This window comes from Corylus avellana, chromosome ca6, assembly GCF_901000735.1.
Source record: "Corylus avellana chromosome ca6, CavTom2PMs-1.0".
Classification (NCBI taxonomy): domain Eukaryota; kingdom Viridiplantae; phylum Streptophyta; class Magnoliopsida; order Fagales; family Betulaceae; genus Corylus; species Corylus avellana.
In genome coordinates this window covers 1585641-1726070 of record NC_081546.1, presented here as the reverse complement: position 1 = coordinate 1726070, position 140430 = coordinate 1585641, and the positions used below count along the sequence as shown (strand labels likewise).

Genomic DNA, 140430 nt, shown 5'->3' with positions numbered 1-140430 from the left:
TCCCTTCACCGTGTGAACCTCTACCACATCGACCGAATACAAGTTTGTTGAAAAGATAGACACTTGGACAGTCTCCAAGTGATCAGATCTTGATATATTATATTATTATTAGCTCATAACTCGCGCATAGCGCTAGATTATTCATTATAATTTAATTTAAAAACTTTTTTTTGACATGTCTACACAAGAGGAGAGAGAGAGATTCGAACTAATGATTTTCGCTTCATAAGGCGTAATTCCTAGTCAATTGAACTACTCCTTATAAATAATTTAAAAACTTAAATGCATTTTCATTGCTTTTTTTTTTTTTTTTTTTTTTTTAATTGTAACAAACACTTTAATAGCCATAGAGTTTAGCAGGAAGGCGTGGTGTCAGGAGAATCTCTAATGGAGTTGCTTTTGGAATAGTTAATCCCGGGCTTTCAGTCATATCAACAGCTTCATCCAATGGGGTTGACAAGTCAAAGCCATGAAGTAGACGAGCAAGTGTCAAGTTAAGCACTTGGAGCGCAAACGAGACACCTGGGCATGACCGTCTGCCAGACCCGAAGGGCATAAGTTCAAAGTGTTGACCTCTAACATCAACGCTCGCATGGGCTTCGAGAAATCTCTCTGGCTGGAAAGCACACGGATTGATCCAAGCCCTTGGATCTCTTTGAATCTTCCACACGTTTACCACCAATCGGGTGCCAGCAGGCACACGATAGCCAGCAATGGTGCAATCTTCCAATGCTTCCCGCGGTCCTAAGAGGGGACCGGCTGGGTATAGGCGGAGAGTTTCCTTGATAATGGCTTGAAGATAAACGAGGCTTTTTATGTCCGACTCATCAACCTGTCTGTCCATACCAACATGAAGGTCTAATTCTTCTTGTGCCCTCTTCAACGCATGTTGATTGTTCAGGAGTAATGAGATCGCCCATGTCAGTGTCCCTGCTGTAGTGTCACTGCCACCAAGGATAAGCGCCTGCATAAAATTTTGTAAACACAATGAAGATAAATATATACTGTAAGTAATCCAAAATATATAATATATGGTACTAATAATGCACATATGACATATACTATCATAAAAATCCTTAAAACCCTTCGATCCCTTGTTATTAAACTTTCTGAATAACACTTAAATTTGGGCAGAATAAGAGAGGCGAAGAATTTTACATTTTAGGCTACTCAAAGCAGATAGGCCTAGCTTGTAGCCCCCTCTCTTAGAGTACTTCTCAAATTTCTATGTTATTTAAACCTTATATATAATAATTTATGTGTTATTCTCAAACTTTTCAAATGTCTATGTTATTCAAACAAAGTTCTTAAAAGGGTAGAACTTTTTAAAAGAATGTTAGCTAGGTTTCAACTAAAATCCTTAAACTCTTCGGGCTGAATTGTTGGCCCCTATTATTATAAGTTCTGTGAATAAAATAGAAATTCAAACAACCTAAAACAAAATAGTCCTACATTTTAAGCTTTTCAAAACATGTAAGAGCATGTTTGAGATTGTGTTTGAGAAATAGAGCTTTTAAGTCAAAAAAACTTTTTTTTGGCAAAAACATCATTTTAAACTTTTGTCAAAAGTGTGTTTTGGCCATTTTTAGACTTTTTGAACCCTTAAAAGTGCTTTTAATTTTTTTTATCAAACGAGTAGTGTTTTCTTTAAATTAACTTTTTGAGTGTTAAAAGCACTTTTAAACCCCTCAAATACAATCTCAAACAAGCCCTAAGCCTTCTTATCCCTTAGAGCCTGTTTGGGATTGCGTTTGAGAAATTGAGCTTTTAAGTCAAAAAGAACTTTTAGGCAAAAGCTTCATTTGAAGTTTTTGCCAAAAGTATTTTTTGACCAAATTTAGGCTTTTTGGATCCTTAAAAGCGCTTTTAATTAATTTGACCAAACGAGTAATTTTTTTTTCAAACGGATTTTTTGAGTATTAAAAGCACTTTTAAACCCCTCAAACACAATCTCAAACAGACCCTTAGTGAGCTACGTATATATCTTAATTAATATGGCAGGTATGCCCACCCAAGAATTGGGCCAACGCATGGGCCTGTTGTTCTTGAGATGGCACAAAAGGCTCAACCCAGAACTTCTGTGGGTGGCCAATATCGTCACCGCTAGTGTAGGAATTAATAAGCCCAAGAATAGTTTTTCTAGCTAACTTATATAACCACAAATTCAAATTCTTCAATGAAAATCAACAATCAACATACCAGGCAGGTAGACTTGATGCTAGTATCTGCATCATATTGAAAATTTGAGAGTTGACCTTCCTCCTGAAGTGACAACATCACATCAATGAAGTCCTGCTCACCCTCATCAGCCTTAACTTCACCAGAAACTCTCCTTTGACGATGCTCCTCCAGCCACCCTCCAAGTATGGAATCCAACTCCTTGGCCGTCTTCTTCATCGCCCTTTCATGCCCCTTCAAATCCAACCACCACAGAAACGGAAGTGCGTCCGACACCACAAAAATTCCTATCAGATGAAAGAATTGGCTGATCGCTTTTTGACACCTCCTGGCCTCCCCATCGTCGCAGCTGGCAGCCGAGGCCCCAAAGTAACGTTTTCCGGCCACCATTCTGACCACCACATTAAGTGTCAACTCATCTAACCACCGGTTAACCTCAACAAGCAATGGACGACGGGGGCCATTTTGGACCCATGAAGTGTACAGCTCCCGTATCCCCATCTCAACTTCAGAAGCTCTAACGTGCTTGAGCATCTCGAGCCGGCGGTTCGAAAGAAGCTCAAGCGTTGCAACCTTTCGCATCTCACGCCAGAAGGGGCTGTAGGGTGCGAATCCAAACACGGCATGGTTGTAGCCCATGAGCTTTGCGGCTACGGTGGTAGGGCGTGAAGCAAGCGCCTTGTCATTGACGGTGAAGCATTCCCTTGCTACTTCCCAGCTACTCACAACAAAAGCACGGCGACTGCCAAGGCGGATACTAAATGCGGAGCCGTACATATCCGCCATTGCTCCAAGGGTTCGGTACAGAAGCTGATCACCGCCGCCTAGAAGGTGGAGGTGGCCAATAATTGGCCAGGCACCAGCTGGTTCAGGAGCCTCTTTGCTCCTTTTCCTTTCAAGCAATGAACACAACAAGTAAAAGATTAAGGAAACGAAGACAACAATGGCAGTTAATTGTAGATAAGGATCCATGGGAATTCAACAGTAAGATATACACATATCAACATGAATCCCAAGTCAATTTATAAGTCCACTGCGACAGCATTTTCTACTGAAGTGGCATGCTTGATACATATACTTACCGAATTCTTGAAGTTAATTCTGGCAAGAAGCATGCATGCATGCATGGGTTCCCTCAACTAGGGCATTTAAGAATAAAAAAGATATAAATTTGTTTAACTTAATTTGTAGAACCAATAAATTCGTCTGAGCCGGCCATTTGTTAGATTTCTTTCATATTATTGAATATGTACACACAAAAGTGTTGGTGACTATTCTTAAGTGTGGTCAACCCCACACCTAATCATCTCCACGGAGGATGCTAACTTTCATGGAGATTATAGTTAAAAGAGAAACAATGCGACTCTTCATGCACTCTATAAATAGAGTGAGGATCAGAATAGTTTAATAACATTACTGTATTTCTTACATTTTGTGATTCTTCTTTCTCTTTGGTCTTCCATCGAATTTCCACCCTAACGGGAGTAAATCCTTCCATCAATAGATCATTCAATAATATTCTTACAAAAAGAACTAGGATGAGTGTTATGCGTGCTATAGTTTTTTTAGTGGTCCAGATTTAATTTTAAGTTCTTTATGAATAAAAGAAAGATAATGATATTAAATCGAAATGGTTGAAAAAATTACAACGCATATGCTGGTACTTTTTTACAGCATATAAGCCAAATCCATGTATAAGTTTGGTCATAAATTGGCAGTATCCTTTGGCTGACTATTGTAATGTTGAATTATCGAGTTAAATTAACCACAGCTTATCTTAAAAGTTAGTTGATGGAAAATAGTGCATTTAATTATATATTTAATATTTTAACATTCTTTATCACATGTAAGCTTAAACGCTTCATCAACAAGTGAAATTCAACACATATAATTAATATTTAACTGAAAATTTGGATAAACTATGGAGTCATATATATATATATATATATATGTTCAAACCTATATGATCTTTGCTCTAATACGATATATGAACCACTACTTATTTTAAAAACTTAAACTAGTAAAAAATTATAAGTTTAATCATTTAAGTAATTCTTTAACACAATAAAATCTTAAAATATTCTTTAACGTACACAATAAAATAGATCAGGTCAGGTAACTCATTTTCCTGCACGAAACAAATTAACTATCGAGTAATATGTTCATCGATCTATATATATAATTGTATATATGATATAATTGGGTACGTATAGGTTAGTTGACCTTACATATTTAAAACGTTTTAGATTCCTTATGCTTAAGTACTGATCACCACTTGGGAAATGAACGGTGGTGGTCAAACATCACGTACTCGTGATGCAAATTTCATGCCACTTTGACTTTGTCATCTTCAAATGTTTGTGACATGTTCATGTGTCACCTCTCGTTCATCCACCACGTACAGTTTGATTAAAACCTGACTCTGTAATTCCCATAAATAAATGCACTTCCATTGCTACAAATGAAATCAGCCATCATCCCCAAAACAATTATCAGTACTGTTTAATGTTGGAGGTAGAAAAAAATTTAGTAAATGAACAAAATTTTCTTTTAATTTATAAAAATATTGCTCCTTTAAACAGAGCAAATTATCAACCACGGGCTGCTGGTGACTATGAAAAACATGTGGTTGAACATGATCAATAAAAATTAAAAATAAAATAAAATTGATAAAAATAAAAACAGAAGGAATCACACATGACACAAACACGTCCAAATCAATTTTCATGTCTTTTTCAAGCACCAACCCTGGCAACCCACCTAACGATAGTCTAGGCTGTCCTGAAAACAATATGACATCCGGCATTCTGTACATTTACAACCATGAATATTACACACAAGAGCACTGTCTTATATTCAGTTTTTAAACATACTTCCTTACCACATGCAGTAATCTCCCAAATTGGATGCATATTTCTTTACCAACTATAATCAGATTGAAGCCAACAAATCACCTTTTATATATTATAAATTGGAGGAATAATTTATATTTTAGTGATCGACGTGGTAAATATCATATAGATTATCTCATTCGTGTGATAAATATAACATAAACTACGTACCAGGTTAATTTGTAAAAAAATTATATATAACGAAAACTATAATAACTTGAACAGCTAAAGATTTAAAAAGGGGTGGTGGGAAATTATTAAAAGCCGAGAATACCCAAGAAAAGCACAAGAAGAAATGAAAGTGGACCAAGCACAAGTAGTAGTGGAAGATCAGGGACAAATGGGATGGTGAGATGATGATGGACATACTTTTGTGTGGCAGAATCCTCTTTCACGCAAACATGAACATAGAGAGAGATAGATATACATGTGTCTGTAATGATGAAGAACAGGAAATCTAGCGGAGTGTACCCAAAAGATATATGAATAGATACATCTTCTTCGCAAAGGACAACCCACAATGATGAACACAAGGAACAATCCCTTAGTGCCTCTGCCTAATTTTTCCTCTTTCTCTTGCTGTTGCTGCTGATGCCTCATAGCTAGGCGCAATGGTCAAAGCCCCCGACCGACCGCCTTAATTGAATGCTGTAGGCTTGCTATGTGGGCCGCGTGATGAGCACGAGGCCTGTAATTTGGCTGTGGTCCTCACTACCCTCTGACACCGTTTTGTAAACTACCCAATGTCGGCCTCCATATTATCTCGCATATATGGGACCCAAAGACATCAGCAAACTATGTAAAGTTCTTGGTACTACACTACTACTCCAGAATCTGACCCAAAAAAAAAAAATCAAAAAATCAAAATTTCAAAATGAATGAAGCTTTGGATATTTAGTTTAGTTATGAGAGACATATACCTCCATCCTTCTTCGCCCTTTGAATTTTTTTTTAATCAGTTTCATCGTTATCCCATCATACTGATATGGCAATGTCACTTATTGAACAAAAAAAAAAAAATCAAGAATTGATGGAGACATTGGTGAGATAATAAAGGGATAAAACTAGTGTAGTTTCTAATTTATTTATTTTAAACAATGACTGATGGACGCTATCACATCAACCAAGTGGAATGAAGGTGTAGTTTTTAGCATTATTCTCAATTTACCGCTTAAAAAGTTTTAGTAAAAGTTTTTTTTTTTTTTCAAATTGGGTTAAAGAGAAGTTTTTTAATTCAATTTATTAAACTAATATTTTTGTCCTTAAATCATGTGATTTCTCCAAATTGATCTTTAAATTTTGATCTTAATTTCAAATTAAATCATAAAATTATAACTACATCAATATTATCTTCTCATGTAGTTCTAAAATTGACTAATGAAAACTCAAAATCAATCGAGGCAGTACGTACTCATTAACAATCTCATTAATTAATTTCTCCAAGGCGTTTGCAACTATTTAAAAGTGCATTGGCAGTAGTGTCCATATTCTGCCATGGGATTCAAATCCACGATCATCCATGATTAGGTAGAAGGCTAAACCATCTCTTAGATTGCACTAAAAAGAAGATACTTTAGGTTAAATTGTCAATTATTTTAAAAGTTTAACTGGATAAAAAAAATAATAATAAATTTAATTATTCAATTCATTCTTTAAGACTCTTTTCACGTATAAGTTTAAACTCCTTATCAATAAATAAAGCACACATATAAAATATTTAATTGAAGTAATGGTTAAAAAATTTTGTTCTGCTATCATATTCTAACACTTCGCTATTACTTGACCCACCTGTCCTTAATGAGGACCTATTACGGGCCTGCCATGGCCCGAGTACGGCCCATGGTCCCCGGCCAGAAAATTATCATGAATACTACGAAATTTTGAGGTCCTTTTAAATATAAAACCATCAAAGATGTCTTGGAACTCACGTGTCCAGCAAATGTTTCTTATATATATAATAGAATTGTACCGTTAATACCTTTACTTTTTTCTTTCTCCAATCGAGACAGTTCAAACACTATGGAACTAAAAGATGCAGATTAATTAGATATTTTCCTCCATATTCACGACAAAATTAAGAACATTACATAAATGTCTCATGGTTTTTAACATTTGAGAAGGGTTAGCTGATCATTTGAAGGTTCAAGATAGTCCGTCGACTGCCAACTTGGCCTTCCAAGGGTGAACTCCAGATTAAGCAGCGGATTCGACGGTGGATTGGAGCTACCAGAAACATGGGGGCCTGCTTTGTGTCCGTCCTCCTATTTGAAAATTAAAGTAAAATGAATCATTATTTTAGTTACAAAGGAAACAACATTAGTTTTCCAAAAATTCAACATGTTTGGTAAATATATAAACATACCTTGGTATCGTTTGTCTTGATATGAGAATATGTCAAAGCAGTTTCATCATTTGATCTGCTCCTGCTGCTTCTCTCCATTCTGCTGATAATTTTATCGAGAAGACATTAACACAAGACAAACAAATATGTATGTGGTAGGCAATAATATACTCAACGGGTAATTGGCTGTTAATAACTAAGAGACTTATTATTATTCTTATCACAATTGGAATATTATTGGGTTAAAAAGAAATAAGATTGACAAATGAAAAAGAAATCTCGGAAGAACAAATTGAAAACCTATATATATTCTGCCCACAGAAATGGAACAGGGGGTATCTAGTGCCAGCGCTTTTGGTATGATAATTCACTTATTCTAAGAAAGAGTAAATAAGAAAAAATTTATATATTGGCATGCATTGCTACATAATCAAATAGCTAGAGATGTATATATGTTGATATCCCATCCATCGGATCAAGCTAAATTATCAGCTAAAGAATTTTAATACTACTCCTTGATTAACATGCAGCTTATATCAAGTACTACTATATATAACACATGGGCAAACTTTTGTCACTCCCAGCATGCCCATATTCAGAAGTTAATACAGCATTGATGGAAGCATAAATCAAATTATACTCCTCCAGCTACATTTTTGTCAGTGTCCAAAGAAATAATGAAGTCGACAAATTGCCGACCAAGGGATAAACTTCAAGTACTGATAAATTCAATGTTCATATTCACAAATTAATCCTGCATGCGTTCTTGTCAGATTCTGCACGGCGATATATAATGAAGTCTACAAAAGGCCAACCAGTAGCGCTGACCCTTGCGGGTTAGGAACAGGCCGGATCATTTCCATTTTGAAATTGAAAATATATAATTATAATTATAATTTAAAATGGGCGCTACACTTAACTTTAAATCATGAATTTCAAATGAATTAGCATGGGAGGAACCGTGTCCTATGGGTTATGGGTTGTGGCATCCCAATACACATCAGATTACAACAGCATTGAGGTTTGAACCAAACCCTTGACTTTTAGGACGTTTTGGGATCAGGACTTCAAATCCAACGGATCAGCTGGGATGTGTATTTGTTAAGAGGATCGAGGGCTCACGTTAAATCACCCCTACCTTAACCCTATAGAAAACCCACCCTAGCTAGGCCACATTCACCAAAATCTATGATGACTTGAGATTCTCGCTAAGAAGTTGCCGCTATTTACACACCATCGACAAAGACGCAGACCCTCTTGTTGGACCAAAAAAAGCCCGCCCGGCATTTGTGAATAGTAATGCATGTATGCACCACAATAACATCATTTCAGTAAATATTATTATAATATATATATTCATTTTGCAATGAGAAGAGAAGATGCAGGTGATCGATTACCAGAAAATAAGCGGCTGCTAGCTAGCTAGCTGCAAATGCACTCACCTTTGGAATTTCTGTGGCGTGGTGAGTGGGTTAGCTTCCACATCAACCAGCGCTTGCCTAGGCCTTTGGTTGAGACCATTATCTGTCTGTCCCTGACCTGCAAATATTCATTATACATAGAGCCATTGCTCTAGCTTTATCAGACACGCATCCAATAATTCACATGTACAAAGGTCAGTCCTAGCCCAACTATTTTTGTTTTAGTTGGGATACAGTGGATCAAATGATACAGTTTTTTGTCGCACTTGGATAACCAAGCTTGCCAACAAAGAGAATAATAGAAGAAGAAATAGACCTTTGAGGGGGGGAGGGGTGGAAGGAGGAGGGAATCAATTACCTGATCCTTTGTCAGTGCTCTTCACTGTTCTATACATCTGCATGAACACCATGGAGAAAAAAATGAGAAAAAATGGTCCACATTGTTAAACCATCAGTTACCCTCTAGATGCCCTTTTGTCCTTACCCTTTGTTCTCCTTCCCTCACTACAAATGGATCTTGTCAACATGACATGAATATACAATAATGGTAGCTAGAAGAAGAGCAAGAAAAACAACTCTATTTTACAAGTTCAAAGACATGGAGATTGAACACAGTACACCCACCTGCAAGTGACTCTTCACGTGAGCTAGGGTTAGATCCTTCACATTCATCAACTCTAAGACAGACTTTGGTGTTGCTCCTGTTGACAAGGGGAAAAAAAAAGGGTAAACTTGTCAAGGATAAAACAAAAGATAATCACTGTTCATGCTGAATAAGGGAAAACAAAAAAAAACATGAGATAGTTGTCCTTTATTACTTTCATGGCCACCGAGAAGTTCTACTGCGTGGACGAAATGGGCGTGGAGGGTTGTCGTCCATCTCATTCTGGGAGCTCTGACGCTTCTTTTCACTCCTCCAATAAATCTTGCACTTCTCTTGAACTCCCGGCCGTAGATTTGAGGCTTATGATCGTAGTGATGGTGAGGATGGTTTCTCGAATCTGCCATTTCAAACCCTAAGCTTAACGTGGGCTGATCACCAAGACCAAGATTATGAGTCCTCTCTGGGTGGTAGAAGCCATTTTCATGGCTTAAATCGCTCCCGCTGCTTCCAGATTCGGTGGTTGGGCTCCTATTGCTGCAGAGTGGTTTTCTTGTAATTAATCCATCACAGCTCAGTTCCTTGGTTTCAAAATCCGAAACCGAAGGAGGGCTGATCTGCAAGGAAAGGTCGGGAAAGGTTGATGGAGGTATCATTATAGGGTTTGAGCTGAGGAACATGATGGAGATCTGGCTTGTTTACTCAAACACCCCCCCGAGTTCTTAAATTAAGAGAACAAATGAGGAAAGAAAAATAGAAAGCAAGAAATGGGTTGAAACTTGGAAGGGAATGGTGAAAGGGAAGGGCATCAGCTGTGATTATATAATGAGTGCCTCATGATTTGCATTGGCATATATTCAGAGAGAGAAAGGAAGAGGGGGAGGAGGGGGGGTAAGATAGGCTTTTTAGTAGGATCCTACTAGGGTTAATGGGAAGAGCGAAATATAGACAGAGGTGGAAAAAATAGCAGAGCCTCCTAGTCAGATAAAAAAAAAAATGAAGGAAAAGAGAAAGAGAGCAGAGTTTTTCGGGATGAAGGTTTGAAGGAAAAGTTAGTGAAAAGGGGAAGTTCTGTATTTATGGTTGCAGAAAGGGATCAGAGACCTTTCCACACACAGGGTGTGAGATAGAGAGAGAGATGTTCGTTTTTCTTCTTAATTATCTTCCTTTATAATATGGAATGATAAAGAAAGTGCAGGGATATAGTGGTGGTTCCTGCGGGGAATGGTCGGAAACCGAGAAAACAAATGGGGTACTGTTCTATGGAATAACGGAGTCCCTCTCTCTCCCTCTCTCTCTCTCTCCCTCTACGTTGATGGATCGCGACCCATATATAAATTCCCTACTCTTCTTGTTTCTATCAGATTCTACTACTTTTATTATATTTTTATTTTTTTCATGATTTTCTTGAATTGGAATATTCCCATTTCTTTTCATTAAATAGGATTGACTGGCAGGCTAAAATATCCCTGTTCAAAGCTGCCCTTATTGATTTCATCCTTGCGGACGTGGCAGATTGAGAATTTAGGGTCTTGAAAAAAAATCAATTCAATGGTTATGTTATTGCTCTTGATGCTGTTATGTTAATTGGAAATTTAGGGATTTTTTTATTTTTTTATTTTTTATTGAGTTTGGTTTGTTAACGGAACATTAGATGCCTTGTTTTTGAATATGAAATGTTCATAATTAATACTCACTTTTCGATGATAGCACAAACTCACTGATTATCCATATGAACATCAGAATTAAAAAATAAAAAATAAAAAACTATCTTGGGAGTCAGTCCGACTATAACTCAAGCTAAACCGACCATAGCCAGCTCTAGGCTAGTGTCTCTCATTCTACATGACCAGGACCTAGTCTGGTCTAAATCCCAATAGATATCGAGCTGTACACGTGCGATCCCAAATCAGTGAAATTGGCCTCGTGAGAAATAAGGATACGAAGGATCGAGGAACTGTCGGAGCGGCTAGGGTGTCCGTCGACACCAGGGTCGCAGACCCACACGCAACTCTCTCTCACCCACGCGCTAGCTTTTCCAGTCTTTAAGTGCTTAACGCTTTATTACGTTCTCTGCCTTACCTCTTAATTTTCTTTCATTCAAATAAAACAGACATAATTTATAAGCTTAAATTTTATTTTGCTGAAGATTATTTAAAAATTTAAATAACATGATAATACTTTCACCGTATAACAATATATATATAGACACGTTTGTGAAAAGGATGAGATAGATAAGAATCTAAATATAGTTCATAGGGAATATAACGTATTAAACTATGAGAGCATTTTCAGCCGACGCTCTATACGGGAGTTTTTTCCTTAAGTTTATGGAATATGTTTAAAAAATCGCAAAAAATCTCACAACAGACTTCATAAATGAACCCTAAATATTATAATTGCTACAGTGGAACCCAATGTTTTGGGTTCTATTATTGCAATCCTTATGATTATTAAAAAAAAAATGATTCTCTCTCTTATCTCATCTCTCCTCTCATGTCTCACAATTCTCTCTCATCTCTCCTCTAATATATATAACATAATTAAAAAAAAAAAAACAAATATTATAATGATATATTGAATGATTAAGAGAAGCTATTGGGATGTATTTTAACATAGGAAATCAAAAAGTAGTTTGGATCCTTAAATGTAGGGAAAATGACGAGGAAACTGCTGGGAATGCTCGATTATATTGGCTTTCTTATATATGTACTATATATCCGAATAATCTACCATTTTAAAATAATGTATGGCATGAGTACTCATGATAGGATGTATTTTTAATTATTATACCAATTGAATTTGATTTTCAATAGCTTATATATCATAACTAGTGAATGATCACCTTTAAGAACGATATTATTTAAACACACAAGAAAAAATTATGATAACCATAAATATTGTTCTTGATCATCAACCATAGAATCCATTCACGTTTTACAAATTATGATATTTCATTGCAAGGATAGTTTCATTTGAAAGGTCAATATTCAAATCTCACATGCTCGGATTGGTCTTTAAAAAGGCTAAATAGGTAGATCTAGACTTTTAACTCTATTAATATGGGGCTCGGTGCCCTCTCACATGACACAATTGCACCCAATACTATCTTGGCCGCATCTATCGCTACTCTTTCTTTTTCTTCTTTTCTCTTTCACTCTCTTTTTAAAATAAAAATATGAAGAAACAACTCAAAATTGTTTTACCAAAAAAAAAAAAAAACATCATCATTCAAAACATATTAACAAACCGGATGTGTCAGTGATATATCCACAACCACAGCTTATGAACATGAATTAATGGTGGGTCTCGTGGACGTAGACTGGTTGATAATTGTACTGTGTATGATGCAATTGCGGGTCGCACAATAGTGGCAGAATTGTCCCAAAGTGGTGGTATAATTAGCGCGTGAGGTGGAGTGATCTGATGAGCAAGTGGGAGTGGAAGAGGCAAGTGTAATCAAAACCTCAAGGGTTTCAATTCAACGACAACTAGTGTTTGTCCAATCTACAATCTATCCTCTTCCCCAATATTCCCTCTCCGTGTCCAATTATTCCCCTTGGCTCTACCCATCTGTCGAGCCCCACCCGCGCGTGGAAATCCTAAAAAAAAGACCATATTCCACGGCGTCAACATGGCTCCCATCACGTGACTTATGGACGTGACCTTGTCTAGGCGATAGGCTCATGTTTGTTCTCTTCCTTTGTTGTTACTTTCTCAAACCCCCCCGTTTTGTATGCTGCCTTCTCTGTCTAATTATGCTCGGAACCCCAGGCTTTGCTAATCTCTATTCAATTTGTTTTATATCCTCATAATCATTTGTTTAATCATTTGTTAATAGTTTCCGAAGCTGCGGTCAGCGCCTGATGCGCTCTAGATTCTCCGGGAAATGAGAAATGTTTTCTTATTTCCAACCCTCACGTTGGATTAGTATTAATTAAGTTTTGCAGGTGGGTATTATCCGGTCAACATGTCTCCGTATGGTTCCACTTGCAAACTTGTCAAATGCCTTGGGCTATATTCCATATTCCATGTGTTTGTCTTATAACAACACTTCCTGACTTCTCTCTTTCCTATTTTGGATTTATTTTACTGCTAGTTTCTTTAATTTCTTTATTTATTCTTTTTTTTTTCTTTTTTCTTTTTTTAATTCTGACAGAAAGTGCCTCATTTAATTGGTTCTCCTTGAAGCTATCTTACGTGTTGTTTTCATAGGGCATCTTAACTAAAGAAAATGTAGCTTACTTACCGTTTGCCTCTTAATTTAATATGAGGATAGAAAAAAAAAAAAAATTCATGTTCTTTGGCTTTTATTATAATCTTTTACAAATTTATATAAGGTAGTATCTTAATGATGAAAAACAACAAATTTGACGAGTAAATTTAATTGTTTAATAATTAACATGATAAATGTCGCATAAACGGTCACATCAATTTACAAGAAACTTATAATAAAAGTTATAATATTCTAACAACACTCATATATTTCGTATTAACTCTTGACTTTGTTCTTTTCGTGCATATCAAGCAAGAACAAACATATTTTATGTTATAATTCACCTCTAATTTTAATTAAATATTATATTATACAAGTTGAGCCTTATTTGTTAGGATGAAATTTAGACCACGCAAGAAGAGAAGTGAAAAAATGTTAATTAATTAATTAATTAGATCATTTTCTAGCACCTAATTAACAATTAATGATTTAACTTATCTGTTGCTTGTGTTTTACTATTTAATGTTGGGCAGATCGATGCTTCACCCGGCAAAAGATGTGGTTCAATTCATTGATACCGCTGTGTTCATCTCTTCAATTCACGTGCATGGCAAGTGGCTTGAATTAACAAATTTTTACATTCTTTAGTAAGATCCAGAGATCGATTTCATTTTCATCCGTTAATTTTCTGGAATTTTTTTTTTTTTACTTATCTTTTTAAAAGCTGTAATTTCTCTGGCATCATTATTTAACAAAAATAAAATAAAATAAAATTTTCCCACCTAATCCGAAGAATGGCATGGTTATTCGTGAGATTAGGATACAGCTAAACAAGCATGTGTGGCATTCAAATTCGAATCTGGCTTTTCTCTACACCCTCTCCCCTTCCTTTGAGTATCAGTGAAAAGACAAAAACGAAAGGAAGGAATCACCGAAATCAACGCCGTTTAGGCTGACGTGCACCGGGACATTACAGTACTATATATATTCTAACTGGGAACAAATTCAAGCTACTACGTCCAGCCAAAATTTCGTCATGTCGTGTACGTATAATTAATTATATCACTATTTTTATCTTTTCGAGACGAGATGAATTATGTCCACAGATTTAAGAAATCCAAGATCAAGGCTAGCTGACTATATATAGTACAGCTAGTCATTGTCTAACAAATTAATCACAGTGATAGAGCTTATAATGTGCACTGTTAATAAAGCCCACCACATATAAATTTTGCAAGACAAAAAAGGGTCAAAGTCAAAGTGATGTGTCATTGGAAGGTAACGGTACCACCTATGATGCTAAAGTTAGTGAAGGAATGAAGAGAAAATGAGAAAAAGATTAATTACTTGTTTTAATTAACAGAATTAGATCAAGGCTGAAAAACATGATTATCTAGCAAATCATTGTGATTAGAGTTTATGCGCATGTATATATAACATTAACAACACGATGATGACTCAGTTCTAAAGATTCATCAACAGCTATATATATGACCTTTTTTTTTTATTTTATTTTTTTTTATCAATAGCTATGACTTGAAGTCAGCTTAATTCTTCAACACGTTTTTTCATAGAAACACTAACACTATGGCAATTAAGAGAAGTGGGTTCATTGCCTCACACACGACCACGTAGCCAGCTAGCTCGATAGATGAGGAGCACCGAGCAAAGTGATCATATATGATTATAATTAACCAACGATGATTAATTAAAAAAAAAAAAAAAAAAAACTTTGTGATTGAAGTCAGACAATAAGCAAAGTTCACATAATTGGTTTATAATTATTGACAAACAAACCTCAACCTTGTTGTTTTGAAGATTCAAACGTTTTTCTATTGTGGGATACCATCGGCCGGCAGTAGTCCTATGCGGCAAAACCCACATATCGTTTGCTGTCGTCAGTTGATGGGTACGTACCTAGTTAGGGAATTAATCAAAGAAATTACTTGAAATTAATTTTATAATGTTCTTATATATGCTGACTTTTTGTACATTTCTATTTTCTTTTTCTTTTTCTTTTTAGTTATATAAATAAATTGATGAGGAGAGTGCAGAATTAATTAGATGGACTCAGATCCGGAAAGATCCTTAATATGTCACGTTGTCCAAAGCCATAATGAAGTCAACAAAGCGTGAACATTATAGTATTAGGTTTAAGTGTCTGTCTTATGCGAAGATATTTGTCAAAAAAAAAATTTATATATATTATTTTTGGCTCAAAAGCTCTAAAAATACTCGATCAGAGTATTTCTTTTTTACTTTATTTTTTACGTTATTTTTCAAAAAGAATGAAATTTAAAATCTTCCACGTTTCTCGCAAGTGAGGTCCATCCTAGCTCGTATAGCTATAGATGAGTACTCACCTAAAAATAGGGTGAGAGAAAAAATCCACATAAGAGTTTGTTTATCTTTTACTAGCTTGTTGGAATGGGTAGTTTGACTAGTTTCATATATTAGAGTTTGTTTAGGTTTTATTTGTTCAAATGGGTGATAGGGCAATCTAAACAGGCAGGGTAATGATATTATTAGGAGAACTGAAATTCTCTTAAAGTCCTGAATTTGAGATGATCATTATTAAATTTGTATATTTTTTTAATTTTAAATGTCACATAATATTTGAGATGACTATAATCATTCTCATATCATTACTCAAACAGATAAAGCCTAGGTTGCACATACACTTGTCCAAACAAGTAGAATTCTAACAAACTGTCACATAATTAAGTTGCTTAAATGCAATAAAACAACCTTATTGCAGTGATCTAAATTATTACTTGAAAAACTCTTAACAACTCAAAATGGAATAGACTGAAAATTAATGAGGTCCTTCAAGTGAGCTACAAGGTTGACGCTAACCAACGCTAGCTTATCAAACTTCTCATATGTTGAGGTGCAACAGTGTCACTCTATTCACATGGACGACTCTTAGACATGCGATTTCGAATGTCATAAAAGACTTTGACTTTTTTCATTGGTCGTCAATTGGTTTTCAGATAAGATAGTCAAAAGTGCAATTCAACAAATGGTATTAGAGCCAAGGTCATGGATTTAAGTCACAAGACGGCAAGAGCATCACGTTAAGAGGTGAATTGTCAAGGTACAACAATGTCGCTCCACTCACGTGGACGACTCTTAGAACATGCTTTGCCATGTGCGATTTTCGCAAATTCAATATAAAAGCAATTACATAAAATTAATAAGTTAGTATTGCGAGGTCTGACCGGCCAATTTAATCAAACTAATCAAATTATAGTTAATTTATACAATTTTATATTCAAATATCAAACAAGCAATTACAAATTATCACTCCTTAATTTTTCCTCTTTTTCCTTTTTTTTTTTTTTTTTTTGTTAGTTGAGATATTATCGAATTAGTTGGACTGTTCCCTGGTCGCGGGACCCATATAAAGGAGGATCATCGTGTGCCTATAACCAGTTCTTATTGGGAATTTCAGAATGGCCACTGAATTTCAGAATGGTCATTTTTTGTTTTCACGGCTGCCTCAATCATCAGAGCATTGAAAATTATGGTAATTAAAAACTTTATATTTGTAGCTTATAATATATGCTTTCATTCGTATTTTTATTTAATTTCAGTTTTTTTTTTTTTTTTTTTAAATAAGTAATCATTTAAAATATATATATATATAACAAATATTTTATATTTAACACTCCTTTGAATCTCTAGTTTTACATCAATTTTCATGCCATTTTTATTGGGGATAGGAATTACAGGGTGTATATAGATGGGTTTCATTAGAGGCCTAGCTTGATGATTGCCTCATCGCTTGCGCTCTCACATCTTACTATCATTTTCCCACTCTTGTCACATGGACCATACAAGGTACTGTTTTATACTAATTGGTCTAGAGCTCATCAATGTTTCTCACTTTTCCTTCATTTGACTCTTTCTTTCTTTTTCCCCATTTTTCTTTTTTCTTTTTTAATAAAGAACGCCACTTTATGCTGTCAAATGTCTCCCTTCTCATCTCAATAATATAGTATAAGAAAACCAAACCTTAAATTGTCAACATCGGCAAAATAATTCCCCATTTGCTTTTCAAAAGGAATAACCTGCTCCCATGACGTATATATGGTTTGAACCTCATACTAAATATGTAAAATTATTGCGAATTGACTTGGGTTGAGTTTTAATTGGATTAAATATGTCGGGATTCAGATATTTATTTATTTTAAAACATGACACAAAAAGCATATATATATGTACCAATTCTAACGAGTAAGGGCAGATTAGGAGCTGTCATTCCTCTCGATCTTAACCCTTTTTATATATTGATTATAATTTTATTTAAAACTGAATTTAAGCCGAATCTAAATTATTGCTAAACACTTGTAGAAATGTCTTAGGTTGAATGTTTGACAAGAACAAAAACTATTGATAACATTTTAATTAATGTTGTGTGAATAAAATGGGAGTCGTTTTTGTTTGGCTTCAGATGTTCTTTATCAAGAACGGCCTTGTCTACCTGGTGAAGTTGAAAGAAATAAAAAATTAAACAGAGTACGTAGAATAATCTTACTTTAAGAAGCATAAAAAAGTCAAATATGATTATTTTTTTAATGTTGTAGTACTGGTTAAAATATCACACCGGCTTGGTTGCAAAAGAATAAAAGTGAATTTATTTATGTCAGTTCCATTTGGTGGATTAGTAAAAGAGAATATATCAACAAGAAACTTTCAAAATGGGAAACGGAAGACACATGACAATATCAGATTCTTACCTTAAAAAAATTAGTAGAATAATGAGACATCATGCGAGGCCAGGCAGAAGAGATCAATAGCCAATGATAACCAATATGTTTTATTCAAACGGTAGTTTTTTGTTTTTTTTCAAACTAAGCGGGAAAATTTCTCCATTCAAATATATATACAAAATTGATATATGGTGTAACACATAATAAACCTCTTAAAGGCGGGCTTCTCCAGCTATTAAGCCGGCCCATTTTTGGCCCAATAAGGCCAGCCCATTAACAATGAGACGTATAAGCCGACTAACCATTATCCACTTTAGATCAACCTGACTTAGGCTGGCTGGGCCTATCTCAGTTAGGCCGGATGGGCCTAATTCACTTTATGGAAACGAGTGCATAGAGCTTAAATTGTATCTTAGCATTTGTCATCTAGGTTAATGACATTTCATTATTATTGGAGAATGATAAAAGTGTCAACAAGAAGTGAGGACTACTAAATCAAGTTCTATTAGTCCTTGAGCCTCTCCATCGATCAACAATGGGCGGAAAATCATTTTTTAAAAGAGAAGAAAGTTAGGTCATTTGGATGTGTGTTCTTAGACCTAGAAGTAGCCTCGGCTAAACTCCCAACGAAATACTTTAAGGTTTTATTTCTCTTTGTCTTGCCGGTACTTTTAGTTAAAGGTTTTGGATCACGAACAACTAGTTGTTCATCTTTATAATACACATGATTCAAACATGCATTAAAAACCACATGTGAGAATGCATTGGTCATGTCTGGAAGTCGGTTGAATATACTAGATTGTAGGTAAACTACGTCCATTTTATTCATTGGTAGTGCCTGGAATTCTTTCCCATCGTTGCCAAGAGATGGAGAACATGTAGCCCAACAATCCTAGGAAGGCCACAACCAATTCATAATTGGGCCCAGTCGTTTGTCTAAAATCAGCTCCAGTATACGCTAATCAGATCAAGTGGGCTTGGCTTCAAGCCCATCGCACTAGCCCGCTCAAAGTGGTTTATTTCGTTAATTATCAAACAACCAAGGTTTCTTCTATAACCAAACACCATCTGGTCCTCACTGGTTGCACTGGACTTCCGAGAAAGGGATTTGAGACACAGAAACACAGAGAATGACGGTTTTTCATTTCTTCAACTGCGCAATCCTCACATTCGGCCCTCACGCCGTTTACTACTCCGCCACGCCATTGTGAGTTCCGCTTCTCTTTATTTTATTCGAAGCTCAATTCCATGTCTTTGTTGTAACGGAAACCCTAACCTTATTCGAATCCCGATCTGATTATTCAACATTGGATGTTTCATAATCTCCATGAATTTGGAGGTTTGATTAAATTTAAGAAAAATCGATCTATTGCTGTTGTGTCGATATGCAAATTGGTGTTGCTGTAATAAGTATGCACGTGCAGGTCCGAGTACGACACGCTTGGTACCTCTGTTAAAGCTGCTCTTGTCTATCTCGGAACGGCTTTAGTAAAGGTTCGCCGACTTCGATTCTTGTATTACTCGGTGTCTTCAATTGAGATTCATACTTATGCCTTGTGTTTATGTTGGCAGCTTGTTTGCCTGGCAACCTTTTTGAAGGTGTCGGAGAATGATAGCTTCGATCCGTATCAGGTAGTTTCGTCTTTCGCTTATGAATTGCTTGAGGGAATACTAATGGTTTTGTTTATTGAATCCGTGGCTTATGGATTTCCCTCCAATCCTTTCCCGCGTTGAAACTGTGTGCCTGTATCTGTATGTATATGTTCTTAGTAAGCTAGGATCACTTATTGATGCAAATATGGTGCGATCTTCGGTAGAATCAACAAGTTTGCAATTTTGCTATTTGTATTCGTAGAAGTGGAGAGTGAATGGATAAAAAAGGATATAATTCTCTCTCTGTGTGTGTGTTTGGGAGAGGAGGGAAAGAGGGAGAGTTTGCCTGAACGAAGCACTGCTTGTGTCACCTGCTAATTGAATAAAATGATAATATATCTTTGTGCATCTCTTGGGCTTTCTCTGCTATTCAGGTATTTACATGGATTAAATAATTTCATATCTGTCTTAGCTGCCAGTGTATTTGTATATGGGAGAGACAGAGAGGATGAGCGGTGTTTGAGGATCTAGATCAACTGATGAAAACAGTTAATATTGAAGATACAAGAAAATATAACATGATTATATTCACTGCTTGTTAAGAATTTGCTGTTTTGGAGTTTTGTAAGCATCCCATGTGGAAAATTTGCTGTTTTGGAGTTTTGTTAAGAATTTGCTCTTGATTGCTCTTTGGGCAAGTTGGAGTGAAATAAAGCTCCAGTATAATGTTATTATTTTTGCATTAGAACACTAACTTCGAATATGAATTTGAGTCGTTAAGTGTAAATAATTAATGGCTTTCATTTACAGGAACTGTTGAAAGCTCTAATTGGTTTTATAGATGTTGCTGGGCTTTACTTTGCCTTGACTCAGTTGACTCACAGGAACATTTCTCAAAATCATAAATTTCAAGCAGTTGGACTTGGTGAGTCAAAGATTAACTTAAATTATTTCAAAAATCAGTGGCTTATTCTTTGGTTCCTAGATCAACTTCCAAGCACTAGTTTCTCTCTCTCTCTCTGTGTACCTGCATATTTGTTGACTTTATTATTAGGGCTATGACACCTTTTTACCTGTTGGTAGGGTGGGCTTTTGCTGATTCTGTTCTGCATAGATTGGCACCTCTTTGGGTGGGCGCTAGAGGACTAGAATTTACATGGGATTACATTTTGCAAGGCATTGAAGCAAATGCAAATCTGGTACATTGATTTCTTCTTGTTTCTAGTGTATTGTTTTGTAGCTGCAGTTTCGGACAATATCCGTACGTTTAGGCTAGTGATTTTGGACAAATAATATCCAGTTTGATATTCCAAATATTCATGTAATGATCTTATAATAGTCAGATTCCAGGAGATCACATTTAGTCCTTTTGTTGAGTTAATTTTCTATCTTTGTTGGTTCCTTTTCCCCGTCTTTTATCTTTCTTTCTTTTTCATTTTTCTGGCTTCCTTTTCTGAGTTCAGGTGTTGATTATATCTCTTGCTGCATTGGGATCTTTGATGTGGCTCCGGAAGAACAAACCCAGGACTCTGATTCCCATAATATATGCATGTGCAGGGATTGTGGCAACGATGCCATCCATCACAAGGTCTGCTCCACAACATCCCTTGTCATAGCCTCTTAAAAGTTTGTGTCTAATTTGCATAACTGAAAATTGAGGCGTTACTCTTAACACATTAAAACTTGAAACTTTTATGCTCCTGGCTTCCTTAACAACTACTGGTCAGTGTGGCTCCTATTGCAAAATGCACTATTTTGAGTCATTCATTCTTTTTTCTGGGTTAGAAGTCAGCAAAGAAAACAAGGATTACGTGGGAGCATTCCCACTAAAAATCCTGTAATCTAGGGGAGAGGGGAAGAATGGGAATGCATTCAGAATACATCATGGAGGCAGCCATTTGGCACACAAGTGGGCTTAAGAATTTGCTCTACGAGGGTTCTTAGAAGCAGAGCAACAAATAGAAGAGAGAAGATGAGAAATATATAAGATCACTAAATGCATTCGCCAGTTGGATGAGAGAGAGCTGCAAGCAGGGTATTGATAACCGCCAAGGAGTCCCCTTCTAAGATCAGGTTGTTGAGGCCTAAAAGAAGGGCTTGCTTTGCCACTAAGAGAGCAGCCTGTGCTTCAGCCATAGTTGGATCACACGGGGGTTGGATTTGGGTCCAGGCATGAAGAAAGCCCACATATGAGTTTCGGCAAACCACTTCTGTCACTGAGAAATGGTCCCTAATGGCCGCATCATAGTTTATTTTAAGTGAACCCTCAGGAGGGGAAGGTGTCTAAGATGAAATTGTTAACTTGCCAACATAGATGAATTGTATTAGGAGTAACACCTTCATGGACAGCTCTATTCTTAGCTTGCCATAGGAAATCTAAAGCAACAGAATCCAAAATCTGAAAGTGAATAATTTCTGCCTAATCAATAGCCAAGAGAGGTTAAGGGTGAAGAATAATCCGAATCCATTCCACAATTGGGCAAGGAGAGAACTTCAAAATATCTATGGTCTAAAACCCCTCTCTCCAAAGCCCTCGAGAAAAATGGCATTCAATAAAGAGGTGTTCTAAAGTCTGTGCATGTTAGGTAGAGGGGACAAATAGAAGCTTCATCAGTAAGGTTCAAAATGTTGGAGATTTTTCCCCGAGATGGCAAGATGTTCTGCCTTATTTTTCACAAGAGTTTAAGGTGTTCATGGAGGTTTAATCTCCAGAGGGCCTTCCAATCTGAGTTGTGCTGCAGGCCGCCCTAGTTTAGAGTGGCCAAGCTTATGGTATAAGCTAATTTAATGGAAAATTCTGTCCGAGGCGTCGAGTGTCTGTATAATTCAGTCATCAAACAATGAAGAGGGAATATGGATGTCAAGAATCACGTCTGCGAGCCACATGTTATAAAAAGCTTGGGTCTCAATTGCATGGCCAAGTGAGGCTTTTTTTGTAAAACAATAATAATAATAACAATAATTTAAAGGCATAATTGTATTTTCACACATTTGATAGGGGTATATAGACAATTTTTCAGACACACATGGGTCATGTGATCCCATTTTCCATCCAACTTAATAGAAAATGTGAACGGAGGAGGCAAACTTAAAGTGTTGGGTAGTTTGAGGGGGTCGATCAACACTTTTCAAAGTCTGGTGGTGTCACTTTGAGGGGAGTAAGTGTAGTTCCCTAAAGAAGCTGCTTGAGGTTCAGAAGCCTTGGATTCAAACAAAAAATAAGGTTTGGATTTTTTTTCCTCACCAATGCCCAAAGGGATTGGGACGCCGAGGGTTGGAAAATCCCTTGGCAGTTTCCAACAACCTCATGACAAGGAAGGGCGTATAATAAGGCTCGCCTTCTCGGCCGAGTGAGAGCAAAGTGTGGAGTTGTCTTCTGGCCACAGTGCTTGTTGCATAGCCTGAGATGGAGAAATATCAGGGGTGTGGCATCAAACAAGTTTGGCCCGGACAGTTCTGATTGCCTTTTAGAGGGGTTGGGGTGAGAGGAAAGGGGTGATTGTCTTTGAGAGGGGAAGCGTGTGTTGAGAGGTATTCTAGAGGAATGGAAGGTGCAGGGAGGGGGGATGTTGGCATGAAGGAGGGTGAGCTGGTGGAGCATAATGGGCTATAAGGTTGTTGAGACAAAATTGGGCTATAGTTGAGCATGGATGGAGGCAACTCATCTTTAAGGGTGGGCATAGAGAGATTGTTTGGACTTGGAGGGGTCATGGGCAAAGCTAGGCTAGGGGTTTTAATGCTGGTGAGGGTGTTTGGGTTTTCGGGCTCAAAGACTTCCTAGATTTTTAGTGATCGTGGAGAGAACCAACCTAGTCCAGGCTGGCACGTGGTAGTGAATATGGGAAATAAGAGGTAACATGAAAGGGAGTTTCTCTGCAAGTATTAAATTGGGTTGTAACTGGTGAGCTAGAGGAGAGTTTGGGGAGATCCGGTGGCTGTGATCTGAAGATGGGCCAGGTGTAAGGTCGAGATGGGTTCTTGGTTGTGTGGGGGATGGCTTTGAGATAGGTGACTGACAGACGGGTGGTTGCTTCAGTGGGAGGTTGACTTTCAGGGATTTTGTCAGAGAAACATTAGAGAGTGGGGAAGTGAGGAACGAGCTGGAGCTAAGTTAGGTGAACACTCAACAAAGGATAAGGATGGTCCTGCTGTGAAAGCTTTGAACTCAATTTTGAGATAGAGAAGCTCTAGGTGGAATTCAATTCTTTGCGACGATGGTGAATCCACCATCAAATGGGCCCCATATGCATATCCAGTGGGAGGGATAGGGAAGAGGGGACAAGAGCTCATGGGTGAAAGATGGGAAGGGTGCAGCGAAAGGGGAAGGGTAAGGGTGAAGAGAACAGGTCTCTAGGAGGTGCTCCCCGGGAGACAGGCTTGAATAGCTTTCATGTTTGTTATATAAACTCTATTGGCTTGGGTCATTCATTCTGATTATGCCAAATTATGATTTTTTTTTCACTTGCAGCTATCTAAGGCGAGGTTTGGGCTGGCACTTTCCAAAGGTGGTAGGGTTTGAACTGTTCACGTCATTGGTGATGGCTATTATTAGTTGGCAGCTCTTTGCCGCATGTCAGAGACCCTCTGCCTAAGGAAAGCTTTTCGTTCCTCCAGATATTGCTGACTGTAAGGCAAAGAAAGGTCCTCAAGGCAGCATAATTTCTCACAGGACCAATTCTCAATTATATCCCTTTAGATGGCTTCGCTGTTTTGCCTGAATTTCACGTTGTTTTTTATGTGGTCTGAGAAATTAATTGATCTATTTTTCTCCTTATCGTGACACTTGAGAGTAGATTTAGGGATACAGAGTTTCTGCTGTGTAACCTCAGATAAATCTGTTCAGATAGAACTCATCAAGATTTTGGATGAAAATTGAGGTAAGTAGGCTTTATATTCCATGGGCTCCAGCTTTTGTGGACCTTGCATCTCTGACAGCTGCACCGTCGACATAAGAGATTGAACTTCAATTTGTTTTGTTGCACAAACCTGACAAGTGACAACTTCAAAGGCATCCTCTGAATTCAACTGTCTAAAATTCGAATCTAGAACTGGCTATAACCATAAATGAGGGGAATGAAAGAATTTATTTGACGTTCTAAGATTTTGTTTACGGCGTCCAATGATGTCTTGTCATTATTAGATTCGTTGGATTATAAAATGAATCTTCTCTATTTTGCTTGAAATGAAGAGGAGCCTAATCTCAAGATTTCTTCACATCTTCTCTGTTTGACAAATTTAGGGAAGCCAATGCTCTACACATCAAAATTTGAAAGACGCAAGGTATTCTGTTGGTAAATATATATGGCAGTCCAGTAAAGCTTCAAAAAACTACTAAGCATGATCATACAGCTAAAATAATAATAATAATAATAATTCTGCACTGATACAAAGATAGATAAACACATCCGATGATTAGCAGCAATGGCGTGGCCAGTATTCTGGCTTCCATCTTTCTTCAACAACCGTTTGTTACTCCTCAGACTCCTCCACAAAAGCTTCAATTCGGAGAAGAACGAATCCAACCGCAACCCCAATGAGCGTAAGAACGTTCATTATGGCAGCAATCTTGAAGATCTCATCCGCAGCATTGCACGAAGAAGAGAGTGCTCCTCCTCTTCCACCTCCACCTCTCCTCCTACCATCTGATGTTGCTCTCAATGAGCCGACCACCTTAGCAAAGCACTGCTCGGTGCATTCGGGCAAGCCAAGAGATACCAAACTGTTGTGAGCTTTGAGACCTCCAAATGAATTCAGCGCTCCTATGTACACCACGTTCTTCATTCTCTTCTGGGTCTTGCTCATCATAGCTCCGGCGACCGTTGCTGAAGCGAGGGCAGCTGTTGCTATGGCCATTGCTAAAAGCCTCCCACAATCTCTATACACAAACTTTATTAGGACAAATTATGTACCCAAAGTAAGTGAATTTGAGGTATTTATCGATTACCTGTTTACGGGATTGGATTGAGAAAAGGAAGAGGGAGGGGGGATCAAAACGACACTTTTGTCCCAAGGATAAAGAATGAGTTTGGATAAGGTGAGACGAATTTTGGTTGGCTGACAAGAACTCCCCTACGTGCTACGTATGTGGCTTTTGGCTGATCCTCTACAATGGGCAACACCCGATTGATATGAGTATCAGATATTCACGCTTCAGCACGTAGGCATAGTTCCTATAAAGTATAAGTGTATAACCGTCGACTTGAAGCAACTATATATATATATATATAATAAAATTAGAGTAATGCTAAAAATTACATTTTTATTACACTACTATCTCATCTTGTTGACGCGATTGTGCCAATAAGCCCTTGATAAAAACGAAAAATAAAAAAAAAAAAAAAAAAAAATCAATGGCTAATTGACATTGCCATGTGAGCGCGATGAAATGGTAATGAAATAAAAGTCATTTATAATTTTACTCATAAAATTATGTCAACTTTGTTTTGAAAGTAATGTTATACACCACTTTTATCCCACTTTATTGATTGGCACTATCAATTAATCTTTAATTTTTTTTTTAAAAAAAAAAAAAAGTGTTATTGACAATATCACATCAGCAAAGTATAGGTTTTAGCATTTTTCTTGTTTTGATGTTTGCTAAAAGCAGTTTTTTTAAAAAAATGGCAATAATACCCCATCATCGTTGCGTTTTCAGACAAGAAGATTGTTTCACTGATGACAACCATACACTTCACATTCACAATTCCTTTAATTGAATGTAACCATGCAGGAAATTGGCAAGTGTTCAGTCTCAGAATGGGCAAATTCCTCAATAAATCTTACAATATTAAAATCATAACGATAAGCACCCACATCCAACAGCATAAAAGAGTTCTACCATACAAATTTGAAAAGTTTTTCTTCTAAAAAGAAAGGAGATTGGAAGGAGGCTTCCATCATTGTCCAGCACAACACACAGATAATTTAGCAAGCAATAGCTGTGAGTTATGCAGAAACTAAACTAGATTTAAAATTTGTACATGCACACAAATTAAAAGAGAAAATGAGTTGCACATAGCAACACCGTCCCTCCCTAATTTATATTCACCAAAGTTCTGATCTTTTTTACATGTGTCATGAAGAAGGCTTATTGCCGTTGCATGACACAATAGCTAATTCATTAGGTGTAGCTGCTCCACTCTGATGGTCGAGCCCTTTTTTCCCATTCCACGATATATGTACGAGCATTTCACATTTGCCAACAAGTTCAAAAATGCAGATATCTCCAATCTTAACATCATTCCCCCGAACAAACGCCATCCACCCTCCGCAAAAGGTATGCCCCATTCGCCCTTTCGAGTCTGGGACGGAGTTCACCGTCCAACATTTCCCTTTTAAATTACGAAGCACAATCTCAGTTTTGCAGTTAGGGAGATGTGCAGTAGAAAACTGGTATGGGATTTTCTGCAAGATAATAACCATTTGGTAATACAAATTGATGCCAAAAACAATTTTCAGAAAAAGAAACTACAGGAGAATGTGCAATCATGGATTTAGAAGACTCACCAAAGTATATGAACCACTGATGTTGAACTGTTTCATGATCCTCACAAAATTGGGAAAACAAGAAGAAAAAGAACGAGCTGCTCTTTCTTCATCAATTGCTAACAGCATTCTCATACTGCCCCTATTTTTTGAGCCTACTTCCTCTTCTATGCCTTTTTTACTCCGGACAGCTGTGTCTCCATTTAGAGTTCAGAAACTGACTTAGAATGGAGAGAAAAAAAGAGGGATGGTTTTCTGAATGAATCTTGTAGATGAAAAATATTCAGATTTTTTTGGGTGTATGATTGCAAACAAAATAATATAAGAAGTCGCTTCTAAACATGGTGAAAAACGAAAAACACTAAAAACTAATATACATGACTGAATGTACACAATGAAAACTTAGATGCATTCCAAGCTTAATCTTTGACCAGAGATATATAGCATCCGTGGCCCAACCTAGCAAGCAATTGACTGAGAGAAGGTGGAAGTCAAAATCTTTGGGTGGAGACAACGATCCTTCTATTAATTCTTAACTACAAATGCCAATAGAGATATAGTTAGATCCTTACCCAACTTTTTGTTGGCAGTTTTTGACTGAGAGCAAACTGGAACTTTGGCATAAGTCTTTGATGCGCCACATTGTTTTTTTACATCAATAGAGAAAGGCGATTCTTGACGTCTTTTTGATGGTTTAGGAGATTTCCCCCTTGTTTTCTTTGACAAACCTTTAAGACTCTTATGTGAAGTGACTGCACGCCCAGCACTTGGCCTACTACTAGCGACTTTTCCATTTTGGCAGTCTAGCTCTTCCCTTCCAACCCCAAAAACGTGAACGCGTAATTCACACTCGCGTACAAGTTCAAAAATGCAGATATCTCCGATCTTGATGTCATTACCACGCACAAAAGCCATCCATCCACCACAAAGAGTATGACTTGTATTTACTCTTGTAGTGGGCACAGAATTCACAGTCCAACTTTCTCCTTTCAAATTCTGAAGGACAATCTTAGTTTTGCTGTTTGGAAGATGTGCCGTTGAAAATTTATATGGAATATTCTGCATGACAGAAAGCAGTTAGATAAGAGAAATCGACGAAAAGGCCAGCTTGCAGAAGAAAGCAACAATAAGCTGTAAGCACATTAGATTAATGCCAGCTGGATGAGAACCCTTAATAACCCTCAACTGCCTGAAGAAGTTGCATATGCAATAGAAAAAGGTAAGTGCTGTTAAATGCCATCCAAACACACATCTGAACAAGGAAAGGATGAAATTCTTTGTTACAACCATAGGGCTCAATGGTGCCAGGGCTTAATTGTGCCAGATTTAATACGTAACCAAGTAAGAACTGTAAATTTCCTCAGGAGAGCAGCAAGTTTCTCAGTATAATGCAAAGTTAGATGGTGGATGGGTTGTGATATTTGTTAAGCAACAGTTAGGCCAAAATATTGGAGTCAAGGTAGAGTCTTCAAGATATGGATGTGAGAGAAAAGATTACCTGGCCAAGAAAAGACCTTCAGTGATATAACATATCATACGACTACAATTTTTTTAACCTTTATCTAGATTATGATGGGCTTCGTAGGGGGTACTTTGATGGACAAGACATAAACTTATGAAAAAGATAATTCATTTGAAAAATATAAAATAACAAAAACAAAGGAAACAACCCACCAGCGTATATGAACCACTGACATTGAAGCTTTTCATGATTCTGACGAAATAAGGGAAAGAGGAAGTGAATGATTGAGCTACTTCATGTGCTGACAACATTGACATACAACCTCTACCGCGCAGGTACACATCATCCTCTTTGCTGACTCTATTATTGATGGAGGACTTTGTACTGAATGGAACAATGTCCAACACTGCAAGCAAGAATTTTATACTTTCATGAAATGTTTCTATACATAAATATATAAGTGCTCTTCTACGCGGTTAAAATTTGAGTATTCAACCATGTAAATTATGCTTTCTGCACATATATTGGTATACCATTACTCTGCAAACTTACTCTTTTATGCTTTTAATTTAATAAAAAAATAATGAGCTCACATGCTTTATTTTACAAGCAGACTACTAAGGAAACACGGAAAAAGTAGCAAAATTATCAGGTCCTTAAGCCACTTGATTCTTTCTGTTGTGGAAGGCAGATTCTTGTCCTCAAAACCCAATAAATGTACAGTTGGCTTCCTTACCTCGCTTTTCTTTGCAAGCTTTTGATTGAAAGGACAAAGCAGAATTCCTCAGTGGACTACCACAATGCTTTGGTTTTTTGGAGTAAATTTCTTCTTGACATGGTCTAGCCGCAACTGTGACCTCATGTCGGCATCCTTCCCCATCAGACATAACCACCTTGCCTTCCTGGTTCTTGTCTGTGCATTCTAAATAGAGTTGCGAAGAGCTCCCTCTCAATTTCTTAGGCACACCTTCAAAAATCTTTTCCGAACACGAAGCAGCCTCCTCTCTTTCTCTTTTCTGTCCCATACTTATATCAAGGTTACTAGGATCTTGACTGCATTCAGAATGAAATGCAGCTTCTTTCTCACATGAACTTTGATCAAAAACTTGCACAGTGAAATGCAACTCACCGTTATATCTGAAAACCAAAAGATCACCACATTCTATAAAATGATCCCTCAAAAATGCTGGCCATCCATGGCAGAGGAATAAACCATCATTCTGCTGAATTAACTCAACATGCCAAGTTTTCCCGCTAGGACCCACCAACGTCACTAGTCCAGATGTTCTGCCTTTCATATGTCTGATAAACCGTACAGGAATTTTCTGTGACAGATTTGAATTGTGCCGCCATCCAAACATGCAACACAAATTCCATGAGACAGCAAATCAGCAATAAAAAATAGTCACAATATGTCTATTATGCTCCCAAGTGGATGTTAGGCAACCCAACATCTCTTAGCAGACTGGAATTAGATACGAACAACACATTCTCATATTTAGCATATTTTGGGGTACTTTTAGATGCAATTCATGATGAATGACTCCCAACGATCTTTAGCCTGAATGGGTAGCCTAACTACAAAATTGGTTCCATTGCCATCCTGCAGTAAGTAATATGGCATGCCGAGTAATGCTAGATACCATCTTTTTATCCTCCTAAAATCCTCCTAAAGCTGATATGGCTTTCAAAATCACCATTGGATCAAAATTCAAGTATAATTCATCTAAAATTTAATGGTAATTTTAAAAGCCACATCAACTTTAAGAAAATTTTAAAAGGATAAAAAGATGGTACCTAGCATTACTTATGGCATGCCACATTACTTATTGAGGAAAATGAATTACCCAGTTATAATAATGCTTTTTAACTTTTCAAAAGATCAACGTAATGTGCAAGAGATGGAGCATGGGAGACGAAAATTTGGAATAGTAACAGAGCATGGACTATTATAGCTTTCACGTATTCAGTTTTTCTACCTTTTTCCTAGCAACCAAAAAGAACATATTCGAGGAAGAAATAATGATTTTGATGGCCACCACATTAAAGACTCTAGGATGGAATTATAGCAAACAGCTACCAGAATGCAATATTTCAATAAATAAGCACCCAACTTGTATAGCTAGTAAAGGCCAGCCCTATCATATTTCACATATCTCTATCTTTATCCTCAGAATCATGACATAAGCATATGGCCTCATAATCTTATAAATATACACTGAAACAAGAAATGTGTGCCACTGCTAGTTTGGGATTCTTGGAGTTTAATTTTTTTAATGTGTTTGTCTTGGCACCCATCTATTTGAGCAATATTTCTAAGAAAGGCCAAAACTTATTTCACATTCTACCATCACACTAAGAAAATGAACAGAAAACGAGAAAAAAAAAAAAAAAAAAAAAAAAAGCTTTAAATGATTTTCGAAGTCTAATGCATTTTTCCTTTTCCTCCTCTCAAATCCCATTACGTTAATATCACCCGTGAATCACATAATTTACTGTAAGATTACAACAAGCAATTAGGGTTTATGACTAACAGTAGACCCTGATAAGCAAGAAGCCAAGAACCTATTCTCAAATAACAATTCCTAACCTCTACATACAAATTAACAGCAAATTTTTGCACTAACCCTACTTGGTCAAGAAATTATGAAAACACAGTAACCCATCTAATGTACATGTGCACAATATAAATAATAAATAATATATATATAAAATGAGATAAAGGAAAACAAAACAAAACAAAAAAAGGAATACCAGTCTTTGTGAGCTTATAATAGAGGAGTAAAAGTCAAAGAAGTAAGGCCGCCTGGCATTCGGCAACTCCTGGAGAGTTCCTTTTTCCATCAAACTACTTTCTTACACCGAACAGATTCTATGTGATTTTCTCAGTAACCAAACAGCATTCCAAGACTTTCTCGGAAAAAGGAAAGAAAAATGAGATATCAAAATAAAGTACAGAGAGAGAGAGAGAGAGAGAGAGAGAGAGAGTTGGGTTACAGCGTCCGATGGTGATGATCGAATCGAAGCGGTTTGGAGTGCAGTGTGGTGTGTGCAGCTGATCTTGGGAAATGCCAGTGTGGGTGAGGGGTCCACCGCGCGTGTCAGTTTTGGAGCGTGTGATTTGCTCGTGGGATGGGTCCTCTGGGTCCTCTGTTCGCCAGGTGGCCCAGATCGTTGTGTTTTCCTGGGCGTGTTTACACGTAGGATGATTAATAGCACGCGATGGAAAGCTGACACTGCCACGTCTGATTTACCCATTGGATCAAATTCAAGCCCCAATTCAATTAGTAGGTGATAAATATTAAATTAACAAATTAAATATATTCAATAGTGGAGATTTAAAGTTTTTTTTATAACATAATTTCTATGGATTATAGAGGATGATTGATTGCCATTTTATCTTCGACTTGGATAAATTGCTATAATTTGTAGAGAAGTGCTAGACAGTCAAAGAATAGGAGTCAAAATTCTTTTCAAACTGACGTGGCAAGAATTCTAAACACTCCAAACCGGCTGTTTATAACTTTTTTTCATTTTAAAATTCTTGTCACGTCTATTTGAAAAAAATTTTGACTCCTACTCTTTGGCTCTCTAGCACTTCTCTAATTTATAAGCTCTAGTTTTTTATGTTATAAATATCGGTACTTACATTTATTTCAAATAGTTAATATGTTTTAAATAATTTTTCATGTCAGTTAAATTATATGAAATTAGTATGATAAATAAATGTGAAAAATAATATTTGTCTTATTTTGACAAGGGAAGTGAACTATAAGACAATTTGTGATCATTCTAAAAATATTTTGTCTTTAAGCCATTTTAAGAAAATATATACTTTAAAAAATCTTGTGAGTGATTCAAATAATGTATTTAGGCTTAATAAATGTATGGTTATATTATTGTGATTTCCACGAAGGCTATGATCTTATATTTGAAAAGGCTAATATATATTAGCCTTCTTCCTCCATTTAGGTAACCTAATAGGAAAATACTTGAAGTAATGTAACTATTACAAATTTAGGTAGTGGTTCGCAATTTTTGAAAATAAGTGCCACGTATATTGTCACGTGACAATTTTTATTTTAATGGTTGACGTGGTAGATGTTACTTAGACAGTTAAGCCAATTTGTAAATGTAGTAAATTTTATGTGGACCCTTAAAACTTTTGTTGAACTTTCTTCATTCAAGGGGGAGATCTAAAAACAAACACAAATTAATGAGTAGGTTGTCCGTAAAACTGATAGTAATAGCTTAGTGAGCAATGTTGTGAGCACGCCGATTCACACTCCTATCAATCTTGGTGGCAGTCCAATTGTCCATAAAGTTGAGAAAATTGATAGCATTAGAAATAATATGAGGAATCTTAGGTCACCTTATCTGGTAAGTGAGTATGTTTTTTACTTTATTAGTTTAAGTTCGAATTCTCTAATTCACATAAAATTTATATGCATTATAACAAGATAATCATGCGGTCGGCTGAGCATTCATATTACTTAAAACAAATTATATCACCCATAATCTAAAGCCATGTGAATGAGGGGGTTTTAATATTAGACTTTATTTAAAGTTGTACGTTGAAAATTTTCAATGTTCATTTTCTTGTTTGTGTTTACAACCTCTTGAAATAACATTCTCAAGTATTCAAGTTCCCAGTTCAAATTCTATAGAAAAAGTACAATTACAAACCCTATTCAATGTTATCTGTTTTTATATCACCTACTATTCATCTTCACATTGGACTAAAAAGTCTCCTACAATTCTCTCGATTCAAGTCGTTAATGGTTTGAATTGAATCACATAAACATTTTAAAAACAAACGAAGTTAAATGGTGGTTAAATCATCTCTTAAAGTGGTGGACCACTCTATAATGGATTTGTGGGTAGTCAAAACACACAAAAGGAAATTAAAGAAAAAAAAAAAAAGGGCATTAAGGAGTGGTCAACCAACCCCAAGCCAATTATGAGGGTGGCAACTATTCACGAAGGGATGGTAGTTAATAGTCAGCCTATATTAGGGTGGATAACCATCCCCTGGAAGGGTGAAGGGAGTGGTCGTAGTCCGGCCACCCGTTAACTACTTAACTTCTTTGATTATTATTATTATTATTATTTTATTTGGGCTTATGTTGCTCAATTAAAAAAAAAAAACGTGAATTGAGAGAATTGTAGAAAAGAAAACCCCAATACCAAATGAATCAGTAACATCAAGGGGTCCATTTCAACACCGGAAAGCCCATACAAAATTGCATTAAAGTGGGTCCATTTCCCTTTCCGGTCACCTCCATCATCTTCTCAAAAAACAGACACAGAGCTCAGTTGTTTTAGTGACTATTTTTCGTGTTTCTGGTAAGACGTAAAATCAAAGGCATCGGTAACCGATTCGACAAAAACCATAGACACGCAAGGGAAAACGACCACTGTGCTTAAGGCCATCGTTGTATTAAATACACAAGTTTCCTAAGAAGTAAGGACCAGAGTAGTGTTTGGTTGGATTTAACAGGCTTTAAAGTTTCCAACCTGGCCAACGCTCTCTCTGAGCCACAGGGACCATCACCACCACAACAGTCCACTAGTCTCCTTAATCATGGACAACCACAACCCAAACCTACTTTTACATTTCTGAAATCTGGCTGGGGCCCGGGCTATATACACTGAATGAATCTTTTTACAGACGCTCTCATTTTACTCCGACCCCCTTACTCCTTGATGCTCTCTCTCTCGGTCAACGCCACCCCCAATCACCACACTAGAACGGTGGAGTCGAAGACCACCCAATATAGGGATAGTCTGAATGCTCCAGGAATGTTGGAACCAATCCAGAGGTTTGATTGAAATAGCCACATCACTAAATTTTTTTGGGTGGCTGATGTGATAGTGCCACATTGCACCCCCGCCCTTTGGGAGTAAATGGGGTGAGAGTAAAATTGGAGGATCTCTAGCATTTTCCATGGTCCAATACTTATGGGCATTCTCATTTCAATTTTAGAGGAATTTGAGTGGTTTTTCCTTTGCTCTAGTCCCACCTATGTTTAGGCTCATTTTATGGAGGCTAGGGCTGTCTGTCTACTTTAACAAATCGGCCATGGAAGTGTCAATTCCAAAAGACACCATATTTTGTGGCATTCCATGAAAAAGACAAGGAACCAGTCAACTTTCAACAATTTATTATCCTTGAACAACACTACACAATCAAAGACAAAATCCAAAGCAAAACAAGGAGAGGGATTCAAAATTTGTTTGTAGGCTAAGGAGTAGTCATTGATTGGAAAGAGATTCTTCGACGAGAGTCTAGACGAGCCAAACCACCCACCCACCTAACTAAAGAAGCTCACATGATCTGACAAAAGAGTCAGAGACCATCCCCCAACTATTCTCTTTATGGACCAACCAGCCGACCCTACCCATTTGCAGACAACTCCAAAAGCTACTCTTCCCACGGAGAATGTTAAAAGCCATGAGAGCTTGCAGGGAAGAGAACATGAGCTTAATCTCCCCCATGGTTGCCAAAAAAAGGCTATGTTGTCTCACTCCAAAACAACAGTTTCTTAGAGTTCGGTAACAATAATATATATTAGAGTAACCGAATGAGCAACCTCCTACAAGATTTCACAACTAAATGTGCAGACTCCTACAAGATTTCACAACAGTGATCTAGATATTTAACATGGTTGCCAAAAAGATTTGATATTTAACATGCAGAGGAAAAGAAAGACAGAACAGAATAGAAGATAGTATTTGAACTTCTTCACGAAGATTGCAAATGAATATAGTTATATAAAATATATATTTCAGACTGGAAGCTGCTTTCAGACCAACTATCAATTTTATTAAAATTCCATATTACTTCCTGAGATCATATATGATTTTCGAGCAAACTCTACTTGAAACGGAGTACAAAAAATACATTCTTAGATAAACAACAAGAATGAAAAAATCCATCTGCTCGCAAGGAAAAGCTCCTGTGGAGAAGAAGCAAAAGATATAGACCACACAAAACCGTACCTTTGCAACCTTTCCTCTTTGCTTCAACATCTCCCACTGATTCTGAGTCTCAGATTTCAACTGAGAAAGTTCAAGCCCGACTATGTCCACCTCTGGGGGAGATTGTTACAGGCATCGGCGGGGTCCATTATCTTCAAAATGAAAACAAAAAATGACACAAGCTCCCAGTCCTATGTTTCTGAATTTTCCGGAATTGTAGATAATTCATCATCTTCAACAAATGATGGATTAAGAAACTTGGCCACAAAAGCCCACATCTTATAAACATCTTCAAAGTTGGTTAGAAAACTGAGTGATGCAGTAACAACCTCAACTCGGAAGAACATATTTTTACCATCTTGGCAGCCATTAGCCATTGGCTTGCACAAGGCTGTATCTTCAAGATCAAATGCCCCACAATGCTGTTTTGGACCGTCCACCATCCGAACGTGACTAAGGATACCAATGCCAAGAGAAATGCCATTTTTCTCAGCCAACTTCTGTACAATTTCTGGGTGAACAAGCCCTCTCCCACTGCTCTCTCTCACATTGAAAGCTACTGATGCACCCCTTTCATATTTAATCTTCGGGCCATATATTTGCACAAGAGGCACTCCCTCACCTTCATCTGAACCGGGTAACCGAAGTCGAAGTAATGAGGTAACAAGCCAATTGATCATATATCGCAGCCTGAGGGTAGTTTTATTCAAACCCAACATATTGACATGATCAAGATGCTGACAAATTATTTCGGGCTCCCTCCTTCCCCACTCTTGCTCATCGCCGTATTCTCCATCGCTTATGGACTCATTATCACCGAGGGTAGTCCTAGATACTTCTCCAGGTTCAAACAAGTGGCTCAAACCCTCTTTGGGGTTGTCTTCTATGCTAAAAGACACCCTTCGGCCCATGCTTGCGACTCTGTCACCATCTTCCACACCAAAAAATCTACTACCAGCAAATCGGTTCCCTTCCCTCCTTCCAAGCAGTCTATATTCACCTTCTGTCTCTCTCCTTATAGCACTTTCTTTCACTTCTTGACCTACTTCAGAGGTTGAGGAACTCTCGCGATTGCCATGCCGAAGGTCGGTATTCTGGCTCTTGTGTCTGAATTCATCTACGGTAGAGTGCAACTTAGTATCATTCTGCCCTGACGTTTCTCTGATTTCATGCTCTTCTTGAATCTCCTCAAATTGCCGGGAATCTGCATAATAATCACTACTTCCAGACGCATCTGCTTCACCTAACTGTTCTTCTTCAGGAATCCCCTTAACCCGGTCCAGCTCCTGTGACACTGACAAGACAGCTGCATCAAAGGACAACACAGGATCTTCATGCAATTTGAGATTGACACTCCTGTCACCATATACCGGGCTCTTTGATATTTTTGATCTTGGTTTTGGAGAGAGTCGCTTATTGCTTCTCCCGCCAGAAAACCATGATGGTGGCAATGGTGAGCCCGTTTTCTGTTTTGTCAATTGGCCAGAATTATCAGACCCACCCAGTGGACTCTGACCCAAATCAATCCAGTATGAATAGTCTGATGATTCATCCTCACTGAAAACTGGACTTTTCATAACCTCTCCGACTGAAATACTCTCAGCCTCCTCAAATATTGTGCTAGCCCCATCCCTGTCTGAGCTGTTATCTTGTTCCATCTCAGCCTCAAAGACATCCCTCACCTGGTTGGAAGTGAATACACCTGAAAAGGCTGGCATCTGCGACCCCCCTTGTGTTTCAGGCATTGACTCTTCATTGCTATTTAATGCCTCATTTTCAATTCCAGCCAAAACATCAAGACCATCCACAGAATCACTAAGGTACTGTGGGAACACCGGGACGATCCTAACCATTCCAGACCCAGTATGCCCAGATTGGCTCTGCAGACTTCCAATCACAGATTTCTTTATCAGAAGGCATCCAAATCCAGTTGGGTCAGACCCAAATACCCTGTAAAAGGATGTGATAATAAAATCCGGCCTAAAGAGGGACAACCCAAGAGAATCCATGTCCTTAGGACCCAATGACCCCGCATCAAGCAAAACATGCCAATTGTTTTGCTGAGCAAGAGCCATCCACTGGTAAGAATACTTGGCCCCAGTTACCCTAGACTGAACAGGAAATACAAAAAGCCCAGCAGAATCCTTCTTCCTCCTCTTCTTATTTGCAATTTTCTTTCTCAGCTCCCTGGAGCAGAGTTTCATAGTAGGCCACTTAAACCAGGCACTATAAACCTTAGCACCTTTTTCCTTGGCACTCTGAGCCATCCAATTCACAGACTGGCTCTCATGATCAAACATGGTCAACAACTTCTTGTTCGTTTGGAAAGGGTAAGATTCAGCAAGCAATTTGAATGCAGAACCTCTACTAACAGTAAAAACAAGGCCATATTCATTCTCAGGAATGTTCAAATAATCCATAATCCTAGTCTTAATATCATCTTCTGTGGTACCTTTCTCGGCACCTCCATAAAGGGCATGGTTGCTCAAATTCGCAGTTATCTCAGACAAACTAAATGCCGATGATTCCCAATATTGTTGAGTTTGAAGGTAAGAAAACAGGCCAAAACCACAGTAATCAAGGCATACCTTTGCAGACGCCTCGGTCAGGTGGCCGTACTCGTTCAACCTCAACTGGTCAATCTTTTCCGTGGATTGAAACTTGGGGTACGCTGTGAGGAACTTGTTGAAGGCATCTTGGTAGCTAGGAATGAGCTCCTCCGAGCTAAAGCTTCGCTCGGCCGCGAGAGCCGTAGCACGCAAGAACTCTTTCTGGGCATGAAGACGAGCAAGGGATCTGGAGCGCCCGAGACCACCACCAGCAGCACCACCACCCTCTTGGTTCGAAGACTCCGAAGGATCAGCATCTTGGGATTTTGAAAGAGACCCAGCTTCAGACGCTTCCTCAAGAGCCTCCCTGAGCTTGTTCTCCTGCAATTGCCTGAGAATCGAGGGCCTTCGCTTCCCTTCCTCGTTCAAACCAGAACCATCTCTCCTCTTGCTCTTCTTGTCCATGATTATAGCGGCACATTGGGTGATAGGCTTCCATAGTGACATATGCATGGCCTGGTCTTCCTCTCTTTCCCACGGCCAATCTTTCAAACTCAAAAGGAAAGCAAATGGGGTTTTCAAAATGAAATCTTTAGCCGCAGAGGTTGAGCCTCCCAGTCACATACATTTCAAACTTTTTAAGTCCACTGCTGAGTTGACGGCCCTTTATCTTTATCACCTAGCAAACATTCAAAGCAGCAAAAAACAAAGATTATTCTTCCCATTTATAAGACCCAGACCTTTAGTGAGATCAGCCAGGCAGAGGGTCGGTCTTAAAGAAGAGAAAAAGGAAAAGAAACAAAAGGGTCATCTGACTATGAACAAACCTTTAAATTGCGATCAGAAAATATCCCAGCTTTAGAATCCTCCAAGGAGCCATAATTAAGCCTCTCAATTCAAACCCAACACCAACCCTTTTTAAAATCTTATGAGCAAAAGATCTTACTAAATCCTAAACCCATTCCCATTAACTTCTGCTGCTGAGCCCACAAAATAGACAAGAAAAAAAAAAAAGAAATATTATAATACTCCCACAAAGATCCCAAAGGGTGAAAAAAACCCAACCTGGGCAATGGAAGAGGCACAGCAGCAGCAGCAGCAAAAAATAGGCTCCAACAACTCCTCCCCCACTATTTGTACACCATACCAACAACTATTTCACTTTTCCAACTCCTCCCTCTGCGCTAGGAGTGATAGTAGGGCATAATAAAGGCAAATCCTTTAAAACCCATCAATTCCTCATTTACTCTCACAGTCAATACAAACATGTCCGCATTGAATGCTCTCTCTTTCTCGCACTTCCCCACCATTATTATTACACTATCCACCACCTTCCTCCCTCTCTCTCTCTCTCTTTTCAATTTCCGATTTAGCCCCTCCCCTGGCCCCACTTGTTTTAGGCTACGAGCACACCGTACTTTTGTTTGTCCAGTGAGCCGGAGATTGAGTGCAAGCGGCAGAAAGTGGAGTGGACGTAGGAGTATGCTCTTCAATAAAGACGATGCAGAATGTTGAGAGAAAAAGTGTTGGGGGGCTCCTTTGACGTGAGGCCTCCAATATATTCTTCTTGATAAGGATCTTTTTTAACGGAGATAAACATGCTTAACTACTTTGATTAGTGGTGTTTTTGGACAGCTAAAATAGACTTATCGAAAAAGTAAAATGAATCTCTTTTACTTTACCAATGATTGAAAAGGTTTGGTTCCAGGTCGACGAGACCCACCCATCTACCTCCCACCAAAATTATAAACAGAGAACCAAAAGCAGATTTTTTTTTTATTTTTTATTTTTTAATAAATTTCTCTCAAGTCTTGTTGATTGTTGTTGAGATTGACATGAAACAAATCTTTTTTGTTTTTATTTTTCCTTTTCCAGTCTATAGAATGCAATTTTCATCAAATCATTTATAAATCATCTTCATCTACTCGTTGACAGAATTTGATAATGAAAATCTACTCTTATGCTATCTCTCTCAAAAGCCTTCTGTTTTACTTAAGTTTCCTGATAATTAGGTATGCTTTTATGCAAAAACATAACTCTAATCTCTTAATAATTAAATGTAATGAGTATTAATAAAATAAAATAAAAATTCTGAAACAATAACATCTTATGTGATCCTTTTTTTATTTGGTCTTTTTTATAAAAAAAAATTGTATTTTTTTCATAAAATGGTCATTTTTAAAAATTAAAAAAAATTGTCATTAATATGAAGAAAAAGACCATTTTTTTTAAAAAAAAAAAATACCAAATAAAAAAAAAAAAGACCTCGTAGGATATTATTGCTTAATTTTTTTTTTTAATTTTTAATTTTTTTTTAAAAAAAAAATCACTACATGAAGAAAAAAAAAATTGGATTAAAATTGTGACAAAAAGTTGTAATCTATCCTTTCTTTTTTAAAATACTCAGGAACATTTTTCATCAAAAAATTTAAAGATATTTTGGTTTGTGTGATACGTCAGCAGCGTCCTTTCATGCCCTAAAAGAATCAAATGATGATGTTTTAGCCAATTTAAAATGACTTCTTGTAAATTATATTTCGACCGGTTTGGTTACCATTGCACTAGTAAAATGACAATGATATCCCTCACTTTTTTGTCTATTTGAAGCTTGCAAAAGTTATCACATAAATTTCCTTCAAATAAACTTGAAGAAATATTATCATCTAATTAACTTAATTTATAATTTGTTATATGTGCCGTAACATATGAGAAACATGTAATTTTTTAAAAGAAATGAATTAACTCATTGCATTACTCACTATCACAATTGAAGCAAAAAAAAAAAAAAAATACTAAGATCAAATAAAAAAGTTCACAAACTGCAAAATAATTTTATTTTATTTTTAAAATTTTTTAATTTCCTAATATTTCTTACCTTCAAAGCTGCATCAAAGGTTTTTTTCATTACTTTAATCTCCAAACAGTAATCTGTTGTCGAATTTCTCTTAGCAAGGAATTTTATATACTTCCTCTCTTTCATGCATGCTGGTTCTCTTACAATTTTATATATATATATATAAGCACATGCAATTTAATACGTGAAACGTGTTTTTTATTACTAATTATTTTTCTTAGTTAGAACTTTGAACTGTCTGCAGCTGTTCTTTCTTTACTCGAAAGTCACTGCCAGAAAAGAATGGAAGAAGAGAATCAAAATGGCCTCGTGAAACGTTTGACATAAATGAAATATATATATTGATATGTGGAGTTTGTTTGGCTTTTACCCAACCTATTTTGTCATTCTCCATCATCATTTTCCCTTGTTTATATTGCTTCCTTATTGGACTTCTAGGCATACCCAGAAATACGCCCTTGAATTCTGCAAGAAAATTGAAAAAGGAATTTGGAGAAGAAGAGGGACAGTTGTGATCAGTTGTGTCAATGGTAGTGGGTAATTGAGTAGAGTCGCTTTTGATATTCCAATACCAATAGCTAGCTCTATCTGGCTTTGGAGCTTGGTCCATGGCGCTCGCTCTTTTATGGTCTTTGTTGGATATCACTTTTCCTATCATGCTAGCTAATTCCACATTCAAATTTTCCTTTCCTGAAAAGTTCATCAATATCTAAGCCAAAGAGGCTTAGTGGGGCTACCACCAAAGCTTCAAACATCATCTCTTTGGTCCACCTACGAGCCATGCAACTCTTTGTGGGTGATGTCTTTTCCTAACCTTCTTTTTTTACAATGATACTGCTCATGTTGCTGCTTGAGAAGAGTGGCCTTTTGCCTTCCCGTTTGTATTTTGTGAATTGAATATTTTGTTTTTTTAAAAAAAAACCATGTGAATTAGGACTCAAGGACATAAAGCCAGTCAAACTTGTCTCTGTGTGGTGTGAGTGTTAGGCACTGTGAGCCACTCGGCCGTCCCCTTCTCTCATAATTTGGTATTATATAGCACTGACACATTAGAATGTATAATAGTAAAGAAATAAAAATGTGATTTTTTTTTTGTAAATTATTATATATTTTTTCAATTTCTCCTATGTTACTAATGTATTTTAGAAAACAAGGTAAATAAAATTCATATAAAAATAATAATAAATATATTTTAAAGTAAGGCATAGGAATTGAGACAAAATAGTAAAGAAAACGCAGGGGGTAAAAGCAACCCAAGCCCAATCTTTTGGACGAAGTTTGTATTTGAGATGTTGGGCCAGGCCAGCTCGACTATACAATGGTGTTGGGCCTCCGTAATATACCCACCCCAAAATGAGATGAAAATAGAGAGAGGGAAGTGACGCTAAAATTGAAATTAAGAAGAAAAAAGAAAGAAAAGGAAAACATTTACTAACAAAATATTGTTAAAATTTCCTTATATATTGGCGTTGCAGTCCACGTGACACTATAATGATAGACATGGCAATGTCTTGTGGACTGTCACGTCAGTTTGTAAGTTTACTTGATACTTATCACATTAATTGCTAAACAATTATATTTGATTTGTGGTTGATGCGGCAGTATCATATGGACTACTGCTTGAGTTTGTACTTTGTAATGGACTTATATATACTTAAAACAGTAGTACCCAAACATTTTCCAACAAAATTTATGTTTTAAGATCCAAAAGGGAATTAAGGACATGCTGCTTTGTTTTCTTTATCAAATGATGCATCACATTTAGTCACATACAAACCAGTAGAATGCCGAACTTTATATTCGAATATTAATTAAATTATTAAATTTATTATGTTTCACCTTCTTTTTCTTTTTTCTAATTTAAAGGGCAAACAAGAGAAATCAATTGTGGCTATTTTATTTGAGTGTGACTATAGTAGCACCTACTCGTTGAGAGTTGCACAGAAAAAAGGGACTAGAAGATAGAAATCACATGGACTCCCTCAAATCCCATTGAGTCATAACCTAACCCAACTCTACCCAAACATTAATAAAATTTAAAAGAGTTTACACTAATTAATCAAGCAAGCCTAGAAGAACCCCGTTAAAATAGTAAGATTAACACAAAGTTATGGTACGAAGTAAGATGGGTGGCAAATCTTATCCATGCGCCAACTCGGCCTTGATAAGCGGGGGTAATGCTTTAAGTTATAATTTATAAGTATATTAAATAATATTATCATTTATGTCATAAGCATACTAATATTTATATAAGGATATAAAGTGTGATATAAAGTGTATATATATATATATATATATATATATATAAATGAACTATTGTTACTTGATAACTGATATACTATATAAGCTATTTTTATTAATATATATATATATATATATATATATATACATATTAATAAATATATACGAGTCGAGTCGAATTCATACGAGTATATATCATTTAATGATCAAGCCTATTTTTGTGTTCACGAACATTATGTTTAACAATTGAGTCCAGCCGGAGTATGTTTGTAAGTAGTTATTTTCATTTATAGCTCTACTTGCTTCACTTCCATAGTAATTTCTCTTTCTCTTATACGTTTTGCTGGTGTATATATATATACACATACACACATACACATACCATTTTGATTGATTTTGAGTCTCAGATTTAGCATATATATTTTTTGGTATTGGTGAAATGCGATTATTGCAAATTTTCGAAAATTGTTTTCAGAAATAGTTTGGCAAACGCTTTTCTAGACAAAAAAATAAAACATAAATTTGCCTTTTGTTTTGTTCTCAAAAATAGTTTTGAGAAACAAAAACAGAAATCGCCATGAATAACCCACACGAGAAGAGTGTAGATGGTTGTGAAGAAGACTTGGTCAGCGATCGTCTACAGCTAACAACCCTCAAAATGCAAAATTAGCCAGAAAGGACCGCAACTCAGGCTGCCAAACACACTATAATTAGAGCCATCTTCAAGAAAATCTAACAAAAATAAAGTTCAAACAACCCACAAATTATGTGGTGTTTTGAGGAAACCCATTTAATTTCTTTTCTTGGCTAAAACTGCATAGAAATCCTTGCACAACCTCTCATATTGCTTCATGCCATCCGGCTCTTCCTCTCAATATAACACCCCATTCATTCATCCTTTTTTTCCTTGACTCCTACAAGCAGCCTTGGGCCTCTCCAAGGTGGCGGTGATCTGCAAAACCTCTCCATAATGCAGGCCTCAGGCTGCTGCCTACTGGTCTCCCTCCTCCTCCTCCTCTTCTCATCGTTCTCTTCAGCGTTGTCAAATGCTGAAGCCAACTCCATCGCTCGTCGCCAGCTATTAGCGCTCCCCAAGGACGGTGATTTACCTAATGAATACGAATTCGGAGTTGTTTTGAATGTAACTTTTCCCAATACCAGGCTTAGACGGGCATATATTGCACTCCAAGCATGGAAGAAAGCAATTTACTCAGACCCTTTTAACACCACGGGGAATTGGGTTGGACCCGATGTTTGTGCTTACAATGGCGTTTTTTGCGCTCCAGCTCTTGACGACCCGACGCTCACTGTTGTTGCAGGCATTGATCTTAACCACGCCGACATTGCCGGGTTCCTTCCGGTGGAGTTGGGTTTATTAACAGAAATTGCTTTGCTCCACATCAACACCAATAGGTTTTGTGGGATCATTCCCAAGAGCTTCTCGAGGCTCACGCTTCTTTTCGAGCTTGATGTCAGCAACAACCGGTTTGTGGGCTTGTTCCCTAAGGTTGTCATAGGTATTCCTAATCTAAAATACCTTGATCTTAGGTTCAATGATTTTGACGGTGAGCTACCTCCTGAGCTCTTCAACAAAGACTTGGATGCTCTGTTCTTGAACAATAACCGCTTCATATCCACCATTCCTGACACTTTCGGAAACTCCCCCGCCTCTGTTATGGTGGTTGCCAATAACCATCTCCACGGCTGTATTCCAAGCAACATTGGCAAAATGGGCAGCACATTGAACGAGATTGTTTTCTCGAACAATCACCTCACCGGATGCTTGCCTGCTGAGATTGGGTTGCTTGGAAACGTGACGGTTTTGGACATTGCCTCCAACAACTTCACCGGAATCTTGCCAAAGACGTTCAAAGGGCTTTCCAATGTTGAGGAGTTGGATATTGCGCACAACACATTGACAGGGTTTGTCCCTGGGAGCATTTGTCGTCTTCCTAACTTGGTAAACTTCACTTTCTCCTACAATTACTTCAATGGCGAGGCCCCAGAATGCGAGCCACCATCTAGGAAGGACGTTGTGTTGGATGACATGAGCAACTGCTTACCGGAAAGGCCGACACAGAAGTCTCCAAAAGTTTGCGCTCAGGTGGTGAATCGACCGGTTGATTGTAGCAAGGCTAAGTGTAGAGGATCAAAGACTCCAAACCCGCCGCCACAACCACAACCGCCAAAGCCAACTCCTTCTCCAAAGGCGCCGCTGCCACCGCAATCACAACCGCCACAACCATCTCCTTCTCCAGACGCGCCACCACAACCACAGCCGCCACAACCGTCTCCTTCTCCAAACGCGCCGTCGCAACCACAACCACCACAGTCGTCTCCTTCTCCAAAAGAGCCGCCGCAACCACAGCCGCCACAGCCGTCTCCTTCTCCAGAGGCGCCACCGCAACCACAGCCGCCACAGCCGTCTCCTTCTCCAAACACACCGTCGCAACCACAACCGCCACAGCCATCTCATTCTCCAGAGGCACCGCCGCAACCACAACCGCCACAGCCGTCTCCTTCTCCAAACACGCCGTCGCAACCACAACCGCCACAACCGTCTCCTTCTCCAAACGCGCCGTCGCAACCACAATCGCCACAGTCGTCTCCTTCTCCAGAGGCGTCGCCGCAACCACAGCCGTCTCCTTCTCCAAACGCGCCGTCACAACCGCAACCACCACAGCCGTCTCCTTCTCCAGAGGCGCCATCGCAACCACAGCCGCCACAACCATCTCCTTCTCCAGAGGCGCCACCGCAACCACAGCCGCCACAGCAGTCTCCTTCTCCAGACGCGTCGCCGCAACCACAACCGCCACAGCCGTCTCATTCTCCAGACGCGTCGCCGCAACCACAATCGCCACAGTCGTCTCCTTCTCCAGAGGCTCCACAACCACAGCCACCACAGTCGTCTCCTTCTCCTTCTCCAGAGGCGCCACAACCACAGCCACCACAGTCGTCTCCTTCTCCTTCTCCAGAGGCGCCACAACCACAGCCACCACAGCCGTCTCCTTCTCCAAACGCACCGCCGCAATCACAACCGCCACAGCCGTCTCCTTCTCCAAAGGCGCCACCGCAACAACAACCATCTCCTTCTCCAAAGGATCCGCCGCAACCACAACCATCTCCTTCTCCAAAGGCATTGCCACCAACGCCAGAGCCACAACCTCCCCAACATCAACCATACCCACAACCAATTTCAGCTCCTCCAAAACCATCTTCAGCACCGGCATTGCCACCAACGCCAGAGCCACAACCATACCCACAACCAATTTCAGCTCCTCCAAAACCATCTTCAGCACCGGCATTGTCACCTGATCCTTACAACGAATCACCCTTTAATAGGGCTCGACCTCCTCCTCCACCAGCTCAACCCTCCACACCATCACCTAAAATTGCTCCTTCACCACCTCCTCTACAACCCCCACCGCCGGTTCACTCTCCTTCACCACCCCCACCTATTCACTCTCCTCCACAACCTCCAGTTCACTCTTCACCACCACCGGCCTACTCTCCATTACCCCCAGTCCGTTCTCCACCTCCACCTTCCCCATCTCATTCAGCTCCTACACCAAAGGGCGACATGGCTCTACCCCCGACCTTCGGCTCCGATTACCAATCGCCGCCTCCACCAACGTCCACAGGCTACTAAATAGCACAATGTTAATCACTTTGCCCTTTGTTTTCCTCTCTTTACTAGTTTTACAGTCTCACAACAGACACCCACTTTAGTTAGTTAATAGCTTGATACGAAGTTGTGATCTGCTACAATTGCCTCCTTAAGGTAACGAATTAAGTGACACCATTGGCAAAATGTAAATCTGATTATCAGAGTGAATTTGTTTGTAATTACTGCTCTAATCCATTAATTCTTTGGCTCTGATATTCTCTGGAACTAAATATTTCTGCTTGATTTGTGGATGGAGAGATTGTTGGTGTTTGTTAAGTGATCGATGATCATTGCTAGTCCTTTCTGGTTCTAGGTAATGAAAATTTGAGTTGTGAGCTGGACATATTACAAGTACGATGTAATCTTTTAATTTAAAGAGGAGGTGCTATCTTGTTGTAATTTTCGTCTTTTTTCTTTCTACTCCTCTATTTTTTTTTTTTTTTTTAATGTGAATAGAGTGTAATTTAAGGAGGAGGCCTATTCTCTTGTAATTTTCGCCTTTGTTTTATGTGAATAGAGTGTAATTATAGTAAAAAAATTCCAGTATATATACTTTTGACAGTTTCAGTCTTTCAGATATAATTACTTTCAGCCGATAAATGTGTTCAAATGACATATTTATTTGCCTCCTCGTACACAAAACAAACAAACAAACAAATTATGACTTTTATTTATTCATTAAATTATTAATTGTATTTTTTTATTAACTTAAGCTTTTAGAAAAAATTGTGATTTAATAGTATTAAAACATCACCTATTAAAGAGAGTTTAAGCCCATATTTAAAAATATTAAAGTATTTATTAAATAATCAAATTTATATATTTCAATTACTTTAAAGTAGTGATTTAACAAAAATGTTGAGAATCTATAAAATTATGCGTAGATAATAATAATAATAAAAAATTTAAGCGCTCGACTTTTGCGCCAAGATTTGCCTTTTCCCGTACACGTGGAGTAGTGATACCAAAAACGCCGGTGTGCATGAACAGTCATGCACGCCAGGCTTTTTTTTTTTTTTTTTTTTTTAACAATAATTCTAATAATAAAATATTATATTTTATTATTTTAAAATATCAAATCACCCCGGCGTGCATCCCAACGGCCTTGATGTTTAGCATCACCCGTACACGTGGTGTACAAATATGTAGTTAAATCAGTTTAGATTAATTCTGCTCTGTAATGCAATCTACAAAGTCATTATCAAAATTCTGTAGTAAATAAAATCCAAAATCCGACCCTAGCTTTAATCACCAAAAAGAGGGTACCAATTTTATTGTCATAATTTAAAGCGTGCCCCAATTGTTAGTAAAATTGGTCAAGTCTCTATTTGGCGGAGGGATAATGGTACCAAACCCTGCACACCATATTATATTAATTAAATTATTTTAAAGATGTCACAACATTAATATCATATATATATATATATATATATATATAATACACCCTTAGAGCATTCCTAATGGAAGAGCCAAATGTTATTTTTATCTAAAATGGCTCTTCAAATGTTTAAAAAATCTCCTACATTGGATTAGCCAAAAGAAAATATAAAATAGATATTTGATTGGAAGAGCTAAAAAAAAAAGCTAAATGTAGCAGCACTTTTCAAGAGAACTATTTTATTTTTTATTATTTTTCTCACATGTTTTCTCTTTTTCTCAAATTTTTTTCTACTTTTTCTTTGCATGTTCTTTTTTTCCCAATTTTTTTTTCATTTTTCTTCTCATATGTTCTTTTTTTCTCAAAACTTTTTTTACTTGTAATAATATTTTAATAGAATAGATAAAAATATAGCTAATCGGATGTACAGACATTTAAAAATGACTTAGCTAAACTAGATAAAACTGAGTTTTTATAAGCTATTTTACATAAAAATATGATTCTTCCATTGAAAATGCTCTTACGTGCGTCACCCTTAAATCTCAATTGTAAAGTGAATATTAATCATTTTATTTAAAATAGAATTAATTAATATTCCCGTGAAGCTACTTTGGTGGTTTACGTGGCAAACTGGGATGGTCCCACAATGCTGAATTGCAGAATTGTCGGTACCCTGCCGACAAGGGAAGCAAAATTTCCCTTTCCATATTGACCGCAAGGCATGAGCTTTTCCAGATTAATATGGTAATTTTACTCTTACTAATACTATAAAAAAATTACAGATAATTTGGTGTTAGACATTAATATTTATCAATAGAACTACTATTATGTTCTTATTAATTAATCTGACCGTGTACAATGTTAATCAAATCTCTACACTTATGATACACAAATTATTATTTACAACAAAGTAATTATATCCTTATTATATATTCAGATACAGCCAAACTCCTCGGTAAATTTTAGAGGGATCTATGTTGCACCTTATTTAGACTGGATGTGCAATTGAGCTCCTCAATAAGTTTTCTAAGGGTTTCTAATCGAGTCGTGGGTCAAATAGGATTGCGAACGAGATGTCCAGTCCTTCAACCAAAAGGTTTGGTCGCTTTCTCGGCCCGCTCGGGCCGGTGCAATCAAGCATTTTCTAGTTTTTTTTTTTTTGTAACATGATGTGATAGAATTTAGAGGTATTACAATATTGCCCACAATGCTGTATGCCGACAAGGGAAGCAGAATTGTCAATAATGAAGAAAAATACAAAAAAGAAAAATCCAAAATAAAGGACTAAAAATAGATATTATTGCTTTAACATTTTTCTTTCAATATTGGCGGTAAGGCATGAGCTTTTTCCAATTAATATGATAATTTTGCTCTTATCAATATTATCAAAAATTACAACTAGTTTGGTGTTAGATATCAACATCTACCAATAGAATTACTATTATGTTCTTATTAATTAATCGCGTGTATAATGTTAATCAAATCTCTACACTTATGATACACAAATTATTATTTACTACAAAGCAATTATATCCTTATTATATACTCAGATACAACCGAATTCCTCAATAAATTTTATAGGGATCTTTGTCGCACATTATTTAGACTGGATGTGCAATCGAGCTCCTCAATAAGTTCTCTAGGGGTTTCTAATGACGTCGTGGGTCGAACAGGATTGCGAATGAAATGTTCAGTCCTTCAACCTAAAGGTTTGGTCGCTTTCCCGACCCGCTCGGATGGGGTGCAATAGAGCATTTTCTTTCTTTTTTGTTTTTTTATTTTTTATAATATGATGCGATAGAATTTAGATGGGTGATTTAAAATAAATCAGATGATAGTTAGTTAGAGGTATTACAATATTGCCTAAAATATTACATTACATGCGATCGATCTCAATCCAATCATATGTGTCTTGAGATTACATGGAAAATGCCTCCATAATCGTTCCAAAAGCTAGAAAATATTCTCTCTGCTGATCAACATGTGTAAAGTTCTTGAACCCATTATTTTATTCACCGAAGAAAGTGATAATGATGTGAATTCTCATGCACGCCCTGACAACGATCTCAATCCGTCACCATTCCCGGAGAAACAAAAAGCCAAAAGGGAGTCGTGGGAACACGCGTAGGGCAAGACCATCAAGATTGGCCGGCCTGTGCCGATGTCTCGCCAACCGCGATGGCCGGCCTGCCCTTTAATACGACAAGCCGCTTCTGTAATTGTTTTTTTAGCAGATGAAAAATAATATATCTATACACCAATTGTTTTTTTAGCAAGATAGATGAACACACTCTCATGGCACGCCCTTTCGCTCGATCATCTTTCCATCAAAAAAGTAGTAAATAATACACTTGTGTGGGCTCATTTGATAGTGTTCTTTGATGGCTTTTTTATTTTTTATTTTTTTGCTGTTTAGTGTTTTGACGTGATATGTAAATATTTTGTAATAATTTTAAAAAACAAACCCATAAAATTCTACACACTCTCTCAAATGACGTGCCACTAAAATTTATCACTGAATATATTTCAAAATTTAATAATAATTTTAGTGTTTGTTATCTTTATTCAAACACACGAATGATTGATGTTATTGGAGTACACGCGTGTGATAAGCGTATGTACGTTCACAGCACTCCTTTTTATTTCCCATCCAGATTTCCAGCATATGCATTAGTTGTGTATTTGCAGTCTGCGTCGTTCCTTGCACGATAGGTATTTCGTAAACCAGGGAACTTTTCTGTTCCTAGCTGCAAATCAGTCCATGGCAGCCATAACGCCTATCTTTCAAGATTTCCAAGCAGCGGCGCCCTTAGCCACCACTGTTGCTGTTGGGGGTCTCTCTTTGTTGATTGTCTCTTACAGCATCAGAAGATACATCTCTGCCCACAAGAGGGGACCCTCCAAACTCCCTCCTGTACCCGGTACTTAATTAGTTATTACTGGTGTCTTAATTCTTGTTCCCTTTCATGCTTTTTAGTGTTAATTAAGTTTGACTTCACTTTTGGGAATTGATTAATGCGTTGAAAACATTGTCTATCGGATGTTGCAGTGGTTCCAGGGCTACCGGTGATAGGAAACTTGCTGCAGCTGACGGAGAAAAAACCCCACAAGACATTTACAAAGTGGGCTGAGATATATGGGCCAATCTATTCAATCAGGACCGGTGCTTCTACTATTGTTGTTCTCAATTCCGCCGATGTTTCCAAAGAGGTTAATTTGCTTCCTTTCCTATTCTACTTTTCTTCTCCGGATTGAGTACCACCACTTCCCTACAGTCCGTGAGTAGAGCAATCAATCTTTTTCCTCTTTTTTTTGCGGGGTAAGTTTTGTTAACTATTCAGCTTGAGCACTTGGTTGGACATCCGTGCTAATCACTTCAAATTTTGAGATAATTAGGGGATTAACATTGTATCAAAACAAATGTTATGAATCTTAAACTTAATTACTAGGGATCACGCTTCATAAAACAAACATCACTGATTCGAATGTCCTTTCACCCCTTTCACTCTCCTTGTGCATACATGTAAAAAAAAAAATGTTATCAATCACCATTGTTTTTACTCCTGAGTTTGATTGAAACTCCCAAGTGTAGACACCCAAAAGGACATGTACTTTAATCTGTAGATATACTACCTAAATAAAGTACCAGGATGTTACTGTTAAGAGGTTATTAATTAGGTCTTGTTTGGCAAGCAACGTTAGCCTTTCCAACGTTCCACAGTACTGTATGGCGTTAGACATCGACTCCCAGGTGTAGACACCCTAAAGGACATGTACTTTAATCTGTAGATATACTACCTAAATAAAATACCAGGATGTTACTGTTAAGAAGTTATTAATTAGGTCTTGTTTGGCAAGCAACGTTAGCCTGTCCAACGTTCCACAGTACTGTATGGCGTTAGACATCGATTTGGGTTTTGTGTGCAACAACATGGAAAAGGCTGGGCTTGATGGGGTATTTGACAAGGCAGCTCGAGTTGAATGACAATAAAGCCCTCAAAGAACCTCACGTACCAAATTAGTGCTTTGATCTGAAGGACAAAAGAGGAATTTTACCTTTAGCAATTTTTTGAACGAGCATTAGTTTTTGCTGCAACCAGTCTCATCAAGGAGCCGTATTTGATGCAGCGTTCTACCCCAAAAATGTGAACACTGCAATGGAACCTCTGGCTCTTAGTTATGTGAAGAGCCAACTTTGTGTTCAGTTTACTATAAGTTCTACGATGTCTTTCATGGATGATAAAGCCAAAAAAAAAAAATAATAATTGTTTATTGCTTTTCATAACTACTACAATGAATAAGTGAAAGAGTTCCATTATTGTGGGTGTTTAAAATCTTCGAATTTATTGAATCAATGCTGCCATATATAAGAGTGTGCAGTGCAGGCCAGAATGTTCTATATATGCGCTAAATTTTTTTTTCCTTTATTATAAAAACAATGCATGTTTTATGTTATATGCATGGCATGTATCATTTTTTCGATCTGGTTGTAAATTTCAGGCTATGGTGACCAGATTTTCATCCATCTCAACAAGGAAGTTGTCGAAAGCCTTAAAGATTCTCACCGCTGACAAGTGTATGGTTGCAACAAGCGACTACAATGAGTTTCACAAGACAGTAAAACGACATTTACTTGCAAATGTTTTGGGAGCGAATGCTCAGGTAATTGGTTGTTACTACATCAATTTCCCAGCTCCTCCGATGTTTGTAATATTATTCATGTTGCCAAAACTAGTTTAATTCTTACCTCTCTTTGCAATTCAGAAGCGACATCAATGCCACAGAGACACCTTGGTAGAAAATGTTTCGAGCAGATTACATGCTCTTACAAGGAACTCTCCTCTTCAAGCTGTGAATTTCAGGATAATATTCGAGTCTGAGCTTTTTGGACTATCTTTGAAAGAAGTGAGTATCCTCGTTTTGGTTGAAAATTTATTATGAATTCCAAAAACTTAAACCGAGAGGAAATGATGAACTTGCAGGCTTTGGGGAAAGACATGGAATCCATTTATGTGGAAGAGCTTGGGAGCACTTTGTCAAGAGAGGAGATATTTAAAGTTCTTGTGACTGACTTAATGGAGGGTGCGATTGAGGTGGATTGGAGAGATTTCTTCCCATATCTGGGATGGATTCCAAATAGGAGTGTGGAATTGAAACTTCAGCGCGCAGCTTTCCGCAGGCAGATGGTGATGAATGCCCTGATCAAGGAGCAGAAGGAGCGCATAGCTTCAGGAGAGGTAACTATATATGTTTTTTTTGTTTTTTTTCTTTAATTTACTTTGAAATCTCTCATGTTCATCATTGTAATTAAGTTCCCAAATCCCAATGATTTGAAACAGGACTTAAATTGTTATCTTGACTACTTGTTATCTGAGGCAAAAACACTTACGAATGAACAAATTACCATGTTGGTTTGGGAGACAATCATCGAGACAGCAGATACTACTTTGGTTGCAACAGAATGGGCAATGTATGAACTTGCCAAAGATCCAAACCGGCAGGCATGTTAATTCAACCACAAATGTGCATCTCCTTGCCAAAGATCCAAACCATCTGATACCGATTCCTTCTTCTTGTAACAGGATCGTCTGTATCGAGAAATCGAAAACGTTTGTGGGTCCGACAAGATTACAGAGGAACACTTGTCTCAGCTTCCATACTTGAATGCTGTTTTCCATGAAACTCTGAGGAGGCACAGTCCAGTTCCAGTAATACCTTTGCGATATGCACACGAAGATACCCAGTTAGGAGGGTACCATGTTCCTGCTGGAAGTGAGGTCGATCCTTAATTTTCTTTATTTTCATGTTTGATATATGTTAATTGGAAGCAAAATTTTTTGACTTGGGAGCATTAATTGTTGCACAGATTGCTATAAACATATACGGGTGTAACATGGACAAGAAACAATGGGAAAACCCTGAAGAGTGGAAGCCGGAGAGGTTTCTGGACGAGAAATATGATCCGTTGGATTTGCACAAGACAATGGCATTTGGAGCCGGAAGGAGAGCTTGTGCAGGTACTCTTCAGGCATCGTTAATATCATGCACATCAATTGGTAGATTAGTGCAGGAGTTTGAATGGATGCTCAAAGATGGGGAAGTGGAGAATGTGGATACTGTTAAGCTCACTTCCCAAAAACTCCATCCCTTGCAAGCGGTTCTAAAGCCTAGAAATTGATAGGCTGAGTTACAAAAACTTAAGAGAAGTGCGTCTTTGATTTCACTGTGTACTGAAACCTCAGACGTTTTTTTTTTTTTTGTTTAATTTTATAAATCCTGGACCCTTTTGGCTTGTAATGTAGGGCAAAATAATAAAAGTGACAAAATTAATATCAATTATTAGGGTTTATAAGGTAAGGTTTTGAAGGTACGTAGAAGGCATCCCATTCCAGGTTCACATCCGTCCGACTCAAGTACAGCCATTAATTTGGATTTTTCTGCAAAGGGATTGGCTTCCAAGCCAAGTTTCAAACCCTGACAAAGGAATTGAGAAGTTTCCTTGAATCCTCCCATCTGAAACTAATTGTGAGTACCGTCACGTTACGTTGAAAAACTGCCTATTCATACCGCAGGTGCCGTTTGACTATTTCACCTTCTTCCCTATTCTGGCCTTCTACAACCTGCATTTTAATGGCTAAAATGACTCTGCTTTGTCAAAGCATTCACACTGGCTCCATAAATTTTCTATATTCTTTGGTTTTTTTTACATGGCCGCAAAAGAAGGGAGGAGAGATTTAAACTAATTATTTCCGCTTCATTAGGCGTGGTCTCAGCCAATTGAACTACCTCGTTGGGACATCTTATTTGGTTATTAGACTTTTACTATTTTCCGCACTATTAATCAGTCATTAATGTATAGCATTTCTCAAAATTTTATGCAAATACGGAAAATCAAATATCTGAAATGATTTAATCACGTTGATTATGTAAGGATTTTATTAACATGGGTTAGACACCAGGCAGTGGGCATGCCGGCTGTGATTGGCAATGGAATGAAAAAATAGAGTGAAACGGTACTATAGCAGATTTGATTGATATGAGAGAAAAAAATAATAATATTTTGTATAAAAAAAGTGAAAAAATTTATTTTGTAGTAATTTTTTTATTTAAATAATAATAAAAAGTGAATGATATGATGTAAAAATTAAAAATATTAACATTAATTTTAAGAAGAATTTTTTTAAATTTTGAGTCGGATCCAACCTGTGCCAAATACAGCCGACATCAATGCCAGAAATGGACTGGTCGGTCCATTGTAGTATGCTTCAAAACCGGTCTAAATTTTTCAAGTGTGTCGCGTTCACACTACGTACGTTGAAAGTGACGAATAAAGAGAGAAATAGTAGTTGCTGGTAATGAGGGCTGGACTCTGAAGCCCCTCGTGCCCAGGCTAAATCGGGCCGGGCCCGTCATAGTTGGCCACGTGTAATATCTGGTCAAACTTTCAAAACTGGGACCCCACTTCTGTCCGTGCTGATAGAGATGTTAGGTCAGACAGGTCCATGAGTAAGACAAGTCTGTGGGGGGCATGCAGAAGCAGAATGACCGATTGTGGGTATTATAATGGTATTGTATATACCTAAAAAAAATAATGGTATTATATATATATATATATATATATATATTCGAATTAATTTTTTATTTTATTTTAGCTAAAAAATTATGGTGGTATTTGCCTATTTGATAAGAGAAATGTCTTGCATTTAAAACGTAACTTTTAAAATTATGGTTGAATTAAAAATTTTTAATGATTGATCTTAAATGTAATACTAATTTTATAATAAAAGTATTTTATAAACCTTTTAAAGAGATGTTTTTTTGTGAACCATCTCAAATTTGCATCACATATCTAGCCGAGTGTGGATGCTCTTAATATAAAGAATAATGGAAAAATTATACTTTACTCTTCAAAGTTTTATCCGATTTGTAATTTGACCTCAAATGTCTAAAAATTTATAATGTAATCACTCCATTAACCATTTTTGTCCAATTTGATGAAAAATTGCTCACGTGTGCAGTATGTGCATTTTTTAGTCTAAAATTTTCAAAATTGCCTAAATGTGTTTTAAGAAATTCAAAAAATGCTCCAATTCAATAAACTAGAATTAGGAAGAAACAAAAAATGGGTTGGCTACGGCCATCCCCATTGGCCATTTGGGGGTGCTTTCGGCCACTGAAGTGTTTGGGGTGTTTCGGCCATCCTCATTTGTCCCCTTGGGTGTGGTCGGCCACTACTCATGGGCCGTAGGTGGCTTGCCACCCACTATTTTTTTATTTTTTTTTAAATATATGGGCAATTAAGTATTTTCTATCATTTTTGTAAGAGAAATGAAATTATTAGCAATTAGGTCACATTGCAAATTTTTAATACTTTGATGGGATACAATGTAAATTTTTAAACATTGAAAGTCAAATTACAAATCGAATAAAACTTTACGAGATAAATTGTAAGTTTTCCCAAGAATAATCTAGGGTTTAGATGTGGTGCAATATATTGCATGCTCATGTTGCCTATATTGCATGTGATACAGAAATTTTGATCCTGTATACACGCATAGTAAATTAGAGAAAAATATAATAAAGTACGCTTTAGCCCTTTGTTATGTTTGTTAGAATTTTTGTTATTTATTTTTAAATTAAAATTATTAACAAATAATTCAAAGTACAAATTACTCATAAAAATATAAAAATACTTAAAAAATAAAATAAAATAAAAACATTTTTCAAAAGAAAGTTTTATACTATTCATTTTAAATTCAACTCCCAATATTTTTACTTTTTACATTATATTAATAATTTGTTATTATTATTTAAATAAAAAATGATTACAAAATAAAATTCTTTTACTTTTTTATATCAAATATTTTTTTTCTTTTAAGATTAAATGACAGAAAACCCCCCACCATATCCCAATATTTCCGAGGAGAGGTGAGCAGGGGTATGTTATTGGGTTTAGACGAGAGAGGTGAATCAAAAAAGAGAAGCTCAATCAAAGGAGCAGAGATCACGGCAGCCGAGAAATCCGGCACAGGCAAGTCAGTGAGTGGTACGAAGTGAGTGAGAGAGAGAGACAGAGAGAGAGAGAGAGAGAGAGAGGAATCTTTGATGCAGAGGAGAGGTGTTGGCCACTCAGCCACAGAAGCAGCAGGCACATCCAATTATTGCTTCCCACGCTGCCCAACATCCATCATGCTGTCGGCCCTCTTCCACCCAACTTAACCTATCTCTTCTCGTCCCTCCTCTAGCCGACTCACCGCCTGTTTTAGCTTACTACCAAATCATCAAATTCATTGCATCCATTCCACCTCCTGTCAACTATGGATCCTCAGCCATGTTTCAGACAAAATAAATTTCTATCCTCCTTAAAAAAAACAAAAAAAAAAAAGAAAGAAAGAAAGTAAGGTTTGTGCATTATCTGATGCGCATTTTAAGCTTGCATTGCGGAGGGGAGATGGAAGAATGAGTTGAAAAGGTTATCTTACTTAACTTGTTTGACCATTTTTTAATCGAGTAACAAAAGTTTTCATTATCTTGGTAAAATACTTTTTAGTCATTCATGTTAATGAGTCCATGTTTGATAATTAATTATGATATCTACAACCTATTTTTATAACTTTTACTAATATATATATCATATTCAACCTATTAGTGTGTATTGGTCATCATTCTTTGACCCTTACTAGGAAGGCCTTGATTATGTGCGGTTGGGTTTATACATTGTATTTAGCTTTGGTGCAATAATTACAGTATTACATCAGCATAAGGCAAAGGAGTGGACTGAACATGGACTTAAAATTTCAAAAAATTCATCTCAAAATCAACTCAAATATTCTTACTTTTTTATACCATATCAATTACTTTTTATTACTATTAGAGTGGTCGAACTATATTTTTTTACAACAATTAGTGGTTCAGTTACTCTTAATGGACACTCGGGTGACTTGTAAGGAAACCACTTTTCTTTTAGGGTGTTGTGATTTGAAGTTCAAATTTTTCATGTCATATGCACATATAGTCATTGAATTGATATTAGGGAAAAAAAACTAAGTTTTTTTTTTTTTTATCTCTTTATCTTTCTTCTTGAGATTGCATTTGAGGGGTCTAAAAGTGCATTTAATACTCAAAAAGTCCGTTAGAAAAAAAAGTATTTGTTTGGTAAAAAAATTTAAAAGCGCTTTTAAAGGTTTAAAAAGCCTAAAAATAGCCAAAACAGACTTTTGACAAAAGTTTAAAAATAAAACTTTTGTCAAAAAATATTTCAAAAGTTATATTTCTCAAACGCAATCCCTCTTATTATTTTATGGAGCAAGTATAACTAAAGAATATTTAAATGATAGCATTAGTTAAACGAGTGTAGGATTATATTAACTTGCTAGCCAAGTAAGCTGAAGCTAAAAGTTGTTGATATTGTAGAGTCCATATAAACTATTCAGTCTGCAGAGAAGCCAACCAGCCGAGCCACGACTCGGACTGTCGAACTCTGCAGTGTCTGCACAAGACTCTCGAAATTTCACACCCTGCGTGTAACCGTATAACCCTCTCTTCACGTTTTAAGACTTTGCACATACGCTGTCTGCTGTCTCTCTCTCTCTGTGTGGATATAAAAGCCCACCCACTCCTTCCAAGACAACTCCTCGCCCTTTGTTTGTGCATCCTTTTTCATTCTTTGGGTCTTCTCTCTACCCACCCTTTGTCTTTTTCTTCCACATTCCTCGCCTTTCTTTACCAATCCCCAGAGACAAACATGCCATCTGAGACAGCGGAGGCCAAGGCTGTGAGGGTGCAGCAAAGCCTGGGCCACCCTCACCCGCAGCAGACCCAGCCCCTCCCTTGCCCGCGCTGCGACTCCCTCTCCACCAAGTTCTGCTACTACAACAACTACAATCTCTCCCAGCCCCGCCACTTCTGCAAGTCCTGCCGCCGCTACTGGACTCAGGGCGGCACTCTTCGCAACGTGCCCTTCGGTGGCGGCACCCGCAAGAACACCACCACCAAGCGCACTCGCGCTACCACTAATTCTTCGTCTTCCTCGTCCTCTTCCTCTTCCTCCACTGTTTCCAACGAGGCCGTACCCTCCAACCCCATTCCGGTTTTGCCTCCCGGCGATATGGTCTCGCATGATGTGGGTCTGAATGAGAATGGGGCGATGGGCGGAGGCTTCAACTTCATGGTGAGCTCGCAGGGTCAGGGGTTCTTGGGGCTGAGTGGATACGGACTGGGGACCATACCCGGGTTCGACGAGATGGGTGGGTTCGGGTTGGGCAGAGGCGTCTGGACATTCCCTGAAGTCGGTGACTTTGGCGGTGCAGGCAATGGTGGTCCTTCCGTTGCTTCTTCAGGGTACGACACGTGGCAGATGAGCGGTGCTGATGGTGGGGATTCCTTTGCTTCCACGGACCTTGCGATTTCAACACCATCCCAGGGTTTGGAGTGATGATGGTTTTTCCATCCTCACTCTGCTTTTGGTTACTCTCTCTGTTTTGGTTTTGGTTTTGGTGGTTTTGGAAGTTCTGTGTCAAAGTTGCCTTCTTTTGTGGGTCAGTGTTTGGTGGATATAGACTGGTATAGGTTACATAGACATGACTAGAGTTTGAAAGGCTGAAAGCGATCCAACTTCAGGTAGGGTGCTTTTCTTTGATGCCTCTGTAAATCTTTTTACTTCTGTATTGGACAAATCGTTTGAAAAAAAAAAATGGACAAGCACATCTTTTGGGGATTTTTCCTTTTAAGTACTACACAGTATCTAGTTTGAGAAATAAAAAAAAAAAAAAAAAATCCTTTGGTCGCACTACAATGTAATGTTCTCTTTCTTCTTTTTATTTTTCTTCTTTTTCACTGGTTTGGCAGGACTGTGTGGGTAATGCATGAAATCTGAGCTTCCAGTTCCTAAAAATTTCGAGGTTCTGATTGCAATATATCGAACAGTTGGAGAACAATTTGTGGAATACGAATTGAGAGAATGTCTAGGCTTTGGCCTTCTGATTATGTCTAATTTGTTCACTGATTAATCAATTAGACATGTTCATTTGCAGTTCAAAAATAAGCCCCCGCCTGATTTCACATATGCAGACCAATTGTTTTATTTTAATTATTAAGGAGCAACAAATGTAATTTAGCAACAAAGGTGGCGGTCCAATGACCCCTGTTTCCTTCGCATGTACTAATCTCACTAGGTTGATGGTTACTACATTAAAGTTCGATGTCACCACCCACGGCGGCGATTAAGGAATTGAGATCCTCTTCAATTTAGGCGTAATTGAAATTTTCAATTGTTAATTGTTAATCGTGGTATTTTATTTTAACTCTAATGGTTAATAAAATGTTAATTATTTTTGTATAATTGAGGCATTAAATATTAATTTTTGTTTTATGGAGATATAAATGATTTTATAAATCATTAAATTTAAAATGAAGGGTCATGATTAACGATTAAAAAAAATTTAATTTCTCTCCTATTAGAAAGATTGATCCGTGGTTAAGGGTCTCAAAGCAATTTATTTTTATAGGGCTAAAGCAAGTACTAAGGAGCACGTTGGAATCCAGCACTCAGAATTAGTCAACATCACAATCACCATAAATCTTATTAATATTTTGGTAGCACTTGTACTTCTTTGCAGTATTCATCCTTTTGAGCAAAAGTATAAATCCTTTTTAAAATAAATAGCTGAATGTAAAAACCTCGAACAAGACAGTAATTAATTTTTTTTTTTTTTTTTTTTTTTAAAAAAAAAATAATTTTTTAGCAAATAGTTTGAAGTAATTTTAAGTGGTCTATTTGTGTCTTACTAAGAATGATATAGCTATTAAAATTATTTTTTGATTAAAATTTAATAATAATTAATCAAAAGCTCAATAATAATTTTAATAATTACATCATTCTTAATAAAACATAAATAAAATACAAGTAAATTACCTAAAATTACTCGATCAAAATGCGGTAAAACTACTAGCCTTGTGGCAGTAGGATTGCTCCTACATAGGGATAGACTTACCAAAAAACATTTAGAAAGGAAAAAGAGTAATAATGTATTATTTTTTTACATTTTCGGAATGGTGCGCGAAGTTTCTTAAACAAAGGTTTCTAGTGGTCAAGTCTTCGTTGACAACGTTGCTTGTTTTCATCAAGAAAAAGGCAACCATGGCTGACAGGCCACCGACCACGTGACAGGGGTGGTCATGGTTCGTCCTGTGCCTTATTATATACACAATGACTATGCATGCATGTTCATTGGTGTTAACTTCCAACAGCCTTCTAAAAGCTTTTTCCACTTAAGACGAAGGTGGCTGGACTACCATAAGTGCTATGCGCCGGTTTGGATTGGCTGAAGCCTATTTTTTTATTTTTTTATTAATATGACAGATGTCTTATTTATGACCTCAAGATCTTTCTAGAGACATCTTGGTCATTAACTAGATATTTTTCAATTCAAAATGAATTGGAGAGAATTTTGTTCCGCTTGATGAAATAATTACAATTCTAAGTGCATATGTGACTCTTGTATTTTACATGGACAAAATTAATATAAAAATAATAATAATTATTAAGTAAACTCAACCTTGTTAGTTTAAGCTTTTAGGTTAAAAGTTGTGTTTTAATATATATATATATATATATATATATATATATATACTTTTTTTTTTTTTTTTTTATTGTCTATGATCCATTCTTCTCAAATCATCTTCTTATTTTTACTGTTTACTCTTTCTTTTTTAACTTATAATATTCAATGGCTTTTTCGCTGCAAGCAAGGCAAACACATGAGATGAAGTCATGATTTATGAAGTGATGTTGGTCCCCCATGCCACCAAACACGCACTTATTCCGAAACAGGATGGAGCAAAACACTTGATTTCAACGAAGACGGCAGCCCCAGATTATTCAAATTTACAGAGTTGAATGTTCTGTTTACTGCCCCATCTAACTTTTTTGTCCAAGCCTATTTTTCTAGAAGCGATGGATTTGAGAGGCCACCAAGACATGGTTAAAGCTGAAAGCATAGTTGAAGGATTATGACAAAGAACTACCTAGGTTGTCCAAATTGTAGTTTCAACTCAAGTGCTGTCTAAGACAAAAGCTACCTTTATGCAAATTCAAAATTTTACTTGTTTATCTCTTTCCATCCATAAAATCTACGCTCAAAACATCCATAACTACATCGGTTTTTAAAATTTAAGATTCAAATTTGAGTTGAATCCACTTTTTTCGAACAGGGCCAAGCCTCACCCCCTACACCTAGGAACTAGACTATACAGCATATATATGGTGATCATCAATTTCTTCATTATTTTATACTAGATATATATCAGGTCAAGCCAGCAGAGTAAGGAACCGGATTGGGCATCAAGACTAATATTACATTGGAAGATTTGAGACTTAAGAATGAATTCAACAAGACAACAGTTTACTACTATATATAAGCCACAGGGAAGAGGTTCTTACATGACAGTTACTGTATAGAAAACAACATAATATAATTCCAACATTACATTAACTCTGAAAAACTCCAAAGCCCCCCCATTAAGCTTTCTTTGCCTAAATCTCAGTTGGGCTTGAAGAATTTCAACTTAAGTCCATTGTTAACCATGCTCCAGATTCCTCCAATGGAAAAGGCCAAGCTAAAAGCAATTCCTAACCAGCCAAGGATCCAGTTGAAGTACCAATTGAAGCTGTATTTTGTAGGCTTCTTTATGAGAACCCACATGAAGCAAGGGTAAGCAAATGTGACTGGAAGTGTGAGTCCTCCCAACAGACCAGCAAGACTGGAGAGGAAAGGGAGTGCCACTCCTATGAAGAAGTTGACAAATCCATAGAATACACGAAAACCAGACCTGACCCAAATCGAGCAGGGGCGGTTGGTTCGGCTCGTGTAGCTGGCTTCGAAGCTGTCAAAAACAGGCATGGAGTATATCTGGAAACTGCTCAAACAGTTGAACACAACTAGCAGAAAAGTCATTGCAAGAAGTCCTCTTGGAATGTCGTGACTGTGAAATGCATACAAGGCATTAAGAATCCCTCCTGAAGGCATCTGAAACAAGAAACAGTGTTAATAATGTCTGCATGATGTAGTGAAATCCATGTGTAAATGATTCTGAAAAATGTTACAAAAACTAAAGGCCTGATGAATTTGGTGGCATAAATTAGTATCCATCTGACTATAAATATATAGGAAGGAAAAACATCTTGGATAAAGTCATTGATCAAGTACGGATGAATTAGCATCTTCATCATTGCTAAAATGTCAACAAATTTTTTGATCAGTTTGAAAATGTACAAGCACAAACACTGTATGCATAGTTTTTAAGATATTTGCTAATGATACTTGGAAATCATCATTGATTTTATGAATGTATGAGAACAAAGACTAGTGCCGGTTAGTACACTTACAAGATTTCCGTAAGCCCAATAGCCTCCAATGGAAACAGGGAACAAGCACATGGCAATAAAGAAGTAGGCAACTTTGGCTCCTCTCCACATAGGAACATGAGCTGGGTGCTTAAATGTCGATGGCATAGTTGCCTGAAAAGAGGCCAAATGAACTCCATTAGATGACCAAGTTGACACACACAACTTTAGCTAATGATTTTGGTTGTTGCCCCAACAGTAGGAGTAAACATTATCACTTCAGAACTCACAATGTGCATACCTGGATCTCTAAAACCAAATTGTGTCCCCTAAATGCAAAGGCTATAATTCCGAGTGCATTCAAGACTGAAAAGAGAGAAGCATTGAAGGACGGCAATGAAAGGGGTTCATATGATATTAGTGGTGGCCTTTGTTGGCTTACGGAGAGGACCCACACCATGGTGGAGTAAGTGATGGCTGTTACAGCCCCTATGAGAGAAAGTCCAGCAATTGAATTGAGGTTTGGGAGCTGAGATAGAACAATGCATAGAGAAGTAAACACCAGATACCACTCTACTGTTGTAAGGGGATTCGATGAACAGAGGGGCCCGCAAACTATCTGAAAAAATAGTTTCATGGTCTCCCCTCCTATAAGAATCAAAGCTGTTGCCGTTCCGGCTGATAAATAAACAGTCGGGAAGAGAGCAAGCCAGACACCCAATCTTTCCCCTGCACAAGGAAGAACAACATCAATGCAAGAAAAGAACTACTAATTACCATTCTCATATCCATTACTATAATTTAGATGCATTAAGAAATGTAGTAAGATCTTGGTTCCAAATAATTTTGAAAGTTACAATCATCATCAACTCCTTGCTATTTAGTTTTAGAGATCATGGTAACCATCTTCCAGAATCATGGGAATTAGACATTGAGCTTTTTAACAAAAGAAAAATGTTATGTTGGAATGCATCCTCACCAAATGCTGCTTCTGCAAGCTCCACATATCTGTTGTACCGCTTTCCTGGAACTGCCTCATGTAGCTGAACTAGAATCCAGAGAGTATAGAGTTGCCAACAGTAGGCTATGGTCAAAGAAAGTATTCCCCAACTCCTATGGAAATGTTAAAGAAGGCAATCGAAGTCAAATCGAGATATATTTCTTCCTTTGAGCACCGTGACAAACACTTATTCAGATGCATTCATGCATAACAAGAAGCTATCTGCAATTTTTTCGCCAAATTACTAATTTTTTTTTTTTTTTTTCTTCCACTTAGTTATCCTCCCTTTTGACTTAGATGGGTCTCACCAATCTAATAGGGGGTCAGTAGCCAAACAAAATTTGAAGAAAAACCATTTATTTGTTAAAGAAAAATCAACAAATTAATTTCGAAGAAATAGAAGAAAAACAGGCATACTAGTAAAGGCTGCACAATATACCTTAGCAAAGTGATATACTTTACTGTTTACAGTGATTTGAAATGGATATTATGAAAAAGAAAAAGCAATAATCAAGTATAAAGGGCCCTCTGTTATAATCACAAAAGGAGGAACACAATTATGGGTGGTCCCGGTACAAGAGATGCCTTTTCCTCTCTAGAATAATTTCACTAGTGGAAAAAGCAAATGATAAAAGGACCCAGAAATGACTTGCCTCAAGGATGTTTCATTCTTCTTCTTCTTCTGTTCAAACTAAATCTATTAGGAACTTTAACAAAAGAAAAAAAAGCTTACCCAGTACCTTTAGTCAAATTCATGTGACTAAAGGAATGATACATTTGACTATATGGGAATGAAACTTGTATATACGGTACAAATCCAAAGTAAAGCGTATAAAGTAAGACACCGAAAGAGTCTAAGAGACCCTTTTTGGAAAATAAATGCACGAAGTAGAAGATAGAGAAAATGGCATTAGGGAAGGAACTGAGAATTCATAAATGCGTATCTCAGTTAGACGTGCAATGGCAGGCACTTCAGAAATCACAATGCTACAAGTACAAGCAACCTAGATTAACAGATTAAACCCACAATCTAATTAATTCACACACATACCAGCCGAGAAAGGCAAAGGCAACGGGCAAAACCAGGGCCTGGAAGCCAACCCCGGCATTGAGGTTGTGAAACGCAGCGTAGTGAGCGTTCCCATTGCGAGACTCGGTGATGGGAAGCCAAGCGTCCTGAGGGTTGAGCTTCGTGAGATGACCCATCTCCTCCAAGTAACCCTTCATGTTGATCAGCACCCTCTTCATCGGCGTCCCAATGGGGCTCAGAAACCGAGGGGATATAAACGACGTCGGAGTCCACGCCGTCGAGGTCTTCCCCTCCCTGTTAGACGCCGGCCTCGGCGACCTCTGCCCCGTCGGCGTCTGTATCTCCGGCGTCGACGCTCTCGGCGTCGCCGGTATCGATATCAACTCTGTCTCTGGCCTCTCCTCCATTCTCAGCTTCCAAAACCCTCTGTGTGCCTCTGCTTGTGAACCCAAACCGGGTTTATATCTATCTCCAACCTCTACCTCTTGCTCTGCTACTCCACTCTCTCCCTCTCAACAAGTGTGTATGTACTATGTATGTGTCCGAAAAAGACTCGAGTACGAGAAGTGTAATAATGCAGATTTTTCTTTTCTAAAATTCACTTTATTTATTTTGTTGCTTTTCAGCTTGTCGGAAGAAGTGTCAGTTACGAATCAGAGCGTGGGGACAGTGAAAACTGGAACCATGAAAGTTTGCACATTTATGATTTTGACCCATGATTATCTATCCCGGTGGACCCATCGTTATCGTTTGAAAGGATTACAGAGATTTTAACAATTTTATTTAAGCTGTAAATATAATTCAATTTAGCGTTAATAATTTAAATAATAAATTACTGAAAATTCAAATGGTTGATGGCCGATGGGTGATGGGTTCAATTTGGACGCCAACGCCACTAGTCAAACTAGGCAGGAGATAGGACGGAAGTTGAGTCTGTTTGATTTTGATTGATGCCTCCCCACCCACCCATTCCTGTGGAATTTGATAATAAGGATAGAGGAAATTCCTTAAACTATGATCGGAGGAAATCTTTGTGATAACTAATAGGATTTGAGTATGAGAGCTACACTTATCCAGAATAAGATGTTCAATTGATTTTCGTTTATCAGTGCAGAATATTATTGAATGTCCAAAAACGCTCCGCTTGTTTAGTTTTTTTCAAATATGAACCGAATTATCATCGAGTTAAATAATTTGTTCATCGTTTAACTTTTATGTCATGAGGCTATTAGATTGATTATTGTGTGTGTGTTTTTTTTTTAATTAATTATTGTGTTTTTTTTCTTAAAAAAAAAATATTTTTAAAAAAATTTGGCTTGTTTAAAAAATTTGTTCAAGCTCAGCTTAATCTTGCAAATGAACTAATTAGAACATAAATAATTCAAACTAAACCAAAGCCCATCAACAAGGGACTTTATTTATTTTATTCAAAGAATAATGATATAAACACAACTTGTCGTCTCCACTTTGGCCCAACTTTTCTCTAATATGATCATTTAAAAAAAAAAAAAAAAATTGAAGTAATAACATTCATTTTTTTATTCGGTATTTTATTTTTTAAAAAAATACCAAATAAGAAAATGACCACATAGGATGTTATAGACAAAGTGTTCAATCAAACTGAGTTGGAAAAATTTTCTTCAACTTACTTTATAAAAGTGACATGTATCCCTTGAACATATGAGTTACACATATTTTTTTTAACAACAATGACAAAGTTAGAATAAATTTTATTAAAAATTCATGTGCATCTCACATGTTATTAAAAAAATAAATATATGTCACTTTTATAGAGTAGGTTGAAGAAAATTTTTCCAACCTAATTGGAGGAAAACTTTGCCCAGATGTTATTACTTCATAAATTTTTTTATTTTATTTTTTAAAAAAATGACCACATAATAGAGAAGTTAGATCAAAGTTAATGCTACAAATTGTGTCTATATCATTGCTATTATTCAAATAAGGAAAATGGAGTTATAAGGGAGAGTTTTGCCCCTCATAATTCGAACAAAATAATCAAATTTATTATTTACAATCCTAAACACTGTTTAAGTTCTCAAAACGAATTAAAAAACCCTTATATATATAAAATTGATGATGGGATTTTATTATGTAGGGGTGGGAAGAGGTGGGAGTGGTTGTGTACGGAATGGAATATCAGTGGTTGCGGTGGGGATGGATAAGCGTGACGAGGTGGATAAACGACCAAAAGAGTCAATCAATCAGATCGTATCGTATGAGAGTGTGTTTTGAGATGAATGATCGATCATTTCAGGTTGGGTCCCAGGAGTTTCCGTTTTGTCTGAGGGAGTGTGGGCAAAATTGGCACGCGCGTTATGATGGGCGCGTCTACCTCCAAATTATTTATCTCTTGCCATGTTCGCTCGCGTGCAAATCCATTTTCGGGTTTCACCCTTCAAACCCGCCCAAGCAACACCATTCACCCTCACTGTACTGTAATTCTCAATCACCCACTCACTGTTAAAATATCCCACTTAATTATTAATGTCTCTCATTAATTATTGTCTATTTTAATTAAAGTCTCTCAGAAAATGTTTACTAATGTTTTTAAAAAGATTTTTATGTGTTTTTTTACATGTTCAAAAACACATTTCTAAACAAAAATTTCTTTGAGGGATTTTGCAAGAAAACTAAGTCTCTCAGAAAAAGAAAAGTATGTCCTTAATATATATATATTAGGGTAAAGTCTATTTAATTCTTTAAAACTACTATTCTAATGACAATCTATCCATAAACTATCAATTACAATAATTTACCTCACAAACTATCAAAACAATGACAATGTACCCCCAATGCTAAGAAAATGACAAAATTACCGTTATAGAATTTTTAATAAGACAAAAATACTATTAAAATTTTGAAAAAATTAAATTAAATTTTAGTATTTTATTTTTATTTTAGTAAGGATAATTTCATCATTTTGTTAAAATTTGGGGTACATTGTCATTATTTTGGTAATTTGAAGGATAAATTATTATAATTAATAGTTTGAGGGATATATTGTCATTGAGGTGGTAGTTTGAGGGGGTTACGTAGATTTTACTTTATATATTATTTATCTCTTGAACTTATCTCATTTTTTATTCTAACGTGTTCACACAAGAGAGAAGAGAAGATATTCGAACTTATAATTTTCGCTTCATAAATCATAGTTTTTAGCCGATTGAACTACCCATTTGAGACATTTGAACTTATCTCATAATTGCCTAATTTTTTTATGTTTATTTACATCTTTCGGTTACATGACCCAAATTTATATTCAGATTTATTTAATTAATGCCATTAAAATATACAGTATGTAATTATGAAAGGCATTCTGGTACAATATATAAATTATAATGTATCTCTTTGGATCTTTTCTCATAATTGCGAAGGTTTTTTTAACTTTACTTTTCCTTTTTGCGGTTGCATGTTTGACTTTTCTTTTCTAATTGGAAGATTACGCAATTACACAACAAGCTCTCCGCAGAATTGTTTTCTTCTTTTGAACCCCAAAGAAAGCAGAATAAAATAAAAAATCGTAAACTTTGATCCCAAATGATGAAAAAGATTTTATATTTTAATGGTTTTGATATAAAATATTCTCCATCATGTAAGCAACTAAAAAGTTTGGGAAAGAGAAAGGGAGGGGGAGATTTTATATTTTAATGGTTTTTCTTTTTCTTTTTTTAGGTGTTCTCCGACATATCAGCAACTTTGGTATCTCTGCTATACGTCAACTCACCTTTTACTATGTTATGCAGTTCATCTCCTCCCCGACTAATGTTGCTTGTTGGCTGTTTGTTTTGTGTTTTTTGTTTTGAATACGAGGTTTTTTCTCTTTAAATCTCATAAATAATGAGAAATAATTAGGTATGAAGGGTTATTTCTCACGGCCTGGATAGTTGGGTGTGAGGGATTATCTCTCGCAACCATTTTAGATAAATTTTGTTGGGAAATTTGGTTACGAAAAATGATAGAGTCTCAACTTAAGTCCAACTTTTGACTTATTTTTTTATTAAAAAAAAAAAACTAAATAGCAAATGAAAAAAATGTGTGAAGGAATAATATCTCTTTTCGGTCATTCTTTTATTTGGTATTTTTTTAAAAATAATAAAAAAAAAATGACCATTTTTATGAAGAAAAATATCATTTTGTATTTTTTAAAAAATACCAAATAAAAAGACAAAAAATAGATATTATTCCTTCACACATTTTTTTTCATTTATTACTTTTTTTTTTAAATAAAAAAACAATGCAAAAGTTGGTATTAAGTTGGGCAAATAAGTTTGGTACCTATCATCCCTCTTTGGCTACCCATGTCTTAGATCTAGTATGCTCAAAGCATATTTGCTTTTTAACTGTATTTCTACCGGGTTAGCGGAATATTGAAGTTATAGATAGCGTTTGATTGTAAGAATTTTTGATTGTATTTATAACTTTGTAACATCATGACTCATAGCATGTGGCTATAATTTTGCATAGCTTTATGCTGTAAGAGCTTTTTGCTCTATTATATAAAAGTTTTATACTCGTAATCTTTCATGAATAAAATCATCATATTTCTGTTTAAAAAAAAAAAGTTTGGGAAAAACACCGGAAGTTTTGGATCCAATTGGTAATTAAAGTTTTAAGTTTGGAATTAATTTGGTGGGTCACTTTTGAAAATAATGTTGTGCATCTGTCTTCAAAAGAAAAAGAAAAATTGTTTCGTAAAATTTGAAGAACTGATCTGAATTTTGAAAAAAAAAATTATTACATAATACATTTATTATTGAGATGTGTTTTTTAGTTTCTGAAAATAGCTCTGTAATTGTTTTTAAGAATGTGTTAATGATAAGAACCATATCTTAATGTTTATTTGGTTAACTAATATATGAAAATAGTTTTTAGCATTTATCGAAAAACTCTAATAGAATGTTGAAATTGAAAAAATAAAAATAAAAAAGTAAAAAATTCATACACTAAATTAACATTTTTTTTTAAAATTTAAAGATATAATTAAAAAATGATAAAACATCATAGGTGAATTTTTATTTTTATTTTTTTTAAAAAAAATCATCTTATTTTTTTACATAAGATTTTTAGCTTCTTTTTTTTTTTAACTGGTTGTAAAGATTTAGATGACGTATGGGTGACAAGTTCGGAAGTTGGTCCCACCATTATCGATTTCCTCCCGGCGGTTAGTTTGAAAAAGTAAAAAAATACAAAGGAGAAAATGTCCAGATTTTTTCGACACAACCACGTGCACTCGTCTCGCATGGGTTGCCACCTGCGACAAGTGCGATTATTGGGTAAAGCAGCCTATGCACGCTCCACGGTGAAAAATGCCAAATTGCTTCATGTTTTCACTGTACGGTAGCGCTGACGGTAAAATTTAATAATTTGTTTTAGGTTAAGTTTTATCATAAAAATAATAAATATTGTATAAAAGTCCTAGTAATTTAACTTAAACTTGATAATTGAAAATTTAAAAATCTATATGATCATAGAATGCTTTGAATATTATTAAAAATACTGATTAATTAAAATTTAACTTAAACTTTAAAATTGATCCTCCTTTTTATATGCCAAACTGCAATTTTATTAAATACTTAATTATATATATTTTAAAATTATCATTCTTAAATCCAACGTTTTGAAACCACCAAATGAAACAATCTCCTATTCTTTTTATTTCTGTCGGTCAAACGTTGAATGTTATAGTTTTGTGTGTCGAATATGATGGGCTTCAACTTGTTTGTGAAGGACAACAGCCATGATGAATGTATATATGAAGCAAAACCCATGTTCTAGTGGGTCTATATATTGGTCCGTCTTGATTCTTATCACTTCTATAGCAAAGCTCTGTCCCCAAATCTTCGTCATCCACAGTGCATGGGATCCAACGGAATCTGCTGCTTCACTTGTTCTACCAAGCGATTGTAAAGATCTTGTGGCACATACATTTCCGGAGCTCCTGATCAATCAAGAAAAACATTTCCTGAAGATTCATAGGGCAAATATTTATCTCCAACACTAATTCCTTTTAGTGTGACAAAATACAAACTAGCGATGGTGTCTTTGTATATATTAAAGGTGTTGAAACTTCACTTCATTGCTGTTGGTGCAATTTTTGGTCCACATTATTGTTTCCCAACGCTATTTCTTGGTTTTTGTTCTGTAACTAGAGATGGGAACACTGCCTTCGGAAACTTTTGAGCTGGGTAAGTAACCAGTGGACGCTATGCTTAACAGTCACGATTTATAAGAAATGAGAAACCATCGTTTCTCACAGATAGCGCCAAACTGTTGGTGCAATTTTTGGTCCACATTACTGTTTGCTAGCGATATTTATTGATTTTTCTTCTTAAAAACGTCAATAGAGTTCGTGCAAAATAAGAGCACGGTCAAAGGGTCTTTAGCTGAAACCGAAGACTTTCCGATACTTAAATTAGCATCTCTAAATTAAAATACACAATTGTAATATGCCTCAAACACTCAACAATTTGTGTGTGAAATGACATATATGAAAGGGGAGAGAGAAGTGTCTCCTAGAGAGAAGGGACGTGGGACCTTGTGAGCGGACAATGGCATATTGATAAATAAATATAAATAAGGGGTAAATAAATACAAACAGGGGGACCCACGAAAATATACTTGGGCATATTTTCTCCTCAACAATTGCCAAAACTCATCTTGCTTGGAATCATAGGATCGGTACGAAATGGCGTAAAGCAATAGGAGATAGTCCTGGTATTGTTTTGATCACACGCAAAAACAATGTCTACGGCTACTTTTTCCCCTAAGGTGGAAGTCCTGGCGACAGTTTCTTAATTTGGCCAAAAGACCTTGTGTTACAGAACCAATATAAATATAAATAAAAATTAGTGCTAACGAAATATAAATAAAAAGAAAAGACATGCATATATAAAATTATACAGCATTTCTTACAATTTCTTTAAAATTATAGATTCTCAAATTACTTAATTAAAGCTTTTTTTTAAGCATCAAAACACTTTCAAAATGCCACATATTAAAAAAGTTGTATGTCATCAAAATAATTAAAAAAAAAAATTATCTCAAAATGTTTATTTTTCACTTTTGTAGAGATGCTTTTTCTCCATAAAATAAAAAGACAATTTTTGGCTTAAACTTTTTTATAACATCGAGAACAAGAACATAATGAAAATATACTCAATTCTCAACAATAATAACATATCACATTTTTAATATATTGCATTTTTCAAGCGTTTTGATGCCTAAAAATAATCAAAATTGCGTAATTTGAGAATCTATTTAAAAAAAAAAAAAAAAATGTAGAGGATCCTAGTCCCTAGTCTCTAGAGACAAAAGTGCCAGATTTGGAATTCCAAAAAAAAAAAAAAAAGTACCAGATTTTTAATTAAAATCACTAACTTCCCTTCGCCCTCTATAAATGGTAACCGTATAATCTTCTTTATCAAGAGCAATTTGAATTTATAATTAGGGTTTTTCAACAATTAGAAGGTTTTTGTTTTTGCATATAAAGTAAATGAATCATGTTAGGTATATTACAATTCTTAATATAAAGTAATTTTACATACTGATGGTGTGTCAATCCATAGTTAAATAGTAAAAGTTATGAATGGATTTATCATTTATAAACGCCAACCATTCACCATTCATAAACTAACACAACATTTTGTAAAATAGCTTTAAAGTAAATGTTATAGTAATCCAAGCATTTTTGCGGGTAAATAATCATAAAGCCATGCATGTCAAAATAAGATTTAACAACCAAAATAATTTTTTCAGTTTTACTGATTATAATGAAGAATATAATAAGCTAGAGCTGTACTGTAATTTCAGTATGCATTATTAATTTAATTCCCTGATGAATCCCATAAACTTTTCCATATAAGAGGATAATTAATTAAAAAGAAAATCATTTCCAAATTATAGCATGCAGTTCAACTTACCTTAATTATGGGCATGTAAGTTGTAACCATTGAATAATCTACAACTATGGAAACCCAGAGCGCATAGAATCTGGGGAAGCAACTCAAGGATTTTCTGTCATTAATGGCTTGAAACCTACCACCCATTACAAAAGCAAACATGCATTTTGATGATTCCTCAATTAAGGGAAAGAAAGGAATAATATTTTGAAGTTGCAGAGGTAGATGGAAAACGCAGTCGTGTTGATCGTAGGAGCCGGGCCTTCAGGGTTGGCAATGGCGGGATGCCTAACTCAACACTCCATTCCCTATGTGATTCTAGAAAGAGAGGATTGTTATGCTTCTCTTTGGAAGAAAAGAACTTACGATCGATTGGGTCTCCATTTAGCAAAAGAATTCTGTTTTTTACCCCACAAGACTCTGCCTCCCGACGCACCAACCTTCATGCCCAAACAATATTTTCTTCGCTACGTAGATGGGTATGTCTCGGAGTTTAAGATAAACCCTCGTTACCATCGTTCTGTTGAATCCGCATTTTTCGACGAAGCTGCAAAGAAATGGCGGATTGAAGCTAACAACACCTTAGAAGGAAGTATGGAAGTTTACAGTGCAGAGTTCTTGGTGGTGGCTACTGGTGAGAACTGTGAGGGTTTTATTCCTTCTCTCCCTGGGTTGGATAGTTTTCCAGGAGATATTCTCCATTCCAATCTTTACAAATCGGGTTCAAAATATAAGTCTAAGGATGTTTTGGTCGTTGGATGTGGAAATTCTGGTATGGAGATTGCCTATGACCTCGTAGACCATGGAGCTCGCACTTCAATCGTTATTAGAAGTCCGGTAATTAATTAATATTATTCTCACTTTTTTTCTATTTATGAGATATGTCTATTCGAATAGTTTAAAACTTAGTCAGATAGATGGTAGCTCGAATTGCAGTCAATTTGAACAACCAAATGCAAGGAATCCCGATTGTTTGGGTCTAATATATTTGCATGGGAATAATTAATAGCATCACATGCATGATACATGTCACATGTCACATGCATGCATATAGTCAATTCTAACAATTGATGTGGATGTGATTGTAGCTTCATGTGCTGACCAAAGAATTGGTTCACCGGGGAATGTCTTTGTTGAAATATCTCCCGGTTTACATGGTGGATGCTATAATCACAATGCTTGCAAGACTCGAATATGGTGATCTTACCAAGTATGGGATCTGTAAACCAAAGAGAGGCCCGTTCGCCAACAAAACAGCAACAGGAAGATCTCCTGTTATTGATGTTGGAACCATCAAAAAGATCCAAGACGGAGAGATAGAGGTATAACTCTGATTTCCTTTCAACAATTTTCAAAAGAAAATGATTTAGATACTACAACTTTTCTTATAACTCCTTATAAATTGACATGACAACTCATGACACATGACACAATATTGATAGGTTGTCTCGGACATTTCGAGCATCAACAAGAACAATGTAGTGTTCAAAAATGGCACTGAAAAAAAGTTTGATGCAATTGTTTTTGCAACCGGCTATAGAAGCGCCGCTAATAAATGGTTGAAGGTATATATTCTTGCTTTCTTTTTTCTTCTTTTTGTAAATTTACAATGGGAGACAAAGCTAAGCTTAATCAGTGTTGTGCAGGACTATAAGTATGCTCTCAATGGTGAAGGAATGCCAAAGAATAGTTTCCCGGAGCATTGGAAGGGAGAGAAGGGGTTATATTGTGCTGGATTGTCAAGGAGAGGACTCTTCGGTGTATCAATGGACGCACAGGCCATAGCCAATGACATTAACAAGTTCACAAGTGGCAAAAATTAGAGCTTTTTTGATGCCTCTCCCCGGACAATACCTATGTCGCATGGCTCTCCATATATAATATCTAGTGTATGGAGATTAGTTTTTTTATTGAGTATTTACACCATATAGGCGTTTAAGTGATTGTAGGGGACCGGGGGTGATGAATATAATTATTCCTCCTCCCCCTATTCTTAGGGAGAAATGATGTTTTGCATTTTACCTTCCATTTATTTTTTTGTTTAGTTACTTCATGCCGAAGATAAAAGAGCCCTTGTTTGGCCCGCGCGATGATACATCATGATTTTTTGTTAATGCTATTATTTTCAGTTTATCTCCAATTTAAATTAAAATAGTTCATGCGTTTATTTGGTCTCACACGTAAAAAAGAAATGTTATATACTAATTAAATATTAAATTCATGGTTTTTATTAGATTGAATTAATGATATGAATTTTAACCTTTACTCCACAATTTATGAATTTTAATTAAATATTTCAAATTTAAAAATAAATAATAGTAATAATTAAATAGTGAATTAAAGTGGGCAGTTGTTGAAAGCGAGCTAGTAAAGTGCTGTTTTCCAATTTTCTTTCTTTCCTTTTTTCATTGGAGTGGTGGGGTAATTGGGCCTTGGGGTGCGTCAATGCTAAAATTCAGCCCAATCCCGATGCATTGCCAACCGAAGCAGAAAACGAGAGCACTTCCATAAATTATAACTTTTTTTTTCTTTTTTTGGTAATTAGTTACTAACCTCACCATTGGATTCATAATTAGACCTTCATTATATTATTTAATATTTCTTAGCCTGTTTGACATCCTTTGATTCGAATAATTATATGTAGCTGATCGATCGTTTGCACTTCCGTCATTAAATAGTCAATAGCTTGTCACTCTTTTTTTTTTTTTTTTTTTTTCAGATTTTGGTAAGCAATCAGTCCTTCTTGCTTGGTACATAATTACTACATGTCGGGAATAAAATTATATTACAAACTCATCAGATTTTAGGCTTTAGGGTCAATAACAAGCCCACGTGGCTATTAATTGAATAGTAGGAGATACAATTCAAGTGATGTTTTATTGGAATAATCTGGGTCAAATCAACTAAAATAAGAAGAACTAGTCAAAGTCTACCTCAACTCTTTAGCCTATAAATAGGCCCGGTACAAAGGATCTTCTCATACTCTCTTAGAATCTCTAATTCTCATACCATAGAATACGAAATAATGCTCAATTAGTCCTTAAATTGAATTATTGTGATTGTTGAGTTTGCCCGGCATAAATGCCAGCAAATCACTCTTATTATTTTGTAGCGACTGTGGGAATGCAAACGCGAATGACGTATTGAAGATCAGGAATGCCATATCGAAAACAGTTAGACATAAAATTTAAGACATAAAATTGTTCTAACAGTTTGGCGCCATTTGTGGGGACGTGATGCGCTCCAAATCATGATTTTTAGTTATGATTTTTTTTAGAAGGTCAAATTAATAAAAATACACACTTTTGAGATCTCCATAATTTGGTATAATAACATATGTTAGTTTAATAGATTAAATTAAAAAAAAAAAAAAAAAAAAAAAAAAAACTTTGTCCCATAAACAAAACCGGCCAAAGCAGAAAAGGAGAGCAGTTCAACAAATTATAACTAATTAACTTAATTATTCAATTCTTTGAATTTAAGATTTAGTTAAGTGAAAAATTCACTTCCAAACAGGACGGAACTCAAAATAAGAAGAAATAAAAGATAATTTATGAAGAATATTTGGGATTCCGCATAAAGTGGTCTATAAATAAATCAAAATTAATCATTTAAAGGTACCGACCGAGAAAGCTTTAAATCACAGAAATGCTGGTAGATCTAAATCCACATGGACAGAGCGATTGAGTGAGATAAAAGCCATATTTAAAAAAGAAGTCGAGTTTAAATGGGAAAAAAAAAATCATATGAATTTAATAATGGTGGACCAATATAAATTAGAGTGCAATAAACATATATTTTGTGCATGTTTGAAACGTTACACGTTATTTTTGGCAGACGTGTCTGACACTGAAAAAAAAAAAATTGTCTACCTGTTAATAAATTGATTAGAAATGGTTGCTTGTAATCTCAACAATTCACGTATTAATATTTCCTATAATCAAGTTAGGGAATTAGCTTCTTTTTTTAGAGTGGTGGGTGTATGTCACATACGATATGTGTCTAATTTTGTGCTATTCTATCTCCCTTGCTTAGGCTATTATTCCCATATTTAAAATTTTCCTCACAAATTTAAACAAAAACTAATTATTAAAGGAAAGAAAACGATCACTGATCACAAAAGAGGTGATTAGGTATTCTATCAACCTTTTTCCTGCTCTACTGGGGTCAAATTATGTTGCACTTTTGACTTCCAAATTATGCACATAGAATCTGAAATGTGAAATGAACAAATTAATTAAGCTTTGACGCTCCACCTCATTCACCTCAACTGCCAGCTCCTGGGCAAGCTCACAGATACCTCTCATGCAGAAATGCAGCAGTCCTCCTTGATCTAAAACTCTTCCAAAATGTCGACCGCCTCCTTCCAAAAAGCGTAAGCCGCTATTGCTTCTTAAGCGCGTTCATTTTGTCCCTGAGATAGTAAAGCTTGGCCCTCCTCACTTTCTTCTTGTCCAGCACCTTTATCTCCTTTATGTTAGGTGAATACCTGTCATGCATTTCCCAATTCTTTGGCCATTATCGACATAAAACAAATCATGAGGTAACAACCATGTACATGTGACAACTTCAGTTAAAAAGGGGGACCAAAAACAAAGGTAGAACAAGCAAGAGATATAGCTCAGCAAATACACCAAATAACCAAATGTTTCTTCTCAGAACACTCAGAAGCAGGTAAGACCTTACAATTTCAGCATTTGGGCTAAGGCTTTTGTGCAACTTAATAATGATTCCACAAAGGGTTGGCATCAGAGCCAAGCCAATAATGGATCATTTAGATAATAAACTAATAAATTTTCTTTCATCTCTCTTTTTTTTAGAACAAGTGCATGTGAATCCATTTGTCACAACAGAACTACATATGCTCATATTCACATCAGATTAGTTGAAAGATAAGCACCGCCAATCTTTTCTTGCATGTCCATTTATTAGAAGATCAATTACAAATCAGTTCTTTTACAGTTTCTTCCTAAGCTAAAAATATATGCATAGATACTCTTCTCTACAGGATATCAAGACCTATTCAACGGCGAATTATGCATCTAAAAATGGCTGTTTGCACTATCTAATGTTGAATGAATGAAGACGATGCTTCTGCGGAATGTTACGTAACCAACAAATCCTTTTATCACGAGTTGAGTTGTGTCTAATTGTTAGTGCTAGGCCCCAGCAAAAACACAGAAAGCATCTTTTCTAGTTCAAAACAGAAAATCCAATCCATTTTGGATGGACACGTTTAGCCCCAGAAAAGAAAAAAAAAAAAAAAAAAAAAAAAAAGGAACTCCAAAATACTTACAGTGGGAAGAGCGATTCAACTCCAACCCCAGCTACCAGCCTCCTTAATCTAAATGTACTATTTAAACCAGCATTACGTCTTGCTATAACAATGCCTTTCAGAATTGAAACACGTCGCTTGTTCTCAGGCACTTCCTGTTCATATGAAGGATCATAAACAATTAATTTCATTCACAAACCCCTCATCTGTGACCAACATAATATGGACAACATCCCCTTAAAAATAACTTGTCATACCACTTTGAGTTGCACAATATAACCAGGCTTTATATCAGGCATTTTTCTCTCTGCCCTCACTTCTTCTACAGCTTCCTTATCTAGAATCTGTGAAGCACAATACCAAACACCATCAAAATGATGAAAAGAAGCAGTTATTGTTAATTTCCTATAATAATACCAATGTCAAGATACATGCCTGCATTATGTGCTTGGCAGTTTTATCGAGCCTCTTAAATTTGATGCGGGGAGCTACATCAGCGACACACGCAGAAGAATCCTGTGAAGCCGATTCAACAATATTTTCAGCCGTTGAAAAGCACCTGCGAATGAAAGGAGGCATCACTGCTGCCTGTTGAAACAAATCCGGCCTTGAACTTCTGCATGCCACTGATACCAATGGTATACCATTATTAGATGCTGTTGATGTCTCTGCTTGGGAGCCGATTCTTGTCTGATACAATAATTTCACACACATCATATAAATATATCTTGATTTGAGAGAAAACCATAAATCCTAATGCTCTTCAAATGAATATTCAACAACATAAAGATCTAAGTGTTATGACTCAACTGAAATTTCATAATGAATAGAAAAAAATAAAATAAAAACTGAAATTTCATAAGTCAGTGTATGGAACACATAAAGCTTACAGGCTGTTGGCATCAATTCTATAGATTTTATTTACTTACTTACCCAAGAAAGAAAAATTGAAGTCAAAGAGTAGTAGAAGGTAAATAACCCGGGAATACAACTCTGAAAAACTTCAGGAACCACAATAGCAAAATCATCATTTACTTGCCTGAAGTATCTCAATATTGCATCAAAAAGCCAAACAATAAATCTTCACATAATGACCATTTAATACCAGCTACAATATAGCTGCATATTGCATCTCAATTCCACCAGTGGAAAGATTGGTGACTTCCGCTTTATGATCCAATACATAAAGCTCATCTTATTAACCAATAAAATAGCATGCCCAGTGCAAGCTTTCACAGATCTTGTGAGATTGAGCAGCTCACATGATCAAGACCTAAGAAACTTTTGACATGTGTATCTGCTTAAGAAAAATACAAAAAACAGAAGGAACAGAGAAGCACAGCATAATGTTGTTTAAAAAGTCTATATGTTAGGCTACATTTTACAAAATGTACTCGTAATCATAGACGATTCTAGTCAAACAAAATTGCCTAATGCCATTATACATACAAAAGTCAAGAAGGTTCAGTCACACAAAAATGTTTTTATGACAAATTCACAAAAATTGTTTACACCATGGTGATCAAAAACCACACAAAGAAGTACCTACTAAGTTTCCACAGAAACCCCCAGACCAGATAAGGCATTATAACTACTGAGACGGATTTATACCTACAATGACAACCTATTCACCAATTTTCTCGATCAATAAAGCATTACAATTTGATTAGCCCAATTCTCATGCTGCAATCTTCAAACAGTATAAGCAGTACCTTCATAACACTAATGAGCACACAAATTTGAAAAGAACAAAAAAAAAAAAAAAAAAAAATCGAGAACCATACAAAGTCAGATACATACATATGAGACCGCAGGCTGATACGAAAACTTGGTGAGGGACCCAATAGAGCTCCCATGAAACTTGGCAGCAGCAGAGCGAGAAATATTTGATTTCGAATCGACGCTACTTAAGCTGCCAATGCTTTGTCTCCGGACCAACCGGATGCTCCCCCGTAAAGCTTGCATATTTCTGAAAACAAAAAAGCTACGAAATCTGAATTCGTTAAATGAAAAAAGAAAAAAAGATTTAGGCTCCGTTTGTTTCGACGTAAAATGTTTTCTGCCGTAAATGATTTCAGGGAAGTCATTTTTCAGGAAAATGTTTTTTGCGGAAAACATTTTTCAGTGTTTGGCGCTTGAATGGAAAATCACAAATATTTTTATATTTTCATTTAATTATGTTAACCTATAAAATACAATTTTATTCACAATATAAAAATATTAATATAAAATAATTGAAAAAATTAAACTAAGAATTATGTTTAATTAAAATATACAAATTGACTAACAATAATCATAGATGCAACTTTGAACCTCAAAGATGAGTAAAGATGCTTCTTGGCTCTATATCCCAACCAAAGAACAGAACATCTCCCAACCAAGAGAAACACAACCAAACCAATACAATACAATTTCAATATTACAGCAACTACATTCATTCCGCAGACTGCAGCAAAGTATATTTTTAGAGATTCCCCAACTTTTACAAAGCTCTAAATTTTCTTGTGTCCTGTTGAACCTTCCTTGAGCCCTAATCCTAACTCTCATCTCCCAAGTGATCCACTGCAACAACTTTTCCTCTGTTTTAAGCTGATTTCCAAATTTAAGATCCATTTTTTGTCTCCACGGGTGATAGACCGTGGCATCCCAGTTAGGGGTGTAAACAAGCCGAGCTTGGGCGAGCTTGCCTTGTCCGGGCTCGACTCATTTACTTTGAGGCCGAGCTCGAGCTCGACACGAGCCTAGAAATGTTGCTCGAGCTCGGCTCGATAGGGTTGGAACCCTGTTCGAGCTCGAGGTCGTCTATTTTGGTCGAGCTCGAGCTCAAGCTCGATTAATTTTGGGATGTATATGTACATGCATTTGGCAAAAATGATTCAATCCTAGAATTCAATATTATGAGAAAGACCAACACCCATCTGTTTAATAAGACGAAGATACTTTTTCTGCTCTAATTTCATCAAACACAAACCATAATTCAGTAAAAAACAGAAAATACCTATCTATCCAAAAATATTTACACGTTTTTCTGGGCAACCAAACAAACACATCAAACGGCAAAACCCCAAACCACCCACCACCCAAGAAGAAACGGAGAAAAAAAAAACCCAAAAAGAAAAGAAAAACCCACAAATCTTATCACCTCCTCCGCCTCCGATCCGCGGTGTACTGCGAGAGTGAAATGACCTCCGAGAGCGGCGTGGACACCGGGGTTTGCAGCGGCAAGTTCCTGGAAACCGGGCACGAGCCGTTCAGCTTCAGCCAGGCGTCGAGGTGTGTGGTTGCTGCGGTGGTGGTGGTGGTTGCTGTTGGGGGCACTGGGGGAGTGGTGGGAGCGACAACAGAGAAAGGAGGCGAGGAGGATGGTGGAGACAGAGAGGAGAGTCGAGAGAATGGAGAGATCAGAGACGATAGATTTAGGTTAAATTTGGGTTCTCTAATTTGCAACCGTTGTATATGGAAAAATAATTAAATTTTAAATATTAAGGGTTTGATTCGTTTTACGTTTTTACCAAAATGTGGCTGTCTCTACTTAAATCTTGTGTGCTTGTTAAATATGATCCTTAGCTCATATATATACGTTTTCAAAATTTAATATTATTCGTCGGATTAGATCAAACAAGGCAAGTTTACGGTGTTTCTGTTACACCATATACATACTAAACCAAAGCCCATCTGCAAGGGACTTTATTTATTTTATTCAAAGATAAATGATATAGACACAACTTCTAGCCTCTACTTTAGTCCAACTTTTTTCTAATGCGATCATTTAAAAATAAATAAATAAAATTCTGAAGTAATAACATCATATGTGATCCATTTTTTATTCAGTATTTAAAAAAAAAAAATTGTATTTTTATTCAGAATAATGACTTTTCTTTTTTTTTTAAAAAAAAAAAGACTATTTTTAAAAAAATACCAAATAAAAAAAAAAAAAAGATCACATAGGATGTTATGGACAAAGTTTTCCTCCAAACTGAGTTGAAAAAATTAATTTCAACCAACCCTATAAAAGTGACATGTATCTCTTGAACATGTGAAATGCATATGTTTTTTTAACAGCAATGATAAAGTTGGAATAAATTTAATTAAAAACGTATTTGCGTTTCACATGTTATTAAAAAAAAAAAATGCATCAGTGTAGTATAATGTCCACGTTTAGCCAATTTTTAGTAACATAGCAAATGAATAATCACATGAAATGAATTATTGAATTTCAATCCTCTCCCTCACTAAATATGGGCTAAATGTGAGCATTCTTTTTATTTCTGTCGGTCAAACGTTGAATGTTATAGTTTTGTGTGTCGAATATGATGGGCTTCAACTTGTTTGTGAAGGACAACAGCCATGATGAATGTATATATGAAGCAAAACCCATGTTCTAGTGGGTCTATATATTGGTCCGTCTAGATTCTTTTCACTTCTATAGCAAAGCTCTGTCCCCAAATCTTCGTCACCCACAATGGGATCCAACGGAATCTGCTGCTTCACTTGTTCTACCAAGCGATTGTAAAGATCTTGTGGCACATACATTTCCGGAGTTCCTGATCAATCAAGAAAAACATTTCCTGAAGATTCATAGGGCAAATATTTATCTCCAACACTAATATTGATTCTCAAAGGTGGAAGCTATTTGAATAACAAAGGATATATTCCATCTTCATAATCCAATGTTTCCCATCGAATTGTCAGAGATAGTCCTGGTATTGTTATGACCACACCCAAAAACAATGTCTACGGCTACTTTTTCCCCTAAGGCGGAAGTCATGGTGACAGTTTCTTAATTTGGCCAAAACACCTTGTGTTACAGAACCAATATAAATATAAATAAAAATTAGTGTTAACGAAATATAAATAAAAAGGAAAAACATGCATATATAAAATTATATATCAGGATTTCTTACAATTTCTTTAAAATTATAAATTATCAAATTACTTAATTAAGGCATTTTTTAAGCATCAAAACGCTTGCAAAATACTACATATTAAAAAGGTTGTATGTTATCGAGATAATCAAAAAAAAAATTTATCTCGAAATGCTTATTTTTCACTTTTGTAGAGATGCTTCTTCTACATAAAATTTTTTTTTAAAAAAAAAAAAACTATTTTTGGCTTAAAATTTTTTACAACATCAAAAACAAGAACATAATGAAAATATACTCAATTCTCAACAGTACTAACATATCACATTTTTAATATATTGCATTTTTCAAGCGTTTTGATGCCTAAAAATAATCAAAATTGCGTAATTTAAGAATCTACTATTTATTTATTTTTATTATTTTTTAAAATCATAGAGGATCCCAATCCCTAATCTCTATAGACAAAAGTGCCAAATTTGGAATTCCCAAAAAAAAAAAAAAAGTACCAGATTTTAATTAAAATCACTAACTTCCCTTCGCCCTTTATAAATGGTAACAGTATAATCTTCTTTATCAAGAGCAATTTGAATTTATACTTGGGGTTTGTCAACAATTAGAAGGGTTTTGTTTTTGCATATAAGGTAAATGAATCGTGAACCGTGCTAGGTGTACTACAATTCTTGTATAAAGTCATTTACAAACTGATGTGTCAATCCATAGTTAAATAGTAAAAGTTATGAATGGATTTATCATTTATAAACGCCAGCCATTCACAGTTCATAAACTAACACATCATTTTGTAAAATAGCTTTAAAGTAAATGTTATAGTAATCCAAGCATTTTTGCACGTAAATAATCATAAAACCATGCATGTCAAAATAAGATTTAACAACCAAAATAATTTTTTCAGTTTTACTTATTATAATGAAGAATATAATAAGAGTAGTACTGTAATTTCAGTATGCATTATTAATTTAATTCCCTGATGGATCCCATAAACTTTTCCATATAAGAGGATAATTAATTAAATAGAAAATCATTTCCAAATTATAGCATGCAGTTCAACATACCTTAATTCTGGGCATGTAAGTTGTAACCTTTGAATAATCTACAACTATGGAAATCCAGAGCGCATAGAATCTGGGGAAGCAACTCAAGGATTTTCTGTCATTAATGGCTTGAAACCTACCACCCATTACAAAAGCAAACATGCATTTTGATGATTCCTCAATTAAGGGAAAGAAGGAATAATATTTTGAAGTTCCAGAGGTAGATGGAAAATGCAATCGTGTTGATCGTAGGAGCCAGGCCTTCAGGGCTGGCAATGGCGGGATGCCTAACTCAACACTCTATTCCCTACGTTATTCTATAAAGAGAAGATTGTTATGCTTTTCTTTGGAAGAAAAGAACTTACGATCGTTTGGGTCTCCATTTAGCAAAAGAATTTTGTTTTTTACCCCACAAGACTTTGCCTCCCGACGCGCCAACCTTCATGCCCAAGCATTATTTTCTTCGCTACGTAGATGGGTATGTCTCGGAGTTTAAGATAAACCCTCGTTACCATCGTTCTGTTGAATCCGCATTTTTCGATGAAGCTGCAAAGAAATGGCGGATTGAAGCTAACAACACCTTAGAAGGAAGTATGGAAGTTTACAGTGCAGAGTTCTTGGTGGTGGCTACTGGTGAGAACTGTGAGGGTTTTATTCCTTCTCTCCCTGGGTTGGATAGTTTTCCAGGAGATATTCTCCATTCCAATCTTTACAAATCGGGTTCAAAATATAAGTCTAAGGATGTTTTGGTCGTTGGATGTGGAAATTCTGGTATGGAGATTGCCTATGACCTCGTAGACCATGGAGCTCGCACTTCAATCGTTATTAGAAGTCCGGTAATTAATTAATATTATTCTCACTTTTTTTCTATTTATGAGATATGTCTGAGTAGTTTAAAACTTAGTCAAACAAATGGTAACTTGAATTGCAGTCAATTTGAACAACCCAAATGCAAGGAATCCCGTTTGTTTGGGTCTAATATATTTGCATGGGAATAATTAATAGCATCACGCCATCACATGCATGATACATGTCACATGTCACATGTCACATGCATGCATATAGTCAATTCTAACAATTGATGTGGATGTGATTGTAGCTTCATGTGCTGACCAAAGAATTGGTTCACCGGGGAATGTCTTTGTTGAAATATCTCCCGGTTTACATGGTGGATGCTATACTCACAATGCTTGCAAGACTCGAATATGGTGATCTTACCAAGTATGGGATCTATAAACCAAAGAGAGGCCCGTTCGCCAACAAAACAGCAACAGGAAGATCTCCTGTTATTGATGTTGGAACCATTAAAAAGGAGAGATAGAGGTATAACTCTGATTTCCTTTCAACAATTTTCAAAAGAAAATGATTTAGATACTACAACTTTTCTTATAACTCCTTATAAATTGACATGACAACTCATGACACATGACACAATATTGATAGGTTGTCTCGGACATTTCGAGCATCAACAAGAACAATGTAGTGTTCAAAAATGGCACTGAAAAAAAGTTTGATGCAATTGTTTTTGCAACCGGCTATAGAAGCGCCGCTAATAAATGGTTGAAGGTATATATTCTTGCTTTCTTTTTTCTTCTTTTTGTAAATTTACAATGGGAGACAAAGCTAAGCTTAATCAGTGTTGTGCAGGACTATAAGTATGCTCTCAATGGTGAAGGAATGCCAAAGAATAGTTTCCCGGAGCATTGGAAGGGAGAGAAGGGGTTATATTGTGCTGGATTGTCAAGGAGAGGACTCTTCGGTGTATCAATGGACGCACAGGCCATAGCCAATGACATTAACAAGTTCACAAGTGGCAAGAATTAGAGCTTTTTCGATGCCTCTCCCCGAACAATACCTATGCCGTGTGGCTCTCCATAGATAATATCTGGTGTAGGGAGATTATTTTTTTATTGAGGAATAATGCCATATGGGCATTGAGGTGATATAATTACTCCCCCTCCCCCTATTCTTAAGGAAAAATGATGTTTTGCGTTTTACCTTCCATTCATTTTTTTGTTTAATTACTTCATGCCAAAGATAAAAGATCCCTCGTTTGGCCCGCGCAATGATACATCATGATTTTTTTGTTAATGCTATTATTTTCAGTTTATTCCCAATTTAAATTAAAATACTTCATGCGTTTATTTGATCTCATATGTAAAAGAGAAATGTTATATACTAATTAAATATTAAATTCGTCGTTTTTATTAGCTTGAATTAATGATAATTGAATATGGTATTAAAACAAAAGTTATGAATTTTAAACTTTACTCCACAATTTATTTTTAATTTTAATTAGATATTTCAAATTTCAAAATAAATAATAGTAATACTGTAATAATTAAATAGTGAATTAAAGTGGGCAGTTGTTGAAAGCAAAGCTAGTAAACTGCTATTTTCCAATTTTCTTTCTTTCCTTTTTTCATTGGAGTGGGTGGGGTAATTGGGCCTTGGGTGCGTCAATGCTAAAATTCAGCCCAATCCCGATGCATTGCCTACCGAAGCAGAAAACGAGAGCACTTCCATAAATTATAACTTTTTTTTTTTTTTTTGGTAATTAGTTACTTAGCCTGTTTGACATCCTTTGATTCGAATAATTATATGAGGCTGATCAATCGTATGCACTTCCGTCATCAAACAGTCAATAGCTTGTCACACTTTTTTCAGATTTTGGTAAACAATCAATCCTTATTGCTTGGTACATAATTACTACATGTCGGGAATAAAATTATATTACAAGCTCATTAGATTTTAGGTTTTAGGGCCAATAACAAACCCACATGACTATTAATTGAATAGTAGGAGATACAATCCAAGTGATGTTCTATTAGAATAATCTGGGTCAAAAAATCTTACTCAAAGTCTAAATTTGAGTAGGAGCTCAAGTCCAATTCTAGCTCTAAAAGCTCTCAAATCAACTAAAATAAGAAGAATTAGTCCAAATTTACCTCAGCTCTTCAACCTATAGCCTCTATACAAGGTACAAATGATCTTCTCATATTGTCTCAGACTCTCTGATTCTCATACTAGAGAATACGAAATAGTGCTAAATTGAATTATTGTGATTGTTGAGTTTGCCCAGCATAGATGCCGGCAAATCACTCTTATTATTTTGTAGCGACTGTGGAAATGCGAATGCGAATGGCGTATTGAAGATCAAGAACGCCATATCGGAAACAGTTAGACATAAAATTGTTCTAACAGTTTTGCGCTGTCTGTAGGGACGTGATGCGTTCCAAATCATGATTATTAGTCACGAATTTTTTTAGAAAGTTTAATTAATAAAAATACACACTTTTGAGATCTCCGTAATTTGGTATAATAACCTATGGTAGTTTAATAGATTAAATTAATAAATTAAATTAGAAAAGAAAAAAAAAAAAAAAAACTTTGTCCCATAAACAGAACCGGCCAAAGCACAAAGGGAGAGCAGTTCAACAAATTATAACTAATTAACTTAGCCTTATTCAATTCCTTTGAACATCCAAATATAGAGAGAGAGAGAAGAGTCTTGATTCATGGTCAAATATATATATATTTGACCATGAATTAGGACTCCCACATATCCAGAATTTGCGTTGAAGATCATACTTAACAAGTTATTATTATATTACTGCTTAGCTTGTTTGATATGCTTTAATTCAAATAACTATACGTGGCTTAAGTAAGCGCTTCCGTCACTGAATGCGTCAATAGCAAATTGTTCACTCTTTTTCAGTTTGGTAAAGCAGTCGTCTCTTGCACGTTAGATTTGGGTTCACTTGGTATTAAGGTTCCACAAAATGCAATTTAAAAATAAAAATTTTAAAAATATAGTTAAATATTTAATAAAATTATGATTTGGCTTTTAAAAATTTTGCCTTTCAAAAAAAAAAAAAAAAACGCATTTCTTTGCCTATAATTTATAAATAGATAAAGTTTTTTTTTTTTTAATTATGGTTTTAAAAAAATTCCTTCATATTAAAGGTAGGTAGTGAATAAGAAAACGGGTGTTAGGCGTGTGAACATTATCATAAAAGGAAGTCAAATTTGACGATGTGCTTCTTAATAAGACAAATATGGACAAAAAGCCAGGAAACTTACACGGATTTGTTGCCTTTTACAAGGATGGGCTCAACTATTGACAAATCAAATTGATATATATATATAAAATTTATGGACTTTTTTTTTAAAAAAATTTAATTTAATTTAATTTTATTACAATGGCAAAGTTTTTTATCAAATTAGGTTGAAGGACAACTCAGTCTATAGAATTGATATTTATTTTTAAAGTGTGTAATTTTCATATGTCTTTTTAATAAGATTAACAGAATATTTGATGTGAGAAGTATGTGTTTTAAGAACAAATACTAATTTCATTTACATAATTAAAGTAAATTTCTCAAATTCAATTTATAGGAAAACTTTGTACATGTAATAACATGCGAAGGAGCTACAAAGAGTTTTATATTTTATTTTTTCACTTTAAAACTACTTTTGGGAAAATGGGTTAAGTTTTTGGATCTCTTTGTAATGAATTTGGAACGTATGCTAGTTGGATTAATGTAAGAAAAAGTCAAATTTTATCATTGATTTATGTGGAGTTCATGTAAGTCCATAAGTTTAATATTTGATTTGTAAGTTAATATTGACAAAATATTAACACCAACTATTTATTTTATTTTTTTTAAAAAAAGAGAGAAAAATAAAAGTTTTTTCAAACAAAGCCAACTTGTATTTGTTGTCCTCGCCCGGCGACTGGTTCATCTATTTGAAGTTTGCTCAATGTGAATTAGGGTTATTCTCGTCTTTCTGTCGCCTTGATTTTCCACGTTCGTTGGGAGAGTGGGAAAGTTCCAGGAACGTAGTGACGAAAAGCCAAAGGCGTTCAGGTCAAAGTCAAATACACAGGACGCTATAGCATTACCATCGATCTTGCAGCAAATTACCATTATGTTATGCTATTATATATATATATATATAATAGCTGAACATAATGGTGAAGTGATACAAATCAGTTTAATAAAGTGATATGCGTCTTTAAAACATGTGAGAAATATATATTTTTTAATAATATGTATTTTTTATATTTTTATAATAACATTAATAAAAAAAATATATACTTTTTATATGCTTTAAAGACACATGTCATTTTATTAGACTGATTTGTATAAATTACTTACAAACTAGTTTATAGCTAATTTTTGTCTGAGTGAATAATATTATATGAGATTGTTTGTTTGAAAAATAATCATTAATTTAAAACTCTTTTAAGATAAGGTAAAATTTCAAATACTCCAATAAAACACACATTTATTTAAGGGAATGATTTTTGAAAAAAAAAATTAGGCTTCAAATAATTTTTTTAAACTACTTTTTTGAGGTTGAATTTCTTATTTTCATAGTTATTTTTTGCTGCCGCTGCCTGTCGGGATTTGGCAAATTATTTGGCAAAATCGGCCACCACAAAGTTGGCTGAAATCTGCCACCAAGGTTTGCCAAAAGTTGCTGGCAGCCAACCGCCGCCACCAAGAGATTGCCTACCATTTTTAGCTGCCATCGAAGCTGTTGCTGATTTTCCGACAAACACCGAAAAAAGTTTACCAATTTAATGAGTAGTGCATTTAGCTAAATATATATTTTTCTCACAATTGTCTTTTCTCCCATTGGCTAACGGCTAACCCAATCAAAATGCTCTTGCCTTTGTGTCTTAGTAGAGAAACACTGGTACAGTCGTAAATATATGCAACAGCGAGTCCAGTTTCGTTATTGGAATGTAGCCGCCGTCTATTAAAACCCAAGCTCTTCCCTATTTTGTACGCTGCTGAAGTTTCGTCTCGTCCAGTTAAGTTCCGTTAGGCTCCTGGAGTCTGACCAAAAGCTCAGGTACCCCAAGCCCTCCAACCTTTCACAGCGAAACCCTAGACCAATTCGATTCCCCAAATTCCCAATCGCGTCCAATTCCTTTCCCATTTGTAGCTCTCACTTTCAATTTCACCCTCGCGTCTCCGATTTACTGTAATCTTCTGCGGGAATGGCTTTTCTAGGATTGTAGGGTTTCTCACATCGACTTTGCTAGTTAACGAAACCACACTGTACCAGATCTTCACCAAGCTAATCAAGATTGCAGAAATGGCTATCAGGGTTACCTTCAGCTTCTCCGGCTACGTCGCCCAAAACCTAGCGTCCTCGGCCGGCCTTCGGGCCGGCCATTGCCGGAACTTACAGGAGTGCTGGGTTCGGTCCCGGATCTTTGGCCCGAACCAGAAGTCCGAGGTGGATCCATCCACCACGGTGCGCAACTACCACTCCGATATCCGGCGGCCGAAACCGAAACCGAAACCGGTACCGAGTCACTGGGCCGAGAGCTCGGCCTCTCTTTGCGCGACTCTCGCCGGAGATATACTCGGCGATAGTTGCAAGAGTCCGATCGTCTTGGGCCTGATATCGATGATGAAGTCGACAGTGTGCGTGTCGGGATCGTCGGCCACGGCCATGGGCGTTTTAGGCATCGCGCCGTTCAAGGCCTCGTCAATATTGCCTTTCTTTCAGGGGTCGAAGTGGCTTCCTTCCAACAACGAGTCGGCGAGTATGGTTGTGGATAAAGGTGGAACAGCGCAGTGTTGTGAGATTACGGAGAGCGAGAGGGAGAGCTTGATCGAACGCAAGGCGTTGGAGAAGAGCGGTTGGTTGTCCAAGATATTGAATTTATGTTCGGAGGACGCCAAGGCTATGTTCACTGCAGTGACTGTGACCTTGTTATTTCGGTCGTTCTTGGCCGAGCCAAGGTCGATTCCGTCGTCTTCTATGTATCCTACTCTGGATGTGGGGGACCGAATTTTGGCCGAGAAGGTAGGTGTAGCTCAAGGTCTCTAATTTCATTTGGGTATGGAATTGTTAATTATTAATTGTTTTCGGGTTACAATCTTTTTGGGGTATAATCATGAGAAAAGAATTTAATTTGGTAATGGGTATAATCATGTGATCGGAATTGTTTGTTGAACTTATGTGATTTAACTGAAACCGATTAGGTAAAGTTTGTTTCTTGCGAAGATTATTATGTTTCCTTCATAGATATTGAGACAGTTATTCGAAGTGCGCATGGGATTAGCATACTGTCTAATAATGTTTCTTGAACGACTTATCAATTCTGCTATGGGACAAGGATGCAATAGTTTTGTTTCGGGTTTGCTGTTTCATCGCACATTGTATTCTTCTTAGTTTGTTATATGGTATCTAGAGACGATAATTTGTAGAGAAATCTGTTTGATTTGGTTGTGGATGCACAGGCTACTTGATAAGATATATGCAATGTTTTGCTTCAGATAGATAGGCGTTGCTTCTTTTTTTTTTTTTTTTTTTTTTTTGACGATGGGCTGAATTGATTGGTTCTGTTTTGTGTTGCCACAGGTATCATATTTTTTCAGGAAGCCGGAGGTTTCAGATATAGTAATTTTTAAGGCACCTCCAATCTTGCAGGTATGAAGTAGAATCTACTTTCAAGTGCTTTACTTCGAGAAATTTTCTCTCCATATTGACTGGGGATTGCTGATTTTGTGAATCCTTTGCATTTTGCAGGAAGTTGGTTATGGTTCAGGTGATGTGTTCATTAAAAGAGTGGTAGCAAAGGCTGGAGACTATGTCGAAGTAAGAGTTCATATTTAATTTTTTATATTCAAGTAGAAATTTTTAAACTTACGTAAGAAATTATATCTTTTTCTTTGTGAATCCTTTGCATTTTTCTTTACCTTTGTCTCTAACATCTTGGATCTTCCTGACTTTTTTCATGTGATAGGTTCGTGATGGGAAATTATATGTGAATGGTGTTGTTCAGAATGAAAATTTCATTTTAGAGCCACTTGCTTATGAAATGGATCCAATGGTAATGCCTTGTGTTCATCATTAATTTATTTTCCTTGTGTTGATTTGTTATCATATCCCAAACATGTTTTTGAAGCATTTGGCTGGATTTGTTAACAAAGTCCTCTGCACTATTCTGGTTGATTTTGCAGCTTGTGCCTGAAGGTTATGTCTTTGTGATGGGAGACAATCGCAATAACAGTTTCGACTCTCATAACTGGTAAGTCTAGACTCTTTCATTTCTGATGATTTTTTGGTTTGAGAATATGTTGAATTAGATGGGAAAGAAACATTTTCAGCAAGTGGCTTCTACAAATATTCTAAACATGATTGTGTTAACATCTACTCTTATCAGAAATTGATATTGGGAATATGTGAGGATTGACATAATTTCAATTAATGCTGGCCGGTTAGTATTCGTTTCAATTTTGAATATATTTCCTGACATGTTGATTTGTTTTCCTTGTGGTCAGGGGTCCACTTCCTATCAAAAACATTGTAGGTAGATCGGTGTTTCGATATTGGCCTCCATCCAAAGTATCAGACACCATATATGAACCTGATGTGGGGATGAATGCTGTGGCAATCTCGTGATACATTGCCCTCTGCTTGCAGGGGGAGGATCTTTGCTGACATCTATTTCATCTAGATGGTGATTCTTTAATCTATTTTACACACATTTGGCTCAGTATTGAGCAGTTGTGAATATTCAACACTTTCCCATCATGGAACCTGCTTATCCTGGATTGGTTTTTGATGCGGGGTATCCTGTCCATCAATGTCTCCTTTTTGACGGCCTTAACTGTGGCCGGTGATGTATTTTTTTTATGTAATGACATGTTTAACTTTTAACATTACAGTGGGAAGAAAGGAGAGAAACCAGATTTTTTTTTTCTGATTCCTTAATTTATATTTTTATTATGGGTTGGGAGGGTGACATGCACTGTTACTGGTCGAGGAGCTGAGGCTTTGGAGGGCTGAAATATCTGAGGGGTGATTGTTTATCTGGGAGTCTGGTACTGCTATCGACTTGATTGCAGTTGGAGATTCCTGATTCTCTTTGATGTTGTGGTTAAAGCTCCCCCCTGACGATGAATTGATGAAGGGATGAAGGCAGACAGGTACTTTACACTTGTGCTGGAAGCTCATCAATTTATTCATACAGCCTCACCTCTGGTCGACCAGCTAACCATCTAAAGATATCAATCTTCTTGGCAAGTGGGGTGGTTCTCAGTGGTTGCAATTTTCCCATATTATGTTCTGCTTTGTAGTTTAATCAATTGTAATGATTCTTGTTCGAAGTTAGTCAGCAATGTATACTTCTCTTGTTAACTACGTTAACTGCATGAAACAAGAAGCTATTACGCCTAAATTTCTTGGTTTGTTGTCTCCGCATTTGTGGGTGTGTTGGTCTCATATCTTGTTTTGCTTCAACTTTCACCAATTTTTATTTTTTTGGGTGGGTTTTTCTGAGTAGCTTTCACCCTGGTTGCAGCCGGTTCTTTCTATCTTTTCTGTAGTTTCACGTGAGCATCATTATGTGTCTTAAATTTTGCTGTTGATTTAAAGGCCCAATATCGCAGAACCTTTATTGGTATGTGTAGTTTTTTCGATGGGAAGGCAAATCCTTTGTTCAAGTCTTGATATTTTTTTGGGGGGTTTGCAAACACTGTTGATGTTTGATGTAAATTACCCTTTGTTTCGAGTTTTGATGAGTCATCATTATAGTTAGAGCTTTAAATGAATAGAGCCACTAGTGAACAAGTTTGGGTTGGGGTCGGATTAACTTTGCTGGGATCGATTCATTTGTTTGTTTCATTTATTAAACAAATAGAGCTTAAACAAAAATTTAGACTCGTTTATTAAATGAGAGCCGATTAATATGTAAACTCAATTTGACTTATATAACTTTATTTTTATTATAAAAAATGAAAACATGTTCAATATTTAAAAAGATAAATATGAATTCTCTTTATAATGAAATAGATAAAGCTTGAATAATTGTAATTGTAAGTCTTAATATAGAGATGTGTATTTGTGTATATTTAGTGGGTTTGTGTGTATCTGTGTATGTATATAATGAATGTATATATACCATAAGATAAACATAAGACCTGAGAGAAGATTGTTTAGGATTTGAGGTAATTTATCTAATTACTCAAAGGGTTAATAAATCTTAGCAATAATTAAATAACTAATAATTTATATTGATTTACCAAAAATAAAAAATAAACAATCACGGACTTACTTTATATAGAAAATGCATAAGTTAATTAAGTAGTTCGTGAACAATCTTAAATTTGTTTGAAAAATAAATGAATTGAGCTTGAATAGATTATATAGCTCAGTAATGAGCTCGAACTCGGCTTGTGTTTAATTAAACGAACCGAACTTATACATATTCAATACTTAGGTCCTATTGGACCAATTACAACCCTAATTATGGTGCTAGGTAGGAATGAATATAGGATTTTTTTATAAAAAATAAAGTAAAATTACAGTTTCCATGAATAAAGATAACAATGAAAAGAGGATAATCGGTGAGACAAGATTTAAAGAAGAAGAAGCAGATTATACATGGAAGTTCAATACATAAACCTGGATGTACGTGCATTTTCCAAATTTTAATAATTCTGGTATATTTTGAGTAATGCTAGAAGTCACTTTTGTATCACTTTTGTGTCAGTCCAATGATGTGACTCTTAAAATCATCATTGAACTTGTGATTGATAATTATTTAATTTTAATCAAATTGTAATTTTAAAATCCACATTATTTTTGAACGGACAAAAAAATAACACAAGAGTGACATTTTAAAATTACTCGTACATTTCAAGTTTTTCAACTAGTTTTATAATAACAGTGTTGTCCTCGTTTATTTTAAATTAATGAAATTTAGTTAATCTTTTAATTCTTATGATTATTAGGGCATTTGGGCCAAATCTGTTGTATTGGGCTGTAGACATGCTATATATTTTGTACCCATTTTATCATGCTTACCTTAAACTGGCTAACGTTGAATGACCACTTACTGAAATTGATTTACTTAGAAAAATAAAATAAAAGTGGAAAGTGATAGTAGATAATTCATTTTTTTTATTTTATTTTTATGATGATGGTTAAGTTTTTCATAAGATATCATATCATTATGAAAAGTATTTGATTTCTTCCAAAAGTTTTACGATATGATACTTCCTTGCTGGTGTGGGTCTTAGTAAGTACTGTATTGTGTGTCCAATTTCCTATTTAATCCTATGATTTTTCCTTTTGCAACACAAGTGGCACATAGTATATCAAAAAACCGATCTAGTAGGTATTGATGTTAATGTATTAAGTTTTTTTTTTTTTTTGTCAAATAATTGAAAAAGAAAAAAAGAAGAAGTAATATTTAACAATTTTTTAATAAGAAAAATGCAAGAAATAATATTTTTATTTTGATTGGCAACACCATATCAGTAAATGAAATAAAAATATAATAAATAACATTATCTTAAAAAAAAAAAAAAAAAAAATTATCCTTTTAACAAAAAATTATTCAAAGGCTCTATCTCATTCTCATCAGCATAATCGGATAAAAGTAAAGACAAAGCATTTTTCTACCGCCACACGAATCCCATCATTACACGGGCGTGGGCATTATTGCCATTCCAATACCTGTCCTAAACCCGTACGACGAGGATCAAGAGTCCGAACTCCGAAGTGGAACCTCCGACACTGAGCGAGTCTGTCGACGACAGAAGCATGACGAACCGGGGTCCTGTACTAGTGTCCCTCCTCCTCCTCCTACTCGTCCTACACCTCCTACTTCCAACACCGATTCTATGTTTCACTCCTATAAACGCCTCGACCTCAAACTACCACCTACAGGTACGTCCCTGTCCCTGTCCCTCGGATCTTGTTTTATTCTTCTTCTCGAAACTCTCTGTTTCACAGTGTTTGATTTTGTGGTAATTCAGGATGTTGTTAAGGAAATATTGGGGGCGCAGAGGTGGGATTCGAGGGACGTTAGGGTATCCAGATTGGATCTGAGGAAGGTCCGGTTTGGTAGTACTCCGCGTTACGAGTTTCGGGTCGGGTTAGGCAAGTCCCAGTTGGTGGTCAAGTTCTCCGACGAGGTGGGCTCCTGGAGGAAGTTCAGAAATGGGAAAAGCGATTTTGGGTCTTTGGTGACTGAGGTTGGTGCTTTGGGTTTGCTCGATACCTTGAAATTGGAGGGTCCGTTTGAGTTGCGGGTTGGTGGTGATGACAATCTTTCGCTGTTGTTGCCGGTAATGAATTTTATACAGTTTTCACGACAGTGAAAGTTTCTTTCTTTTCTGAAATATTAGCTCTGATTTATTAGTAAATGGGGCTAAATCTGAATGCCTAAGATTGGATTATGACCAAATTGTTTGTTTATACGGAACAAATAATTTCTGTATGTATAAGCTATTACCTGTTCTAGTTTATTCTTAAATGTAAAATCTCATCGGTGTCCAATTAGCTATTTTTGATGTTATGTAAGCAATTAGTTTTAAAACAGAAAATATATGGAGATATTATTTTTCGTGCTCTTTCTTGTAAATACTGTCCTTTTATCTTCCGTTGGGATTTGCCAGTGACATCCATTCAACAAAATTGCTTTTGTGTAAATTGTGCTGTAGAAGCAGCATTCTTATGTTTTCAGGATTTGTAGCAACAAGTTATTTGGCAAAAGTGTTATAAATGTAGCTATAGATCAGTCAGCCCCTTGAAGTTTATCATCACAACAAGAAAGGTGATTGTGCCTGATAAACTTTATATGCTAGCTGTTATGCGGCTGCATGTTGTTAAGATATTGGTGAAGATTATGATACAGATCTATTTGGGGCTCTGAATTTTGGGTTCTGATTTATAATCTTGTTTATTTGTTGGTGGCTAGACACTTTGATCAAGCACTAAAATTTTGATGATCCATGGAAAAATGGGCACTTCTTTTTTGGTGTTTGGGGGGTGAGAAGTTGAAAGATTTATAGTCAAGGTGGCTAGAGCATTTTGCTTTGTTCTAGATTGTGAGAATCACTCCTGAGATACATATATCACCTTTAACTACTTTTTTTTTTTGTTTCCCCTCATAAAATTTCTCCATGTCCTCATGTTCTGTTAAGCTTGTGGGAAGTTGTGATACAAATCGTATTGAAAAATAAAAAAGAAAAAGGACTACAAATTCCAGAAAATGTCTTGCAGAGGCCATTTGAAAACGCCTTAGTGCAGTATGATGAAACAGATAACCTCAACAGACAAAGGCTTTTATTTATCTATTTTGCTGATTAGATTTGTTTGATAATTCATGGATTGACATTCAACCGTTGATGTGTCCATTACTGTACTTTTTTTTTTTTTTTTTTTTTTTTTTCAACTGGTAGTTTTATTAATGGCTATGATTATTTGTCTGTATACGAGAGGGATTCTTTAGTGCTACTACTGACAGTCTGGCATTTTTGACCTTTATCTCCAGATGAACACGTCACATAATGGTTTGACTCGAATACTTGTTGGTGAAGGCATCACAGTGGAAGTGAGAAGAGCTCAAGAAGTCTCTCTGATTCACTCTTCTGGTCTTGGTTTTTCAGTGAATAGAAGTCTTGTGATTGACAAGGAGAAAAATGAATTTTGGCCCTTTTGGCATTCTACGTGCATCCCATTACTTCCTATACAAGTTTTAGGGGCTGTATCATTAGTTGCTTATAGGACTCGAAATGCTGATGCCCACATTGAAACTACATTAATTTCCAAGGACACGATTGAGTTGCTGCCGGAAAAGTGTTACAATAGTCATGTCTACAAGAAGTGGACTTGCCCCATTGATTCTTTAAGCTCAAGGATTACTATCGTGGAAAGAGTTTTGAGCAGATTTCTTCGTGATAGAATTCATCAAAATCGGTCAGGATTCCTCAAGACTAAGATTAAAGCATCTGCTATCATTCGCTTCCGGCTAGAACTGGAAAGAGATGTCAGAAACAACGACACCCTCCATAGTAAGTTGGCGGAGTGGAGAACAAAGCCAAGTGTTGAACGAATATGGTTTGAGGTCCTGGCAAGAGTCGACACAGAGAGGCTGCAGCCCCTTTTGGTTAAGAAGGTGAATCCTTTCAATGTAGTAGATTCAGTTTCATGGAGTAATTTAATGTCGAATTTATCTTTTACACAATTACAATCTGTCCTCGTCCCTCCCGATGCTCTAACACTGGATGTGAAGTGGTAGGATGAGGGATTGTATCTGATACATGTATAAACGGCACTGTAAAGTGATTTTGTACAGAGATTCAAAATTTTTAACAGGAAAACAATACAGTGAAATCACTTAATGTGCTTTCGCTTGAATCAAATCATGTGATAACTCGAGCTTAATATGACGGTTGCATGATTGTTTCTGAGTTTTCTTGAAATTTTTGCAGTGAAGCTTGGACTTGCTTGTATGCATATATTGGGTGAATAATAATTTCATAGTGAATAGTTCCATATAGACCAATAAAACATTCTAAGGCAACCTTAAGAAAGGAGTAATGTTATTTAGGAGTTTGATATACTGCTGTCATATTATTATTTACCTCCTAACTGGGTTGTTTTCACTACTACATCATCAAATTGTATGACAATCGTATAGCAATCTACTAAATAGCATCACCTTAATATCTCTAAACCCTAGACATTTCAATCTTTTCCCCAACATCACTTTGCTTCATTTCCACTTTCTTGTATCTATACCAAGATGCGCATATTAAATACGCCCCAAAGTTCGCCATGCTCAACCCGGACAATAAATAGTAGAAATAGTTCAGCTTATCTCTGTTCAAATTATTGTTGGCCAACCACCCACCGCTCACCTTGTTCACCACCTCCACCACTACTGTGCTCAGAAAGTACCCAAAAGCCACTGAACACCATGAAATGGCTGTGCTGAGTGACTTCATACCAGCTGAGCTCTCTGCATAGAAAAACTCTAGCAGCCCAACTAGGGTAAACATATCTGCGGCTCCAAATACAGCATATTGGTAACCCAGCCAAAACAGACTCATTGGCAAAGGGTCGGCACTATCAACCATGTTATGTTGGATAGCCAGAGACTTGCGGCGGGTCTCCACGACTCCGGCAATTGCCATGGAAATAGCTGAGAGCACCAGCCCGATTCCAATTCGCTGGAGGTGTCGAATCCCGGTGGGCACTCCTGTAATTTTTCTGGCCAATGGGACAAAAACCCGGTCGTACAATGGAATAAGAGTGAACATGAACAATAGGGGGATTACTGGGAGTGAGGGGCTGGGCACTTTAAATCCCAGGATATAGGGGTTCAAGGTTGTGCTTTGTTGGACAGAGAATGTTTGAAGTTGAGCCAAGCATGTGTTCATGAATACGGTGCTAAGTATAATTGGTAGCATGCGAATTAGAATCTTTGTCTCTTCAACTTGTGTCACTGTGCATAGGCTCCAGGATCCTTGCTTGGTTGCTGTTGATTCATCATTGTTGCTCCTAATGATTGCTGCCCTGTCCAAAAATCTGCGAAATAGAGTGGTGTGTTTATATATTTTATGAGTTTCACTTGGAAGTAATTACAAAAATTACTATTATGTCTATAATTGGCTGCTCGAATTGTGTGTATTTTGAGATGGTTTCACAGAAAGGACAGTAAGACTCGCTTGTCTCGGACAGTTTGGAGTGTGGAGCTCACCTGCCTAGAGCAGATAAGCCCTGCAACTCCCTTTTTGTGAGATTGTTCGACCAATTTGGTCAATCAATTATAATAAATCATGATCCTAATGTTTGATAATATACCTAAATTGTTCCGTTCTCAACAGAATTTCATCATGCATTCTTGTTTCTTTGCCATGAACCTCAAGCAATTCCTCTGCATTTTCTGGAATCGGAAGTTTTCGGTTTCGGATGGCAGCCGCAAATACCTGAATTTTAAGGACAAAAGAGTATTAATTAATATTTCGCAAAAAAGTTTATTTGTCCTGAGTCTGGTTCGTAAAGGATCAGTGGTAGTTTTATTTGCACACCTGTCATTTACATCCCTTATGTATACCTCTTATTTTTATTGTTAATATCACGTTTAATAATTAACTTAAAATTAATTCAAAATTAAAAACCCCAATAATAAGTGTAGACAAAAATATACAAATCGCTTACATGTGTTTACCTACGTACCACGGAGATGATATAGGCATGTTATAACAATGTTGGTAAAAAAAAATTTGACCGAGGAAAATGATAACTATAAATCTTTTACAAACTGACGCAGCACTTAGGGCAGAACCAAAATATCATCAGGTGAACTAAAACAAAAACTTTTTAAGGGGGTAAAAACATAATTTTAAAAGTATTTATTCCATAAGAACCTATAATTTTGAAGGAATTTTTAAAATTTTGGGGGACATTAAGGTTATGATTCCGCTCCTGACAGTCGTTCATACGACACTTATCACGTTAGCTATTAAATAATTTTAAATTTTATTGTTTATATCATTTACCATACCAGTCAAGTGAATTTGTAAGAAAATTATAATAAAAACTACTATTTAGGACCAGATACCTGCATAATGCGAAGTAGTGGGCTTCCCATGGGCACATTATTGCGGTATAAAGACTTGCCCATGCACAAAAAAAGCAATGCAAATAAGACCGATACAGCGCATATACCAAAGCCCCAGTCCCAGCCCTGGTTGGAGGTTACCCATACGACAAAGGTCACGCCGATTATAGCTCCGATGGTGAGGCTGAACAAGAACCAGTTGAAGAAGCTTGAGAGTTGAGCTGCCTCCTTAGGGTTTTTTTCATCGAATTGGTCGGCTCCCAAGGCCGGCAGCGCCGCCTTAACCCCGCTGGTTCCAAGGGCCACCATGTATAGGCCAGCAAAAAGGAATACAGATTGGCTTGTATCTGCGGCCTCGCATGTGTTTTTTAGGTTTATGGCAACATCTTTGCATGGGAAGGGCCTTAGTTGGTGGAAATGTGCTTGTACTGTCAGGAGCCCATATCCCTGCATAACCATAAATCATGAGTCAGATAGACTAAAAATTTAGAATCCCGATCGATCGGGTGCAATAAGCTGCTCTTTTGCACTGCAGCAAGGCATTTTCATGTGAGAGCGTAAGATGAATCCTATCTATTTGGGACAAGTGTTTCGATAATTCGGTCTCACTTATTTCAACGATCACACTTGTCTAAACACGTGAAGTCACCGCAACTCTCACGTAAAATTATCCTATTACAGTTTGGATGGGTATGTAGGCAATCTAGGCCCACCTATTCTGACTGCCCGAACAAGTTGCCTCAACTATTACATGGGGCTACCCTATTGCAATAGGTCATTTGTCATTAGTGAGATTCTGTTTTTGGTTGAATTATATGCTTTTATGCATTTGCTTATTATTCTTCATGTTCCACAATAGATGTTTTCTTTCTAAATGATCAAGAGAATGATATATATATATGTCTTCCCTTTTAGAAAATAATTATATTTATTCTAAGACATCATAAGAAAGAAAATAAGAGATTTAAATTGAGATAGAATCACTGATTATTTAAAATGATTGAAATTTGAAATTTGAAACTTGGAAGTTTGTTAATCCAATACTACCACCGACTAGCCACAAAACGAAATCCTCCAAACCTACTACACGGTGGGTCTATAAATTATGACTACTCAACATGTGATTGGATTATATTATTGAACTAAAATAACATGAGTGAACAACTTATAATCTTTTTTGTCTGTTGTTGAGTCAATGATTTTGCTATTTAAAATGATTTTAGGCAACATTTAGGGTGATGCTTCAATAGTCCAAATTTTTTTTTAAAATAGTTAGGTATACACTAGGGTATGGGTTTGAATCCGGCAATAAAAATCTCTATGTCTGATTAATGTAAACCATCTTGGTTTTTATTGATGCCTTAATAGATCTAGGTCAAACTATAACTCAATCGAACAATTTGAATAACAAAATTACTGAAGATCTTTGTCCTACCAATTATTATGAGACTGGCCTTGATTTGCCCATGTATATAATTAAGCTTCTTATTCCTGTCTTGCTTTCTCATTCTCCTTTAGCAGTGAGGTAATTTAACATTTTTTTTTTCTAAGGCAATAGTTAATTAAAGCGTGAAGAAGGGTAGAATGAAAGAAAGAAGATACCAAAAATTCAATGAGTCCAAACAGCACGCAAGTCTTAAATCTGGACAAATAGGTGTCACAGATGAATCCCCCAACGAGTGTTAGTAAAAAAGCAGTCCCCATGAAGTTTGTGAGCGTGGCGGCGGATTTTGTTAAGCTGAAGTTCATATACCCGTAAAAATAAGTTACAAGGCTCACGGCATTGGACACGAACGACATGTTCTCCAGCCCCTCGGTAGCTGCATGCATCAATTTCACTGTTAAAAAAAAAAAAAAAAAACCAACCGACCGACCAAAATTCACACATAAAAACATATATATATATATATATATATAGTTACCGTATACAAAAAACACAGCTCGATTTCCTCCTAGCATTGTTTCTTTCTTAGGATTGGTTTTAACATCTCTGCAGATGCCCTGTGGAATGATGAAGAGCATATATAAAATGCATAATCCTGGGTTAGAAAATTAAAGCAGAGCTTATCTTAAGAGGTTAATTACCATTGTGTTGGGAAGCTATATATCTTGTTTGATCCAAGAGAAATTGCTTCTGATCACTCAATCAATGGTGCACTTTAGACTGAATGCCTTTGACTATTTATAGAGAGGCTCGGATCGATGAACATCAAAGGAATCAAATGGCATCTTTCGTTTTGTTTATAATAAGACCCCACTACTCTGTCGTTTATACTCTTTGTCTTCCTGTCCTGATTACCCTGAAAAAAGTTCATTTGTAATGTAGGATATGTACGTTGACTTACAACTGTTAACTTAATTAATTATATGCTAATCAGCGAAATGATTGCTGAATACTGCCAAGCACTGCTACATAATGAGAAAAAATAAGAAAGAAATTGCTTTGAATTAATTATGCTTTCTTTATCTAGCTGCTGACACTTGTTGTTGGCACTGGGCATGCATTTCCTTTCATTAAATTGAGGAATAAGAAGCAGAGTGATTCTATGGGGGCACCCAAGAGAGGAATTGACCTCTATATATATGCACTGCCGGCAGTCGTACCACAATTTTCAGGTCAAAAAACGTACGTTTATGTGTTCTAGACTGTGGCTCCATTTATGCAACAAGGGAGCAATTGATCATACGTTGGTGTTGATGAAGAGACATCCATTGAATCTTGTTTCAGCAGTACTAAGACATGTTTAATTTACTTAAATATCAGAAATGTCTTCTATTTGCGGGGATAGAAATAAAAATTTAATTTTGATGGGGGTGGAACTGCATTTATTTCTTTTTTAAGGGGGTCATCATCAATAAGTTAAAAAAAAAAACTAAATATATATTTTTGAACAAATTTAGAGGCTAATTATTTTGAACATTTTTTTGGATGCCCTCTCCCATTAGTACTTCCTTTTTTTATTAAGTTTCATTAGGTAAATGATAAATGGCCCCTACACCATTAAATAATAAACGTCAACTTGCGTGCTGTTTTATAATCAAAATCGTAGTTTAAATAACAAGAAAAAAAAAAAAAATCGTAGTTTAAAGAATCTTATTATATTATGATGATGGTATCGCCAGCAACATTAAAACTGGACGGCATATTATATATAGTTTAAACAACATGAAATAATTGAACATGCACAGGATTCATGTGTTATCACGTACATTTTCATTCAATTTTTTTTTTTTTTTTGAATAGTACATTTAGGTTACCCTCTTTTAATTACCAAACAATTAGTAATGTCTTTCGAATTTTCAATTTGTGCAATGTCAATCTCAAACTATTATTGAAGTTGCAATGTCCCATTATGTACAAAAATTAATGACAAAAATACAGATGATTAAAAGTTAGAAAACAATAAACAAAATCATTTTCTGAATTTTCTAAAAAAAATAAAAAAATCAGAGTTTTTTTTTTTTTTTTTCAAGAGTAATTTTGTCATTTTTTTCAAAAATAAAATAAAATTAGCTAATCACTCTGCAGTTTCATTAATTCAAAGCTTTTTGATTAATTACAAGATATTCACCTCACATATTCTAAATTATTAAATAGTTTCTTTAATTACATCTACTTGCAATTATATATATATATATATATATATATATATATATATAACTCGTTCAAATCTCTATTAATCAATCAATCAGAAGTTACAGACTGCTCTCTTCAGATAATCTCCGATATATAATTAGGGATTTTTCCTATCCACTCTCTTTCTATTCCCGTCTGCGCCGCCAATTTAACGATATTATGGGCTGCACAATTGACATTTCTTCCCACAAATTTTACATCCCAAGAAATAAAATCTTCAAACAAAGTTTTCACGTATGCTATAATGTGTCCAAATCTACTCTAGTTTTCCTCCCTTGAATTTATCGCATCTACCACTCTTAGCATCTCTTTCCATACCGATACTTTGCACTCCTAGTTTCAAGCAATATTTTAAGGCGTGAAAACTTTGGCAATTTTATTAATATTAAAATATAAATCAATAATTTTTGTATTAATTGAAGCTTAATCAGAGGCTAACTAAATGTTTTGACTAATGGATGGTTGCTGTAGTACTCTGCAAAAGACGAACTTTTGGAAAATTACAAATGCCTATAATTGATTAACTAATTAAGGCGTGGACAATTAGCAACATGCTGATGCAACAAGACAACTAGGAAAATTAAGGAACACGTTTTAAAAAAAAAAATGTGAGCAACCTCACTAGTGGAAGCTAGCTATTAATTAAGATCCTAAAACAAAGACAGAAGTGTCTTAATACATGTTTGTGTTATAAGAAATCGACTATTTACAGCAAGTTGAAGTAGACGACAATTATGCGAGTATTATATATATGTGAGTTTGTTAAAAGGGAGGCATCAGGGTCACATAGTCTTCCCTGAAAATATATATATATATTTTTGGTATATTATCATTGTCGTTTGTAGCAAACTTATAAGTTATAATAAAACTTAGAAATTTATATCTACTAAATATTGGGCTCCCACACTTGGCAGGCGCCCAAGAGAGCAACGCTCAACACACTAAACGACAACGACAACTAATGAATAGGGTCATGATACACAAAACGCTGGCGTGCCAAATTTTTTTTTTTTTAATATTTTTAATTATAAAATAATAATAATAATAATAATTTGGCTGGCGTGCCACGTTCTCTTCAGCATTACCCCTAATGAATATAACGTTTGAACATTATTTATATATATATATATATATATATATATATATATATATATAGTGTTTAAAAAAATATGGACACGACGTTTGTGTTTTTTTTTAGTGCGTAGAAAGATGTGGCTTTGACCGCATGCAACGTATTATCCTCCAAAATCACATGCATGTTTTGAAAAATGTTTCCGCTATTTCTTCATTTATATTTTGTTTTATGTCCAAACGCATCTCTTATATTTTATTTGAAATCTTCACACATTTTCAACGAATTTTGAACAAAATTATAGTGAAGGTTATTTTTCATTTGTTGTTAAGTTTTAACGGACTGGTTTGTAGTTAATTTATACAAACTAATATAATAAAGTGACATGTGTCCTTTAGCATATGAAAAACACGTGTTCTTAATAACATGAGATTTTCACATGCTTTTATAAGTAACAATATGATAGTTTGTAGCTAATTTTTGTCGTGTTTTAGCACTCTTTTTTTTTTTTTTTTTTTTTGTTCTAATATTATGTTTTCTTGGAATTTTTACAAGTTTACCTATAAAAGTTAATTAGCTGTAGCCTTTGGGCAAAAACATATATAAAAAGTGTTATAAGGTGCATAAAGATAAAAATTGTTTTTGTATTTTTAAAAGTATTTTGTGTTTGAATTATTTGTTAATATTTTAGTTTTGAAAAGATAAATCAAATAAAACACAAAAATTTGAACAAATGGAGCCCAACTCTTTGTTATTGAATCAACCAAGAATTGATGCTTTCGAATTTCGATCTCGGTGAATTCATGGGCGGAAAAAGGGGACTAGTGGGCTTATAAGAAAACTTCTTTCAGGATGTACTTTTTTCTTCCAGATGCAAAAGATGGGTTGCCAGCTCTGGTAGAGAAAGTGTGTTCTGAATCTGGCTTCTTGGATCGCCACCTCCCGAAGAAACACAAGAAAGTGGGTGACTTCATGATCCCAAAGTTCAAGATATCTTTTGGGTTCCCAGTTTCAGATATTTTGAAGGAATTAGGACTGGTGTTGCTCTTCTCTGATCATGCAGATCTAACAGAAATGGTAGGTCAGGACTACTCTGTTTCAGATATGTTCCATCAATCTTTCATTGAAGTTGATGAACAAGGCACAAAAGCCGCAGCAGTTACAGCCAGAAAGTCCACAGGCTGTGGATTCCCCATTAAAGAAGATACGATAGACTTTGTGGCTGACCACCCATTTTTGTTCATGATTAGAGAAAATACCACTGGGACGGTGTTGTTCATTGGATATGTGCTCAATCCTTTTGACAGCGGTGCCACCAGCTCAATAGGTAGCTCATTGCCGTCCAAAGGGAAGAGAAAAGGAAAAGATCTCAACAACAAGAAGAAGAAGAAAAATGCCCGAAATATTACTAACTAAATTGTGGGTGCAATATTTTGTCTTTAACAAGTATAGGAGTTTTGACATTTTATTTATAGTTTATGTTCTTTCTCTCTGACAGTTTTATATTTAATATGTTCGTTTCTCCACTTATAACTATAGAATAAGATGATTTTGAAACCCTAAGCCCCCTCCTGAGCTGTGAAACCCTAAGCCTCTTTTCTAGAGCGCCGCAGCCGCAAGGGAGGAGGGATGGCCGTTGCTTGCATCCCTCCTCCCCTCTCCTCTTCGCTCCGGGTGCTAGTATTTTACTTGATGCTCCTAGTCTCGGTGCCCCTCTCTTCCCCCTCCCCATCTCTCCTTTTTTCCTCTGCTTTTTCTCCGTTTTTGCCTTTGGTATTGCCGTTCCCTTGGCTACTCTTTTCCCCGCCATCTCCATCTGCAGCACTCCCTGCTTGGGTTGGAACAGGTTGGGCACTGGATCTGCTTGCCTTCGCCCGATCATCCGTCATCCGCCTACCTTCCCCCGACGCCTACCCACCTCCTTGCTTTCCGATTCCGCCATGCCCATCCCACACTTTGCAGGGGTTCTGTTGATTCGGCTGGTTTTGTTTTCGTTTTTCCCTGATTGTGCTTCCTTGCTTTTGTTCTTTGATTTTGTTTCTTTGCTTCCCGGTTCTATTTTTAGGCTTGTGTTCTCTGTCGGTGGGTATTACCTTTAGGGGTTTTCACTCAAACTCTCCCCCTTCCTGTTTGTTTGTGTGTGCCGCCGATCTCCTCCGCGACCGCTCACCGCTCGCTGTTGGGTCTTTTCACGCGCTCCTCCCGCGTCAAGCTTTTTGTGCCACTTTCCGCGGCGGTTTCCGATTAGCTTGTGATCGGCCTCTTTTCGGCTACAGTGACCCGCTTTATGTGTTTTCGTTTTTATTTCCCTGTATTGTTGTTTTTCTGTTTTGTATTTCCTATTGAGTTTCCCTGTAGTTTGTTTTCTTTGCTGTAATTTCTTTTCCTGCATTTGTTTTGTTGTTCCCTTTATTTCCCTGTATGGTTTTTCTTTTTGCTTGTAATAAGATTCTCTCATCCTGCTTTGGTGCACCTGGTTGCTACCCGTTATTATGGGTCCAAACCCTTGGGTTGTGGATGTGAACTGTATCCTGACTTTCGGGTTAAGGATGATGAGTATCGACTGAGAGATTTTGCTCTCAAGGCCGAGGAATAAGCGCTACCTATGCATTAGATGGTGTCTGTTTGATACATATCCGATTTTTAAACCTGATAATTAGTCATAGGTTAGCAGATGCTTTTGTTATGGTTGATTTGGTCTGTTGTTGATAATCGTATCTTTAACTTCGGCTATGATTTACTTCAGAGATTTTTGCTCTGTTTGTAAGAGCTTTATGCTCGCGATTTTTATCAATGAATGAGTATAGTATGTTCCCTTTCAAAAAAAAAAAAAACTATAGAATAAGATGAAAATTTAATTTATGATTTTACATCTCATAAAATGAAAAGAATGGATTTTGAAGAAAAAATATATATAATATAGAAACTTATATGAATATTATTTAATTAAATGAATTTTAAATAAAGAATGTAATAAGTATTATTTAATTAGTTTTTAAAACAGGCCCTAATAAAAATCCAAAGGAGATCTAAAAAGCTAAAATAGGCCCATTATCGATAGAGATTAGTAATCTCATGATGATTTATATGGATGCAGCCTAATATATAACCTTTACTAGTCCTAGTCTTGTAGTTTTCACATGCAATTGAGGCCAAATTTTTAAATCCACACGCAACCCTTGGACTTTAGCTCTAACTATCAACGGGCTTTTACGTTGCACTCAATTGGACTAAAGCCCATAGAGTCCTAAATTGGGCCTACCCTCAAACGTCGTCGTCTCGTTGTCGGTTTAATTTACGCACAGCGTAAACAGCGTTATCTTCTCGTTGTCGGTTGAGCTGAGCCCGCCTTTCCGTTTCCTTCCGAGTCTTCCACTCCTTACACGCGCTTCTGAGTTTCGATCGCAACAATGGACCTCCAAGAATCGATCAGCAATCAAACCGACGTCGCTTTGGGGATCGCGAAGCGGCTTCTGCTAAGCGAAGGCAAGGACTCGAACCTGGTGTTCTCGCCGCTGTCGATCCAGGTGGTGCTGAGCCTGGTCGCGGCGGGGGCCAAGGGCTCCACCCTGGACCAGCTGCTCTCGTTCCTCAAGTCCAAGTCCATCGACCACCTCAATTCCCTCGCTTCCCAGCTCGTAGCCGTGGTTTTCTCCGACGGCACTCCCAGCGGTGGGCCGCGCTTGTCCTTTGCAAATGGGGTTTGGCTCGACAAGTCCCTCTCTCTCAAACCTTCTTTCAAACAGGTTGTGGAGAATTATTATAAGGCCACTCTGGATCAAGTTGATTTTCAGACCAAGGTCGGAGCAACTCAACTCAACTCTTTCCTAAATTTATATTTTTGTTCATGTTATTCTGGGTCTTGAATTGTTTTTGTTTTTGTTGTTAGATGCTAGCGAATTGGGCCCTGGTAATGTTTACATATTGTTTTATTTACACAGCTTGTGCGAGCCTCAAGTACTACCTTGATGGAACATAAAGTTACTCTATGTTTAGAAAACTCCCTTTGCCCTTTGGGACTCTCTCAATCCAGTTGCCTTCACTGAAAACCTCACTGTATAAGATTTTAATGTTGTTGCTTGAGCCCACTGGGTAGTTTAGTTTCACGTTCCTGAAGTGCTAAGATAATATTTGCTTGCTTTCTAAGCGTTAAAGTAATCATTTTGTCTCATCCAACTCGCTATTTAAGCACTAGGGTGATCATCCATGTAGGTGGACTGATCTTAGCCTGGTGACGCGTTAATAATGTGTGTTCTATATAGTATCAATCAATTCACAAGGCGAAGCAAAATGAACAATTTCATTAATGCAAAAGATTCTAATAATTGCAAATGTCCAATAAGGTATCCTCAAGACAACACATATCAAATCCTACGAAGTCCCAGACTCTTGACATGAGTCTGAAAAACATATCTAGCAGTAGCTTTGATAATTAACCGAAAATTGAAGCAATTTTTCCTGTACTATTTAATTTATGGTGATTGGTTGGGTTAATTATTTATTAAAGCATTAAATGCATAAATGAAAATATATGTGTCCTAGGATTTAATGGCTATTAATCCCATTCCCCTAGGTGGTGAATGTGGCTTTTTCCTCTATCCAATAACCCATTACATGCCATGATTGATTGGATGAATGAATATATTTATTTGTGAAATTAGACAGTGTCGACATTAATAATTTGTAGTGCTCATGTGTGTGTTGATGAATGGATACAGTACAATACACGATCTCATGAACTAGAGCTCTTCTTCGTCACCTAAGAGGCTACTAGAGTCTCCTTAGAATTTCCACACTTTAAATTCCAAGGTTCTTGATAGTTATCCTACAGATTATGTATGTAGAGGAAATTTTTTATTTTTTTTAATTATTTTCTGAGTGTATATGTGAAACATACGTTCAAAGTTTCTCTCTACTAGAGTCCTAAGGAGAGACAAGTTCTAGTAGAGAGTGATTTATCAACTCATGATAGTACAGTTCTATTCCAATCAAAATTGGCAGGGAGTTATCAAATAACCATCTCACCTACTCTTTGGTCGCAATTAGGATTCTAACTCCACTAACCCATGTGGACGTTCCATTAATTTCCAACACATGATAATCCTCTATTTGGTTCTCCATGCCATGGAATTGATTTACAATGGATAGAGGCTTTCCATTTTAAGTTTTTCTTTCCCATAAAGGAATGTACATGTTCATAATTATCACCAAAGTCTGTAACTTGCAAATACTGTAGGCTCAAGACGAATTCTATCTTTTGAATTCTTAATCTTGGACCTATATATAGGATAGCTGTTGAGCACGTGATGATGGAAATATTTGAGTATTGGTAGCAGAGAAGTTGGGAAATACATATGGTGTAGTATGGGGTAGTTTAGTTTTGTCTAGTTATAGTTACATCTGATACCATTTCTGGAGTTGAGCCACAACCCTGTTCAGTCATCAGACCACAGGCGTTGCAACTATTATATTGATTTTGAAGAACAATCTGGTGAATACAAGCATGCATTATATATATATATATATATATATATATATATATATATATGCCAGTGCCCCCCGCCCTTTTTTATTTATTTTACTTATTTCCTGCTTTTGTACTTCTCATTATTCTCCACTTTGTTGCTTGCTCACCCGTGTTCGTGGTAGTGCCAGTTTATAGTCTTTTGTGGCCATGTGGAATCCTATCTCAATATTTCCATGCATTGATGCTGGTATTGATCAAGAAAGAATGACCATAATTTTCCAGTTCTATTGAATTATCAGAATTAGCTGATCAGATATCTGAAATGGAAATGAATTCGATAAGAGCCTATACATTATTCTAGGGATTTGTTTGTATCTGTTTTCAAACGATAAGATTTGGTCGCTGCCCTGCTTTGTGGTTGTTGTGAAGTACTTTTCTGGATGTAGTCTTCATCACAGGTCCGTATGATGAAGACTGCTTTATGGTTGTTCTATTAAAAAGCATATGGTTACTTTCCATGCTGGCTGAAGTCTTCATTTTTCTTATGCTAAGATCTAGATCACCCAAAATGCTTACTGTTCTCTTTATATGAATATGTGCTCTATTCTTACTTAAGCCTAGACAAACTCTGCTTATATATTTGACTGAGCCCCGCAAACACTGGGAGTTGCAGCACTTGATGAATATCCATTATGAATCTCTTTAGTGGAGGTTGAACATTTAATGGAAACTGATTTAATTTTTTTTTATGATTATTACTATTTGTTGCTTTTCTTTTGACATTATTGTCATCATTAAGATATATTGAGGATCTTGATGCATAAGAATGCTCAAATCGTGTTACGATTTTTTTTATTTGTTTATTTTATGTGCGCCGAAGTGCTACACAGAAACAATAAAATCATTTTGCATGGTAGACTACATAATGGATTGATTCAATTTCCAAGCTGAAGTCTCTATAAGTTGGTGATGAGACAAATTTTTTTTAAAAAAAATTTCCAAGCTGAAGTCTACTAACAGTATTGTATCTAATTTTGTTGGTTGTGTTGAAGGCTGCTGAAGTGACTGGTCAAGTGAATATGTGGGCTGAAAAGGAGACTAGTGGCCTTATCAAAGAGGTTCTTCCTCCTGGGTCTGTTGACAACACATCAAGGCTCGTCTTTGCAAATGCATTATACTTCAAAGGAGCTTGGAATGAGAAGTTTGATGCATCAACAACAAAAGAATATGATTTTCACCTTCTCAATGGGAGCTCAGTTCAAGTGCCCTTCATGATTAGCAAGAAGAAGCAGCTTGTTCGTGCCTTTGATGGTTTCAAAGTCCTTGGACTTCCTTATAAACAAGGTGAGGATAAGCGCCGCTTTACCATGTACTTCTTTCTTCCAGATGCAAAAGATGGGTTGCCAGCTTTGGTAGAGAAATTAGGTGCTGAATCCAAGTTTTTGGATCGCCACCTTCCATACCAAAAAATAGAAGTGGGTGACTTTAGGCTCCCAAGGTTTAAGATATCTTTTGGGTTTGAAGCTTCCAATACCCTTAAGGGATTAGGACTGGTGTTGCCTTTCTCTGCTGGTGGAGATTTGACAGAAATGGTTGACTCACAACTAGGTCAAAACCTATATGTTTCAAGCATTTTTCATAAATCTTTCATTGAAGTTAATGAAGAAGGGACAGAAGCTGCTGCTGCTTCTGCCGCTGTAATATCATTGAGAGGCCTGCCCCTTAATGAAAAGATAGACTTTGTGGCTGACCACCCATTTTTGTTCCTAATCCGAGAAGATTTGACTGGGACGGTGCTATTTATTGGACATGTGGTCAATCCTCTCGCAGGCTAACTAATACATCATGCTGGTGAAAATGGGTAGTAGGTAGATGAAACGTTATGAGCACGAGACCATCATAATTAATAACTATCTTTGTTAATGCGATGTATTTTACTATTGTCAAAGAAAAGCCCACCATGGCTTAACGTGATTGTCTCACGTGTTGTACTTAAAAACTATCATCAGCTACATACGAATTATTTTCTTTTCTCCTTTCTTTGAATGATTAGTGAAATGTAACCTCTATATGGTTTTGACAGATAGGTGTTGTAGCTTTTGTGTTTGTGTTAATGTTCTTTTGGGGTTGCAATGGCTTTATTTGTCGTAATATTTAGTGGTAACATAGCTAGATTATGATCTCGTACAATAAGATTATCGTAATTTCTTCTTCTTTCTTTTTTGGTATTATATTAAGAATATTCGTTTGTACAATTTCACTTGTGAGGCACATGTTTCTGATCTGAGATTCAGGCACACCATCTTTTTTTAAGGTTTTTTTTTTTTATAACCATATAACGGATCTTTGAAGTTGGACCAAAAAAGTTGCTACGAAAAATGACTTCTTTATTTCATTCAAACATCTTCAGTAGTAGCAGAAATAGACAATTGTTATCAAACAAAATGGATTAAAAAAAATGAATTCATGAACTTAGGTTTCTACTAATTTTCTGGTTGATTGCAACTTTTAAACCGACAAGGATTTAAATCGAGTGCAATGAGCTGCCCTTTCTTTTATTTATTAGATACAAATCAAGGTGTGAGATAATTTATTCTAAATAAATAATTTTTTGTTCAATCATAGTTAGAATTGATTTTTTTTTCTTTGATTGGAGGAATAATTTTTTAAAAAAAATAATAATAATAGTTAAATTGAGGGTCTCTAACTTGGCTTATAAACAAAGAGGTGTATTTTATCAATAAAGTATTGAAGTTATTTTATTTGCTTGAGCAAATATGGTCAGAAGTAATGTCTTTATTTTACGTATTGCTAACAACCTATCCAACAACCTTAAGTTATTTAACGGAATCGATTAGTAAAATGAAGTGTTACAGTTGACCTGTAGTTATCCTTGTCAGTTGTCCCCATGCTCTGCAGACTGCATGCCCCTTTCACATGGCTGGCGCGAAATTTTGAATCTTTCAACGGCTTGTTCAGTCCCTTACACCCTGCACTGCCAAATAAAGCACAGCTTTTGCTCCAAAATTACAAGTAGCACCACTGCCATAGAAGATTCAAGATTGGTCAATAGGTCACTTTCTTTTTTGGGGTAAAACTGAGAAATGACTGTCCTTACAAGGTGAAAATGGGACACAATAATTGTCATGCATTATGGATCTTAGGACACAGACGAGGACGTTGATATTTTTTTGAAAGACCCAGATAAAAGCTATGTACCAAATGGATCGGAATTGTCAGCAATTATTTGTCTTTTGTAATCTAGCAGGCAATCGTAAAAGCGTAAAAGGTTTCTGATGGAGCACAGCAGTCCAAACAAAATGATCGATTGTTTGCCATTTGCCAAGTCCATATATATCTTGATTCTTGGTCTTGGGAGTATTATTTTTGATAATCGATGATTTATAATGATGATAGAGTTTCATCATGATCATCTGGCCAAACAGAGCAACTATGTATTTTGTTGGTCTTTCAATTCAAACTGACGTCAGTAATAATCCAAACTCGATATAAAGTAGCAGTCACTTTCACTGTTTTTGTCTCTAGTCCCAATACTCAGCGATGATTTAGGTTTAAGACAAATATCTGAAATAGAATGGCAACAACTTTCGGTAGTGGAAAGGACAGTCGAGTATAACAACGAACTCGTAAAAAGGAAAAGCTCATTAGGTCAAAAGCAAAGTCCGGCTCAACTCAATGGATGTCAAGTGTCAAGTTTAAGCAATACCTTTTATGTATATATATAAAATTAAAAAAATAATAATTAAAGTAAAAAATTGTATTTTTTTTTTAATATTTAAAATATGGTTGTTAGAGAAGCTTGTAGTAAAAGAGAAAGGAGAGAATGATTAAAAAAAAATTATAGTCAATGATTAGGCCGATGAATAGGCAAGTGGAATGGGGATAAGAATTTGGGAATAGGATAAGATTTGATTAGACCTCAAACCAACCAAGTGTAGTGAAACTTTTTCCATGCACTTTTTTTGTTATCTTTATTGAAATGATTTAATTTGTTACCGAGAAGAGAAAAGACACGTTGCATGAAACTTTGGTAAGGTAACAATTAGGGGTAAATACGGGGGAGGAAGGTATGATAGTCTAGTAGCGTGAGTAACAAGGATGACAATATGGCGTCATGAACCCTAAATCTAGACAACTACGCCTTCGGGGAAGGTTACATGCATACACTAAGAAAAAAAAAAAAGGATTAGAGGTTTGATGATGAGGTGAGCAGAACGCAATATCTTCGATGTTTAAGTCAATAAGATATTACAACGTAAGAAATAGTTTAGTGTGTACTTCGAATAAACAAGTGAAATGCTTCTCTTTCCTTTTGTACCTTGTTCTTTCCAAATGGTCACTAAAAAAAATTAACATTTGTCAATTACATATATTAACACATATCAATAAATTATAAATCTAGCATTTTTCATGCATTAAAAAGGAAAATTATGGTTTATCTAAGTGCACATAAGTCTATGTGTCATCATATCATATGAATCGCTACCATATGGCCGATGATGATATTTACTCACTTCTCTATTTGTAGAACTAATTGGATCGTATAAGGAATCTCATTAATACACTCTGATGCAAGAGAGTTCATGCATTTAATTTGAACTGAATAATATTCAGTTAGTTATATTATATGAGTATTTTTGTCTTTTTAATTTTTGAAGAATAAAAATACTCTTATAATATAACTAATTGAATATTATCTCGTTCAAATAAAAGAGACAATTCAAAACTTATTTGACAATTTAAACAACTACTATAAGAAACTTCACGTGAAACCCAATTAATCTAAATAAATAATTAAACGGCCTAAAAAGAAAGTCCAATCATGCTTAACAAGTGGCAAAGTTGTTCGTTGAAATTCGAGAACTTATTTGATAAGGTTAAAGTCACATGAAGCAATGGCAAAGTTGTTGTTTGTGGAAATTTGAGAACTTATTTGATAAGTTAAACCTGTAAGAAAGTACTGGTAACTTCCTCGGAGACTGAAGCCCCACAAGTTCTGCCTATACGCTATTATGACTATTTATTCTCCTCGGTACACGACAACCTTAACGTAATCCCAAACGCACCCAGCTAACTCACACAGAACTCCTTAAACAGCTTTCTTCTCTTGAAGAAATCGATTCTACTTACTTTTAAATCTCATATATTTATATCAAAGTTTTCTTTCTTTTTCGTTTTTCTTTTTCCATTATATTTCTCGTGTCGGTGATTTGTAGTCTGTCAGAGAAGAGTAACACCGACCCTAGTGAGCAATACAAAAGCTAGAGCAGAGGAAGAGTTAGAAACCAAAAGAAGAAGAAGAAGAAGAAGATGGTGGAAACAGCAAACAACCAGCAGCCACAGCCAGGACCGCCGCCGATGAGGCCGCCGGCGCTACCTATGGGAGCCGCAAAGGGACCCACTTGGGCTCCGGCCGAGCAACTCCATCACCTCCAGTTCTGCATCCACTCCAACCCTAATTGGCGTTAGTGTCCTCTTTCTGTCTTCCTCTTATTGATTTTTGTGGTTCAGTTGGTATCTATTAGTGAATCTATTTGTTAATTCTGCAAAAGAGATAAAAGGGTATAGTTTAAAGTTTCTGTGATAAAAAGGTGGATGCTTTTGGTGTTTTTGCTGTTATTATTATTATTATTCTTCTTCTTTTCAAAAGTTTAGCTGCATGTCTCTATCGATGTGGTGGGGCGGGTTTGAGAGAGGATCACGCAAATTTATTCCATATTCATACCTTTTTCCTCTCTGGGATCTTCTCTTTTTGCATATCAATTTTTTTTTTCTTCTTTATAATCCTTGATTTTGATTCTCTTTTCATTTTTTTTATAGGATATGTTAAATTACCACATATTCTAAAAGTTTGAGCTAACAAAAAGAGTTAAATTTAATGAATTAATCAATACTTAAGGCTCCCCTTATTCGTGGGTTCAAACTCGTCTCGATTACTAACCCAAAAAAAAATAATAATAATAAAAAATTGGACATTAATTTGGTTAAAATTTTGGTCTTGATTCTGAGTTATGGATATTCTGCAACAAATTACTTTTAATCAATGTAAACTTTACAGCGGAAACATGTTTGCTGGGTTTCCAGCACTATGTGGTGATGCTTGGAACTACGGTTTTGATTGCCAATACGCTAGTGCCTCCAATGGGGGGGAGTGATGTAAGTTTTTGTGCACTAAATCTTTTTTATTTTAATTTTATGGAAGTTAAATTTGAGGGCTCGTATCTTTTTTAATCCAAAGCTCAATTTGATGGAAATAGGGTGATAAAGCCCGTGTTGTTCAAACATTGCTCTTTATGTCGGGACTGAACACGCTGCTTCAAACACTCATTGGGACTAGGCTTCCTACAGTGATGGGTGCATCATTTGCTTTCGTCCTACCGGTGTTGGCAATTATCGATGATTTATCTGGTGAGGTCTTCACGAGTGAGCATCAGGTTTGTAAAGTAGAATGAGTACGTTTTTAAGATTTGAAGGCAGAGGATTTGCTTGATGATTATGACGAGGGTGCTTGCTTGCAGAGGTTTCTGCACACTATGCGAACAATTCAAGGATCCCTAATTGTTTCTTCTTTTATCAACATCTTTCTCGGATATAGTAAGGTGTGGGGGAACCTAACAAGGTAATGTAATCATGATATGCAAAGTAAATTTACTTTACTCATCTTATTTTCCGACTACAAACTGCTTTCCATCTTATTTACTGACTCATTTTTTTTGGTCTAACTGCTCCAACTTTGCATTTTTCCTCCCAGATTTCTTAGTCCCATTATTATCGTACCATTTGTTTGTGTAGTGGGTCTTGGTCTGTTCATGAGGGGCTTCCCAGTGGTAATTTCTCTTAAAGAACACTCCATTGCTTTGGTGGCATTGATAATAAAATAATCAAATCAATGTATGACTCTCTCGTGCTCTATGCAGCTTGCTAATTGTGTGGAGATTGGCCTGCCCATGCTTATTCTAGTGGTTTTCGTCCAGCAGGTTATATATCTTTCTCAAAATGACACCTTGATTCTAAGATTCTTCACCGCAAGTTTGGTGAACTTTATATTTATTTGTGCAGCAATTGAAGCACATCCATCATCGTCTGGCCTCTATCACATTTGAGAGGTTTGGTTTGCTTCTTTGCATTGGTATTGTCTGGGCTTTTGCTGCTATGCTCACTGCAGCTGGTGCTTACAACCATGTAAAACGGCAGACTAAACTGAGTTGTCGCACAGATCGTACCTTTCCCATATCAGCTGCTCCATGGTATGTCCAGATATGAGGTCCTCTGTTTGGACATGGAGTCTCACTACACTCCCTTTCACAGAATAATCCATCTCTGATAAGATTTTGGTTTCTGTTTCCAATATAGGATTAAAATCCCTTACCCATTTCAGTGGGGCACTCCCATATTCAGAGCGAGCCATGTCTTTGGGATGATTGGGGCAGCCTTTGTTACATCTGCAGAGGTTGGTTTAATCACTATTCCAGAAAATCACTAATAAAAAATCATTTCCATAATTTAAATTTAGTTCTTTTGTCTATTTTCCCCAATGTAATATTCAGTGAACTTTGTCTGCAGTCAACTGGAACATTTTATGCAGCGGCACGTCTATCAGGAGCTACACCCCCTCCAGCACATGTTCTCAGTCGAAGTATTGGCCTGCAGGTGCAGCCATAGGCTTATTGCGTTACCATTTGGAATGTAAAATAAATCCTAATATTGTGTTACCATTAGGAATGTAAAATTAAGGCTTATCTTCAAATGCAGGGTATTGGCATGCTTATTGAAGGGATCTTTGGTTCTGTTGTTGGTACTACTGCATCTGTGTAAGAAAGTGATGCTTTAATTATTAATATATTAATCTGTTTTGGTCGCTGTTTAGCTTGAGTCTCAACCTTTCCTGTAAATGCTTGGCAAAGCATTCTTGGGTTTTCTAACCTTAATTATGATGCTGTATGAAGAAGTAGATACTTGCTTTACTCACTTGTTCTGATGATAAATGCAGTGAAAATGTTGGGCTCCTTGGAGTGACTCACATAGGGAGCAGAAGAGCAGTGCAGATTTCAACTGCTTTCATGCTCTTCTTTTCCATATTTGGTTTGTTTTCTACAGCGAGTTTCATTTCCCCATTACCCGTTTCCTATTACCTATCACCAATTGGCCTTGTCATTTGAAGTTTGATTGTGTTACCTCGTGTCTTTCAGGGAAGTTTGGTGCATTCTTTGCATCTATTCCTTTATCGATATTTGCTGCCATGTACTGTGTTTTGTTTGGCATGGTTGGTGAGTGATTTTGTTTTCATTGTAATTAATATGTTTTAATTTAGTTGATGTATTCTTAAAGGAAAATTCCACCCCTTTCTTTTTCTGCAGCTGCTGTTGGGATCTCACACATACAGTTTGCAAACAGTAATTCCTTGAGAAACCTCTACGTTTTGGGCCTGACCCTGTTCCTTGCGATATCAATACCTCAATATTTTGTCACGAACACCGATATGAATAATGGTCATGGACCAATTAGTACAGACGGTGGATGGGTAAGTCATTTACAGAATATGCTTCTTTTTTTTCTTTCTGAATTTATCTTTACAATATTCAACTCTTTCAGCATCTTATAGAAGGTAAAGGTTTGAGACGAGGCATAAAAAAGTTTATGTAAAAGTAAATAATAACTGAATCTGCACCTATATTGCACAAACAGAAATACAAATATGCACAACCGAAGACCTTATGCCCTTATATGAATCTCATGCTCTTAGACAGGAATTAAATTAGCGGAATTGAGCCCTAGGGTTAAGCCTTGAGGCAAGCTTCCAAGTGTTCTAAATCCTGCTTTAAACCTAGCAAACTTGATTTAGGGGCCTTGCGATTTCGTTTTTGACCATTCTTTAGTTATTGACCTTCATAGTCCTTGGTCTGAATGTTTCTTAAAAAATGTTAGAAACATTTAATGAGTTGTCCTGGTTGTGAGACAAGTTGAAGATAAATCCTGCTATCTAGTTATTCATTATTTTATAATAATAATTAAAAAAAAAAATCCATAATATGCATAATTTTTTTTTTTTTTTTTTTTTTTCTCTCTTTTCTTTTCTTATGATGCCATGTTTGTGTGATTCCATATCATTTTGGTGACTTACAGTTCAACAACATCTTTAACACAATATTCTCGTCGCCGCCAACCGTGGCAATAATCGTTGGGACACTGCTTGATCACACACTTGATGCAAAGCGCACAGTTAATGACAGGGGATTTCAATGGTGGGTTCCTTTCCAAAATAGGGATGGAGATGCTAGAAATGGCGAGTTCTACAGTCTTCCCATGAGGCTAAATGAATTTATGCCTACAAGGTTTCTCTGAATAACTCTTACCCACATGTATATTAGCTATATACTATGAGCAAAACATTGGTTTTGTTTTGTGTTTTCAAAACATTTGTTTTGTAATATGTAAATCAAGGCGTGTTCTGAATATAGATTAGACTGCCACTGATTGTCCATATAGTTTCAGCGTGACGAGCATATTGGCTCTTGGAGGCATCAGCCATTGTTGTGCCGACTGAAAAAACGAGCTCACCATGAACCTTTCTGGTGCTTCATTCTCTACAATTTTGTATGTCTAAATTTTATCCACCAACAGATGCGCTATTTAATATACTGCTAGGATTTGCACTTATTCTGTGGAATCCAGATGCATGTGGAGTGTTTGCTATTTACTATACAAACAATTATGAAGTCAATCACCACTAATATTGTCACCACAATCAAAATATGCAGAACAATAATACCACAGATTTCATTATAAAAGACCTGATCTTGTAACCCTGATAATTGACACGTTCAACTCTTATTATGGTAGTTTTAAACATTTGGCTGCCTTCTATATGGATTATCTTTACGAACGAACTTTGTTTGCTTCAAATCAAAATTTTGACGGCTGAAAGCTCAACTTTTCTTTTTTCTGTTAAAAAATGGGAAAAGGGTTACTATAACTCTTAATCTGAACTCTAAACCCTATTTGAACCTTCACTTGGGAACAACAATCACCTAAAGGAGGCTAGGGTGATAAGCATTGTTAGAGTCCGTATAAGGAACTGTAGAAAAGAGAGGCACCAACACTAAATCGGTTACAATAGTCTTAACCGTGAGACTACAACCCATACAACACAAAAGCAGCAAAATACAAACATAACTATGAAAATACAAGAAAAAAAAAAAAAAAAAAAAAATCAAGCCGCATAAACAACAAGAAAGCAAAAAAAAAAACTTCTGTAAGTTGCTTTCTGCAGAAACAAAGCTCTCTATTAACTCATTGGGCGGAAATTTCGTTTTAAGTTTGACCCCGGTAAGTAATCAAGTAACCAGGCAAAACAACGCCATTCTTCTACTGGGGAATTTCAGCATTTAACCCCGGTTCAGAGTGAGGATAACATGTGTTTTGAGCACATATCTATTTAATATATTGGATTTTCAATCTTGTTTGTACAAAAGCTTTCTTCTTAGTCAAAGGGCTGGAATTATTTGCAAATGTTGGAGAGAGAAACATTAGAAAGTCAAATAAGAATAAATTAATATATATATATATATAAAAAGACACTACTTCTAGTCCAAAAGATTAAGTTAATAAGCTTGGGTCCACTTACATATATTAAGTAATCTTGTTCTTTATATTTCTTTAATGTGAAACACAATCCTCATAATTGCATCACAACAGCAAAAGAAGAAAAGAAAAGAAACTCAGTTCATAGTCAAAAAGGCTATAATTATTAAAAAAAAAAAGGGGGAGAGACGAGACTCATGACTCACAAGAGAGCTATTATTAGGATAAAGAGATTACTTTTTTTTAAAAAAGAAAAGAAAAAAAGAACTGAATATTTTGATACTGATTAAAATGGTAGATGACGAAACCACTTACTGCATAATTTAATCATGCCGCATCTTTGACTGCTTCTGTTGTTATTATATATATATATATGGAAATATATAGTTTTATTGACTGTTAGCCTTAGGTGTGAACGAAGAGTAGTTGAGCTATAAAGTATCAACAACCAAAGCCTAGAAACTGACTAAAGAAGCTTCACAGATGTTACTCCCGACCAAAAGTCACTGAGGATGCCGGATACGAATCTCTTAAAAGTGCCCCCACATCACGCGCTTCTCTCAATCTCTCTCTCTCTCCGCGTTTTGCTTATAATAATAATGCAGAAGCTGTCCAAATCACACCCGGCAAGCCCCATGCTAGAAAAGGGTTCGAGATAGGTGGCGTATTTTCCGAATATCCGGTCTTATCTTTTGGATTCAACTTTGTGTACAGTATTTAGTCAACCCCCCCAAATCTGTGACTAAATTCTTCCTAAACATCTGTCATTTGCTCCTTAGGATTTGTGACATTATTTTATGTCATAGGTTGTTTGCTCACTTGTACAAATTTAGGTAGGTTATTTAAATTGTCCAAACACTTCTATGAACAGATAAAGTTTCACTTATTTAAATTTAGATAGTTACTCAAATTGTCCAAGCAGGTAGAGTATAGACAACTTTTCACATGAAACTGTCCTATTGCAAGACCGGATGCACATGTGACAGGATTCAACTGTCACTAATGCTTCCAAGCTGCTATCATTCTCCTTCCACTTGAAAAAAGAATGTGGGTTTTTGCCAAAAAAAATCTATTGACTCCATAAGTTTGACTGATGCATTGCGTAGGTGCAATTCTGAGCAAGGGAACAAATTATGGCATTAGAGACTTGGATTCAGACGGGCTATATTTCCAGTGATTGGTGGTCAGTTGAATGAGGTAGTCAACTATAACGCAGTTTTATGCAGAGAATAAGAAATTTTTGAGTGTTGGTTGGTTGGATTTGTAGTGATGTAGGGAGAATTCTGTGTACTGTAATCCCTTAAGCACGCTGCTCAGAACGTTGATCCAACCAAATGCCAATGGCTGGTGGCTGGCTATCAAACAAAGCATGTGTCATTTGAGGCTATAGTGACTGCATTTTTATCGTATCAGTGCCAGAAAGCAAGGAAAAGAAAGACATGCCACTAAAAGCTTCGCTTCATTTTTCTTTCTACTTTTATTTATGGTACATCAAATAATGGTGACAAGTCTATTATGTCACTCATTTAGCCAGTCCAAATTAAAAGATTTCTCAACAACCTGAATATGAAGATCTGGAATAGCCTTCTCCACATCTCTCCACAGCCAAGAAACGTCTTCGTCGCAAACCACATGACGCAGCGATTGCAATGAAGCAGCAGACTTTGGAAGATTCATAATTTGCGAACACTCACTCATATCAATCTTCTCCAGACTTTCTAATTTGCCAATCCCTTCAGGAAGACATGCCACATTAACACATTGAGAAATGTCGAGGTACTTCAACCGATCTAACTTGTATATGCCACGAGGAAGCGTCTTTAAATTCGGGCAAGCATATAACCTCAGGATCAGTAGGTTTTCCAGTTTACCCAAGTCAGCAGGCAACTCTGATAGACCATGGCAATTGGTGACACTCAAAGTCTTGAGTGAGTGCATCCCACAAATGCTAGAAGGAAGCTCAACCAAATCATCACAGTGATCAATTGTGAGCTCTGAGAGGCAAGGGAAGAGCTCGGGCAATTCGATATCTGACTGACCAAGGCAGCTGTTAAACTTGCATAGGACAATGGACATTTTCCGCAAATTTTTTAGGGGGACGGAATTTTCAGAAAATTGAGGAATGGTAACCTTTTCAAGCCAGAGGCTCCTCAAGTTGGCCAAATTAGTAAAAACTGAAAAGTTCTGAAGGGCTGCATTGGCTGTACTGTGATTGATAACTATTAATGCCCTCAGCTTCGGCATGTTCTCAATGAAGGGAGGTAAAAAGTACTCCTTTGAGGAGAAATTCAGGATGAGCACTTCTGCCTTGGGGAAATCCATGTGGAACCAGTCCTTTTCTCTCATTTCACCTATATTGTCAAATTATAGTGAAAGTGAGTGAAGAGTAGCAGATAAAGGAAAGTGAAGCAATCTAGAAAGAGTGATGATATACCTGTATGAATTGAAACAATCTGGCAATTAAATGGCTGATCAGAATTCCTCTCCCACTCTTTTGGAAGTTCTGCCTCTCTTCTTGGCATAAGCAGCCGCCTGCGCTCATTTATGTGTCCCTGGTTGCTCGAATGAAGAGCAAGGTCTCTCAACACATCGTGTTGAGTAACAGAGAACAAGCAACTGCTATACATGTCTCCAGCTCTGCCAGATTAACAAATTTAATGGTTTAGAATGCTTGCCTATTAAAAATAAGATTAGCATACGTTCAGGCTAATTAAAGAAAACGCAACCTGCTTACCTCTCATCCTTCACCAGGGTGAGGAGATTCTTCTCTGAAAGTTCAACCAGAATGGCAAATGCTTCTTCCTCATCAATATCATGCATCTGTACCCAGATGCTGATAAGGATATCAAGAGGAATCTTCCTGTCTTCGGGGAAGGAACCCAAATCCAAGAAGCATTCTCTGACCCTGTTGGACAAAAACCCGACACTTATTGCCATCCGTTCAAGCAATTGGTTTTCATGGGGCTCTGAAACGGGCTCACCCCGAGACAATCTGTTCTTTGCACTTGCCCAAAACATTTCAGATTGATCCCGCAGTGAAGCTCCAATCACTTTAAGGGCTAAAGGAAGCCCTTTGCACTCACTCACAACCTATTAAATTTGAATTTAATGCACATCAGAAAGAATAAGGTAACCAGCTATAAATTTGTAAACTACATAACCCATTTCCCATTCACACAAACAACCAAAATTCACTACATAACCCATTTCCTATTCACACAAACAACCAAAGTTCACTCTTTCACATGCTAAGGATTGGAATTGGAAAACAGTTCTATGAGGGCACCTGCTTGACTAGATTCTCATTAGCAGGAGGAGGAATGGACTTCTGTCCAAAAGCAGAGTGGCAGAACAGAGACAGTGATTCGTCCTCCGTCAACAATTCTACTTCATAAGTAGCCTTGATAACTGAAGGGAATTTGAATCTTGAAACCACGAGGATTTTGCAGCCCGGAAATATAAGCCTTTCAAGCACTGAGAGCGACCACACATCATCTAATACCACCAGGGTTCGTGCTCCAATTTTCCCTTGATATTGCAGGTTATACTGTGGAATCAGATAATTGGCACCCAAATATTCGTTTCCCATTATGTATCCCCAAATCTTGGCTCTCAACTGCTCCACATTCGGAGACTGAGACACCGTCAGGAACAAAATCCTATTATTGAAGTAACCTGCACATGATGATAATTAGGAACAAAATCCAATGGAATTCCCAAGTCTCACTTTCATATGTTCTCTTGTTCCCTTCAACCTAAACCAGATACTTCAACTGAAACGCTCATCTAAATTAGATACAACAGAGGTATTTTGCTCATTTTAATAGAAAATTAAGAATTAAAGATTTAAACTTTCATTCTCCTTAGATTCCCACCTCATGTGGGAAACCAAACAAACAGATCATGACCCAGAAACAACAACAACAACAACAACAGTAACAGCAAGAATCATATGTAACATAAGGGAAAAAAAAAAAAAACATTAGAAGTACTCACTTCGAACTTGATCATCTCTGCAAAGCTCTCTAGCCAAGGTGGTCTTCCCAGAACCACCAATCCCACAAATCCCAACGACCCCCAAGTCATCTCTCTCAACCACAGTTTCCTTCACCTTCTTCTTCCCCAAGTCCAACGCCACCCCGAAGCTCACCAAACTACTCTCTCTCCACCTCTCCTCCTCCTCCACCCTCTTCACCGCCTCCTCCACCCATCCTCCTCCTCCGATAGCCATAGCCCCAAGCTTTCGCTCGAGCCGGTCGAACCGCTCGGCGGATTCGAACCGCATGTTGTGAACGTCGGCCAGCACATGAACAGGGACCAGACCCGCCAAGAACCTCGAAACGGTCTTGTCAAGCCGCTCCATCTTCCTCGCCAGCTGCAGGTTCTTGTATACGTTCCAGCGGGGCGAGGCGAGGACCTTGTGGCTGAGCTCAAGGCCGTCCCGGAGGGCCTCGGAGAAGCGGTCGAGCTGGAACTGACGATGCGCCGGTAGCTCGACGCCGGAGTACTTGATCTCTTCGATGATGGGGAGGAGCTCCCCGATTGAGGAAATGAGCTGCTCGGCGCTCGACCTGCAGAGGCAGGACTTGCGTGATATCGTTAACAGCATCTTCATAAGCTCCGTGGCGATCTCTCCAGCGAAGAGGTCCGTCACGGCCATTGCTGGTGATGGTGGTTTTGGAAAGAAGAGAGTAGTGGCAGGTGAATATAGTTCGTTTGCGTTTGCTTATAGAGAGAGAGAGAGAGAGAGAGAGAGAGACGGAGTGGAAATGGGCTTAGCTGTCAAATGCTTCGGTTTGCAAAATGAAATTGGTTTGCGCAGGCAATATTTTATTCTTCTTCTCCTTTTTAGTTTTTCCTTCTAAACAAAAATATTAACAATTTAAACACAAAATATTCATATATAAAATTAGTTTTACCTTTACGCAAATAACACTTTTTCAAACAAAAAAAATATCTTCAAAAAATATAAACAAACGAAACCTACATTTTTTTGATACAATTTTCATACATAATAATAATTAATAAGTCAATTGTTAATTAATTAAATTAATTAGTCAAATATTTTTCCTAATCATTTCTGATCAATTTTGTACCCTTATGTCAATTTATATAAAAAAACAAAATTTGTTGTAAAAGTTATTACCCTTATAGTTTTTATTACCATCTCGATATAAACTGATACTAGTTTATAGCGTTCAATTTTTCCATTCAAACTAGCAAATAGATTGCACATGCATGATGTGAAAGTAAATTAATCAACAAAAATATATCACTTTCATAATCTGTTTAGTCCTATATCCCGTCCGAAGATGCGAAATGGGATATAGGACTAGGATTGAAATCCCTTACAAACGAGGTACTCGAATTTTTTAAAATTCAAGGTAGCCCATATAGAAAGGACTGCAAGCCTCACTTGTTTGGGGTAGGTAGACTATGTATCCTAGGTTAGGAAATCATCTTTCATGAATTGTTTTGGTTGTTCAATTAGGCATTTATAACTTGAATTTAGTTTTTTTTTTTTTTGTTCTTTTATTTTCTTGTTTTGGAAAAAAGTGCACAAAGTCCAATTGAATTTTCGTTGGGGTGTGCCCGAATTTCAACTTGACTGGAACATGTAAATCCTACAACTTCCACAATGTGGGGTACTAAATTTCAATAAAATTTTCGCGCCCAATTTAGAAAATCGATTTCGTGAATTGTTTTGGTTGTTGAATTAGGCATTTATAAGTTGAATTTAGTTTTTATTTCCTTTTCTTTTTTGAAAAAAATATACCGAACTCAATTGAATTATCATACAATTTACAATATTCTCCAAAACTTTTAATTAAAGCAATATCATATATTCTCTCCAACAAACAAAACTAAGAAGTCTTTCTAATAAATATTAAAATATATAAAATATTCCTATAAATTGCCTCCTAAAATTACTCAACCCTTGCGGCTCTCTCATTTGTCACAACCTCATCTACTACGCCTTCTCATTTGAAATTGACAACTTTCAGAAATGTCAACAGTCAGACCAGAATCTTTTTAGGCGGACCAGATTTAAGCATGGAAAATAAATGATATGGAAAACTACACGTCCAGCATTTCAATGCTTGGACATATATATTAACTAATAATTTTAAAATATTATCTAATATGTTTATATTTTAATTAAATTGTTTTTTTTTTTTTTTAAGAATCGTATTTTTCGACAATTATTGTTTTCAATTTTTTATTTTTCTTACTGTCATATTTTATATATATATATATATATATATATATATATATATATATTATGGTAAAAATACAATTATATCCTTAAATTTTTTTAAAAAAATAATAATTCTCTAGCTATGGAGACCTACAACTTAGCCACGCGATACAAAGTTATTCTTGTCGTTTTCTAAACTTTCTCTAATTGACGAATCAAGATAGCCAAAACCAAACGCTCTTCTCTAATTTGTCTTTAGCTTATTTTTTTCTCTCAAAACGAATACTAACTAAAACATCAAAGTAATTTAGTTTTTAGGAAGCACAAGATTTATTAAATTAACAATGTTTATAGTTTTTCCTCAATTGAGCAATATGTGATTTACACGATTTTTAAGAAATAAGTGAAGAATTACCTAACACAATTGAAATTATAGACTTAATAGTATTTTTTGAAAATGGGTGAAAAGTAAGAAATCACTGCCTACGCCGACCCGTGCGTGCTATTCGTCAAGGCAGATTGGCAGTACATAAAAGCAACTGACCGAAGAATATTGGAGATAAGATAATATTGCCGGACCCAGGGGAGACCCGTTGACGCCGAAAATGACTGTTGTGCCCTTGTCCCTCATCAACCAAAACATAATAATTAATATTTTCACTCACACTTAATTGGACCTTCAAAATTCTAGCTCAGGAAAAAAAGAGAGAAATTGAAAGTATTTTTTTTTTTAATTAAAAAAATTGTTTTTATGTGATATAAAAATACAATTTTTTTATTTTTTATTTTTTTTTGTGAATGTTTTTCAATCAACCAACTGCCGTTCTACGCAAAGTTCATAGCAGAAGTTAGGCTTGTGGGCGGTCCATAGCCAACACGGTGGCTTTTAGAATTTCTGTGGAAAGGTAATTAGTAGATCAGAGAATATTGTTGGGTCAATGTTCCATCATGGTCGACCTCCTTTAGTGGCATGAATCAATCAATAAGGCACCGAGTGAGTCCAAAAAAAAAAAAAAAGTAAAGGAGATTGATCATTGAAGGCTTGAGGCGATGTGCATTGACCTCAAAGTTTTTTAGGTCTTCTCCTGACCCTGTTGTCCTTCACTTTAAATCCTCATGAAACATGAAGATTTATGTCGAAAACTTAAGAGGGTTATGATTATTGCATACTCTTTGTGATTGAAAAACCAAATATAAACATGTATTTATAGCAAAACTTTAATTTGTTTGTTAATATTTTGTTTTTTGGTTTTCCCTCTTAAGATAAAAATATTAATAAATAATTCAAATACAAAACGCTCTTATAAATATAAAAATAAGTTTTAATTTTATGTTACATTATAACACTTTTTTCAATAGAGCGGAATTATCTCTGAAATAAACATTTAACACATTTTTATTTGAGAAACGTTACACGTACTTTTAAATGTTTACTTCCAAGTATTTACTTTTTTACGTAGCAACGAAAATCATCATTAATATGAAATAATTCATCTTAAATTTAATGGTAATTTTCATTGCCTCATGAGAAAATAAACACTTGAAAGTACGTATAATATTTCTCTTTTTATTTTTCATGATTAATGTGGATTTGTGTGGGTTTTCAAGTTTAGGTAATTGGGTTTTGGTGTTTTTCAATTCTATGTTTGGTTGTTGAGGGAGGGATGTGATATGTACGTTTTTGATGTAGATATTGAGGTTTTGATTCTTTGATTCTTTTACGATTCTTTGTTTGGTTGCTAAGGAAAGGGAGGATTATTATGGGTTTCAGATATTATATATTGTGATTTTGATGTTTTTTTAATTAGAATTCTCTGTTTGGTTGTCAGGAAAGAAAAATAAAGTTCGATGCTTAAATCTAATTATAATTCTCTGTTTCTTGCAATGTTTGAGATCCAAGAAGAGAACGTATACCTAAGCTGTAAAACTTATCAATTTCCAAAGTAGAATGTATGGATGAAAACTAGTCACTCCTACCCTGCGAGAATGTCCAAATTAGTCACTATCGACAGCAAATTGAATACAGAGAAAAAGAAAACAACTCATCCGAAACTTTCTTTGAAAATATTTGTGAGAATATATTAGTGGTTCAACAAAATAGTCACGAAAATAACTTTTTATGGTCTTGCAAGTGACCAGGCCTGCTAAATGTGACGTTGTTTAAAACGATCATATGATGTTGAAAAAAAGAGCAAGTCATAACGAGAAAATAAAGATTAAATTGAAAGAAAAAAAAACTTGTGTTGAGATGAATAAAAATTAGATAATAAATGGTCTTTTATTTATACCAAGAGAATATGAAAGTTGAAATAAAAAGTAAAATAAGAATATGGAAATAATAAATAAAGAATAAAAAAATATTTAAATGAAGTAGAAAACTCGGAAAATTTTAGCTATGAAATCACATTTTTTCTATTTGAACTATCAACGTTTTCAAAGCACATATATCTCACTTCTTATTTTAACTACCAACAGAAAAAAAAAGAATGATATTGAGTTTTTTTATTTATTTATTTTTATTTATATAGTATACTAGAACGATAGTGCTAGCCTTTTTTTTTTTGATTAAATTAACTAGTCGGATGAAGTTGAATTTTGTTACCGGTCTAGCCAAAGTTACCTTTGACTAGTCCAACGAGAATCCTCGTGACGAATCAAATTTTAGTTAAGGAATAATTAATTCACTAAGAGTATTTTTTTGATTAAATTAACTAGTCGGATGAAGTTGAATTTTGTTACTGGTCTAGCCAAAGTTACCTTTGACTAGTCCAACGAGAATCCTCGTAACGAATCAAATTTTAGTTAAGGAATAATTAATTCACTAAGAGTATTGCTCTTACCTTAATGTTAAGGGAGGTCCATCTATAGAAGGTGTCTGGTGTGTGGCAACTGGCAAGGAGGTTTTGTGCCCCTAACTGACATGGGAAGTCAAAGTGCGGGCCTTCGTACTATGAATCAAGAAGGGTGACAAGTCCAGCCACGCAAATGGAGGATAACGAGTCAAGCCCAACAGTATCCAACCCGGCTAATGGAACATAGAGGAGTTGTTTGCCAATGGACCCCCAAAAAAGCCCCATATTATTCATCTCAAATTCAACTCCTAACATTTTTACTTTTTACATCACATCAATCATATTTTACTATTATTCAAATAAGAAAATCACTACAAAACTAAATTTTTTCACTTTTTCATAACAAACATTCTTATTTATTTATTTTTCATGTCAATCAAAATTTGCTACAGTTCCATGCCACTAAACAGAGTCCAATGACAAACAGCCCCAGAGATATTCCGAGAGACTATTGCACTTTTAACATGACTTTTAAAATTATTATTAAATTTTGATTCAATAATAATTTTAAAAGCAAGTAAAAAAGTGTGAAAGTAAAAGTACAAGAGAGAGAGAGAGAAAAAAAAAAGAAAAAAAAAAAGAAAAAAAAAAGAAAGACAATTTTCATTCAAATTGAGTCATAGAATTTTTATTTTTTTTTCCTAAGTTTATTAAATTGATATATGTCCAGAATACATGTAATTCTTATTTATTTATTTAAAAAAAAAAAAAAAAGACAACAAGACAGAAAGACAAGAAGGAATTTTTCTTTGAGAAATGCTAGAGGTCAATAAATTCTCCATATTTGACTTATATTCCCTTACAATTAACTATTAAATTTATGAAGTCCACTATTGACTTATGTAAAATCTACATACATCTACAAATCTAATAGTTGATTGTTTTCTCTTTTTCTTTTGCTGAGCAATATAATAACATGCGGAAAAAGAAAGAGAAATTTGGAAATAAAACAGAGACATGCATGTCAGTCACCTCCTTTTTTTTTTTTTTTTTTTTTGGTTGTAATGTTCCACCTCACATCATTATTCATCTTATTTATTTGTTCGTATAATAGGCTTTGTTTCATTGGATTTGACATAAGTGTGGTAAAAAAAATATAGGTGATTTTTTTTTTTTTTAGTTTTTTCAACGGTTTTTTTTTTTCTTCATAAAAAACTTAAAATTAAATATAGACCATTAAACAAACTACAAAAGATCTTTTATAACATTTCTTTTGAGGCTCTTAACCCAAATCCTGTTTCATTATCACACCCAAATAATGAAATACATATTTAGAATTATACTCCCATATTATAACTAATTAACTAATAAGTATGAATAACTATTTTATTATAGCGTCTTCCATTTTCATAATAGCTATAATTTTTTTAATAGAATAATTATTCCGCAAACTAAACGTGCTCACATCCTGTTCCCATTTTGATATCTATTCAATATATCAATCATGCCCGGAGGAAGAAACTTTTGAAACATTGATATGCATTGCATATGAACCAAATATGAATAGTCAATATAAAGGAGTAGAGAACCATTGGTCAAATTCTCTAATAGTGGCACGTGCCGCCTATCCCTTTCTCACGAAAATAAGCATCCCTTGACTAAAGAATAAATAATAAATTTGAGTAGGAAATATCTCTCTCTCAATGAGTAAAGAGAGGGATATATATATATATATATATATATGAAATATTATTAATGTCAATAATTTCTGTATATTTTTTTTTTTTATCCTACAGATTTATTAAATCAACTATTAGATTAATTTGTGGGATTTACCATTGACTTAAGTAAGATCCATATAAGTCAGCTGAAGCAGTGGCGGTATGGACAGCAGCCCAATTCCTCAGGAAACTTAGAATAGAGCATGCTATTCTCGAAGGGGATTCCCTCGAGGTGGTTCAGAGCCTTCAAGGGGAGGAGAAAAGCTGGGCCCAGGCAGGACAAATGCTAGATGATGTGAAGATAACTTTAGGCAATTGTCGATCTAGGCAAGTCTTACATGTTCGAAGGGATGCAAATTCGGCAACTGATCAGTTGGCCAAGTTGGCTCTGTAGTGGAATGAATAGCATCCGCAGAGAATGTCCACTCCTTTGTCTATTCGTGACATTGTATTGGCTTAGAAACGTTTGATTGTTGAATGAAATATTCGAGTTACACTTAAAAAAAAAAAGAGGTGAGATCTACTTAAGTCTACAAATCTAATAGCTGATTTTTTATTTTATTTTTTTGACAATCTAATAACTGATTTGTAAGATGATATGAGAAAAATATAAGTAAAATATTGACACAAATCATTTATATATATATATATATATATATATAAACTTACAAGCAATGCCACGTGGAAATACAAAAAGTTAAGGAATGGAATAAACGTGTGAACATACATTTGGAAATATTCAATTTATTGCTTTAGGTGTCCATAACTACTATGGGCCAGCCTTCTGGCCATCATGAGTTGTCTTACTTTGACTGGTGGTCCTGTATTTATTAAAAATAAATAAAAATCCAGAGGATAACTTGTTTGTCACACATTTATTGATCATTAGGAGATTAATTTCGTGATATATAATTAATGGGGTTAGTGGATATAAGTATTTTATAACAATTATTCAATGTAATATTTCATGAACAACAAATAAATTTATGAAATCGAAATATATTCAGGATTTTCATTGATTTTGACATTAAAATGCACATCATACATATGAAGGCCTTCATCGTGGAGAAGGACTAATCCAAATGCATGGAGATGACCAAACAGGAGGAGGGTTCTTGCAGATCCGTTTGATACTCTCATCTTCCAAACTAAAAATGCCATTGTCAAAGCACCCATATGGGCTCTCATAATACCCTTCAAAGTAATCATCCGTGAAGTAAATGCTATTTGCTTGGATCCCCGGACAGTCATCATCAATGGCCGACGCACATATTGCCCGATTATACCCAACAAACAAAGCCACCTCCATGTTTTTCACCCGAATCCACCTTTTCCCATTCTCATCCAATATACAAACCTTGAAGGTCAAGGTATGGCTATGGCCTTCATCCCCATCTTCATCGTCTTCTTCCCATTCCTTATGCCTACAAACCTTCAAAAGCGCTCCGCCGGGCGTCTCCACCAGGTACCGGCGGAGACACTCTTCATCTTTTGGCGCCGGAATTACCGTCTCAACAGGAGCGTCGACATGGCAATGTTCCCATCTTTTAAGCGCGCCCCAATTGGTTATAGCATAAAACTTTTTCTTATGGCAGATAACATCTTCGCAGTGATCACCCTGCCTTGTCAAACTAGTCCAACTTTGGTCGCCGGGTTTGCAGAAGCCAAAAACTCTCAGCTCTGTAAATATAGCTATCACAACGAAATCATTGCTTGTGCTCGGATTTTCCGATATGGTGGCCCTCTCTATGTACTTAATATTCCTTTCTCCGCGTAGCCCGGGGGGATCACTGAAAGCAGAGAGTGGCGGGAGCAGAATTTGAGCCTTTGTTATAGGATTCAATAGACTGATCTCGCCGGAGCTTGAATCTACTATGAACAACCAGCCGTAAGATGAGCCAAGGCACCACTTACCATCAAGTTCTGGGAGGTTGATTTCACATGTTCTGCCGTCGGAAACGCTGTAGAATTCTCTGGATGTCGAGTTTTCCTTCCCCGGAAGCATTAGCAGCGGGCTGGAAAGGCGACGACATTGATTTTCCATTGCAAGCGATTGGAACGATGAGCATGTGCCACTAAAACTGTGGCAGGCCACCGTGTCAAGCTTTTCACAGATTAACTCCCATATTGCCTTGGGAAGCTCCAACCACCTCGCCATGTCTCTCTTTTTCTCTCGGAGAAAATACCGGAGGCCGAAAATGGCGCAGGGAAATTATATGTGCACTTGTCAATATGCAGGAAACTTGCCTTATTCGGAACGAGCAGTGCGGGACAAGAAATAATTACCCCATCGAGAACAACGGTGGCAATTAGTACGAGTGCTGAAAAAATTGTGCCATACAAAAGTTTCCTGGAAATTTCCAAGCAATCATGGGTCCAGATTATCAGGCCATGAAAATCCTTATATATTTTTTCGTGTATATTAAGGATACTCCAGCTCCTTCCCCACAAAGTCATATTATGTCCTAAATTTTTCCTAATTTAAAAAGAAAGGGTCTCAACTCTAAATGCTCGTAGCCCACGTGTTTAAGATCCTGATTTGGAAAAGCACGAGAAGAATATTTGATTTGAAATTATATCGACCACTTAACTTTCACCTTTTTGTATGGATGAGATTCTGTGAAATGATGTAATGGACAGCCTCGAACCACATTTTTACAGCCCAAGTAGGTAGGGCCGAGCTGCATAGCCCACTTGTTTTAGGCAGGTGAGCCTAACTATGAGTGGAGCAGTCAAATTGCAGGGAATCTTTACATATCCTGGTGATTTATGGGCCTAATGAAACTCAGTCTACATTAAATCTAAACAGAAACTTTCAGAAATTCTCATTAAATCTAGGCAGAAAGTTGTCAGAAACTCAAAACAGAGTAAGCCCATGTAAACAACAAAAGAAAATAAGTTGTCAGAAATGTAATTAGCTTATGGACCTTGTAAAATGTTCTGAGCCTCCCTCCTCATGAGCCTTTGCATAAGACCCTAAACGTCTTAAACATAAGTAATGCTGCAAGTTTTTTCGGTGTCCTTTTAAGAATGATGTGGTTTTTAAAATCATCATTGAACTTGTGATTGATCATTATTAGATTTTAATCAAATGATAATTTTAAAAGTCATATCAGTTTTTTAGTGACACAAAAATAACTTTTAAAATTACTCCTAAAACACAGACAAAGTCATTTGACTTCACAGATTGTACCAAACCCTATAACCAACAAATAAACCCAAGAAATCAAACCCTAATCGTGGAATTGGAATCAAAGGACTGGCGAGGCTTTGACGGAGAGCAGAGTGTGAGCGCCAAAACAAGCGCTTTTCCTTGGGTCGATGATCTTCAATGGATAGTTCACTGACCCGATAAAACTCTAGGAGTTCACCAACCCGGCCCGTCCATTTTAAGTCCAAATTTTGGCAAATAATTTGAATAGTCCAAATGTGACGGACTTCACCGACTAATTTCTATGTGGTAGTATGTTATTATTATTTTTTAATAAGTAACATAAATTATTGGTGTTTAGGTAATTCTTCCAACAATATCAATACGAGCATTATAATCGTGTCGGCACACGTTACCTACGTAGATTTTCCCGGTTTAGCAAAATTTGACACTCAAATCTAATCCCACGTTTATATTAGTGTCCACAGGACAAGACATCTAGAAAATAGAAAAAAAGACGTACGTCAGGTTTGGACATGGTGGATTTGGTCACAAAAAGATACCAAAAATAAAAATAATTAATTAAAAGATGGACGCTTGTGTTGTGCCTTCTTCTCTACTTTCTTCACGTTCAAGCCTTTGGAAGTTTGCTATACTTTTGCTGGAAGTTTCCAACAAATTGTATACCTAGAAACTTCGAAAAATCAACAATTAATCTAACAATTAAAATAAATAATATATATTATGTTAGAATATACATGGAGTTCAAGAATAATATTCACAGTATAAAACTATTACTGACTTACACTTAAAGACTATCACTGAGTTTCAGTTGAATAGTTAAAGATTATCACATAGCTAATCAAGCTAGAGTATAAGTCTATTTGCATCCGACTTGATTCTCCTATAAATAGGAGCATGTTATATCGTAAATATTACTCAGAGAAATAAGAGCTTAATTCAACCTTAGGGCTTAATCTTGTGGATGTAGGTCATAGACCGAACCATGTATATCTCTGTGTCATCAATTTGAAGTACTATTTTATTCAAATGTCTATAATGATGCGGACTATAGTGCTTCAACGAAAAAAGATTGTATGAAGCTTAATTATTTTTTCGGAATTGATTTTGGGCATTTTTCGCGTTGAGAAGGCAAAAATTAAAAGAAAATATAGAGACATGTCACGTAATCTAAATTATTATGTATTGATTAAGAAAAGTCATGAAAGAACATACAAGTTCAAAATGAGGGAAAATCTCTTGAAGTCAAAGGTCAATCTCATTTACACCATTTTCTTCTTTCTGATCATGTAGAGTGAATCTCATAGTTTCAACGAATGGCACCTGGCAATTTATCCTTTTGTGTGCCGAATATTAAATTAACAAATAAGATTTATTTGTACTTCAATAAACTATTTGATTATAATCACGTGTAAGACTTTGCAGAAGCAAACAATAATTTTATATTACTTATTGTTAACTAATATTAATACTTTTTTTTTTTTTTTATATATAAACAATTGATAAATTTTGAGTGGATTTCTACTATATTGAATCAAGTAAAATTAATAGAAAAGGCGAAAATAAAAGAACCAGGGTCTTGTTTATTCAATTTTTTATTTTATTTTCTCAAAATAAATATATAAACAAACAATTAAAAATACAAAAAAAAAAAAGTTATCATTTATATACCACATCGTTGTACCTTTTTCAAATTAAAAATAAATAAATAAATAAATAACTTCCAAAACACATTCGAGAATTCATTATAATTTTTAGAAAAAAAAAAGTTTTCAAAGGTCCTTGAAATTAATTTTTATCAAATCGCTTTCTAACACTTAAATTTGATCAATTTATTTTCTAAGGTTAAAACAAATAGATAATTTCATCAACCTTTTGTAAATTTATAATGGTTCTACGCGTCATATCTAATCAAAGGGCGACATGTGTTTCCTTTAATTAAAAAAATTAAATTTTATAATAAAGTACTACTATATATTTTACTTCTATCTCACTTTCATTTTACTGGATTGACGTAATAGTGCTTATCAACTATGAGACTCCCTACTATTAAGTCTATTCTGATAACACCTATTTTATACCCTCTAATTACTATGTGACATATCATCAATTTAAAAAAAAATGCAAAAAATAAAAGTGAGAACAATCACACCAATTCAGAGGAAAAAAAAAAAAAACCCCGTAGCGTGGGTCTGGCTGGCGGTGAACGCCTCAAACCCTGCCAGGCGTGACCTGCCTCAAAACCTATTTTTAATGCCCCAAAACCCATTTCTAATTCCCAAAACCCGTTTATAATGCCTCAAAATCCGTTTTTAAAGCACCAAAACTCATTTTTATATTTAAAACTAAAACTTAGAGGTAGAAGGTTAACCCTTTAGGAATTTTATCACCTTAAAAGTTAGTGTATTTTGGTCCAACTTATTTTTGTGTACTTTTTTATATTTTTGCTTATTTATCTATTATTGATTGAGGGTCGTAAAATGAGTGTTATCTGGAGAACGATCCTGATAAAAAAGTTTTCTCATCAACTTTTTGATTAATTTTCATACAAAAAAAATTAATAATTAATGACTGCTGCCACGTAAACCAAGTGAGACATATCAATATTTATCATAATTAAAAATCGATAAATTGTAGATAATTTATGGGGTGAATGAAAAAAAGAGCGGTGAGACCAATGAGAAGCTAACAAGTAACAACAGTGCAAAGGAAAAGACCGTTGTGGGCTGTGGGTGGTGGCGATAGCGCCCGCGGTTGACCATTTGAATAAAACATGAAGGTGGGGGAGTTTGTCGTACGCACACGGCGCATCGTAGATCTTGTCAACCTTGACCTTGTTTGTGTGATTCAGAACCATAAAAAAACTCGGTGGACAATCTAGGCATCGTGTTTCTGACTCCGATCTCTCCGACCTCGTCCCTGAGTTGTTCAAGTCAAACAAACTGACATTTAAATATTTTCAAACTTAATAATAATACAAGTAAAAGCGAAGCGAGAAATCACCGAGGTGTTTCCCATTTCCCATGGCTTACATAGCTGTCGGTGCACTTCTCACATGACGGGTTTCGCTTTCCCCTCACCTACCTAATGAATTACTTCCACAAACCCTCTTCCTCTTCTGCTCCTTCTTCTTCTTCTTCTTCGCCTTCCGATGTCAATGCCGGTAATTCCGTTAAGGATCGGGGGATAATACAGTCCTTTACACAGAGGCGCCTCACGCGGCAGAGGAAGCTCCGTCACGTCAGGGAGCAAGACATCGGCTTGCAGGGTTCTCCCGATTCGAGTCGGAAGTCGCCGTCGCTGGGGGAGTCGGAACACTGGTCGATCTCCGCGGTGCCGCAACCGTTGCCGCTTCCCGAATTGCCTTCCAGTCGGAGACCCGAGTCAACGGCGTTGAATTCCGGGCAGGCTCATCTCGGGTCGCCTCAAGAACTGGGAAGGTAAAAGCTTGTGCTTCTTGGCCTTCCTTTTGGGTTTAATTACTTGTTTAGCTGAGTTTTGATGATAGCATAAATTAGGATTTTGGATGTAGAGTGGATTGGATATTAGGACTCATATCACCTGTTCTGATGTTACAAAAAACTTTCACATTTCTCAAAAGTCTAAACCAACAACTGCGGCTAAAAAAGGTTGAATATTTAATTAAAATAGGACTAAACTGTAGAATTAGACTTGGAACTCATCACCTCTATTCTGTTCTCACATCAAGTTAAATCATCACTTATCTCAAAAGGACAAGAAATGGTGAATTTAATAATTTAATTAATATTGTATCCTTCATTTGGTTCCTTTTGTTCTGTTTGTGCTTTAATCTAGAGTTGACACAAAGCATTACATCCAGTTTTATTGTGGCTTCTTATGCTCAGAATCATGGTTCGATTACAGGATAGTAGAAGGCTTAACAAAATAACATGCTATATGTATATGCATATGTGTCTGTTCTATCACCCTGTTAATTGCTCTAACAATTTTTGCTCTTTTAAACTATCAGGAAGAGCATAGATAATGTTGCCACGATTTCAGTGAAACCTACAAGCGACCATCATAGCAGATTCTCCCAGGATGTACATAAGGAATTTACTCGTTACAACTTGAGGCTGAATATTCCTGCCAGGACCAGTCTGCCATGTGATTTTTCAAGTCCTGTTAGCCCACAAAGACCAAAAAAGACTCGGGAATTTTTGCCTTCTTCTGTTACCACAAGTTCAGCCAAGTCCCCAGACAATTTTTTTAGGGGATTCTCTCAAGATGTAAATGCTGAACGTGGTAATTACAACTTGAGGCTTAAAGCTCCTGCCAGGAGTGCTCCGACCAGTGTTTTTTCAAG

General features: G+C 36.1%; 19 protein-coding genes and 1 pseudogene across 21 annotated transcripts in view; 10 read left to right on the top strand and 10 right to left on the bottom strand.

Moving 5' to 3' along the window:
* Positions 1–337: 337 nt before the first annotated feature.
* On the bottom strand, positions 338–3150 carry LOC132185629 (xanthotoxin 5-hydroxylase CYP82C4-like). Its single transcript, XM_059599388.1, has 2 exons — positions 2200–3150; positions 338–964 (listed from the first exon to the last, which is right to left on the bottom strand). The coding sequence occupies exons 1-2, from the start codon at positions 3148–3150 to the stop codon at positions 338–340; spliced, it is 1578 nt and encodes a 525-aa protein (XP_059455371.1).
* A 3834-nt stretch (positions 3151–6984) lies between these two features.
* On the bottom strand, positions 6985–10731 carry LOC132184177 (probable transcription factor KAN4). 2 transcript variants are annotated; one of them, XM_059597703.1, is made up of 6 exons: positions 9650–10731; positions 9456–9532; positions 9190–9226; positions 8853–8949; positions 7432–7513; positions 6985–7330 (listed from the first exon to the last, which is right to left on the bottom strand). In XM_059597703.1, exons 1-6 carry the CDS (start codon positions 10110–10112, stop codon positions 7175–7177), a joined length of 912 nt encoding a protein of 303 aa, XP_059453686.1. In that variant the 5' UTR covers positions 10113–10731; the 3' UTR covers positions 6985–7174. The 2 variants fall into 2 exon arrangements, with proteins under 2 accessions (XP_059453686.1, XP_059453687.1); XM_059597704.1 differs by having other exon boundaries at positions 7432–7510.
* An 8693-nt stretch (positions 10732–19424) lies between these two features.
* Positions 19425–24852, top strand: LOC132184071 (uncharacterized). Its single transcript, XM_059597555.1, has 7 exons — positions 19425–19570; positions 19788–19857; positions 19936–19995; positions 20767–20881; positions 21040–21155; positions 21420–21544; positions 24425–24852. The coding sequence occupies exons 1-7, from the start codon at positions 19494–19496 to the stop codon at positions 24546–24548; spliced, it is 687 nt and encodes a 228-aa protein (XP_059453538.1). The 5' UTR covers positions 19425–19493; the 3' UTR covers positions 24549–24852.
* A 375-nt stretch (positions 24853–25227) lies between these two features.
* On the bottom strand, positions 25228–26023 carry LOC132184072 (uncharacterized). The gene is made up of 2 exons (XM_059597556.1): positions 25901–26023; positions 25228–25831 (listed from the first exon to the last, which is right to left on the bottom strand). The coding sequence occupies exon 2, from the start codon at positions 25807–25809 to the stop codon at positions 25426–25428; it is 384 nt and encodes a 127-aa protein (XP_059453539.1). The 5' UTR covers positions 25810–25831; positions 25901–26023; the 3' UTR covers positions 25228–25425.
* A 686-nt stretch (positions 26024–26709) lies between these two features.
* LOC132184903 (B3 domain-containing protein Os01g0723500-like) lies at positions 26710–31945 on the bottom strand. Of its 2 annotated transcripts, none has more exons than XM_059598692.1 (6): positions 31658–31945; positions 29640–30228; positions 29116–29309; positions 28014–28500; positions 27463–27638; positions 26710–27360 (listed from the first exon to the last, which is right to left on the bottom strand). In XM_059598692.1, the coding sequence occupies exons 1-6, from the start codon at positions 31745–31747 to the stop codon at positions 27031–27033; spliced, it is 1866 nt and encodes a 621-aa protein (XP_059454675.1). In that variant the 5' UTR covers positions 31748–31945; the 3' UTR covers positions 26710–27030. The 2 variants fall into 2 exon arrangements, with proteins under 2 accessions (XP_059454675.1, XP_059454676.1); XM_059598693.1 differs by having other exon boundaries at positions 27463–27632; positions 31658–31943.
* Positions 31946–35704: 3759 nt separating this feature from the next.
* Positions 35705–39938, bottom strand: LOC132184355 (uncharacterized). The gene is made up of 2 exons (XM_059597966.1): positions 39261–39938; positions 35705–39112 (listed from the first exon to the last, which is right to left on the bottom strand). The coding sequence occupies exon 2, from the start codon at positions 38944–38946 to the stop codon at positions 36076–36078; it is 2871 nt and encodes a 956-aa protein (XP_059453949.1). The 5' UTR covers positions 38947–39112; positions 39261–39938; the 3' UTR covers positions 35705–36075.
* A 4176-nt stretch (positions 39939–44114) lies between these two features.
* Positions 44115–47566, top strand: LOC132183584 (leucine-rich repeat extensin-like protein 4). The gene has a single exon (XM_059596915.1). The coding sequence runs from the start codon at positions 44499–44501 to the stop codon at positions 47175–47177; it is 2679 nt and encodes an 892-aa protein (XP_059452898.1). The 5' UTR covers positions 44115–44498; the 3' UTR covers positions 47178–47566.
* A 3582-nt stretch (positions 47567–51148) lies between these two features.
* LOC132185887 (ent-kaurene oxidase, chloroplastic) lies at positions 51149–54915 on the top strand. Its single transcript, XM_059599693.1, has 8 exons — positions 51149–51494; positions 51623–51783; positions 53074–53235; positions 53338–53478; positions 53556–53810; positions 53913–54074; positions 54156–54350; positions 54440–54915. Exons 1-8 carry the CDS (start codon positions 51335–51337, stop codon positions 54749–54751), a joined length of 1548 nt encoding a protein of 515 aa, XP_059455676.1. The 5' UTR covers positions 51149–51334; the 3' UTR covers positions 54752–54915.
* Positions 54916–59095: 4180 nt separating this feature from the next.
* On the top strand, positions 59096–60553 carry LOC132184514 (dof zinc finger protein DOF3.4-like). The gene has a single exon (XM_059598173.1). The coding sequence runs from the start codon at positions 59318–59320 to the stop codon at positions 60005–60007; it is 690 nt and encodes a 229-aa protein (XP_059454156.1). The 5' UTR covers positions 59096–59317; the 3' UTR covers positions 60008–60553.
* A 2401-nt stretch (positions 60554–62954) lies between these two features.
* On the bottom strand, positions 62955–66481 carry LOC132184559 (lysine histidine transporter-like 8). Its single transcript, XM_059598239.1, has 5 exons — positions 65968–66481; positions 64896–65029; positions 64218–64645; positions 63959–64090; positions 62955–63599 (listed from the first exon to the last, which is right to left on the bottom strand). The coding sequence occupies exons 1-5, from the start codon at positions 66351–66353 to the stop codon at positions 63114–63116; spliced, it is 1566 nt and encodes a 521-aa protein (XP_059454222.1). The 5' UTR covers positions 66354–66481; the 3' UTR covers positions 62955–63113.
* A 7609-nt stretch (positions 66482–74090) lies between these two features.
* Positions 74091–75688, top strand: LOC132183928 (probable indole-3-pyruvate monooxygenase YUCCA10). Its single transcript, XM_059597398.1, has 4 exons — positions 74091–74702; positions 74954–75187; positions 75308–75430; positions 75512–75688. The coding sequence occupies exons 1-4, from the start codon at positions 74091–74093 to the stop codon at positions 75686–75688; spliced, it is 1146 nt and encodes a 381-aa protein (XP_059453381.1).
* A 2288-nt stretch (positions 75689–77976) lies between these two features.
* Positions 77977–82590, bottom strand: LOC132185699 (large ribosomal subunit protein bL19cy-like). The gene is made up of 6 exons (XM_059599474.1): positions 82283–82590; positions 80941–81109; positions 79576–79830; positions 79398–79484; positions 79162–79295; positions 77977–78354 (listed from the first exon to the last, which is right to left on the bottom strand). The coding sequence occupies exons 2-6, from the start codon at positions 81103–81105 to the stop codon at positions 78249–78251; spliced, it is 747 nt and encodes a 248-aa protein (XP_059455457.1). The 5' UTR covers positions 81106–81109; positions 82283–82590; the 3' UTR covers positions 77977–78248.
* Positions 82591–85275: 2685 nt separating this feature from the next.
* On the top strand, positions 85276–86875 carry LOC132183927 (probable indole-3-pyruvate monooxygenase YUCCA10; annotated as a pseudogene).
* A 3963-nt stretch (positions 86876–90838) lies between these two features.
* On the top strand, positions 90839–99259 carry LOC132183926 (uncharacterized). Its single transcript, XM_059597397.1, has 9 exons — positions 90839–91882; positions 92441–92509; positions 92609–92677; positions 92826–92912; positions 93043–93110; positions 93364–93480; positions 96562–96757; positions 96847–97158; positions 98367–99259. The coding sequence occupies exons 1-9, from the start codon at positions 91163–91165 to the stop codon at positions 99111–99113; spliced, it is 2385 nt and encodes a 794-aa protein (XP_059453380.1). The 5' UTR covers positions 90839–91162; the 3' UTR covers positions 99114–99259.
* Positions 99260–99546: 287 nt separating this feature from the next.
* Positions 99547–104099, bottom strand: LOC132183925 (protein NRT1/ PTR FAMILY 4.5-like). The gene is made up of 6 exons (XM_059597396.1): positions 104046–104099; positions 103364–103442; positions 103044–103261; positions 101442–101888; positions 100682–100806; positions 99547–100405 (listed from the first exon to the last, which is right to left on the bottom strand). Exons 1-6 carry the CDS (start codon positions 104097–104099, stop codon positions 99547–99549), a joined length of 1782 nt encoding a protein of 593 aa, XP_059453379.1.
* A 5390-nt stretch (positions 104100–109489) lies between these two features.
* On the top strand, positions 109490–113699 carry LOC132184466 (serpin-ZX). Its single transcript, XM_059598108.1, has 2 exons — positions 109490–109950; positions 112670–113699. Exons 1-2 carry the CDS (start codon positions 109561–109563, stop codon positions 113450–113452), a joined length of 1173 nt encoding a protein of 390 aa, XP_059454091.1. The 5' UTR covers positions 109490–109560; the 3' UTR covers positions 113453–113699.
* Positions 113700–116686: 2987 nt separating this feature from the next.
* LOC132184069 (nucleobase-ascorbate transporter 3) lies at positions 116687–121295 on the top strand. The gene is made up of 14 exons (XM_059597552.1): positions 116687–117102; positions 117697–117794; positions 117896–118072; positions 118157–118257; positions 118390–118465; positions 118556–118615; positions 118698–118885; positions 118992–119088; positions 119202–119288; positions 119391–119449; positions 119629–119720; positions 119828–119905; positions 119996–120159; positions 120762–121295. The coding sequence occupies exons 1-14, from the start codon at positions 116949–116951 to the stop codon at positions 120978–120980; spliced, it is 1650 nt and encodes a 549-aa protein (XP_059453535.1). The 5' UTR covers positions 116687–116948; the 3' UTR covers positions 120981–121295.
* A 2364-nt stretch (positions 121296–123659) lies between these two features.
* Positions 123660–127013, bottom strand: LOC132185931 (probable disease resistance protein At4g33300). The gene is made up of 5 exons (XM_059599748.1): positions 126216–127013; positions 125506–125894; positions 124954–125309; positions 124654–124856; positions 123660–124570 (listed from the first exon to the last, which is right to left on the bottom strand). Exons 1-5 carry the CDS (start codon positions 126877–126879, stop codon positions 123738–123740), a joined length of 2445 nt encoding a protein of 814 aa, XP_059455731.1. The 5' UTR covers positions 126880–127013; the 3' UTR covers positions 123660–123737.
* A 6929-nt stretch (positions 127014–133942) lies between these two features.
* LOC132185933 (putative F-box protein At5g55150) lies at positions 133943–135301 on the bottom strand. Its single transcript, XM_059599750.1, has one exon. The coding sequence runs from the start codon at positions 135087–135089 to the stop codon at positions 133989–133991; it is 1101 nt and encodes a 366-aa protein (XP_059455733.1). The 5' UTR covers positions 135090–135301; the 3' UTR covers positions 133943–133988.
* Positions 135302–138870: 3569 nt separating this feature from the next.
* LOC132185932 (mitogen-activated protein kinase kinase kinase 5-like) overlaps positions 138871–140430 on the top strand; it is a 6654-nt gene continuing 5094 nt past the window's right edge. Inside the window, exons 1-2 of the mRNA XM_059599749.1 lie at positions 138871–139543; positions 140095–140430. The exon at positions 140095–140430 is cut by the window's right edge and continues 546 nt beyond it. Coding sequence (XP_059455732.1) covers positions 139191–139543; positions 140095–140430 — 689 coding nt within the window. The 5' untranslated portion in view covers positions 138871–139190. The remainder of the gene's footprint in view (positions 139544–140094) is intronic.

Bases quoted from the DNA above. Each gene is read 5' to 3' on its own strand.
- LOC132184355 (XM_059597966.1), bottom strand. From the start codon at position 38,946: ATGCATATGTCACTATGGAAGCCTATCACCCAATGTGCCGCTATAATC.
- LOC132184071 (XM_059597555.1), top strand. From the start codon at position 19,494: ATGACGGTTTTTCATTTCTTCAACTGCGCAATCCTCACATTCGGCCCT. The intron at 19,858-19,935 runs GTTCGCCGACTT...TTATGTTGGCAG, and splicing joins TCGGAACGGCTTTAGTAAAG to CTTGTTTGCCTGGCAACCTT. The intron at 20,882-21,039 runs GTGAGTCAAAGA...ACCTGTTGGTAG, and splicing joins ATTTCAAGCAGTTGGACTTG to GGTGGGCTTTTGCTGATTCT.
- LOC132185887 (XM_059599693.1), top strand. From the start codon at position 51,335: ATGGCAGCCATAACGCCTATCTTTCAAGATTTCCAAGCAGCGGCGCCC. The intron at 53,236-53,337 runs GTAATTGGTTGT...TTTGCAATTCAG, and splicing joins TTTTGGGAGCGAATGCTCAG to AAGCGACATCAATGCCACAG. The intron at 54,351-54,439 runs GTCGATCCTTAA...ATTGTTGCACAG, and splicing joins ATGTTCCTGCTGGAAGTGAG to ATTGCTATAAACATATACGG.
- LOC132184903 (XM_059598692.1), bottom strand. From the start codon at position 31,747: ATGGAAAAAGGAACTCTCCAGGAGTTGCCGAATGCCAGGCGGCCTTAC. The intron at 29,310-29,639 runs GTAAGGAAGCCA...TCTTGCTTGCAG, and splicing joins AGCTTGCAAAGAAAAGCGAG to TGTTGGACATTGTTCCATTC. The intron at 28,501-29,115 runs GTGGGTTGTTTC...TCTGTCATGCAG, and splicing joins TCAGTGGTTCATATACGCTG to AATATTCCATATAAATTTTC.
- LOC132183925 (XM_059597396.1), bottom strand. From the start codon at position 104,099: ATGGAGCCACAGTCTAGAACACATAAACGTACGTTTTTTGACCTGAAA. The intron at 101,889-103,043 runs GTATCTTCTTTC...ATGGTTATGCAG, and splicing joins TTGGACTCATTGAATTTTTG to GGATATGGGCTCCTGACAGT. The intron at 100,807-101,441 runs GTATCTGGTCCT...CTTAAAATTCAG, and splicing joins CACTACTTCGCATTATGCAG to GTATTTGCGGCTGCCATCCG.
- LOC132183584 (XM_059596915.1), top strand. From the start codon at position 44,499: ATGCAGGCCTCAGGCTGCTGCCTACTGGTCTCCCTCCTCCTCCTCCTC.
- LOC132184466 (XM_059598108.1), top strand. From the start codon at position 109,561: ATGGACCTCCAAGAATCGATCAGCAATCAAACCGACGTCGCTTTGGGG. The intron at 109,951-112,669 runs GTCGGAGCAACT...GTTGTGTTGAAG, and splicing joins AAGTTGATTTTCAGACCAAG to GCTGCTGAAGTGACTGGTCA.
- LOC132184514 (XM_059598173.1), top strand. From the start codon at position 59,318: ATGCCATCTGAGACAGCGGAGGCCAAGGCTGTGAGGGTGCAGCAAAGC.
- LOC132184559 (XM_059598239.1), bottom strand. From the start codon at position 66,353: ATGGAGGAGAGGCCAGAGACAGAGTTGATATCGATACCGGCGACGCCG. The intron at 64,646-64,895 runs GTGAGGATGCAT...TTCCTTGTGCAG, and splicing joins GCTTGCAGAAGCAGCATTTG to GGGAAAGATTGGGTGTCTGG. The intron at 64,091-64,217 runs GTATGCACATTG...GCCTCTTTTCAG, and splicing joins ATTTGGTTTTAGAGATCCAG to GCAACTATGCCATCGACATT.
- LOC132185933 (XM_059599750.1), bottom strand. From the start codon at position 135,089: ATGGCGAGGTGGTTGGAGCTTCCCAAGGCAATATGGGAGTTAATCTGT.
- LOC132184072 (XM_059597556.1), bottom strand. From the start codon at position 25,809: ATGGCCATAGCAACAGCTGCCCTCGCTTCAGCAACGGTCGCCGGAGCT.
- LOC132185629 (XM_059599388.1), bottom strand. From the start codon at position 3,150: ATGGATCCTTATCTACAATTAACTGCCATTGTTGTCTTCGTTTCCTTA. The intron at 965-2,199 runs GTATGTTGATTG...AATTTTATGCAG, and splicing joins GCATCAAGTCTACCTGCCTG to GCGCTTATCCTTGGTGGCAG.
- LOC132185699 (XM_059599474.1), bottom strand. From the start codon at position 81,105: ATGCAAGCTTTACGGGGGAGCATCCGGTTGGTCCGGAGACAAAGCATT. The intron at 79,485-79,575 runs GCATGTATCTTG...TGTGCTTCACAG, and splicing joins CTGCCAAGCACATAATGCAG to ATTCTAGATAAGGAAGCTGT. The intron at 78,355-79,161 runs GTAAGTATTTTG...AATGCATGACAG, and splicing joins GTTGAATCGCTCTTCCCACT to GTATTCACCTAACATAAAGG.
- LOC132184177 (XM_059597703.1), bottom strand. From the start codon at position 10,112: ATGTTCCTCAGCTCAAACCCTATAATGATACCTCCATCAACCTTTCCC. The intron at 9,227-9,455 runs GTGGGTGTACTG...GTGTTCATGCAG, and splicing joins ACGTGAAGAGTCACTTGCAG to ATGTATAGAACAGTGAAGAG. The intron at 7,331-7,431 runs GTATGTTTATAT...ATTTTCAAATAG, and splicing joins TCAAGACAAACGATACCAAG to GAGGACGGACACAAAGCAGG.
- LOC132185931 (XM_059599748.1), bottom strand. From the start codon at position 126,879: ATGGCCGTGACGGACCTCTTCGCTGGAGAGATCGCCACGGAGCTTATG. The intron at 125,895-126,215 runs GTGAGTACTTCT...CATCATGTGCAG, and splicing joins CAGAGATGATCAAGTTCGAA to GTTACTTCAATAATAGGATT. The intron at 124,857-124,953 runs GTAAGCAGGTTG...TTAATCTGGCAG, and splicing joins ACCCTGGTGAAGGATGAGAG to AGCTGGAGACATGTATAGCA.
- LOC132183926 (XM_059597397.1), top strand. From the start codon at position 91,163: ATGGCTATCAGGGTTACCTTCAGCTTCTCCGGCTACGTCGCCCAAAAC. The intron at 91,883-92,440 runs GTAGGTGTAGCT...GTGTTGCCACAG, and splicing joins ACCGAATTTTGGCCGAGAAG to GTATCATATTTTTTCAGGAA. The intron at 93,481-96,561 runs GTGATACATTGC...CTAAACCCGTAC, and splicing joins ATGAATGCTGTGGCAATCTC to GACGAGGATCAAGAGTCCGA.
- LOC132183928 (XM_059597398.1), top strand. From the start codon at position 74,091: ATGGAAAACGCAGTCGTGTTGATCGTAGGAGCCGGGCCTTCAGGGTTG. The intron at 74,703-74,953 runs GTAATTAATTAA...ATGTGATTGTAG, and splicing joins CAATCGTTATTAGAAGTCCG to CTTCATGTGCTGACCAAAGA. The intron at 75,188-75,307 runs GTATAACTCTGA...CAATATTGATAG, and splicing joins TCCAAGACGGAGAGATAGAG to GTTGTCTCGGACATTTCGAG.
- LOC132184069 (XM_059597552.1), top strand. From the start codon at position 116,949: ATGGTGGAAACAGCAAACAACCAGCAGCCACAGCCAGGACCGCCGCCG. The intron at 118,073-118,156 runs GTTTGTAAAGTA...GCTTGCTTGCAG, and splicing joins TCTTCACGAGTGAGCATCAG to AGGTTTCTGCACACTATGCG. The intron at 119,450-119,628 runs GTAAGAAAGTGA...TGATAAATGCAG, and splicing joins GTTGGTACTACTGCATCTGT to TGAAAATGTTGGGCTCCTTG.